This window comes from Acomys minous (genome assembly GCF_964271855.1).
Source record: "Acomys minous genome assembly, chromosome: 16".
Classification (NCBI taxonomy): Eukaryota; Metazoa; Chordata; class Mammalia; order Rodentia; family Muridae; genus Acomys; species Acomys minous.
In genome coordinates this window covers 98,097,021-98,221,375 of record NC_140498.1, presented here as the reverse complement: position 1 = coordinate 98,221,375, position 124,355 = coordinate 98,097,021, and the positions used below count along the sequence as shown (strand labels likewise).

The following is a 124,355-nucleotide window of genomic DNA, read 5'->3' as shown; positions in this document are numbered from 1 at the left end:
CACTGGAAGTGGTACCTGTCAGACTTTTTCAGACACAATAAAGTATCAACCCAGGGTTGTATATCCCAAGCCTCAGAAGAAGTTCTGAGATCAGGAAATACAGAAAACCCAACCTGGTTGATACCACCTAGTCTTATACCTAAGGGCGCTGAACCTGGCCCAGATCAGACCATTGGTCTGTGGGGCACTAAGGAGTTCAGCAAGAATATACCAAATGCATGGTTTATGGATGGGTCATCAACAACTACTAATAATATAGTGAAGTGGAAAGCTGCAGCCTATAGGCCAGAAGATGGTAAGGTCATAACTGACCAAGGAACTGGAAAGTCAGCGCAACACGCAGAAGTAATTGCAGCATTATTGGTGGCTAGACAAACAAAGCAGGAAAATAGGATATGTTCCCCACTATATGGATGGTGGGAATGGTTTAAAGAAATGGTAATGGTAGAAGGCATTGCTATTGTTGTCATTATTCTTGCAAAATTTGCTTTATCATGCAGAAATAGAAGAAAATATGCCAAACTTCAGAAAAGGACCCAGTGGAAGACGGTGTGACCCATTACAGCGTAACGGACCCCGCATTTTCATCTCACACTTCTACCACAGGCATTTTGACCAAATCAATGATACCCCAAATAGCTTACAATCATGGGCAATTAGAACCCTGATAGCACCAATGATTGATGAAATGTTATTAGGATTTGCAGCTTTTAAAACATGGTATGAAATGAATAGAAGATATAGAATTTTAAAACGTTTGCATATGGAAGCTAAGTTAAGGAAACCATTTACTTTAATTACTAGAAGTTTGCGCCATTATGACTTTGTAAACCCCAGCCCTGCGAGGCAACTGTTTAACCATCAATAGCCAACAATTGATGGCTTAACCAGGATGACACCTTTCATGTTGACATCATTTCAGGTGTCAGGGGGTGGAATGTAATAAACATGTCAGGGCTTGTTTCAAAGCCCAGTGTAGGACATGTCAGGGCTTGTTTCAAAGCCCAGCGTAGAAAATAGCTGACAGCCCAAAAAGCTGACGTCTGACCAGATGTGTGAGTGATAGATAAAACCTTAGTAGTAAGTTCTGACCTAGGAGCAGCCAGGACTGCAAGTTGGTGATAAGAGTGCCGCAGAAAGCTAGATGTGTGAATTAGAGAGGGTAAGGTTAAAGTAAGTATAAAAACCCTGAGAAGAAGCAGCCAGCTCTCTTAGCTCTTCTCCTCGCTCTTCGCTCTCTTCTCTTCTCTTCGCTCTCTTCGCGCTCTCGCTCTCTCTCTCGCTGTCACCATGATTACCTAAAATGCTACCAGCCGATGGGCGCTCTCCCAGGACGGAGTGGACAGACATGCTGTCAGATAACAACCCGAGAACCGATTCAAGTCGCAGCAGCGAACCTGTTCGGCAGAACTTCACGATATCAGGTCGTATACTCTAATGGCATAAGCTCCCAGAACATTGATATTATAAGATGCTAAATGCTACTCCTATTAGAATTAAGATAGTTTTAAGAGTGTAATGAAATGGTATTGGTGGCTTGGCCTTGGAGCCTTAGCCGCTGCCTTTTGTTGTAGTTGCCTTTGTATTGCTAATAAACCTCTCTTGCTAAATCGTACCACTTGCTCTTGGCCTGACTCTTTTGTTCCGGATTCTGAGTGTAAACTCTCTGCTCGCGACACCACTTCTGTATAACTTCATGTAAAATTAAAAATAGGGTTGTTGTTTTTTTAATACCTACTCTAGCTACCAAATGACACACAGACCTTTATATTTATTAATAATAGTTTTAGGCCATATAGCTGGACAGGTGCTTGGCTATTCTAAGCTAATTATGCTATCCTGGCCTCGTTCCCAGCCATGTGTCTGTGCCATCTTAGTCTCTCCCTGGCTGCCTCGTGTTCATCCGTGTCTTCGTGGTGACTCTTCTCCCTTTCCACCTGGGACCCCCTTCCTGGTATTGCAAGTGCCCCCTCAACTCTCCTGCCCAGCTATTGGCTCTTCAGCTCATTATTAACTAATCAGATGATAGAAAACAATTTTAACACAACATTGAGACAGGAAATGCTTCAATAATAATGACAATGCCAACATTGTCTACAAACAGATCTCTGGGTAGAGAAATAAGCATTTGAATACACAGTGCACAAAACCATCCCCCAACAACTTCACTATCTCCATCAGGAAGATCAAAGTGTTCTTTCTCAACACTTCCCTACCTCATCATTCTGAAAGTAAGTCCAGAGCTCCCTGCCAGCCTGCCATTGGCCCCGCTACAACCCATAGCTCAGGGTGCCTGGCCTGCTGCTTTCCCAGCTTGCTTGTCTCCACCCAAGGATCTCAGGCTCCTGATTGTTGAAATTTCCCGACTCTCTCTACTGAATTCTCTGTCACTGGCTGAGACCAACTGTATATACCACATATGGTGGGATCTCCGAAAGGATAGTACATTCCTGGTCTTTGGTTTTTGAAACGGGCTAGCCTTGAACTCAAGATTATCCTCCAACACAATAATGAAGTGAAAGACAAGACATCGAAAGTTGTTCTCCACTGCTCTAGGACATATTGCTGGGCCAGTGTTTTTGAAGAAATTAATACTACTTTACCCATCTGCCTCTGTCTACAATTAAATTGATTTTTTTGTTTATGGTTTTTTGGTTTTTGATGTGTTGGGGGGTTGGTTGGTGTGTGTGTGTGTTTGGAGACAAGGTTTCTCTGTGTAGTCCTGGCTGCCCTTGAACTTGCTCTGTAGACCAGGCTGGCCTTAAATTCAAGAGATCTGCCTGCCTCTGCCTCCTGAGTGCTGGGATTAAAGATGTGCACCACCATGCCTGGCTAAATTGAAATTGATAGGCATTCTCCACTGAGGAAATGAGCCAATTCAAGCCAAATTAGAGTATATAAATGCAAGTTTATTGGGGACAGCTATTGGGTGAGTTCAGAGCGTGTGCCAGAGAGAGAGAGAGAGAGAGAGAGAGAGAGAGAGAGAGAGAGAGAGAGAGAGAGAGAGAGAAACTCAAAAGGGTAGGAGAAATGCAGAAAGAGAAAAGGGACCAAAATGTCTGGATCATATAGGGAAGAGCCTCTGGGGGAGAGGAAGCCCCACCCCTGGGCTAGAAAGTTCAGGGTAGAGGACAGGATATGCTAGTTACGCCATGTAACAGGTAGGGACTCAGGGATGCTGAGACTGGAGGCCATGTCTGATTTGGTTAAATGGGCACCTCAGCTGCTTGTCTGACTCTCAACAGAACTTGTTGGAGGTTGGTCTGGTATACTTTGATGCTAAGTACTGCTTGCTGTCTCTGTGCCCCAAGATTGCTATGTAACATTGCCTAAGAACCTGTTCCTGTTTGACCAATAAAGGTCAGTATACCTGGGCAGGGCAAATGGCAAAGGTGTAGTTGTTTAGGGCTTTGAGAGACAAAGAATCTTAGGAAGGAGGAGGCTACACCATGGTTTAGGTGGAGAAGCACATGGCCATCATGGATGGAGATTTGGCCCAGATGATGATAATTAGCAAGTATTTGGGATTATGGATGGAAGGTAGCTCAATAGTATTTGATAGAAGCAGATAGCGTGAGGTTGGGGCAAGGTATGGTATACCTGCCCCAATATGGGAGGTAGTTTCGGGGTTACTATCTGCCCTGCCCCAGGTTAACTAAGGCTATTTTAAAGCAGGTGAAGCGGGTGTGGTGGGGCACACCTTTAATCCCAGCACTCAGGAGGCAGAGGGAGGCGGATCGCTGTGAGTTCGAGGCCAGTCTGGTCTACAAAATGAGTCCAGGACAGCCAAGGCTACACAGAGAAACCCTGTCTCAAAAAAGCAAGAAAATAAAAATAACAGGCGTCTGTGTTTCATTGATTGCTGATGGGTTAAAAAATACCGTTGTAATAGTAATTATAGGCCTGATAATAAACACTATTAGGCCATACTGATAAATTAACCGCAACAAGAAATATATTTACATCTGATATAAATCCTGCACTGTAAAGATCATTGGAAATTCATCTTAGCATTTCTCAGTCTGGTTGGTTTTTTGCTTTCTATCTAGTTCGGCAGGCTTCTCTAAGTCTATCCTGAGGAGTAACATCTTTAACTGAAGACACCACCTAAAGGGTGTATATCCAACTCTTGGCCAGTCTGTAAACTGATTCTGCACATACCCTGCCAGCCTCCACTCAGGCCTTTCCAGGTCATTCCTCAGGCCACCCTCTTCGGATACTGAGAATTCTTCTTATCCAGTTCTCATTGGCAGGAAGGCTGGGTATACATTTGAACAGATCAGGCAACCAGCATCAACCCTCCACTCTGCCCTCTCCAAACAAGCAGCCTGCACCCTTCTTGCTGAAGACCCAAAGTACATGTATGAAGGCTCTACACCCATGAGCTTCCAGTCTTGAGTAGTCAGCATCGCATCTCTCCAGCCCCTTTTTAAACTTTTAATCTGGCTTGTGTTGGCTTATTTTATTGGTGGAGATAACCTATCAGCTAGAAAAGGACTTCCAAAAAAAAAAAAAAAATTACAATTAGGGCTATAGAGATGGCTCAGAGGTTAAGAGCGCTGGCTGTTCTTCCAAAGGTCCTGAGCTCAATTGCCAGCAACCACGTGGTGGCTCACAACCATCTTAATGAGATCTGGTGTCCTCTTCTGGCCTGCTGGTGTACATGCGGGCAGAGCACTATATATAATAAATAATTTTATTTTTTAAAGTTACAATTAGCTGCAGGCATGGTGGCACACATGTTTACTCCCAGTGCTGGGGAGACTTTGGCGTTATCAGTCAGAAGGTCGCGGACATTTCGCCGGGAGGGCCCGTTGTATTGTAGAGAAACAGTTCCAGTTACAACAGGAGGCAGCGCTTCCGAGTAGGGTTTCTAGACGTGGCCCCGTATTCCTTCCGAGCCCCTTCCCAGGCAAGGACTCAGCCCCGGCTCCTCTGGTCTCGCGACGGCCTAGGAGCCGCTCTCGCTCTCCGGAGCCGAGATCAGCGGCGAAGAAACGACTCGGGGCGGAGCGCCCATCGCACAGAACCGCCGCCCTCGCCCAGCCCGCGCGCCGAGTCCGACTCAGGACCCCGAGGTGCTGCCCGCGCTACTGCCAGGCTGCGTCCCGCTTGAGTTAGGACCCGGGTTGACTCCGCAGCTGCCTGAGCTGAGGTCCTGCCCGCGAAGTTCCGGCGGGAGCGTTGGGGAACAGAGCGGGAGGCTCCGGTAGCGCCGCGGCCGGGCGGAGGCCTGAGGCGGCAGGCGCGGCTCCGGAAGTGAAGCGAGCGGCCCCGTCAGGGCCTGGGGCGCGAGCGGCGCGGTCTCTCGCCTCGGCGTCGTGGTGGCGGCGATGCTGTGGCAGCGGTTGGCAGTGGTCGAGTGGGCGGCGCTGGCCTGGGAGCTCCTGGGCGCCTCGGTGCTGCTCTTCGCCGTGCGCTGGCTGGTCCGGCGGCTGGAGAAGCGGCCGCGGAGCCTGAGCCGTAGCGGGGCACCCGGCCCTCCGCCCGGCGCCTCTGAAGCTGTGGCCGCTCGGCCAGGTAAGGCAGCGTCAGTGAGTGTGGGAGGGAAGCCTCGTCCTGCCCACCCTGCGGCTGCCGGAGCCCGCTGGCCGGCGTCCGACTGACTGGGCAGCCGAACTTGTGCCCCACGGTAGGAGCATTCCTGCCGCTGTGGGTGAGATCCAGGGACCCGGCTGCCGGGGCGGCGCGGCCTTGCGAGGGCCGTGGGAGGGAGAGCGGAGATTAGAGAACACTCTCCGAAGTCAAGAGAGAGGGAAGTTGGTTCTGGCGGTGGTTTGGGTGTGACACGATGAGACAGTGAAGTTAGATGTGACTCTTGTTTTAGGGACGTGGAAAGTGTAGGGATGCCGTTCTGGTTTATTGCTTTCGGCTGGACTGTCAGGTCTCGGTGAGGAGAGATGTGGGGATGGTTGCTGGTCACTTTAAGACTGAGGTGACTGTTAGGCAGCAGCCCTAGTGTCTGGAGTGAAAAATCGTGTCACATCTGCTCCTGGCGCTACCATTACTGCTGTGGTACTTCTCGGTATTGGACAGGCCATTCAGCCACAATTTTTAAGCCTCGCCATTAGCAGGATACAGATAATAATAGCTTTTTTTTTTTGAGAGTAATGAGTTCAATGTTGAATACTGAGCCCTAGTACCTGCTGTCGTCATCCATGTAAGAGCAGCTGAGGTGATGTGTGTCTCAGTTCTGGGGAAAGGTCCGGGAGATAAAGCCTGGGAATGTTCAGCAGATTTCATGGATACAGAGTAAGGTTGGCAGGATCCTGTGGTCCTTTTGGTTGTTTTGGGAACTCCTGATGTGAGGCCACACCCTTGGCCTTAGTTAGCTCTTTTTGTCTCAGCCCTTCACCCCCCTGCACTATAAACCATGCTTACCAGGTGTGCGCTCAGTCTGTGTTCTTCGGCAGCCGTGTTTCGCCCTTACTCCAACTATTCTAGGAGGAAGATGAAATTGAGTGCACCATAGAACCTTAGGGCTAACCCAACCCTAACATCTTAGCGCTAACTGAGGCTTCGTTTGCTACTTAGAACTTGAACGTCTTTTTTTTTTCTTTTTTCTTTCTTTCTTTTCTTTCTTTTTTTTTTTTTTAGTGCTGGGGATAAAACACAAGTCCTGAAGCAGGGTATGGCGGCGCACCGCCTATAATTCCAGCACTCAGGGAGGCAGAGGCAGGCGGATCTCTGTGAGTTCGAGGTCAGCCTGGTCTACAAATCAAGTCCAGGACAGCTAAGGCTACACAGAAAACTCTGTCTGGAAAAACAAACAAACAAACAAGAAAACACAAAGCCTGGCACACACTGGCAAGTGTTCTGCCTCTGACGTGCATCTCAGCCCTTCCTAGTCATTGATTTTATCCAGTTTTTTGCTGGAGAAACAGGGTTAGGAAGGTCCAGGTTGTGTTTGTTGTTGCACATGGCTGTGGAGATGACCTGTCATGGCAGCAGGTCTAACACCCTGTCCTTTGGGTTTTACACTCTCTTGTCCCCTTAGGTGGCACCTAACCTAGCCTAACTGCAGTTTGGCTGGTTGGTGTGGATGAGAAGGGGCCCTGGGGGGAGGGAGGAGGGGAAGCTGTGTTCTCAATAATGCGAAACAAAGGAGCATTTGAATAAAAAAGTAGCACCTAGAGAATAACCCCGAGGCTGTTCTCTGACTTCACATGCACACACGTGCACCTGGCCATGCATGTATAGAGACACGCATAGCGTAAGGGTGTCTTTAATGAGTACAATGCCCACTAGTTCATCTGCTCTGTGAACATTGTACCAAAAACTCATGAGACAGTCACAGTGGGAATCACCCAGACACAGAAATACAGCAGCACATGTAACTAGTGGAATAAAGAACCAAAACACCAATGTTTGCAGCAGTTTTGTTTCATTTTGTTTTGTTTTGTTGAGGCATAGTTTCTCTGTGTAGCTCTGGCTGTCTGGGAACTCGCTCTGTAGACCAGGCTGGCCTCAAACTCACAGAGATTGCCATCTCTGCCTCACAAGTGCTAGGACTGGGATTTTTGTTGTTGTTGTGTTGTTTTTGTTTTTGTTTTTCGAGACAGGGTTTCTCTGTGTAGCCTTGGCTGTCCTGGACTCACTTTGTAGACCAGGCTGGCCTCAACCTCACAGCGATCTGCCTGCCTCTGCCTCCTGAGTGCTGGGATTAAAGGCATGCGCCACCACGTCTGGCTTGCAGCATCTCATTTCCCTAAAACTTTCTTTTCAGTTTTTAGTTTTTCATTTTGAAATTGTTTGAGGTGTATAAAGGATTACTAAAAACAATTCAGAACAGTTTAACTCATGTACAAAGACCTTACAAGCTAGTAGGGGGAAAAAAGAGACAACTTAAAGTTAAGGTATCAATTATCAATACATAACCTATTAGGTTAACTAAGATTTAAAAAAAAAAAAAAGATGTTCCCAGAAGTTGGGAAATGCTGAGAAGATGATTCTCCTGCATTGTTTGTGAGTCTATTAATGGTATAGATGATTAGTCTAGAAGTGTCTCAAGGGAGTTGAGTCTGTCTTGTACCCCTAAGCTTTGTCCTAGGGAAATGAAACCACTACATTTTTAAAATGTCCTTGCTATGTAGCCTAGGCTGGCAAACTCATGGTCCTCCTGCCTTTGCCTTAAGGGTCAGGGTTACAGGAACATGCCGATATGCCTGGCTTTGAAAATGCATAGTCTCTCACACATGATAGGTGATTGATAGATAGATGGATAGATTAAGGGATGATAGATGTAGTGTGCTGCTACAGTCCTGTACACTGACTAAAAAAAGAACAACCTACATAGCTTTCCAAAGTCCCAGTCTGCGCATTGAGTTGTTGTAGCAAGCCAGTTTCCTTTTTTTTTTTTTTTTTTTTTTTTGGTTTTTCGAGACAGGGTCTCTCTGTGTAGCCTTGGCCATCCTGGACTCACTTTGTAGACCAGGCTGGCCTCGAACTCACAGCGATCTGCCTGCCTCTGCCTCCCGAGTGCTGGGATTAAAGGCGTGCGCCACCACGCCCGGCATCAGTTTCCTATTTTTGATGATGTGCTATCATTATAAAAAGTGTCGGGGCTGGAGAGATGGCTCAGAGGTTAAGAGCACTGACTGCTCTTCCAGAGGTCTTGAGTTCAATTCCCAGCAACCACATGGTGGCTCACAACCATCTATAATGAGATCTGGTGCCCTCTTCTGGCCTGCAGGTGTACATGTGGGCAGAACACTGCATACATAATATATAAATAAATCTTTAAAATAAATAAAAAGTGTCAACCTTTAGGGAAAGCTGGGTGACGGGCCCATTGGAACTCTACAGAATTTACAATATTTTGAGTCTACAAATCATTTCAAGATAAAGAGGTAAAGGAATGCTATATATTATTGACTTAAATACTCTAGATTTACTGTGCTACATAATCACACCACAAGTATGACAGGGAAATTAATAGCGACAGAACACTGTTGTCTAATCTGCAGACCTAACTCAATTTATCATATCTCTATCAATCTATCCATCTTTCTAAGACTGTAAAGGTTGTGCTAATACCTCTACTTCCAATGCAGTTCGTGAGCTAAGGCCTTTACTTGTCCTGTTAGTAAAGGCTCTTTGGAGAACAGCTGTGGCCTCTTTATGTGTCAGAGTTGCCTGCCCTTGAGTGTGAGAGGGTGAGAGAGAGTTGCAGGTGTTTGTCTTTAATTTCAGTTGACTTTTCAGTGTGCTGTTGGTCATTCTGAAGATTAATAAGCCCGTGTTCCACAATTCTGAATAGCTGCCCCAGTGTTTTATCAGTATCACACAGTGGTACAGTTTATGTTCATTACTTTACCTACTTCTCATTAGAACCCAAGTGGTTCTATTACGTCTATTTTGTAGGTAAGGAAACCGAGGCGTCTATTTTGTAGGTAAGGAAACCGAGGCTTAGGGTTTCAGTAATTATCCTAAGGATTGAAGTTAGTGATATATGAAGTTCTGTTTATGTTTGTTAACTTGCAGGGACAAAACCTTACTTGGGGGCTGGAGAGATGGCTCAGGTTAAGAGCACTGTCTGTTCTTCCAGAAGTCCTGAGTTCAATTCCCAGCAACCACATGGTGGCTCATAACCATCTGTAATTAAATCTGGTGCCCTCTTCTGGCCTGCAGGCACACATGCAGGCAGAGCACTGTATACATAATAAATAAATAAACTTAAAAAACAAACAAACAAAAAAAACCTTCCTTGAATAAAGTTAAAAGGGCTTTAGACTTTAGACTTTAGACTAAGAATACAGATTGTGATGGGGTGGTGGCACATGCCTGTAATCCCAGCACTCGGGAGGCAGAGGCAGGTGGATCTCTGTGAGTTCAAGGCCAGCCTGGTCTATTAAGCCAGTATAGGACAGCCAGGGCTACACAGAGAAACCCCGTGGGTGGTGTGAATACACACACACACACACACACACACACACACACACACACACACACTTGTATCTAAGGTGGGATCCTGTAAGGGAATCGAGCACTCACTTAAGCATGTGCTTTCTTGAACTTAGGTGAAGTGACAATGGATGCCATGTTGGCTCGATTGAAACTCCTGAATCCAGATGACCTAAGAGAAGAAGTTATGAAAGCTGGATTGAAATGTGGACCCATTACATCAACAACAAGATTTATTTTTGAGAAGAGGTTAGCTCAGGCTTTATTAGAACAGGGTGGATTGCTGGCTTCCTCTCTTCCCAAGCACAGTGAGGTGACTGCTGTGGCACTGAACCAGGGCACCCCAAGGACTCCTGCATCTGTGGAAGGGAAACCAAGTCAGCAGTCCAGCTCTCCTGAAGACAAAGATTTTGGCTATGGTGTGGGCTTGAACCCTCCAGAAGAGGAAACTGTAACATCTGATGTCCCTCTGACAACCGTCAGTGCCTCTGCCAGGAATGACAACCGCAGGTCTGGAGTGACAGCTGCTAAAGAGCCACTTCTGTTCTATGGTGTATGTCCAGTCTCTGAGGATGGCCTTGTGAGAAATGGTAATGTGCCGTGCAGCGTCTCCTCACACAGCAGGGAACTTGTATTTGTTACCTTCTGATTGTTTGTTTGTTTTTAATCTAAGGAATACTTTTTGAAATTACTAGGAGAACTTTACCTGTCAGCTAAATAAGACTTTCAAATGATTGGCTCTCTTTTATTTGTTAGTAATTAGCTTCCTTCTCCCTCTTAAATTCATTACAACCAAACAGCTTTTAGGTTAATAAATATAAAAGTACCAATGACTGAATAAATGATTTTTCAGTCTCAAGGAACTATAATTTGGGGCTAGAGATTTGTTTTAGTTGGTAGAACATTTGCCTAGCATGCAGGAGCCCTGTGCCATGTAAGCCTGATGCGGTGGCACATAACTATTACTCTAGCACTTGGATGCTAGCCTGGGAAATAAAAAACCCTGTTTCTAAAAAAGAGAATGAAAGGAAAAAATATTTTGTTTTAGTCAGGATTATACTGTGTGCTTAGGCCTGGATCTTGCTGTATGGCCTAGGGTGGGCTTCAAACCTCAGCCCTTTTGACTTTTCCTTACGACTGTTGGAATAGTAGCTATACACCATTATATCTCATCTGACTTAAGTTGGATCCAATTTAAGTTTGAATTCTTTTTATTAAGATCTTTAATCACAGCTGGGTGTGGTGGTGCACGCCTATAATCCCAGCACTCGGGAGGCAGAGGCAGGTGGATCGCTGTGAGTTCGAGGCCAGCCTGGTCTACAGAGCAGGTCCAGGACAGCCAAGGCTACACAGAGAAACCCTGTCTCAAAAAAACCAAAAAAAAAAAAAAAAAAAAAAAAAGATCTTTAATCACTTTAAAATTCATTTGTATTAGTACCTTGGGATATGAATTAACATACAGGTATATATGATATCGTTGCTTATATGCACACACATTCATTACTTGATATTTTTTCATAGCCGAGGACTTCTTTATGATAAACAGTGGCAGGTGAGCAGAATGATGGCTCAGTGATTAAGAGCACTTGATAATCTGCCTGCATGTCCCAACTCACACGGTAGACGGTTTATAGCCTACCTGTAACTCCAGCTCCACAGGATCTGATCCTCTCCAGGCCTCCGAGGGCGCTTACACATACATTATATGCATACAGTCACAAAAACACACTTACACACGTACACTTCTTTAATCCTAAAAAAATATTTTTTACACAAGTTTGAAAATCTGAGCCAGGTGTGGTGGCGCACGCCTTTAATCCCGGCGCTCGGGAGGCAGAGGCAGGTGGATCGATGTGAGTTCGAGGCCAGCGTGGTCTACAGAGTGAGTCCAGGACGGCCAAGGTTACACAGAGAAACCCTGTCTCAAAAAACCAAAAACAAACAAACAAACAAAAAGGAAACAAGAAAAAGAATATGTGAACTGTGAACGTAAGGGCTGAGACCAGGAGACTTGTTGACAGTTAAACAGCGCTCAAGCTACTCACCCCTAACCTTCCCTTGTTACTCTCCTACCCAGAGAGGATCCATGTTTACGAAGACAAAAAGGAAGCATTGCAAGCAGTCAAATTGATCAAAGGGTCCCGGTTTAAAGCTTTTCCAACAAGAGAAGATGCTGAGAAATTTGCTAGAGGAATATGTGATTATTTCCCTTCTCCCAACAAAATTACATCCTCACTGTCTCCTGTGAAGGCAGGGCCACTGTTGGGCAGTGATGGGCTGAAAGGTAAGCCATGCTGTACTTGTCAGTTACCTTGTTCCTGATGTACGGCACCTCGGTCTCTTCATCTGTGAGATAAATCTGGTGTAAGAAGAGGTAGAGATTTGAGGTGCCCTACAATGGAACAACCAAAGAGGAGGGGGCTGGGGCCACCCTGGGAAGGTTTGAGGGCATAAGAGACAATGGGCCTGATGCTAGTAGGCCCTGAAGCTAATGAGCCAAGTCCTAGCTGTGGACCACAGAAGCAGCAAAGGGAATACTCTCTGTCTTCCTGGGAAACTAGCTTTGTTTGTTTGATTTTGTTTGTTTTTGTTTTTCGAGACAGGGTTTCTCGGTGTAGCCTTGGCTGTCCTAGAACTGTTTGTACACCAGGCTGGCCTCGAACTCCCAGAGATCCATCCACCTGCCTCTGCCTCCCAAGTGCTGGGATTAAAGGCGTGCGCCACCACGCCCAGCTGTTTGATTTTTTGTTTTTGTTTTTTTGCCTGTGACTTGTGTGAGTGTGGATATTTTGATGTTGATAACATTCTACAGCCCAACCTGAAGGTACACCTACTTCTGGGACCTGCAAGAATCAGTCTCTGTTTGGAGAGGCTTGGCTTTGCCTCACATCCCGTTTCCCCGCAGGTGTTTGAGGTAGACCTTCAGTTGAGGGCCTGTCTGTGCCTCCTACCTCTCCTTAACTCATGTTTCTCTTTCATTTTGGGAAAGTGTACCTGCAGGAAATCATTTTAAGGAGCTCTCAGGTTTTGACTAAACCTTAAAGGCTGTATGTGCTGCTCGTTTTCTCGAAGGGAGTATTGTAGTTGGTTGTTTTTTTTGTTTTGGAAGTTTGGGGCCAGCCTGGACTACCCTGAGTCAGACCTCTTTTTTTTTTTTTTTTTAAGTGCACAAAGTGCTGTCTTAGTCTCACTCAGTCTTCGGCCATCTGATTGGACTCTGCACTGCGTTGGCACTGTGGTGTGCTTTTACCATTGTCGTTTCTACTTGTCACTCCCAGACCTGCTGATCCTCTGTAGAGAGGCTTCGACCTTCACCACAGCAGGCTAAGTGAGACAGAAATGGTCCATCTTAACATCCTATTGCTGTGATTAAGTGTTCTTAATTCTTTCTCTTGATAGCAGATGCTTTGTGCCTGGCTGAATCAGAAACAGTAAACAGAGAACGAGCAAACAGTTATAAAAGTCCCAGGACCCAGGACCTCACTGCCAAGCTGCGGAAAGCCGTTGAGAGAGGGGAAGACGGCGCCTTCTCTGACCTCATCTGGAGTAATCCTCGCTATCTAATTGGTTCTGGAGACAACCCAACCATTGTACAAGTAAGTGGGCTTCCAGCACCACTCCTGGTCGCTGAGCTCCTTTCACACACACGGAGCTCAGCATGCGTTCTTCTTGCAGGAAGGCTGTAGGTACAATGTCATGCATGTTGCTGCCAAAGAGAACCAGGCTTCTGTGTGCCAGCTGACGTTAGAGACTCTGGAGAACCCCGAGTTTATGCGTCTGATGTACCCAGATGACAGCGTGGACATGCTGCAGAAGCGCATGCTGTACATTGTCGACCTCTACCTGAACACTCCTGACAAAGCGGTGAGCATGCGTGCCTCCTGAGTTGGTGTGATGCAGGCTTGGGTTCCTCATATATGGGAGTACTTCTTGTGTTCCTTTGCTACATCAGTGTGCAAGGCTTGAGGAAAAGCACGAAGATCAGACTGACTTAGAAAGATGGTTATAGGATGTTACATAACTAAACTTTTCTTGGGGAGATGTAACATGTTTGCAACTCCAGGTAGGGAATCATGACAGACCAAAGTACAGATACCACCACTGTCGAACTTGGTGAAAAAACAATGGGTTTTATTGGGGTTACTTTTAGAAATATGGGTGAGGGGGTTGTTACTTACAGGAGCAGAAATGAATGACTCAAAGACAGTTGCATCACCAAGGCCCACCCTGGCGTGGGTAACAGCTTACAAGGAGCTGGGAACCTGTATGCAGCTCAGCATACTGGAGAGTGTCCTTTCAAGGTGCCTAAGTTGCCCTGTACTTCTTCCAGACAGCTGGTCCATCTTAACATCCTATTGCTGTGAACAGATGCCGGGAGCACGGCAACTCTGATAGTGAGAAGCGTTTAACTGGGGCTTACTGTCAGCATGGTGGCAGGCACGCAGACCTGCTGCTGGAGAGCCACTGAGCGCTCTCCCTCTGGATCCACACTGGCTGGCTTGAGTTATCTTAAAACTCCAAAGCCCACCACCAGTAACATATTTTTTCCAACAAGGCTACCCCGCCTACTGTGCAGCTCCCTCCAACCACACATTCAAATCTGTGAGCCTATGGGGGTCTCTCTTATTCCAACCACCACAGTCCACTCCCTGGCCACAATGCAAAAGTTCATTTAGCCCCACTTTAGAAGTCCCCATGGTCTGTAACAGTCTCAATACCGTTTAAAAGTCCAAAATTCAAAGTTAAGCTCTCCAGTGGGTTCACTGAGCTCACAGATAGAGGTCAGTGAAGTCACCGTGCAGAGGCAGACAGAAAACTGGGGGAGAGGGGTGCAGGGCCGGGGAGTGCTTACACAGAGAGAAGAGCAGGATCATACAGTGAAGAGCCTCTGTGGGAGAGGAAGCCCCGCCCCTGGGCTCGAGAGTTCAGGGTAGAGCCACTGCAAAACAAAGGCAGATCATACACATCCACCATACAGTGGCACAAATAACCTTCACCATTCCAAAGGGAGGAGAAGGGACATAGTGAGAGAATACTGGGCTAAAGCAAGAAAAAAAGAAAAGAAAAAAAAAAAGTAGGGCAGGGTCTGAAGAGATGGCTCAGTGGTTAAGAGCACTGACTGCTCTTCCAGAGGTCCTAAGTTCAATTCCCAGCACCTACATGGTGGCTCACAACCATCTATAATGTAATCTGATGCCCTCTTCTGGCCCACTGGTATACATGTAGGCAGAACTCTGTATATGTGTATACATAATAATAAATAAATAAATCATAAAAAAACTAAAACAGTAGGGCAAACTCCAAGCTCTGCAACTCCATGTCTGATATCGAAGCGTTCTTCCAATCTCCAGTTCCATTCAGCTTTGTTGACTCCAGCACACTGGTCTCTTTCCCAGGCTGGTTCCACACCTGCTCTGCAGCTCTCCTTGGCAGGTATCCCAGGACTCTGGGAGCTCTAAAATCTTGGGGTCTCCAAGGTAATCCAGGCTTCATCTTCACAGTGTGACGAAATGGCTTCTTTGTGCCTCCATGCAGGGACACTCCTGCCCTATGCCTGGCCTCAGCAGCGGAGCACTAAAGGAAGATTCCACAACCACTTCCTTACTCTAAAGCCAGAGCCACGTAGCCAAACCTGCCAGGTTCTTGTGCTTGCTGGGCCTGGAACATGGCCCTCATTCAAAGACATTTCCACCAGCTTTGTAGTTTTGTTTGGTTGTTGGTTGGTTTTTCTTTTCCTTATTTATTTTATGTCTATGAGTGCTCTATTGGCATGTGCACCTGCAGGCCAAAAGAGGGCATCAGATTACATAGATGGTTGTGAGCCACCATGCGGCTGATGGGAATTGAACTCAGGACCTCTGGAAGAGCAGCCAGTGCTCTTAACCTCTGAGCCGTCTCTCTAGACCCTAGTTTTTGGTTTCTCAAGACAGGGTTTCTGGTTTTGATGGTCTCCTTACTGCCCAAGCTTAGCTGTCCTAGAACTTGCTCTTTAGACCAGGCTGGCCTCAAACTCAAGAGATTTGCCTGCCTCTGCCTCCTGAGTGGTACTGGAATTAAAGCTTTTCCTTAATTTCTTTTCACAAATTGGGAACTTAACTGGGGGGGGGGGGGCAAGGGAGGCCAGGGGGGCTCTTGCTCTTTATTCTATTTAGGATCAGGTGTTGTTGTTTAAGATTTTTTTATCTCCTTGAGCACTAGAGTTGGCACTTCCTAGTGCTCTTTTTCTGTTTAAACAGTGCATTTTGTATTTTTCCTTGCTCAGCTTGCTCTAAGGGTTATGACTAATAACTAGATGGAGTGCTCTAGGCAGTGGGCTGGGTTCTGTCAAGAAAGGGGCCAGTTAGGGCGTGGCTGGGAAGAATACCATAAAGCATAGACAGAGCAGAGACTTTTGTTAAGTGTTTACCTAAGCCAGGCGTGGTGGCGCACACCTTTAATCCCAGCACTTGGAAGGCAGAAGCTGGCGGATCACTGTGAGTTCGTTCGAGGCCAGCCTGATCTACAAAGTGAATCCAGGACAGCCAAGGCTATGCAGAGAAACCCTGTCTTGAAAAAGAAAAAAAAAAAAGTGTTTACCTAGCATGTATAAGGCTCTGTTTGATCCTTAGCACCACTAAGAAAAAAAAAATCTTGGTAAGATGGCTCAACAGGGAAAGGAGCTTGTGCCTGCAGCCCTGTTAGATCCCCTGGAACAGGGTGGGTGCTGAGAATTAGCCTGGGTCCTCTGGAAGAGCAGCCAGTGCTCTTAACTGCTGAGCCGTCTCTCCAGCCTTTGCCTTATGTAACTGAAGCTGGTCTCAACTAACTCCCTAGCTAAGAATGACTTTCATTTCTGATCCTTCTGCTTTCACTGGTCAAATGTTGTCACACAGGTCTGAGACTTTATTACTTTCTGTTAAAACAACACAAAACAAAACTTACTGCCAGATATGGTTTGAGGTAGTCTCAAACTTTAATTCCAGCACTCAGATGGCAGAGGCTGGCAGGATCTCAGTTTAAGGCTAGCAAGGTCTGCATATGGAGTTCCAAGCCAGCTAGGGCTACATAGTGAGACCCTAGTTCAAAACGCGTTTCTTGCTACGTATTAATTTATTTAGTGTGTGTGCTGGGGTGGGGGTATATGTCACAGGATACAGTTCTCTTTTTCCTACCAGGGATTGAACTCGGGTTGTCAGGCTTGGTGGCCAGCCTGGTGAGTTTCTTTTAAATCCATGGTTCTCAACCTGTGGGTCACAACTCTTTAGGGGGTTGAATGACCCTTTTTCAGGGGTCACGGAAGACCATTGGAAAACAGATGTTTACATTATGGTTCATAAGAGTAGCAATTAAAAGCCGGGCGTGGTAGCGCACGCCTTTAATCCCAGCACTCGGGAGGCAGAGGCAGGTGGATCGCTGTGAGTTCGAGGCCAGCCTGGTCTACAAAGTGAGTCCAGGACGGCCAAGGCTACACAGAGAGACCCTGTCTCGAAAAACAAAAAACAAAAAAAAAAGTAGCAATTAAAGTAATTCCATGGTTGGGGTCACCACATGAAGAACTGTATCAGAGGGTCACAGGGTTAGGAAGCGTGAAAACCACTGTTTTAAGTGAATAGCTGCTTTTACTGTAGAACAACCATGTTAGTAATGTGAGTGAGCAATTGTGCTTCTTGCCTTTTTTAGGGCTTTGAGACACCATTACATTTTGCTTGTAAGTTTGGAAATGTGGATGTAGTCAATGTGCTTTCTTCACACCCTTTGATTGTGAAAAACCCAAAGAATAAATATGGTAAAACACCTGAAGATGTAAGTAATTTTTAAATTGCAATCATTGTCTTGTGTTAGAAACTGAAATATGTAAATTTGCATTCTGTGGCTGTAGCAGTGCCCTGTGGGGCACATGTCGAGTGCTGACTGCTGAGCGTGATGTGCTTTGTGAAAGCTGTGTGTTTGTAGAGCGCAGTGGGAATGAGCTAAGCTAGCCTTGGTGAGTTGATTTCTCTGAAAGTGGCCATCAGCAGTAGCCAACCACAGTCAAAGAAGAAGTGAGTGGGTGGTCACGATGGTTACGGGTAGTGATGGTGGCAGAGACCCTGACGGCAGTTAGTGGTGACTTAGTGGTGGTAATGACATGAGTGTGAGGCTGAAATAGCTTTATATGTTCAGCTAACCCTATAGCGGATCAGGAGCCACACCCATGCTGTTCCAGTCAGGCCTCGTGCAGCTACAGAGCATGCTGTACCTGTGACATAAAGACAGACTTGGATCTAATAAGAACCAGAATGCTAATGAAGGGTCAGGCATTGTATACTGCTAGCTGACCTACATCTATTATTTTCCTCTTTTTTTTGTTTTTTTGGTTTTTTTGTTTTTCGAGACAGGGTCTCTGTGTAGCCTTGGCCGTCCTGGACTCACTTTGTAGACCAGGCTGGTCTCAAACTCACAGCGATCCACCCACCTCTGCCTCCCGAGTGCTGGGATTAAAGGCGTGCGCCACCACGCCCGGCTTTTAGATCTATTATTTTCGAGAAATAAAACCTAAAGGACATTTCTTTTTTCTTTTTATCTTTTCTTTTTTTGGTGAGAATGTGTGTCAGGCCCCTTCCTTGGCGACCATTACATTTAGTAGCACTCACGTAGCCCAGTTGGTAGACAACTTGCCTAATATGCATAACCCCTTGGTATTGGGGAGTGGAAGAAAGAAGAAAGAAAAAAAAAACAATAAAAATTTACTACAGAGAAATACAGTTTTCTCTGTATTTTTTAAAAAGATTTCTTTCTTTATTACATATACAGTGCTCTGCCTCCATGTACACCTGCAGGCCAGAAGAGGGCATTAAATCACACTATAGATGGTTGTGAGGCACCATGTGGTTGCTAGGAATTGAACTCAGGACTTCTGGAAGAGCAGCCTGTGCTCTTAACCTCTGAGCCATCTCTCCGACCTGATCTGTATTTTTATAAAATGATTTTTGATGGCCATTCTAAACTTATGGCTACTGTGTATGCATATATGCCACAACAGCGCCTCTTGTCTCAGATACACTAAGTAAGCCTTCTGAAACTGAGTCCACAGTTGTAGTTTATTTCACAAGGTGATAATTTATGGGAATTTCTGTTGTCGTTTTGTTCTGGTTTTGTTGGAAAGTAATTGATTTTCTCTTCTTTCTAACATATTAGTACTGTTGTTATTACCCAGGATCTTATTTATTTTTATGTGCTTTGCCTGTGTATATATGTCTGCACTACATGCATGCCTGTACCTATGGAGGCTAAAAGAGATTGTAAGACCCCCTGAAACTGGAAATGCAGAGAGCTGTGAGCTGCTATGTCAGGGCTAAAATTTAAAGCCAGGTCCTCTGAAAGATCATCCACTGCTCTTGGCTACTAAACCGTCTTTCTAGCCCTCTAGCATGGGTTTTCTGAGTGTGAGTTTTGCGACATCTTGAGCATTAAGACAATTCTGGGGCTAGAGAGAGAAGCTCAGTGGGTAAGAAGTTTGCTGGGTGGGGTGGTAGCAAGGTGGGGCTCATGCCTTTAATCCTAGCACTCAAGAGGCTGAAGCAGATGGATCTCTGAGTTTGAGGACAGCCAGGGAGGGCTACACAGAGAAACCCTGTCTTTAAAAACAACAACATTTACTGTTCTTGCAGAAGACTGGATTTCTATTTCCAACATCCGGGTTGGAGGACCTACAGCTGCCTGCAACCCCAGCTCCAACACCCTCCTCTGACTGACCTCTGGGGCATCTGCACCTAACTCCACACGCACACAACATATAAACGTGCATATAATAAGCAACACCATTTTTTAAAGATACTATTCTATTTGGTAGGAAATGTAATATAGTAATATTTAGAATGCTCACTTTGTCTGTTTTGTTTAAATAGGTAATATGTGAAAGAAGCAAAAACAAGTCCGTAGAGCTGAAAGAAAGGATTAGAGAACACTTAATGGGTGAGTTGTGGATTTAGTGCCTGGCATGGAAGGCCCTTTGCAAGAGGCCCTGATTAGTGCCCCTGGGGAGCACAGCCGAGGGTTATCTGCTTTCCCAGGTTCTGAAAAAATCGTGCTGTGAACTTCCCTCGGAACCTTTTGAAATCATCCATTGTTTTTCCTGATTACTGCACCTCCTTGCCTGATTTCATACCACTTGTTGTTGTTCTAATTTTAGGGTCTCTTTTACTTGATTGCTGCTCAGCGACTCACTCCATCTCTGAGGCCTGTTTCTCTGATCACTTCTCACTAGAGAGGGCTGAAACCCAGTGTAGCCCCAAGCCTTTCTCGGGGTGAGCTTTGAAGCACAAGAACCCATATCCTTGGTTGACATATTTCAGTTAACCAGTACAGTTAGCTAAAGGCAGAACTACAGAAGCTAAAAAAAATAATAATAAATTAGTATATTTAGAAACTTTCTCAGAACTGCAGACTTAGATGGACTGGTCTGAACTGGTCTTTCATCTTGGCAGGTGGTGCTGGCTGTGTGCTGAGTGTTATGGCCTGAGTGGTGCTCCATCGGTGTGCTAAGGTCTGGGAGGCTGGCACACTTCTTTCCTTTCAGCTGTGGGGGAAGGTTAGTTTCGGGAGAGACTGTCCTACTGTATTGTTCTCAGTGCATCCCTGAAGATGCATGAGTGCTTTTCCCACTGTCTCTACCCAGTTTGTTTCTTGTGCTGACTGAGTAAAACTGGAGTTCTCTGACCTGTTTTGTCTTCTTTTCCTTCTTAGCTGTGTATAGTCATGGTCATGGCCCAGCAGTTCTCTGGGCATTTTCTCAGGTCAGAGTCCCTGTAGCCTAGATATCTGACATTTTGTAGAAATGGGCACTAACTCCCAATCTAAGATTATCTGGCTTCTTATTGTACTCTGATCCCAGAGTGTGGTAGAGGTGGCAGAGGCATCTCTTGGGCTATCTGGCACTTGTCGGAGGCTCCAGTTGTGTTACTAAACACAGTTAAATTGCCAGGAATACTGCAATATGTAATTAGTTACACTTCATGCTGGTACTTCTTTTACTTGTGATCATATAATTTGATCACCGCTAAGATCTGGTCACCTAGCTTTTTCCTGGAGTAAACATGGCACTTCTGCATCCGTGTTCCTTTTTGTTACTCAGCCTTGTGGAGTTTTGCACACCTTCCCTGTTTCCTGCAGAGGGTCATTAAAACCCAGACCAGAGCTTCAGTGTTCGCCTTGGAGAGGCTCTCACATGTAGACTCACTGCTTCAGGGAGCATACTGCAGAACTGGCGGCACTGCTGCACCTGCCCCGTCATACAGAAGAAACTTGCATAAATGGAGGGAGAGAACACACAACATTTTAAGAAAATGAATACGATAAAAAAGATAGACACAAGACCATTGAGGGTTGGATCCAGTTTTGTTGATGCAGTGTTATACTGAGGATTGAACTCAGGGCCTCAAACATGCTGGAGTCCTCCACCTCTGATCTACCTCACAGCCCTTTATGTACAAGCTTAACATCGTTCAGTGGTAAAGTATTTTCCTGGGACATTTTAGTATACAAAGACACACACACACACACACTCCAAAAAATTTTTTAACTTTATGTATAAGCATTGGTCTTTTGACTGAATGTATGTGTGTGTGAGCGTGGCATATCCCCTGACACTGGAGTTATAGACATTGTGAGCTGCCATGTGAGTGTTGGGAACTGAACCCGTGTCCTCTGGAAGAGCAGCCAGTGAATGTTCTGAACCACTGAGCCATCTCTCCAGCTCCCACACACTCTAAAAATTTAAAGGACTTGACTATTCAAAAGAAAGTAAACCTTACTTTATGAATAGGTAGGTTATATGTGAGTCTTGTTGTATACTTTCCAGAAGAGAGCCATTATTTCAAAGTCCAGGAAGTGGAGAGGGGATAGAAATCTGCCATTTAGGAAAACCTCCACATACATGGAATCAGTCACAATCTCAGATACTGAAATACATTTCCCTGGTTGATTTGTTTAGAGACAAGGTCACACCATGTAGGCCTGGTTGTCACAGGACTCACTCTGTAGACCTGCTGGCCTCAAACTCACAGAGATTGGCCTGCTTTTGCTTCCAGAGTCCTGGGGTTAAAGGCGTGTGCCACCATGCCCAACTAGTTTCCTGGTTAAAAAAAAACTTACTGTATGTGCATGAATGTTTGTGTGTGTGTGTGTGTGTGTGTGTGTGTGTGTGTGTGTGTGTGTGTGTGTGTGATGTACATACCTGGAACCCACAAAGAGAAGAGGGTGTTGGATTCAGTGTACAACTGGACTACCACAGAGTAGGTAATTAGGGTTAGACAGTTGTGAGTCTTCATGTGGATGTGGGGAACCAAACCCTGGTACTTTGCCAACACAGCATATTCTCTTAACTGCTAAGCTCTAACTCCATCACCCGCTTTGTTTTGTTTTGTTTTGTTTTGTTTTTAATATAGAATCTCTGTAGCCCAAGCTGGTCTCAAACTGACTAAGCTCAAGATGACCTTGATTTATTTTCTTTTTTTTTTTAAAGATTTATTTATTTTATGTGTATGAGTGCTCTGCCCACATGTACACCTGCAGGCCAGAAGAGGGCATCAGATCACATTATAAATGGTTGTGAGCCACCATGTTGTTGCCTGGAATTAAACTCAGGGCCTCTGGAAGAGCAGAAAAAAACAAACAAAAACCCTGCTTAAGTAGAGAATGGAGATGAGGCTCACTTAGTTGCTGGCACAAATTGGTCTTGGTCCCCAAGGGACCAATTGCCTGGTCCCTTCTGTCACTGTTTTCCTTGATGTTCTCCTAGACCCTGACTCAGACCAGGTAAGTAGAAGCTTTTGCTAACATTTATCTCTTCAGGTCATTACTATGTGCCACTTCTGAGAGCAGAAGACACTTCTTCTCCTGTCATCGGGGAGCTGTGGTCCTCAGACCAGAGAGCTGAGGCCTCAAATGCTGACCACTGTCGAAGTAGCCCCCGAGATCCTGTGATGACACTGAGAGCTTTTGTGGGGCCTCTGAGCCCATCCAAGGTGAGAGGTCAGGGAGTGAGTTTCAGAAACTGCCCTAGCTATGTCTACATTTTAGGGTTTGGTGCTCTGACCTGTTCTCATAGAAGCCTAAGGTCATCTTGCTCTGAGAGCACCGCTGATGAAGTGGTATTGAGGCCTTGGAGTGTTTGTTTTGTTGTTGATGTGGCCAGGGAAGGTGTATCGGAAGCCCAGGTCTCTCGATGTAGTAATGTTTTCCTGGGCAAGCCTTTTCTGTCCCTTACCACCCTTTGTGCTTAGGAAGGAGCTCCACATTTGCAAATTCCAATTCCACACTAAACTTTTTATACCTGGAGCTCCTACATCTTCCCTCATGTTCCTGAGTTCCTGTCACCACTTTTTGAGGCAAAAGCCAGTTGAGCTCTGCTCACATATGAGACGGTCAGTAAATTTATAATGATGGAGTTGCTGGATCACAGATTCTACACGCCTTTATCCCAGATTTACAATTGACAGCTTCCCACAGCAAAATACCTCACCGATGTGCATAAGCTATTATTTAAAACTTCTACATAAGCTGGTCATGGTGGCACATGCTGTAATTCCAGCTTCTTAGGAGGCTGAGGCAGGAGTATCACAATTTGATACTGGGCTGTATACATAGTGAGATCTTACCACAAAACAACTTTCTAAATAATTCGTAAGAATGGAAATGCTGCCCAGCGCCAAGTACACACCTGTAATCCCAGCACCCAGGGAAGCAGAGGCAGGTGGATCGCTGTGAGTTCGAGGCCAGCCTGGTCTACACAGCGAGTCCAGGACAGCCAAGGCTACACATAGAAACCCTGTCTCTAAAAACCAAAAAACCAAACCCCTTCCTCCCCCCCACCCCAAGAAAAGAATGGAAATGTTTCCAAAATGACGTGAGATAGTTGGGATCCAATGAGCTGCTTTATGTGCCTTGTTAGCATGGTAGGTGATTCGTCACTCTGATAAATGAGTTACATTAAACATAAAATTCAAGTGTGAATTACTCAGGAGGGACTGACATAAGCTTTCTTTTATCTCTTTTTTTTCTTTTTTCTTTCTTTTTTTTTTTTTTTTTGAGACAGGGCTTCTCTGTGTAGCCTTGCCTGTCCTGGACTCGCTTTGTAGATCAGGCTGGCCTCAAACTCACAGAGATCCACCTGCCTCTGTCTCCCGAGTGCTGGGATGAAAGGCGTGCACCACAACCAACCATCCAGCTCTCAGCTTTCTTTTTATATGTAAAGGAAAATGGGATATATATACCAGTGAGTTGGCAGGTGGGCAGTACCTGTTGTCCTTAGGGGGAGGCCTCATACTTGGGCCATCCTGGGCCAGATCTGACCATCAACATGAGCCAGTACAGAAAGATAGCTCTTCCTTGTATCACTTTTCCTGAAGAGTTATAAACAAACAGCTACCTAGGAAAAGTCACACAACCAATTCACCTTCCCCAGATCCCATGAGGTCATGCTATCTCTCTCTTGGCTGTATGTAGAAGTGGCTGCAGAATCTGTAAGATGGTAGAAAGCCATTGGATTTGTGCTGTTGGTGGTTCTAAGTCTTAAGTGAGCTGCATGAAGCACAGCCTATCTTGAAACTTTTTCTTCCAGGCAGAAGATTTTAGAAAGCTCTGGAAAACTCCACCTCGGAAGAAAGCAGGCCTCTTCCACAGCATCAGAAAGTCTGACGCAGAACGAGGCATCGAGAGAGTGGGAAGGTATTTGTAGGGCCATGACTGACAGGCTGAGCAAAGGGTGCTGGGTGATGTGGATAGATGATCTTTTAAAACTAAGTATGGGGCCAGGCGGTGGTGGCGCACGCCTATAATCCCAGCACTTGGGAGGCAGAGGCAGGCGGATCGCTGTGAGTTCGAGGCCAGCCTGGTCTACAAAGTGAGTCCAGGACAGCCAAGGCTACACAGAGAAACCCTGTCTCGAAAAAAAAACAAAACAAAACTAAGTATGAATACTGAAGCATAATAGTTCCCCGAAGGAATTACTAGGAGCTCTTAGAGTCTTTTCAAAGTATGTGCCCAATTTGAACCTGCCACAGACCTCTAAAGCTTTATGTACTTGGCCAAAACAAAGGCATGTATTAGGGAGATTTGTGTGTGACTTTTTTGCTGTGAATTTGGTATGACTGTCCCCCTGGGCTTCTTTGATGAGTGAGTCACTTGTTACGTTACAGTGTAACTTCTCAAAAGACACTGCAGGATCTAACCATTAGGGGAGCATTAGAAAATGTCCAAGTTTGGGGTAAAGTAAAATAGCCAAAATTAGTTTGGGCACTTAAGTGCTATTTTCTATGTATTCAGGTTTTGGGGAGATTTGGCTTTGTTTCTATTCTCTCAATTGGTTACTTGTGTTTTATTTCTTACAGGGAGCTAGCTCATGAGCTGGGGTATCCCTGGGTTGAATACTGGGAGTTTCTGGGATGTTTTGTTGATCTGTCTTCCCAGGAAGGCTTGCAAAGACTAGAGGAGTACCTTGTCCAGCAGGAGAAAAGCAAAAAGGCTCAGCAGGAAACAGCAGAAAAGGAAGGCTGCCTTCAGGACACAGCCTCGGTTTTTGGTAAGCAAGTGTAGATCTGAGGTGTCTGTGAGTTTCTCTTTTCTTCTTTTATGTGTTTTAACTATAAAAACATCTTTTTCTTAAACTGATGTCCAAAAATGTGCATATAGTTGTGTTAAACAAAAACAGGGCATCACAGCAGGCTCTGTGTCTGAACACCCATATGTATATGCAGGTGTATGAGCTGTATTGTATGCATGGGGTAGTATATAAAAATTCAGAATCACAGCTGGGCATGGTGGCGCATGCCTGTAATCACAGCACTCTGAGAGGCAGAGGTCAGCAGATTACTGTGAATTCAAGGCCAGCCTGGTCTATAAAGTGAGTCCAGAACAGCCAAGGCTACACAGAGAAACCCTGTCCTGAAAAACAAAAACCCCACATGTATCTCACTAGAATGAAAGAAATACCTGTAATGGCTCTGAGGCTAAAAATACCGCTCTTGGAGAGGACCCAAAACCAGTTCCTAGCACCCACATACATGGTGATTGACTACTGTCTATAACTCCAGCTCCAGAGGATCCCACACCCTCTCTCTACCTCTGCTGGCATCGGGCACACACGAACTGCACATAACACACAAGCAGGCAAAACATACACATAAATAAAATAGAGTTTAAAGTTTTGTTTTGTTGTTTTTCAAGACAGGGTTTCTTTGTGTAGCCCTGGCTGTCTTGGACTGGCTTTGTAGACCAGGCTGGTCTCAAACTCAGAGATCCATCTGCCTCTGCCTCCCAAGTGCTGGGATTAAAGACGTGCGCCACCACTGCCCGGCAAAAAAAAAAAATTTTTCAGAGAAACACCTTAAAACTCCCTAAGCCATGATTGTAAGATCTCAGTGTGGAGAGGTCCACAGGCGGTAAGTGTGCTATCCAGGCACTGGCTGGCAGTTTGCATAACCCAGTGTCTGTGCAGGTGTTTAAGCAAGGCTGAGGAAATGGTCCATCCTTACACAGAAAAATCATGCTTTAAACAGTAGTGAGTGATGTAAACAGTTACGATGAGTGATGTGAAACAATGTGAACAGTTACGGGGAAGAAAACTGTATCATTGATTTTAAGTATATTTGTACAATATTAATTTTCAAAATACTAAGATGGTTATGGTGACATTAGAGTTGCATCTCATTTGAAAGTTTTCCAGATGTTTTACAACTAGCATATGTCATTTTTGTAATTAAAAAAAAAAAAACTAAAGTGAGCCGGGCGTGGTGCTGCACTCCCTTAATCCCAGCACTCAGGGGAGCAGAGGCAGGTGGAGCTCTGAGAGTTCTGAGGCCAGCCTGGTCTCCAAAGAGAGTCCAGGACGGCCAAGATAACATAGAGAAACCCTGTCTGGGGGGGAGGAGGAGGGCACCCAACCCTAAAGTGAAACAAAAAACTAGTAAATTTGAACACACACTGGAAAGGGGCGGTAAGAGCCGGGGGCTTCGCCATAGCCTCTCCTTGAGCTTCTGGTCTTCCACACAGACCACCCCCCTCCCTGGAGAAGTGGCTCAGGGCTGCTGTTGCTCTAGCACCACTTTACTCTTACCTCAGAAAAGCTTTCATTAAATCAGAAATAAAACTAAGTGTTTAGATGGATCAAACTAAAGATAATTTTAGCTAAGTATAGTAGTGCCTAAAATGTTAACATTTGAGAGGTGGAGAAGGGAGATCAGAAAATTTAAAGCCAAGTATAAACTTTATAATGACTAGAGCTTTGGGTCTCCCAAAATAGAAATTAGAAGTAAGTATAATTTAAAGCTTTCTAAATTAAAATTGAACCATTGGCCTATAAAGTATTTACTATGCAAATTAAATTCCCTGGAACAATGTGGGGAAGGAGGGAAAATATAAACACCATGTAAAAAGAAACAGATTGGTTCTTTGAGATGGCTTAGAGATAGAGGCACTTGGCGCAGAAGCCTGTTGACCCACACTGTGTACATATTCATACATAATACTAAATAAAAAGCAACTCTGAGAAGCAGCCTTGAATATGGAGACTGATGCTGGAATGAAGGCTATGCACCAGGCTGCGTTAGTGCCAGGATGTGTCTTTATATGCTCTGAACCTGTTGTTTAATGACACTGTACGCACTTAATATTCAAGAGTACCATGGATGCAGTTACATAGTGGCCTCTCAGGTTGTTGGTGTCATTTGCAGGATAGAGACATGAAGCAGTTTTTCATGGGCTCCTTTTACACAGTATTTCTAGAACCTTATCAAGTCAGTTTGTGGGAAACTGGCCACAAGGCCCTTGTCTTAAAACCTGATCTGGAGCCGGGCGTGGTAGTACGCGCCTTTAATCCCAGCACTCGGGAGGCAGAGGCAGGCGGATCGCTGTACGTTCAAGGCCAGCCTGGTCCACAAAGCAAGTCCAGGACAGCCAAGGCTACACAGAGAAACCCTGTCTTGAAAAACCAAACAAACAAACAAACAAACAAAACCCAAACCTGATCTGTTTTTGAATTGGTCCTTTCTTGCTTGAGTTGCAGGGTTTCCATTGAGTAAAGGCTCCCTCCAGCTCCACCCTGCACACTAACATGCTGCTTTGCTGTCCTCACAGGCAGTGAGAAGAAGTACAGCAATTCCATCTCTGTAGGAGCATTTCTAGATGGGGACGATGACATCAGCTTGGAAGAAATAAAAAATCAGCAAAATACAGTTCCAAGTCAGAGTCCGCCCACAATCGATAAATCCCAAAACTCTGACTACAGTTCGCTTTCCTTGGGCCAGAAGGTGGACCCTGAAGAAGCCTCCGCTGGATCTTGTCCCCACAACAGCAGAAATGGGTTTTATCATCCTCTGAACAACAAGACCACAGGTGGAAGAGGACTAGAGGCAACCAGTGGGGAGGAGGCCCATCCACCGCCTGTTTCTAGTTTGACTCTCGAGTTTGATAAACTGAATTTGCAGAGTCCAGGAGAGAGCCCTTTTGAGACACCAAATAAAAATAGGAAACCAGAGAATAAGATACTGGCTTCAAGAAAGGATGCAGCAGGAAGTGACTTGCTGTCACCTCCTCCTGCAGTAACAAGACTTGAAAACCAAATCAGGTCCAACAATGAGGTGTCAGAGGCAATGGCTGAAATGTCTTTGGGCTCCAGCAGCCCCCAACTTGGGATTCAGGCTGGTCAGGAACCTGTGTCCTCATCTACCACAGGAAATTCCAACAGGAGGCTCTTCCTTTCTGGGTAAGTTACAGCACTGTAACAAGTGTTAGGTGGGGGTAGGGGCGGTTGTGTGTTTGTTTATTTGTTTGTTTTGAGACAGGGTTTCTCTGTATAGCTCTGGCTGTCCTGGACTCACTTTGTAGACCAGGCTGGCCTCAAACTCACAGAGATCCACCTGCCTCTGCCTCCTAGAGTTCTGGGATTACAGGTGTGCGCCTAAGGCACCTAGCTGAGTGTGTAGTTGTTTGTTTTTTGTTTTTTTAAAGATTTATTTATTTATTATTATGTATACAGAGCTCTGCCTGCATGTACACCTTCCGGTCAGAAGAGGGTGTCAGATTACATGATAGATGGTTGTGAGCCATGTGGTTGCTGGGTATTGAACTTAGGACCTCTGGAAGAGCAGTCGGTGCTCTTAACCTCTGAGCCATCTCTCCAGCCCACAAGTGTGTAGTTTTTTAAATGTCCTTGAGGTCTTCTATCTGAACTGTGCTAATCCAGTGTCAATAATGATGTGCCAACACAATGATTTAATCTGTCCTGTTTAAGACTCAAAACCATAAGGGCACATGATACTGCCATGGAAGACTGAACTGGCATCTTTTAAAGTTCTTTAAACTCCCCTACTGCACTTACCCTGACTGGCCCTACATACCAGCTTTGGCCCCTCCAGTTTAGGCTTTCTGAAACTTGGATGGTTTAGTGGCTGATATGCTCAGACCAGACTAGTTTGTTTGTTTGCTTCATTTATTTTATTTTGTGCATGTAAGTTCCCAACATGGATGCTACAAACCAAACTCCAGTCTTAAGACCAGGATGCACCCCTTAGCTGCTGAGCCATCTCTCTAATCCCTCCAGATTGGTTCTTGAGTTAAACATACAATACCTTAAAAGTCTTTATTTTTATTCAGTGTTTCTGCCTTTTCTTAATCTCTTCTGTTCTACATTTTAGAGAGGAGCCATCAAAACTAGATCGAGATGTCTTAGCAGCTCTTGAGTGTGTGGATGTTGACCCTGGTCTGTACCCAGCTGTCCACAGGTGGAAAAGTACTGTCCTGTGCTACTCATCCTCAGACAGACAGAGGTACGTACTAGGAGAGCATCAGAGTGCAGAGACTGGCAGGGTTATCATGCATTCTCATGGTGACAAAGCCTGGCTGTGTGTCCAGGTAGTTGTGATCACAAAGGCAGGTGTTCATTGAGTGCAAAAGTAGGGCAGGCTTGCTCCTGGCAAACCATACCGGGGGTGGCAGTGTAGCTGGAGCAACATATGTTGTGTGTGAAGTCTTCAGATTTGAGATATGTAAGTATCTCCCTTCTGTAAGATAGGTGTCATGCCTACATCCTTTGTTCTGTTGTTAAATCTCTGCTCATTAGATGTGCCTTTCTGTGGTAACAGATTTCTTTTCGGTTTCTGTAGTTGGCCAAGTCCTGCACTGAAAGAGAAGTTCACAAGTGAGCTGTTGGATCATGGCTGCTGCTCAGGACGATGCAGTCCAGCTGGTAGCAGCCCCAGTAAGCCTGGCCACACCTCCTCCTCCTCTGGCCTGCACAGCCCCAGACGCTACAGTCCAGCTCATGGGAGCCACTTCCAAAGGGTGGCACACATGGCCCGACTTGCAGCTCTGTAGAGCCAGCCAGTGTGCTCGGTCCTGGAGTTCGTTAACTTCTTTGTTTTTAAAAGAAGGGTAATATGTTAATTGGTAAAAGTTCCATGAAAGAATGTATTCTAAATAACTTCTTAATCCTCGTTTTGAGGGTACCAGAATTTTAGAAAATACAGTGTTCTGAGTATAATTTAAATGTCTGCTATCTCGGAGGAAGTTACTGAAAGCAAACTCAGATACAAGTTGTTTGAAACCTGTGGCTGCAGTAATGATTCAGACTTTTCTGGTGGAAACACCTAGTTTTGGAGTGGAGCAAAGGCAGTTGACAGACAAGTGAGGTGTGAACAGCAGCTCTCCAGGACCTGCATGCACACCACTGTTCCTGAAGCAGGTGTACTGTGTGTTGTCGCTTCTCTTCCTTTTTGGGGGAGGGGCAGCTTTCTAATATGCAACGGCAAAAATGTGTGTTACTTCCTAGTTGTTCCAACAGTGAGAAAGCAGGTGGCAGAGTAAATGGCTTGACTATCTCAGACTTCAGTAACAATGCTCAAAACACTGCCAGATTAAACCAAAAAAAATATATGGGGAATCATGCCAGTAGTAGAAAATTCACCAGCAACAACAAAACCCCACTACTTCTCAGTGCTTCCATGCGCTTTTACTTTGTTGTTACGATAATCTAAAAGTTGTGCCATAGTATTAATTTATCCAGAGACTTCATTGAGCATGATTACATGACAGATGACTTTAGATTTCATTTAAAGGGCATTACACTACAATTTAGAACAGTTTAGATTTGAGTTCATCACTTTCACCTATCCCTTGGCACTAACCCCAAAAGATTGTATACAGAGTGGCACTGCACACCCTCAGGTACCAAAACAAAACCGGGCCTCTGGCATAGCTGCTTGCACAAAGCCAGTAGTATTCTGTAGACACTTGTAGTGCTTCATCCCAATGGAAAAATATATCACTGATTTTTGCCAACTTCGGTGCCTGTTTTGAGTCATTTTTAATTATCCTGCATTCAGATTTTTGAGATAGTACAGTGCTAAGTGGGTGCTACATTCTCTTTTGTTCATAAAAATATTGACTGGGCATGGTTGCATGCCTTTTATCCCAGCACCCAGGTGGCAGAAGCAGGGGGATCTTTGTGAGTTTGAGGCCAGCCTGGTCTACATAGTCTAGGCTAGCCAGAACTACACAGAGCAACCTTGTTTCCAAAATAATAGGATAAAAATTCTAAGTTCAAATGTTTCGGTCTTTTTATTTTATTTTTTGTTGTTGTTGTTTTGTTTTGTTTTTAAAGCTTATTTTAATACAGTAAGAAATGGGTCAGAAATATTAGAACTGAGATTTAGAACTTTGGATTCAAAGTTTATTATGTGAAGTGTTTTCACTTCCCATGTAAGCAGGTGAGAGATCTTTGTACAAGAAAGCCAATATAGTGACCTGCAAACAGTTCCAAAGGGACTATCTTTGCTCTCAGAAAAACCAAAGTCTATACATTCTATTCAGTTGTGATCTTGTTTTCTCTAAAGTCTTAGCATTTTGACCTCTGGGTTTTTAACGTTGTTCTGTGTTTGTTTGTTTTTGGTACTTTGTTTTTTTGTTTTGTTTTGGGGGGGTTGTTTTGGGTTTTTTGGGGGGTGATTTGGGTATTGTTTTGTCCATACTCAAAAGTCAAAGTACCAGTGTAGCACTCCCTAGCTTCACACTTTTGGGGTTTGTTCTTGTTCTCGTTTGTTTTTAAGAAAACTTGTAGGAGTCAGTTCTTTATAGGTCTCAGGGATCCAACTCAGGTCGTTGGACTTGACAGTTTTACCTACTGAGCCATTTTGCTAGCCCATTTTAAACTTTAAGCCATCTTTGGACTGTTTTCCACTAGTGTGAAGGGTATGATGCCTGTTATTCACACCTGGTGATTCTATGTCACACTGTCTAGTGAATCATTTCTACACAATGCTTTCAGAAAGATCACTTAACAGTTATCTGGGCAGGATCCCTGTTTTAGTAAGACTTTAAGCAGAATTCATGGTAAAGTACATTAAGTATTGCATTGATGTTCGTGAGATAGTCTTACTTTGTTGCCCTGCTGGCCTTGAACTGGACCAGGTTTTGGCTTATTTGACATAGTTGATGTCATTTGATTATGTGCAATGCAAGGCCTCTTTTTAGTAACCATCCTCAGTTTTTAAAGTGTGATAGGGTATGCAAGGCATCCTTACTTCAGTGGCATGGTATGGATGAAATTGTAAGAGACAACTAACGTCCCAGGTGTTCATTTCTAGAGAAGAACAGGGTATAATGTTGAAAATAAGTGCTTGCTACACTGTGGTAGGAACCAACGCCAGATACTATTGACTAGTTACTGCTTTCAGAGGAAATCAGTGCTTAGGATTTTGTCTTCCTGAATTGGGCCTTACTTGCTGGGTTATTGACCCATACTTTTTATGTCAAGATCCTGTCATTTTCTGACTTTAAATTTTTACTAGTATTTCTCATTTGCCTCATAGAAAAACATTGGAATAAAGGACAACAAAACAGTCAAAAAGAGTCAGCACCACTCAGTGGCATACCATTCTTACCATTTTCATTCAGATTCCCTCAAGTTAGACAAGTGTATAACCTTTGTTTTGGCAAGACTTTCCAATAATGTTACAGTGTTTCTGAAGTCTTTAAACATTTGTCCTAAACCAAGGACTGTGGTTTCATTATCCAGCACCGAAAAACAAAAACATTTTCCATCACAATGTCATCGGGCCTCTTAAGACACCCTGGCCAGCTGGTGTGGTAGCACAGGCCTGTAGTCCCAGCACTCAGGGGCAGAGGCAGGCGGATCAATGAGTTCAAGGCCAGCCTGGTCTGAAAAGCGAGTGAGGGACAGCTAGAGCTCAAAAAGCCAAACAAGCCGGGTATGGTGGCACACACCTCTTTTTGTTTGTTTGTTTTTGAGACAGGGTTTCTCTGTGTAGCCTTGGCTGTCCTGAACTTGCTTTGTAGACCAGGCTGGCCTCGAACTCACAGCGATCCACCTGCCTCTGCCTCCCAAGTGCTGGGATTAAAGGCGTGCGCCACCACGCCCGGCTGGTGGCACACACCTTTAATCCCAGCACTCGAGGCAGAGGCAGGTGGATCACTGCAAGTTTGAGGCCAGCCTGGTCTACAAAGTGAGTCCAGGACAGCCAAAACTACACAGAGAAATCCTGTCTCAAAAAAACAAAAGACACCCTGGCCAGATAGACGCCTCCCAAGTATTCATAGCAAGTGTAGGCATAGACCACAAGGCAACTTAAAAATTAGGAAGCATTTGATATTTAAGAAAACACGTTATGGGGCTGGACAGATGGCTCAGTGGTTAAGAGCATTGGTTGCTCTTCTAGAGGTCCCTGGTTCAATTCCCAGCACCCACATGGCAGCTCACAATTGTCTGGTCTGTAACACAAATTCCAGTGGATCCAACTCTTTCACTTAGAAATGTATGTATGCCAAACACCAAATGTACATACAAATAATTAAAATTTTTTAAAAAGAGGGCTGGAGAGATGCTTCAGTGCTTAGGGACACTGGCTGCTCTTAAAATTGTCTAAAACTCCAGTTCAGAGGATCCCACACCATCACACATACATACAGGCAAAACATAGATGCACAGAAAATAAATGAAGAAGAAAGAAGGAAAGAAAGAAAACACAGTACACCCAGAACTTACTTAGCTTGGGGCTGGAGAGATGGCTCAGAGGTAAAGAATGGATGGCCAGGCATGGTGGACACCTTTAATCCCAGCACTCGGGAGGCAGAGGCAGGTGGATTACTGTGAATTCAAGGCCAGCCTGGTCTACAAAGTGAGTCCACGACTGCCAAGGCTACACAGAGAAACCCTGTTTCGAAAACCGAAAAGAAACAACACACACACACACACGCAAAACCACTAGCTGTTCTTCTAAAGGTCCTGAGTTCAATTCAGAGCAACCACATGGTGGCTCATAACCATCTATAATGAGATCTGGTGCCCTCTTCTGGCATGCTAGCATATATGCAGGCCAGATACTATATGAATAATAAATAAATGTGTATCTTAAAAAAACAAAAAACAAAAACCTTAGCTCTTAAATTGGGCCAAAGGCTCCATTCTGATTGTAACTTTACACAATTTAGAGATCTAGTTTCACATGGTTGGCTTCAAATCTAGCAATTGGTATGGTTATTTTGGGAGTTGTTATATTTCATCCCAGTATTTTCCTATGAGGCAAATAAGAAACAACAGCATAATTTTTGTTTGTTTGTTTTTTGAGACAAGGTTTCCCTGTGTAGTCTTGGCTGTCCTGGACTCGCTCTGTAAACCAGGCTGGCCTCGAACTCAGAGATTCGCCTGCCTCTGCCTCTCAAGGGCTGGGATCACAGGTGTGTGCCACCATGCCAAGCTTAACAGTGTAATTTTTTTTATTTCTTTTTTTAACAGTGCAATTTTAAAGTCAGAAAATGATTAGATCTTGACATAGCATTATGTGTTTTTAACAGCCTGGCAAGAAAGGTCTGGCCCAGGAGTGTTTGAAACCTACTAGATCACAAATTTTGACATACCAAGTATGTATATCAAAAGCCCAGCAAGCAAGGCCTAACTCAGGTGCATTTTTTGAAATCTATCACTGGTATCATAACCAACAAACTTTGGCTGGCCTTGCTCTCTTGTCCCTACTTACGTGTCTTCTGTCATTCTCAGCTACCACTTTGCAGTAACACTGGGTTTTTTGTTTGTTTGTTTTTGTTTTTAAACTGGTGATAGAGTCTGAAGGGACAGGAGAACTGACTAGGCATCAGGCCGTCAGCCTGCAGGATCATTGCTGTTACAAGTGATCACTATCTCTTGCAAATGACCATCAGCCTCCAAGAAAGATAACCCATTTCACAAACAAGGCACTGGCCTCACCCCAAAGCTAAGGCTTGTTCCTGAAATACTGCTAGTCCTTAAAGGTCTGCTGGGGAGGCTGTACTATATGGGGATACCCTGAGCAAGTCACTGTCTCCTGCGAAATGCGTTTGCCTTCCCATCAGGTCTGGGGAGGCGCCTTGAGCCTTGTGTTCAGAGCTGACAGCCTGCCATGACTGCTTCAGCAACCTCTAGAAAGTGGCCTGTGGGTAGTTAAAGTTACCTCCAAGTGACACCTCTCAGGCCCACTGTTGGACAGGAAGCAATGTGCCTTCTGGTAGTGGGAGGTAGTCCTCCAAGCAGGGTACCTGGGTCCAGCCCTGAGACAGAAGACACTGAGAAAGGGTTTCTAATTATACCACTTTTTTCCCCCTTTAAAACAAACAACAAAAAAGTAAAATTTTATTACATACTTATTTCCAAAAAGGGCAAAGAGATGGGTTAAATGTTCAGATTCATTGTATTGATTACAAAAAATGCTCACAACTACTTCATAGAAACTGTGCTGGTTTTTTTGTTTTTGTTTTTTTGGCCAGGGGTGGTAGTGTATACCTGCAATCCCAACATCTCAATTTTGAGGCCAGCCTGGGCCACAGTTAAGATTTTGTCTCAAAAAACAAAAGACCACATATACACAAACCAGTTTTTTTTTTATAAGTTATCAGAACATCTGGCAAAAACATATTTCTAAATAGCCTACAAGCCCAAAGGTTAACAGTAGCCAGAGGCAAACTAAAATGGAACTGTCTGTCAGTCCGGGATATCTTTCTGAGTTCTTCTCCGTAGCTCAGGCTGGCTAGACACTCATGATCCTGCCTTTGCCTCCCAAGTGCTAGAGTTACAGGCGTATGCCACCTCCTCTGGTCAGTCCTCCAAAGAACCTCTCACAGGGCTGTCATGTGCCTGTCATATTGAGGCTACAGCCTTTTTGCAGTTCCACCTCTTTCGTGACTTATATCTGCCTTACAGGAAGCCAGTCGCTTTGCCCTTCAATTCATTTAGATGCAGCAGACAAAGGTTCTGACAAGTTGGTTTCCAAAGCAAGAACCCACATGAGGAAAATCTTTGATTAATATTTAAGCAACAAAAGTTCCTAGATTGGAGTATATGAAATTATCAAATGTAAACAACCACCATACTACCCGACAGATTTCTGCCAGAGGTTTATGAGTTGTTCAGTCGATTGCTGTAATCGGCTGATACAGCACAGCAAGACCAGTTCAGTACCCGTGACAAACCTGCCTTCTGTCTGCAAAGGTTCCTGTCACACCTCACAGGGCTGTGCTAGTGGTAAAGAAGCTTTCAGAAAGGCCGTCTAACCCACTCACTGCCTTCCTTAGCCTGGGCCAGAGAGAAGCACCCAGACGCACCATTTGAGACACCTTCTTCCAGGAGACGACGTGAAGCCACAGGGAAGATGAGGAAGGGAAGGCTGCAGCCAGGCCACCCACAGAGGAGAGGGTGCAGCCCTGCAGTCAGCCTCAGGAGCGGGTAATCTTGTCTGGGGGCATGAACCCTGTGTCCCCAAGGGTCCTGAGTGCAACACGGCCGTTGGGCCGGATCACCAGGTGGGTGATACTGCCGTTGTTGAGGGACAGGCGGAGCCAACCTTCCGGGGGAAACTGCAGTGCTCTGCGGAGAGAAAGACAATGCTAGCAGAGCGCTCTCGCTGGCACAGAGCTGCTCTGTTCGAGGCTGAGGCCAGGCAGAGTTGACAGCCTTTTGGAGTAGGTACATTTAGCCGGGCCCGTAACTGAGGGGCTGCTGTCTGCAGAGAAAGGGTTCTCAGGGGAAACATCTCAATAGTTCTCTAAATAAGGGATCCAATCTATGGGGACAAAGCCTCAACCCAACTAAGTCAGAAACGTGCTTAGGCCTACATTTAATGTCTTCCACTGTAACAAGAAGCACCTAAATTTGTGCTAGAAGTATTTCTGACAAGATGTGGCTGGTCTCCAGGGTAGAGGTATAATCCATGACCCCTGCAAGGTTTCTATGCTACGCAACATCTCTCTCTCCCTGGTTTGTTTGTTTGTTTTTGAGACAGGGTTTCTCTGTGTAGCCCTGGCTGTCCTGTAGACCAGGCTGGGCTCAAACTTAGGGATCTGTCTTCCTCTGCCTCCTGAGTGCTGGGTTTCCATGCTCTTTATTTTATTTGTATCTTTTTTAAAAGATTTATTTATTTATTACGTACACAGTGTTTTCCCTGCATATACACCAGAAGAGGGCAGCAGATCTCATTATAAATGGTTGTGAGCCACCATGTGGTTGCTGGGAATTGAACTCAGGACCTTTGGAAAAGGAGACAGTGCTCTTATCCTCTGAGCTATCTCTCCAGCCCCATGCCCCCCCCCCCTTTTTTCCCCATGCCCTTTTTAAAAAGCACAAGTAGCCGGGCAGTGGTGGTGCATGCCTTTAATCCCAGCACTCGGGAGGCAGAGGCAGGTGGATCCCTGTGAGTTTGAGGCCAGCCTGGTCTACAATGCACGTCCAGGACAGCCAAGGCTACACAAAGAAACCCTGTCTCGAAAAAAAATAAAAATAAAAATCCCAAGTATTGGGGTTGAAGAAATTGATCAGCTTGTTGCTCTTCTACAAGCTCACAACCTCTCATACCCCCAGCTCCAGGGAATCCTCTTTTTCTGGCCTCTAAGAGCACCTACATGCAGGTGTAACATACACAATTATTTCCTGGACAGTCTGGTGTCATTTCTCCCGTTGTCTAATAACTGTATGCCACTTAGCTTACCAACAAATGTGACATTGCCTGCTGCGGGGTTTGAAAGTTGTAAAGTGTAAATACTGTCAAAGCCCTGTGAAGTATCCTAGCTAATACTGAAAAAGGGACATGATATTTGCTACACACAGAACTCACAGAAATCCACCTGCCTCTGCCTTCTAAGTGCTGGGATTAAAGGTGTGTGCTACCACATCTGGCATAAAATATATTTTTAAACAATAAAGTGAGCCTGTGAGATGGCTCAACTTGGGTAAAAGCCATTGCTATATAAGCCTGGCAACCTGAGTTCAGTCCCTGAAACCCACATAAAGTTAGAAGGAAGGAGAGAAGTGACTCCACAAAATTGTCCTTGACCTCCACACAAGCTCTATGGCACACATAAAATAACAATTTTTTAAAATTAAAGTCTTTGTTTCTTGGTGTTGAGGATAAAACCCAGGCTCCTGTACATGCCAACCCCAGCCCACGACAACTGTGCAGTCTTAGTGTTACCCTTCACAACTCAGGATGCTCACTCCTGACCAGGACTGAGAATTACCCCTTTCCTCACAGTGTAAGCACTCTTCCCAGGTCCTAATTACTTCTTTCTGCGTTTTCAACAGTTACCAGGGACTACTATAGAGTATAAGACAATGAGGTGCAAAATTAACAGGGCATTGCTGGGTTTTCACATAAGAGGAATATATGGGGTGGATCCTGACGAGCAGCCGGGACATCCTCATCATCCTCATCCTCGAAGCATTTGCTCTTACTGCAGAGTATAAACTACACACTTGTCCACCACTCCACCCTTTTCCTACCAGTTCTCAGTCTGATATGGAGCTCCAGGAGCCCAGCAGGGATTCCCAGCTCCCCAACAACCTTGTGTTTCTTAAGCCTGATGCTCACCTATTGGCCATGAGGTCCTCTAGCCATCTCTGGGCATCGGGTCAGGTGTGATGGGAACATACACCATGGCCTGGGTGACAGCCTAAGAGTAGGAGCATGAGCCTGGGGCATTCTACTGTATAGGAAGTAAAGGAAAACCCCAACACAAGGCTGGCTGAGCAGAAAGCCAATAATCCCAGGTCAGGTGTGCAGGGCCAGTAGGTACTATCATGCATCCCAAGGTGCCCACACTGTTCACAAACATGGAGAAATCCAATTACCAACAGGATGAAGGCAACAAAATCTCAGAGCAAGTCCAGTGTTGACTGCTTGCTACCAGCAGCATCCACCAAAGGGCAATTGGGACAAGTATGTAAAGCACAGGACTTTGGCCAGGAGCTTGTGGCGCACACCTTTAATCCCTGCACATGGGAGGCAGAGGCAGGCAGATCTCTTAAGTTCAAAGCCAGCCTGCTCTACAGAGTGAGTTCCAGGACAGCCAAGGCTACACAGAGAAACCCTGTCTAGAAAAACCAAACAAAAACAGGACTTTGAGTGGTCCTTAGACATTCACCGTTCTCCTAAGGTAATGGAGAAAGGGAGACCAGAGCACAGCTCGTTGACTGTGCACATATATCTATACTGTGGTGGCCAGTTTCACCAGGGGGGCCTATCGCTGACTGATACAGCAGAGGAAGGCAAAACAGAAAAGCATTCTATAGACAACTGACGAGGCTTCACTGAGGCTTGTTTTACTCTGAGCCAAGACTGAGGAAACTCCTAGGCTGAAGAAACGCAAGGCCAGGAAGGGTAGTGGCAGGGACGGTGAACTAGACAGGAGCTTTTGATGGCACTTACCTGCAAACGATATAGCGGATGACATTGGCGTGGCATATGAAGATCTCATAACTGTCCTCCTCCTGCTTGGCATCAGCTCGGTGAATGTAATTCCTGAAGGCAGCCTCAATCCGAGCTCCGTCTTCATAATACTGCTAGGAGCAGAGCAAGGAGTTGTCAGTGTGGAAGCAGTCAAGGCTAAGAGCAGGCCTTGCCCTAATCCAGTGGCAAAAGGGATGGCATTTTTACCACAGCCTCTGGCTTCCAGTGAGAGACAGGTGGGTCCGGTTCAATAGGGGCACCTTCCCGCAGCAGGTCTGTGCTGACTCTGGAGACACCTGGAAAAGAGCAGCCCCCTGTTTAGCGATGTATCCCAAGAGCGAATCCACACTCCCAGCGTGTTAAGACAACCAGCACTCACCTGGCAAGTGCTTACTAATGATGTCTGTGGTCTCTACTGCACGGGTCATGGAGGAATGGACAATTTTATTAAACTTTAATCCCAGGCTTGCAAGTCGGAGCCCCGTAAGCTCAGCCTGTTCCCGACCTTGAAAGGAAAACACCTGTGAATATCATACACCAGGACCCTCTCCCACTTACTGTGTTAACAGTGAGGTGCCATTAAGCACTAAGGAAGATGTTATCCTCATTTACCTAGAGTTGGGGCCTCAGCACAGAAACAATCAGCTGTCCTCAACCTAAGGAAAGTACACCTGCTGCAGTTAGCAACAAGTAAACTTGCCAGCAGTAGAATGCGGACCCTTTGCTATTCCTCCTTTTTTTTACTCAAATATTCAAAATTAAGTTTAAAGTGGGAAGGTAATAGTTAGCTCACTGGGGCCCTAGATTCAGTCCCAGGACTGATAAAGAACAAAATTAAATCTCAGCATCACAGTGTCCCACTGCCTCCTGACAATAGACACAACATGACAACACACAGAAAAACTGAACTGGGCCTGATAATCCAAGCACTCAGGAGGCTGAGGCAGGAGGACTGCCCTGAGTTCAAGGCCTGCCTCATAAAACACACAAACTATAAACTGATTCTCAGGGGACACAAGGAGAAACTTGTGTTAAATATAGATGTTTTCCCTCAAATGTACTTAAGCTGAAAACATTCCAAGAAATCATTTCCTTTCGTTTTGAAAATCATTTTCTGCTGGATATGGTAACGGGCATCACCGCAGTGGTGACCTGATTTTCCTGTGTATGCCCAGGTGTCAAAAGCAACAAAGCAACTCTTCAGGTTGGTGGAACAAGCTGCTAGACAACAATCCTGGAGACATATTATTATCCAACTGTGACTACGTATACATGGAAAGTATGTCATCCAAACAAGCTGTTTAAAACGTAAAGGCACATTACCATGTATTCATGTTCCTACGTACTTGGGAAGCAAGGCAAGGGGATCAGGAATTCAGATCTGCTTAGACGATACAGTGAGACTGTCTCCATCACACCAGGATGGCAGGGGTGGGGGTTGGGGTGGGGGGGAGGGGCCCGGGAAGGGGCAGGGAGGAGAAGGAAAAAGAACAGGAAGAAGGCCTCAATACCAAGTCCCGGTGATAACTTCAAGCCCAATCGAGGAGTCCTACCTAACGGGGTCAGAGTGCGGTCCTTTTCCAGGGAGCCATCCACATTGTACTGGGAATGCCGGATGAGGAATATGTGCCTTGTAGCTTTTGCCTTGTAGTGGTCCAGCCTGGATGCCAGTTCTTCTTCTCCCGATTCCACGTTCCTTTTCTTGAGGTTAATGAGGGACAGTGGCTCTCGCCTAATTGTGAAAGTATGTCTTATGACACCTTTTAGCACTTGGGGAAAACCCAACTCCGGAGAGGCCAGCCTCACAGGACATACCTTCACTCTTCACACGAGGGCCAGGCCTACTCTGAGTGATATGAAAGTGGGCACCACAGACATGTGAAGCCTGCATTCATGCTCTCGGTGAAGACAGGACGGAGAGATGGTTCAGAGGTCAAGGTGCTTGTTATACAAGCAGGAAGACTGCGCTTCAGAAGCCACATAAATACTGGGTAGGCATAGTGGCCCACCTGTAATTCTAGCCTCATGGTGGACACAGGGTCCCCGGAGGAAGCTGTCTAGTCAGACTACTCAGATTAGCAAGTTCTGGGCTTGACTGAGAGACCGCGCCTTAAAGGATAATCTAAAAGCACAATCAAGGAAGAGTCTCCATATCTATCTCAAGCTTTCACAGAGACCCACACGTGATCTCACACATGTGCACATGCAAAGGAAGAAAACCCGAGAAACTCACTGATGCGCACCCAGCTGACAAGGACAGGTTGTAAGAATGGGTAGCTGCACTGCAGCAGAGCCTGTAACTGTCTCATTCACTCGCTGTTTTGTTGGGTAGGACACAGGGTCTCTCGGTGTAGCTCAGGCTGAGGTCACAGCAAGCCTACGTCAGCAACCAGGGTTGTACCAGGGTTACAAACAGGCACCAACACTGCTAACTTAAAAATACTAGACATGGGCCCTTAGCTGTATTTTCTCATAGTTCAACTCTGTACTCCTCACACATGGGAAGCTGAGACAGAAGGATCACAAAAGGCCAGTTTGAATAAGTAAACCAAAATATCCTGAAATTCTTTGTAGCTGAGGAGCCAACACTTATAAATTCAATCCACCGTGAGGCCAGGTGTGGTGGCGCACGCCTTTAATCCCAGCACTCAGGAGGCAGAGGTAGGTGGATCCCTCTGAGTTCGAGGCCAACCTGGTCTACAAAGTGAGTCCTGGGCAGCCAAGGCTACACAGAATAACCCTGTCTGGAAAAACCAAATAAATAAATAAATAGATAAATAAGGGGCAGGAGAGATGGCTCAGTGGTTAAGAGCGCCACCTGCTCTTTAAGAGGTCCTGAGTTCAATTCCCAGCAACCACATGGTGGCTCACAACCATCAATAGTGAGATCTGGTGCCCTCTTCTGACATATAGGCACACATGGGGGAAGAACACTGTATAAATAATAAATAAAATCTTAGCCGGGCGTGGTGGTGCACGCCTTTAATCCCAGCACTCGGGAGGCAGAGGCAGGCGGATCGCTGTGAGTTCGAGGCCAGCCTGGTCTACAAAGTGAGTCCAGGATGGCCAAGGCTACACAGAGACTCTGTCTCAAAAAACCAAAAATAAATAAATAAATAAATAAAATCTTTAAAAAAAAATAGAGATCTCTTCTGAGTCACACTAAGCACATTTGAAATCTTAAGCAGTCACTGGGGTAGTGACCATCACAATGGTTGAGGGCTGCAGAAATGGAGAGGAACAGAAGGGCAAGCCAAACCTGCCAAAATTACGACAATGGAGTAAGGTCTGGACAGTGGTGGTGACTCAAGCAGTATCTGCACAGGATAACCTGGGATGTTAGTCCCAGACACGACCAAGTCAAAGCCTCCTTGCAGATGCAGGGATGTGTGGGGCTTGACCAGACAAAATTTGGAGACTACTGTCAAAGAGGAAGGCACACCAGAAAGAAGCCAAGCTGAGAAGCCCTCTTCTAGTCTCTATCTGCAGTTGTTTACCCATCTGCCATGCATCCTCCACCTAACAAAGATCTCCTCACTGTACCGGCCCATCCACACACGCAGACATGGCAGAGACCTGCCTGCCTTCGACTCTGTGACACTATACCCGGCTTCCACGGGTAACCTTAGTTCCCACTTCAGGCGCAGGTTCTCTGACCTCTGCAGGAACGGCATGCCTTTATTGTAATCCCAATTTTCCGCAGACTGCAGCAGGAGAATCTGTGAGGCCAACCTGGGCTATATATCAAATACCTGCCTATAAATAAATGAAATTCCCTTTTGATTTCAGGCCCTCTGGAGGACAGCGGTCCTGGGACACAGACCTTCGGGTAGGCTGCCTCTAAACAAGGACTCTCCTAGGAACCGGTCCGGCCGGGTACAGGTACCGAGACCCTTGGAAGACGCGCCATCCTGGTACGGGGAACCCTCAAGGGCAGGCCGCCCGGATCCACACAAACAACCCAGGACCCTCTAGCACACGCCGATGTCCGCCGTAGCGCGATGGATGTGAGGAACCCGGCCTGAGCCCCACCCTCCCGTGCCCGCACCTGTCCCAGTTGGAGTCCCAGACGCCGGGTCCCGGACGCGCGGCTGTCCAGGCCGGCGGCTCGGCGGCGCGCGTGTCGGCATCCCCACCGCCTCGCGGCTTCCCCACCGCTACCGCCGAGAAGAGAACAGCGGCCGAGCCACCGGCCAGACCGCAAGCCGCCAGCTGAAGCGCCTGCCGGAAAGCCATGCCGCAAATCTCGCAGCCCGACGGCAGGACGCCAGGGACACGCTTCCGTGCGCGCCCGCTTCCGGCTGGTGGAAGTCCCGCCTCTTTCCTGAGACAGAACAGGAAACGCGGCCCGGGGTACCACCTGCCGGTGGGCTCAGGGTGGCGGCTGCAGACGCCCTTCCTTTGGTGGGTGTGAGTCCCCTGAAGATTGAACCGAAAACCCTCAGGTTTGACTCTTGCTCTAGACCTAGTTTTTATATTTTCTTTTGTAATCCTTACGTGTATGCAAACTGTTCAACTATCAACTTTCACTTCCAGAATTCTTTCCATGCCACCCCCACCCCGACCCCCGCCTTCTGCATTTAACCCTCAGCTAGCCCCTGGCACCCACATTCCTACCTCCCAGTTTCACTGCCCTAGGTGCTACCGACCCACTAATTAGGTCCTTTCAGGGCTGGCGCTTTTACGCCCTGTCGGACCTCGGCTTAGGGACTAGACTGGCAGGCCCGGAAACTCACAGCTCCAGGCTTGGGTTCACTGCCTTGGGCGCTAGCTAGTTGTCACGTGGTGGCTATCACACTTTTCGGCTTTGAGCAGTAGTGAGCAGCAGCAGGCGTTTGCTAATTACTGATCCTGAATGAACCTCGAACCTCAGACATGCTTAGGACCTTTGCCTTTGACGATGGCTAATACTACAGCTCTCTGGCCTAAGGGCCCTTTTCAGGGAGTTGTTCGAGACAGGGTTTCTCTATGAGCCTTGGCTCTCCTGGATTCACTTTGTAGACCAGGCTGGCCTCTGTCTCTACAGCCCCAGCCCACTCCTTATCAAAAAAAAACCACAAACAAACAAAAAAACTTTAAGACCTGATAACGTAATATCAAAAAAACTGGACACAGGAGGATGCATTTCTACCAACTGGAAAAATGAGCCTCAGTCCACTTATATAGAGAGAAAATGGGTGTGGCGTGGGTCTTAGCACCAATCCTGGCAGTACTTAATGCACGTTTGCACCAGTCACAGGCTTTCTGCCGATCCATCCCAGGAAGTGCTCCCTGTCTGGCCTGGATGAAATTTTTGCAAGGTCATCAGTTCACCACCATGCGTGTCTTGCTTCCAGTACTACTTTCCAGTGCCTGTGGTGTCTGTCTGGAATGACCCTAACTAAAGCAAGTCTTCAGCTGAGGTTGTGGTGGTCCACGGCATCTAAACAGCTAGCTAGCCAGGAGGGCCGTGTGGCTAGTTACCCATAAGAGGCTGATTTCCTAACAGGATCTCAGCAAGGCACCAGAGCAGGATGCAGGACTGGTAAAATGCTTTAATCTTTCACAGAAGTATCAATAGGGTGTGAACAGTATAAGCCTAACAAAATCTCAAAATTGAATGTACTAGCATTTACAGTACAGTTCATATTTAACAGTGCTTACTTACTGCCTCATTTGCCCCATGGGGAGGTAGGTCCCTCTGATCTGTTCTGGGTCCCTCCAATTATTCGAACTCTAACAATCTGTCATTTTGTGACTCGGTGTCCCTTGCTTTCTTTCTTTCCCTTCTGAGATCGGGTCCCATCATACTATGTAGCCTTGGCTGGCTTGGAGCATGCTATATACCCCAGGCTGGCCTCAAGCTCAGAGAATTACATACTTGCCTCTGCCTCCTGAGTGATGGGAATAAAGACTCATGCCAACAAGCCTGGATTATGTGACTGTTCTGAGCATTAAATTTTTAAAGAAATAAATATGTTTCTTCATCTCAAGAAACTGCTTCTGTTTTGTCATTGTCCTTCAATTTACATGTCACTGCAGAGTGGGGGCAATGGCATACTGGACAGAGTAAGCAGAGAGGGGCATGGTGAATTGTAAGACCATGGGACAGTGCAGGTTTTTAAAAAAAGATTTATTTATTATGTAAAGAGTATGCATCAGATCATAGTATAGATGGTTGTGAGCTACCATGTGGTTGCTGGGAATTGAACTCAGGACCTCTGGAAGAGTAGTCAGTGCCCTTAACTGCTGAACCATCTCTCCAGCCTGACAGTGCAGTTTTAAAGGCCATCTTACATATTTATATGTAAATATTGGTAGAAGCTGGCCTCCGTGGTGCACACCTGTAATCCTGGCACTGGGGAGGCGGAGGCAGGCGGATCACTGTGAGTTCAAGGCCAGCCTGGTCTACAGAGAGAGTCCAGGACAGCCAAGGCTACACAGAAAAACAAAACAAAAAATTAGAATTAAAATAAATATTGATGGATTGGGTACACAGCTCAGTTGGTAGACGCTTGTTTAGCTTAGGCAAAGCCCTGGACTCCATCCTCAGAAGTGTATAAATCAGGTAGAGTGGGGTACACTTGTAATCCCAACACTTGAGACATGGAAGTAGGGGAGTCACAAGTTCCCCCTTTTCATTCAGCCTGGTTCCCCAGTCCATGGCATGGTACTGTTCACATGGAAGAGAATGCCCCTCCTTGGTTAAACTTCTTTTTTCTTAACTTGCTTTTATATGAAGGAGTGTTTGCCTCTATGGATATCTGTGCACCACATGAGTGCCTGGTGCCTGCAGAGGCCATAGGAAGGCACCAGATCCCTGGTTGTGAGCTGCCATGTGGGTGCTGAGACTCAAACCTGGGTCCTCTGCAGGAGCAGCCAGGGCTCTCCACCACCGGCTCTCTAGCCCCAGGTAAACCTTTTGGAAGCATACTCATAGACACACCCAGGGGTGTGTTTCCATGGAGACTCTACATCCCATCCAGCTGGTGATCAAGATTAACCAAATGCGGCTGTTGTGCTGGGTGACTAACTCAGTCCTAAAAGGACAGCATCAACAAAACCCATGCGCTATGTAGGCTCACACTCAGGACATTATGCAGATGGTGGTCATTGGGCTGGAAAGAATGAGAAGAACGGGGAGCTGGTGTTTAATAGGAACACTTCTACTTTAAAATGAAAAACACCTAGAAACGGATGCTGGTAAAGTTTGCATAGCGCCGTGATTATACTTAATGCGTCAGAGCTGTACGCTTAAATGGTAAGTGTTGTACAAACTTTGGCACAACATAAAAGAATTTAAAGAGATCTGACTACCTATGCCAGATTTCTTTCCAAGCAACAGTAACTGCTTTGAGAAATCACGACTGGGAAATCACAACGATCACAGAAACAGCTGCACCACCGTTTATTGGCCTCCGCCTGGTTTACAGTAACAACTAAGGTGATCTTCACTGAGTCTGAGGCTGTCCCTCTGAAGCACAAGATTCTGACGCTAACCATTTCCTCCCTCTGAAATGTTAAGGCATTTTGAATCACATAAGATGTCCTGAAGGATGAATTCTCTGTCTCCTGCTGGTGGGTGGATTCCCCCAGACCTCATCCACGGTGTCTCTGACATCACTTCCTCAGAGAGGCCAGGTAGGCATACCAGAACAGAGCTGCCATGTTGGCAAAGAGCACCCGGAACTGCCAAAAGAACAACCATCAGGCCATGGTGAGTGGGGGCCCTGACCGCACCCCTCACACGTCAGTCACCCAAGATGGAACTCATCCCTCCAGCTGTACGATCTATCTTACCTTCCCACTATCGAACGCCTGGAGCCTTTGGTGTGTAACAAGGTCAGCTAGGGCCCAGCAGAGGTAGGAGTACAAACCATCCTCTCCCAACCATGTTCTTCTGTCTCTCGGCCTCTGCCCAGCCCACCACAGGCCCATTCCTGATCTAATCACCTGGATGTGCCCGCCTGAAAGCACCTTCAGTCAGTTGCTGTGTCTTCCAAGCAGACAACTCTGTGACAGTAACAATCTGCCCCGGCCTTGCTAATTCAGTCTTTGGCACTGGAGCACGAAGGAGTGTTGAACAACACTTGTTGCCTAACTTCCTTGTCCCTCGAGCATCCCCTTTGCAACCATCTAAAATTAAAGCCCTAACCCTTACCTCACATCCCTGCTTGGAAGCAGTTTCTGGCCTTTTCATTTCTCAACCCACCAATCCCTCTATATCTTCCAGGGTGCCTTAGGGTCCAAAGTCTGTCACCCCTGTCTCCTTGGGACTCTGAGTGTAGGTTCCACTGCTGTGAGCAAACTATCCCAGGACCATAACTAAGAGGGTTTGGTTTCTACTCAGAAGCTTTCTTGACTTTTTTTTTTTCCAAATATCTAACCCCCCTTTTTCTGCTCAGACTCAATGGGGAGAAGCCAAGGGGTCTTGACCATTCATGATAGCTCTCTGCACTCATCCATGGAACCCCACTCTCTTCCCCTCCTAAGATGGCTCTAGGGGACCCTCTTTTTGGACTTGAATGTCCATCAATCCCAGAGGCAGCTATATCTGTACATAACAGCTTTGGTTTTTGGGTTTTTTTTTTTTTTTGAGACAGTTTCTCTGTGTAGCTTTGGCTGTCTTAGAACTTTCCCTGTTCACCAGGCTAGCTTTGAACTCACAGAGATCCATCTGCTTCTGCCTCCCAAATGCTGGGATTAAAGAGTGTGCCATCACACCCAGATTCATAATAGAGTTTTGTAAATGTGATGTTATTTCTCTGACCTCAAGACCTCTCTACCATCCTAACTTTCTGACCACTTCTTCCCTTCTACTGCTACTACTTCTCTTCCTCCTCCTCCTCCTCCTCTTCTTCTTCCTCCTCCTCTTTTGGTCTTTTGAGACAGGGTTTCTCTCTGTGTAGCCTTGTAGCCTAGACTCGCCTTGTAGACCAGGTTGGCCTGGAATTCACAGCGATCCTTCACAATGCCCGGCTTTCTTCCCATGTTCTAACTTCTCAGGAACATTTTCTAACTTGTGATTTGTCCCGTCTCCTTTCCCAGGCTGGCCTGGAATTCCTGGTCCTCCTACTTCTGCCTCCAGAGTGATGGGTTAAAGGCGCTGGCAGCCTGGCTTGAGTGCGACTTGTCTGCTTCCTATTCACTCTTCAAGTCAAAGCAATCTGGTTTTAGCTCCTAATGCTCCCAATATAGCTCTTAGGAAAGTCCCTGGTAAGGTTATTTCACCTGTTGGGGTTTTGGGGGGCAGGGTGGGGCTTTAATTTCCTACTGTTTCTGCTGTGGTTGATCAGTCCTTTGTTATATCGTAAATGTTTGTTGGTTTTCTCCTACTTTGTGGTCTATATGATGTATGTATACATATATGAATGTGTGTGGTCTCTGTGCGTTCATGTTAAATAATACAGATATAAACAAACACTTATGAAATGAGGCATGGGTAGGTCCTACACTTGTATGTGTGGTGTAAGTGAGGCCTGTGTATGGAATGGCATGAACTTGTTCGTGTGTACAGCGTGCTCTCATTCACTCCCTCTCTCCCTGTGTGTGCATGTGCGCGTGTGTGTGTCTGTGTGTCCGCGTGTGTCTGTGTGCAAAGCGTAGTCTACACGGTATGTATGTTTATAGTACATATGCTGTATGTGTGTGCACACTGGGCAAGCTCTCTCATCTACCCAATGGGAGTCCTATGCTGACCCTACTCTGTGAGCTCCCTATAGCAAAGATGCTCTTTTATTTTTTATTTTTTGGTTTTTCGAGACAGGGTTTCTCTGTATAGCCTTGACTGTCCTGGACTCACTTTGTAGACCAGGCTGGCCTTGAACTCACATCGATCCGCCTGCCTCTGCCTCCCGAGTGCTGGGATTAAAGGCGTGTGCCACCACGCCCGGCTGCAGAGATGTTTTTAACAGAGCACAGAAGAGGGCTGAGTTCCTGGTACAGACTAAGGTTGCTGCCCAAGCAAGGCCTGTTTGGAAGAATGGCCCAGGTTGGCAACTTGTGTGTCAAGGCTCTCACCTTTTCCTTCTTCGGTGTGTACAGACTTAGCTCCTGGGTTTGGAACTTGGCAGAGTTACCTAGTACCAGTTCTTGGAAAAACCCTGCTGGTTCCCTGGGCAGAACCAGACCTAGAACCAGAGGAAGATCTTGGAGAAGGAAAAATCTGCATCTCTAAAGGCCCTTCCCCCTGAAGGTTCAGCAGGATTCTGCCACCCACTATGTAGAAGTACTGGACCTGTGAGCCCTTCCAGGTGCAGGGGGCTCTGAGGGAAGCATGGGGGATGGGCCTGGCACAAGGACAGTGGTACAGAGCAGCCGGAAGCAGTACACACGTGATAACATCTCCAAACACTGAACCAACGGATACTGACCACCCTCCTGTGCTCTCCACTGCTCAAAGCCAACAGGGTCACTCATCCATCAGCAGGCCTTTGTGCCTACTAGCAGCTTTCTCTTTGACCAGCCAGCCCCTTGAAGACCGTGTTCCAGGCCAGGGTCTTCCCTACTTCCCTGATCCACTGCACTTGCCTGTTGCCCTGCATCTGCCTGCTCAGCTGCAGCTCCTGAGCCCCAGCAACCCAGACTGTTCCAGTTCCTAGACAACACTAGGCTGAGCAGCTGCTTGGGAGTCGCTGGGCAGCTTTGCAGCTATGAATCCAGAGCTCACAATGACCAGGGATGGATGGACCAGACCTCTAAGGACAGGTGAAGACCTAGAGTACGACCATTTGCTAGGAAAAGTGACAAAGACCTTCAGTGGAGACAAGGCCAGCCTCACCTGCAGGGGCACATAGTTGATGTTAATGAACTGCAAGGGCGTCCACATCCTCCAGTTCATTTGCAGTGCAGGCCAGAAGCCACTCCTCATCTTGGCAACAAAGGCACTGACATCTTTCCCCTGCAGGGAAGGGAAGGGAAGCTGTGAGCAGTCCCTCCATCCATAGCAACTTGTAATGTGGTACCTTGATCTTGACAATGGATTGTAAAACTTGTATTATATTTTAAAACACACCTGCACTTACTACCCTGCAGCTAAATGAGCCAACTACCCATGAAAAATCTTCAGTTACAACACTTCAGTGGCAACACTTCAGTGGCAGCACATCAGTGGCAGCACATCAGTGGCAACACTTCAGTGGCACGTTGCCTCTCACACTGGGTGGTGTCTGTCTCCATCAGCTCCTTGCAGCAATTTGATGATGACTTGTGCTGTGGCCAGACTGAGGGCTTGGTTATCAATGCTTCCCACATTAAGTGTGGAAGACGATTACTTTCCAGTCAAAACTTATCAACTTTTAAGGGACAAGCCCAATAAATATTATCTGGAAAAATACATTTCTAAGAGAGAGCACACTAAAAGACAATAGAAGCACCTGCCTTGCCACAGTTATTTTTTAAAATACTGTAAAATTATGGTAAGTAAGATAATCTATAAGCAATAGTCAAAAACAAAACAAAAGGAGAGTAATACAAAAAGTAAAACAACATGCAATGAAAGTGAAAATCCAAAAAAAGAACTGAGTCTAAATAATGGCCTGTATGTATGGAAATAAAAACATGACAGTTATTTTGAAACAGAGGATTTCAGTCAGTAGGAGACAATATATGAAATTAATGGGAATACGGAAATAAGTCTACCTTCCCATGTAAACAAAAATAAAACTCAGAAGACAGAAGAGAAAAGCATAAATTGTTTTCTTGGAGTCTTATCAAGATGAATCAAACAGGAGCTGGAGTGCTGAGACCCAGAACAACTGGCTTTCCCTGAGGCCCTCAAGTACGGAGAAGGGACACAGCTCCTTCTCTAAAGTCAGGAATAAGCTCAACAGAACCAGTAATGGCCAGGGCCTTGGGGGAGCTGTGGCTCTAGATCCCGAGAAGCCAACTCTTTCCACCTACAGGGGCTATGGTTATCAGTACCAGAGCTGCCGTGAGCTTTGTTTGTGACACTCTGTCCCATCCCACCCCTCAAAACCTGTATATAAGATGCTGTACTTCTTTTTGGTTTTTCAAGACAGGGTTTCTCTGTGTAGCCTCGGCTGTCCTGAACTTGCTTTGTAGACCAGGCTGGTCTCAAACTCACAGGGATCCTTCTGCCTCTGCCTCCCAAGTGCTGGGATTAAAGGCGTGCGCCACCACGCCCGGCATTGCTGTACTTGTACTACTACTACTACTACTACTACTACTACTACTACTACTACTACTACTACTACTACTACTACTACTACTTCTTCTTCTTCTTCTTCTTCTTCTTCTTCTTCTTCTTCTTCTTCTTCTCCTTCTTCAAGATTTATTTATTATGTATACAGTGCTCTGCCCGCATGTACACCTGCACACCAGAAGAGGGCACTAGATCACATTATAGATGGTTGTGAGCCACCATGTAGTTGTTGGGAATTGAACTCAGGACCTTTGGAAGAGCAGACAATGCTCTTAACCTCTGAGCCATCTCTCCAGCCCAATGCTGTACTTCTTAATAAGCTTACCTGCATGAGCCATCAGTTTGTGAAGGACCTCTGGGTCTCAGTTTTCCTATCTTCTTTATTTCGCACCCCCATTTCTCCCCTTAGGACCCTGTTTCTGAAGAACAACCTGCTGGTCCAGGTCACTGACGAGGTGCCCCAGTGGTTAAGAGCACGAGTTCTCTCGCACAGAACCGCATTTTGATTCCCAGCACCCATATGGAGGCTCACACCTCTCTATAACTCAGTTCCAAATGATCCAATGCCCTTTTCTGGCTTTTATGGGCACCAAGCAAGCACATGCTGCACAGACATACATGGAGGCAAAACACCAATACACATAAAATACAAATAAAAACTTAAAGACTGAAAAAAATAAGATGTACCACACAATCACTAGAAAGCATTAGGAATATTTATATTGTCTTTCTATCCAAAAATCCAAAGGGAAAAGAGTACCAGAGTTGAATATGAAGTTTTAAAACTTCTGTGTGGAAACACATACACACACATATATATATATACACATACAAGCTTTATTTATACAAGTTTACATGTTACTTTTATATAGACATTTAACTTATGTGAAAGTTTGAAATGCCTAAAAATGGTAAAATTATTTGCTATTTATATTTGTGAAAAAGAACTATTATTTTTAATATATCAAAATATACAAGTCAGTATAAGAAAAAAATAGCACAATGGTACACATCTGTAATCTCAGTACTTGGGAGGTAGAGACAGGATGATTGGGAGTTTAAGGTCATCCTTGGCTGCATACAAAGTTCAAGGCCAGTCTGGGCTACATGAAACCCTGTCTCAAAACATATCCTTCCACAAAAAGAAAAAAAAAAGGAAGAAAAACATTTTTTAAAAAAGCAGCAAAGTTCATGGGATATACAGTATTGGCATATAAAGTATCTGACCTTGTGAAGGCATAGGAATTAAAAGCTTTTCACTTGGTAGTTACAAACTTTTTGTAAAGGGTTTTCCAACATCAAGCAACCTTAAGATTTTTGTAGCACAGATCTCCTTAGTAAAGTCTCTATGCATCCCTTCTCAGAATCACCTGTTAGTTTATGGCTTTTACTTTTATTTTTTAGATTTTGGAGACAGAATCTCGCCTTGCAGTCTAAGATGACCTTGAACTTGTGGCAATCTTCCTTTCTCAGCCTCCGGAGTATGGCAATTACAGGCATGAGCTACCAAGCTTGGCTTAGAATCGTATTAGTATATAAAACATACAAGTAAAAAAAAACTATACTAAAAGTTATCAAGATATTTGGAAACCAGTTCTGTAACAGAGTAGTACACATGCCTCTTTGACAACAGAGGTGGTGACAGGACTGAAGGGCAGCCCACACACATGTGACAACTGCCACACGGGTGGGTTGTGAGGCTTACGGCCTCTAGTAGGCCTGTGGTCTGTTTCCTACTTTCTTAAGGAAAAATGGAAAACATGAAAATGGACAGTTGAGAGCTAGCAAGGTGGCTCAGTAGGTGATGGACAGGTGAGGGCTAGCAAGATGGCTCAGCAGGAGCCGGGCGTGGTGGCGCACCCCTTTAATCCCAGCACTCGGGAGGCAGAGGCAGGTGGATTGCTGTGAGTTCGAGGACAGCCTGGTCTACAAAGCGAGTCCAGGACAGCCAAGGCTACACAGAGAACCCTGTCTCCAAAAACCAAAAACCAAAAACCAAAAAAAAAAAAAAGATGGCTCAGCAGGTAATGGTACTTGCTGTTAAACCTGATGACCTGGGTTCAATCCCCAAGACCCACACAGTGGAAGGAAAGAACCAAGTCCTACAGGTTGCCCTCTGATCTCTACACAGCTTTGACTATATGCCTAAGACCCAAACTAAATCAAACCAGTATGCATAGCTGAGGAGCTACTGGACACTAATGGCTTCTGGGAAGGAAAGTCAGTGATTTCCCGGGATGCAGCCCCTGAGAGGCTTACCCCCATGCACACACAGGCAGCACTAAGTGACCTCAGTAGGTTTAAAAGAAGAACATGACGCTGGGAAAGAAAAGTGTGAGGATAGGAGTGGACAGATCAGATGCACGTATGAGATTCTCAAATAGTTTAGAAAAAGAAAGACAAAGGAGGGAGCGGGGGCTGGGGGGATGGAAGTTGAGAGTAGTAGAAGTTCAGACCTGACGCCCACTCTAGGAAGCCAGGCTACTAATCTGCCTTCACTGGACACACAGCAAGCGCCAGGACGAACACCCACCTCCAGCAGGTTCATGATGAAGAAGAACAGCAGCAGAAAGGCTGGAGCAAAGAGCAGGCGGTCCAGCAGGAGCCTCTTGACACTGGCCCAGGGAACCTCAGGAGGGACCCAGTACTCCATGAAGATGTAGAGGTAGTGACTCAGTGGTCCTGTGACAAAGAACCTAGAGTGCCACAGGGCTGTGAGAAGTTCTCGCTGCAGTGCTGTCTCTGGGCCTGCCTCACACCAGGATCCACCCCAGGCCTAAGCCCTCTGTTCTCTCCCCAAAGTAGTGACTGACCACACAAATTTGTCTTTGTTTTGTTTTGTTTTGTTTTATATTTGGAGACAGGGTTTCTCTGTGTAGCCTTGGCCATCTTGGAACTTGCTCAATAGACCGGGCTGGCCTCAGACCCACAGAGATTGCCTTCCTCTGCCTCCCAAGTGCTAGGACTGGGAGTTTTGTTTTGTTTTTGTTTTTGTTTTTTGAGACAGGGTTTCTCTATGGAGCTCTGGCTGTCCTGGGCTCACTTTGTAGACCATGCTTGCCTCAGACTCAAGATCTGCCTGCCTCTGCCTCCCAAGTGCTGGGATTAAAGGTGTGTGCCACCACTGCCTGGCTTACCACATAAATTTGTATAGATTGTCTATAAAACAATTTTCTTTCAGTCAGTTTCAGGCAGTCTTTTTGCCTGAAAAGACTGAAGTTACTTGTGGCAGTTCTTCTCCTCCGTGGTCACTGGGGGAGTCACAATGATGGCCCTGGCTAAGGCGCACGCCTACCTGACCCCTCTGTTCCAGGCCATTACGCTGTCTGGCTACATCTGTGCCCTCATGTTTCCCAGGCTCTGAGAAACAGAAAGACAGACCTCACCTCCTAGAGATTTTTATTAAGCTCTTGGGAGAAACAGGCAAAAGAAAACCTGGTATTATCCTCTGACGTCTCTAAACTGCTGATCTCTAGTCCAGATCTGGCTCACTCCGAAGTGAGCCAAGACCAGCAGGACTGAGTTTCACAAAGCACATTAATACAGGAAGGAGCAAGAACCAGGGTCTTTCAATTCCAACAACCAAAGTCTGTTAACAAGGTTTTCAATTGGACTTCCCTGCACTGCTGTAGGCTATATCAGGGCAAACAATTGAAGTCTTTGGGAGGCAAAGCCTATGTGAGAGGGGTTAAGGTAACTAAGCTGATCTTGTTACCTGCCAAAGTATGGAGGATATGGCTTTATAAACATTGTATTAAATGATCCAAATTACTTGTTTGGTTGGTTGGTTTTGGTTTTTCAAGAGAGGGTTTCTCTGTGTAGCCTTGGCTGTCCTAGACTCACTTTGTAGACCAGGCTGGCCTCGAAGAGCAATCTACCTGCCTCTGCCTCCTGAGTGCTGGGATTAAAGGTGTGCGCCACCACACACAGCCCCTTGACCCAAATTATTATTCTTGGAAGTTTTTTGTGAAGTTAGGATTGAATTTCAGTTGGTAGAATACTTTCCAAGCATGTAAAACAAAATAAATACTAAACAAAATTTAAAAAACCAACAACAAAATGGGTTTGCTTCCTAGCATTGCAAAAATCATACAAAAAACAGATGTGGTGGTACACACCTATAATCCCAGCTCTCAGGAGGCAGAGCAAGTGGATCAGAGTTCAAAGGATGTATGAAACAGCCTCAGTTTCTCTCTTTCATTTACACACACACACACACACACACACACACACACACACACACTCACACAGGAATAGTATTATTTACTTTTATTTATATTTTGGCTCGAGACAGGGCTTCACTATGTAGTTCTGGCTGACCTGAAACTCAATTCACTATGTAGACCAGGTTGGCTCCCAAATACTGGGATTAACTAAATGATGAAGATGAGTGAGATCAGCAGCAACATACATGAAGCCATGGATGTCTTCCTAATGCCACACACCCACACAAAGTGCGTTTGTTTGTTTCTCTGGCTGTCCTAGGATCTGTAGCTCAGGCTGTCCTCAAACTCAGAGACTCATCTGCTTCGTCTCCCAAGCGCTGGGATTAAAGGTGAGCACTATTACCACCCAGCTTCCTTCCTTTCTTTTTTAAATCACTCCAATTGGAAAGACTTCCAAATCATGTAGCCATCTCATCAGTGTTTTGTTTTGGGATTTGTGTGTGTGTGTGTGTGTGTGTGTGTGTGTGTGTGTGCATTGGTGTTTTTTGCTTGCATTATGTCCAAGTGATGGCGTTGGATCCTGGAGTTACAGAGAATTGTGAGCTGCCATGTGGGTGCTGGTTGAACCTGGGTCCTCTGGAAAAACAGTCAGTGCTCTTTAACCATTGAGCCATCTCTCCAGCCCCCAGTCCAGATTTTCTTTTAAAGGCAGATCTCCATATATAGCTAGCATAGGCCTGGAACCTATGGCAATCCTACTGCCTCTGCCTCCAAAGGGCTAAACTAAACTACAAGTCTGTGTCATTATATCCAGCCTCTGATCCTTCTTTGTTGTTTTGTTTTGTTTTGCTTTGCTTTGTTTTGTTTGAGACAGGGTCTCACTATGTGGCTCTGGCTGTCCTAGAACTCACTATGTAGACCAGGCTAGCCTCAAACTCAGAGAGATCCATCTGCCTCTGCCTCCGCCTCCCAAGTGCTGGGATTAAAGACAAGCACCACTACACCAGGCTCTCTGATGCTTCTTAAAGAATTAGTTTTTCCTGTGTTCACAAAGTCTCCTTACCAGGAATTTACTGATCATCTTGTGAAAACCCACACCAGAGTCTCTGTTCAGAGGACCCAGGCTCCAGCTGTGGCTACCACATAGGGGTTTTTATACAAAAAGAATAAAGTGAATTAATTAACTCTGTTAAAAAAAAAAAAAGAATTAGTTTTTCTTTTGTTTAATCTTATTTTTTATTTTCTATTTTTGGTGCATGGATGTTTTGCTTTCAGGTATGTTTGTACACCACGTATGTATCTAGTGCTTTATGAGATCAGAAGATTTTATCAGATCTCCTGTAACTGGAGTTCCTGACGATTGTGAGCTGCTATGGGGGAGCTGGGAATGAAACCTGGGTCCTCTATAAGAACAGTCAGCGGTCTTAACAGCTGAGCCAGCCATCTCTCCAGCCTCAGAATTAGGTTTTCAAATCAAAGTATTCCAAAGCCTTTGTGCTGGCTGCCAGCTCTGCTGTGGTCAGTCTGCGGAGGTGGGGCAGTTCTCTGTGGCACTTACCCATAGACTAAGTATCTGAGAAGCCCACTGACATCCAGGCTTTGAGAATCTTTTTTCCGCTTCTTCTCAATCACCTGGGCCAGAAGGTTCCCAACGGCTGACAAAATGCCACTGTGGAGGAAAAGGCAATTAGAACATGAGCACAGACACAAAGGAGTGCCTCTCCTGCGTGGCAACAGCGGGGCTGCTGTGTGGACTGTGGGGGGAGGAGTCCTCATTAAGGCAGACCCACCGTGAGCACAGTGCGTCTCACCTGCTGGCTGCTCCCCTGAAGGCAGGAGTACAGAAAGCAACAGGAGGGACACTCATGAGGACACTCTGTAGTGGACTGTGGGCTGCATTCAAGCTGATACCCATATGTGATATTACACTGGGGTTTAAAAAAAAAAATTTGAGCTGGGCATGGTGGCGCACGCCTTTAATGCCAGCACTCGGGAGGCAGAGGCAGGTAGATCACTGTGAGTTTGAGGCCAGCCTGGACCACAATGCAAGTCCAGGACAGCCAGGGCTACACAGAGAAACCCTGTCTCAAAATAAATAAATAAATAAATAAGAAAAAGAAAAAAATGAAATGGGGCAGAAGTCAGCAGGGATTTTCCTTTCTTTTTTGGGGGGGGGCTAGGAGGAGAGGGATGTTTAAGAAGGAGTCAGAAAGCATGCTAGACAGATTGTAAAAGAGCTGTAACACACTTCTATAGTATTTGTGTGTGAATTTACACTCCTGGAGTAAAATTCCCAGTGAGAAGACAGGGCCCGTTGCTTCTTAGGAAGAGCAGGTCTTGCCTCAGTCTCCTCTTCTGCTACTGTTTCTCACCTAACAAAGGAACTGATGACAGCAATGGTTTGTTTGGTTCAGCTCACAGGTGAAGGGACAGTCCACCACGCTGGGAAGTCAGGGCAACAGGAGGTTGAAGCATCTGGTCACAGCACAGCCACAGTCAAGAAACAGAAAAAATGTATCCTGCTGGGCTAGCTCTCTTTCTCCATTACAGTCAAGGATCCCAACCAGGACCTTTATGGGCAGGTCTCCCCAGCTCAGTTACGGTACTCGAGACAAGCCCTACAGGCATGCTTCTACACTGCATCAAGCTGACCATCAGCTTTAACCATGACAGGTATAAAAACTATCTTTTTTTTCGGGGGGAGGGGCGGTTTCAAGACAGAGTTTCTCTGTGTAGCCTTGGCTGTCCTGGACTTGCTTTGTAGACCAGGCTGGCCTCGAACTCACAGATCCCCGCCAGCCTCTGCCTCCTGAGTGCTGGGATTAAAAGTGCGCGCCACCACCACCCAGCTTAAAACTATCTTCTAAAAGCTATAAAATCCAAACTGTTCAGTAGGGATCACAAGGCCCTCTTCGCCTGGCCCTTGGTTACATCTACTCTCCCTCTCTCCATCTTCCCCACCCAGTCCTCCTCACCCCTGCACACGCCCTGCACTCCTCCCTCAGAACTTCTGCACTTAATGTGCCCTGTGAACTATTGCTTCTCTTCTGTGTTTTTGATCAGTGTCAACAACACAGGAGAAATTTCCCTGACTGCTCTAGGTTATATATTTACCTGCCTTTTTTGTTTGTTCAGTTCTTCTCTGCTCCATGAAAAGACATGCGCACCTATTTTGTCCCCAAGTGTATGCCCAGCACAGAGGAAGCACTCTGTATATACTTATGAAAGGCTAAGTTAATAGAGAACACACCTATAAAATTTGCTAATAAAAATTACAGAAACATGGGCTAGAGAGATGGCTCAGAGGTTAAGAGCACAGACTGAGTTCCTGACTGACTGACTGACTGACTGACTGAGGTCCTGAGTTCAATTCCCAGCAACCACATGGTGGCTCACAGCCTTCTATAATGTGATCTGATGCCCTCTTCTGGCGTACAGGTGTACACGCAGGCAGAGCACTGCATACATAATAATAAATAAACCTTAAAAAAAAATTACAGAAACAAAGCTGGGCATAGTAGTGCACTCCAGTAATCCCAGCATTGAGAGGCAGAGACAGGTGGACCGCTGTGAGTTCGAGGCCAGCCTGTTCTACAAAGTGAGTCCAGGACAGCCAAGGGTACACAGAGAAACCCTATCTCGAAAAACCAAATAAGTAAGTAATAATTACACAAACAGACTACCTCATTAAGAAATCGAACGATGTAGCTCAAAGGGCAGAGCTCGCCAGCAATAGAGTTAACCACTCTGGTTTGGAACGTGTCCCTGACTCCCTGGTCTTCACAACATTCAGACTGCGAGGGCTAATGCTCGGGACCCAACACACAATCGGCACTTACCCGCTAACCAGAACTGGGCGCACCTTAATGCAGGACTCTGTCTTTGGTACCCATATTCCTCCACAACAGTGGTTCATAACCTTCTTAATGCTGCGATCCTTTAATATAGTTTCTCATGCTGTGGTGACTACACTATTTGGTGTTTATGGTGACCATAAACTATTTTCATTGCTACTTCTAAACTGTCATTTTGCTACTGTTATGAATTGTAACGTAAATATCTGATATACAGAACATCTGATATGCGACCCCTGTGAAGCGGTCGTTCGGCCCCTCCAAGTGTTCTCGACCCCCACAGATTGAAGAGCCGCTGCTCCATAAGGCTGCGACTGTGCGGCGTGGTCTTGCCGGCGCCCCCCCCGCCCCCGTTACTGTCCCCTGTCAGCACCCCTCATTTCCACGCCTCTTCCCAGTATGCGCCCACCTGCTGACTGCCTTGGTGAGCACCGGATAAAGTTTTAGAAACAGCAAGTATTGGGCGAGCGCTCGCCTCGGAAGCGACCCAAGCTCGGATTCCGCCCGCAGCCTTGACGCGGCAGGTGCCATCGCGGTGCAGGTTCTGAGTCGCCCCGGGCGCCCACCCAACAGCTGGCCAGTGGGGCACCGTGCCCAGGGCTCCGGGCCCAGGGCGGGGACAGCCTGACATTTCCTGCCCCGCCAAGTCCCCTCAGCGCGCCGGGCCGTCCCTCCGTGCGCGTGGCCGCCCGCCACGTTATTTCCCCTCGGTCCCTGAGACCCACCCTCCGCGCTCTGCGGAGGATTGGACAGCGGCGGGGGCGGGCCCTGCCTACGTCAGCCATGGACGCCACGCCTCCTCATTGGCTGGAGCTCAGGTCTCGCGGGAGTAGGTGAGAGCGCGCCAAATTCTCCCCGGAGCCCGAGGAGACTTGCGACCGGCGCGATGGTGCTCAGGAACAGCGGCCGGAGACACGCCGAGCCGGGCGCGGACGGCGAAGGCAGCCGGTGAGAGATGGTGTCCTGCGGCGAAGGCGCTGGCCGGGACAAGCTTGGGCGGGAGCCGTGGCGGGCCCTGCGCGCGGTGCGGTGGCTATGGCGAGCGGGCTCCCGTCTTCCCCTTGTGTGTTTCTGTACTTGCATTGAGACGCTAACTCACTCCGTAGCCCAGTCTGCGTCTCTAGACATATTTGTGCCTGTTGTTGTGTGACTTTACCAGGGGAGAATGTCTGTTCTCAATAAAGAAGGAGGGAACGGGCGAACCAGACAAAGATTCTGTCTAGTCCAACTTGGCAAAGTAAATCAATTTATTGGGATTAAAGGAGCGTCACTTAATGCCCCACTAAAAGCCCCCAACCCTCATGCATCAGCAAGTGATTATAGTGACAAAGGAGACTGATATGTGTATCATATATTGCAATGGATAACGCTGCGTAGTGACAGACACAGTTGGATGTGCTGTAAGACAGAGGTATCAGAGTGTGGGCACTAACTGAGCAGAGCCCCTTTCAGAGCTGAGCAGTGACAGTGTTTTCCTTTCACGTGTGAAGCCCAGGGTTTGCTGTACAGCACCTGCATAGCTGCTGTGGTAATTGACCTGGGGCAGCAGGTAGTTCTGCAGTGACAGGTTCCTGAGAGAGTGGTGACCAGGGGATAAGATTAAGAAAGTGCAAGATCAGGAAGTCTCACACAAGCTGCTGGCTCATGCACGCAGGTTTATTAAGAAGTACAGCATTAAAAAATTTTTTTATTTTATGTGCATAACTCTTTGCTCGTCTGTAAGACTCTGTACCACCTGTGTGCCTAGAGGCCATGAATGCCAGGAAAGGGCATCAGCTCTCCTGGGCCTTTGATTGCAGATGATCGTGAGCTACTTGTAAGTGCTGGGGATCACACCTAGGTTCACTGCAAGAGCAGCCAATGGTCTTAAGCACTGAGCCATTTCTTCAAGCCCTGAAGTACAGCGGCTTACATAGAGGTTTGCAGGGAGGGGAATGGAACAGAGTGTCACAGACAGAGCACATAGCAGCCTTGGCTCTGGTAACCATTATGCCATAGAATGCAAAGAGTTGATTTCTCAGGATCCGGAGCCACAGCTCCCCCAGGGCAGGCCTATTACTTGTTCTGTCAATCTCGTTCCTGGTTTAGAAAAGCAGCCATCCCTTTCCCATACATTAGGGCCTCGTGGAAAGCCTCATTGTAACTCTCAACAGTAATAATTTACCGTGCTGACTTCTGCGTGTCCGTAATGCCATGAAAAGGCACATGAAGTGGTCAGTACTCTTACACTGTTATATTCATGCTATACTTCAATTTAGGGATGATGTGTGTGTGTGTGTGTAACACAGACCCTCACATATGACAAGCACATACTCTACCAACCAAGGATGTGCCTTTAATCACTCAGCTTTGCCATGTACTTGATGATGCTCTAGGGAGAGCAGATGGGCAGCTGTTCTTGTAATAAATAAATAACTTTTTTGTTAATTTTTAAGACTTTAGTAACATTCACCCCCTGTTCCTCTCCTTAATTCTTCCTAGTTATATCCCACTCCAACTTGAAGACCTCTTTTTTGTTGTTTTTGTTTTTTGTTTTTTTGAGACAGGGTTTCTCTGTGTAGCCTTGGCTGTCCTAGACTCACTTTGTAGACCAGGCTGGCCTCAAACAGTGATCCGCCTGCCTCTGCCTCCCGAGTGCTGGGATTAAAGGCGTGCGCTACCACGCCCAGCGAAGACCTCATTTTTTAAAATAACGCAATCTCTGCTGCCTATGCACACCTAGATGTGAGGATAAGTAATAGCTCTTAGCTTATGCTATATGTTCTGTATGTTCACTTAACCGGTGCATCAGTCCTGTGAGGTACTCACATCTCCTTGAGGCTGTCGTGGTGGTAAAGTGTGTGAACTTTAGATAAAACTGTCTCCATTTTCATTGAGTGGGGAAGCAGGTGGCCCTCTGCACAGGTGCTGTCATAGAAATGAACTGAGAAGCATGCTCAGTGCTTTTGACATTGTCTGAGGTAATATGTAAACAGTTTTCTTTGTTACTTTCACCTTTGTTTTTAGATTTTTGTACTATGGCTGAATAAAAAGCAAGGTAGACAGCTTAGAGGGTCCCATGTGAGGAGATGGGGTCTGAGTGAACGGTTTTCTAGTCGTCTTTACCAACTCACTCACTAGAATGGTGGGAGTCTGTGCTCCAAAAATAGGAATACCTCAAAAGTAGCTCTTCAGCCTCCTTTTGAAAAAGGTCTGTGTGCAGACTAAAGCTATTTTTCCCTAGCAAAGTCAGAAACAGTTTGTGTTTTTAATGGGCGGTTAAGCCAAGCAGCATGTGGTACTGCACGCCTACACCTGTAGGAGGCAAGGGCAAGAAGATCGTGAGTTCAAGGCCAGCCTAAGACTGTCTCAAAGAGCAGTGAAGAGCTGGGTATAGTGAGTGGTTCACACTCTGGGAAATGAGCTCTCTTTTCTCTGGCATAAAGCTCAGCAGTGCACTTTTGGGCTTCTTGCCCTTTTATTTATTTATTTATTTATTTTGTTTTGTTTTTGGTGTTTTTTTGTTTGTTTGTTTGTTTGTTTTGTTTTTTTTTTGAGACAGGGTTTCTCTGTGTAGCCTTAGCAGTTCTAGACTCGCTTTGTAGACCAGGCTGGCCTCGAACTCACAGCAATCTACCTGCCTCTGCCTCCCGAGTGCTGGGATTAAAGGCGTGTGCCACCACGCCCGGCTGTTCTTGCCCTTTTAGTATCCCAAGAAGCAGCAGTACCCTGGTGTAACTGGTGTTTGCTACTGTTCAGGTGATAAAGACAACAGGTTGTGTGGTTATTCCCTGTCCTGTGGCCCAGGACAGGGTCTCTGCAGGTTGGTCTAGCCACTACTTGCTTCTGCATGGGAAAGGGTGGGCCTTGAGATCAGAGGTCCCACCAGTCTCTCAGGGCTGGAGCCTTTTAGGCACAAAGCCCGGTTCCCAGCCTCTCGGGGTGGGGGTGGGGAGGCTAACATCTCAGCATGGGGTGGGGTACTTTGGAATTTCGTGCACTTCTAATCAGGAAAAGTGAGGCCTGTATTTTATTTTAGCACTATGTGATGCCTCTTATAAAAATCTGGAATTGCCAGAGTAGGTGGGGTAAGGCCCCCCACTGAAAAGGGGAGTCTGTTCTTGATAGGCTGAGCGCAGACTGGCTGTCGGGACAAGGCAAGACTTCTACCTTAACAGCAGGGTGGGGTTGGGATTGCCTCTGTTGCCTCCTAGAAATGGCTTTTTGTTGTTTGTTTTTCTATGGAGCTTTCTGCCAGCCTTGGTGCTTTTTCAGGAATGTATATGCCATGCCGTATCAGGAACACATAGACATCAAGTGTGGTAGCTCACACCTTTAATCCCAGTACTTGGGAAACAAGCAGATGGATTGTTGTGAGTTGGAGGCCAGCCTGGTCTACATAGTGAGACCCTGTCTCAAAAACAAAACAAAACAACAAAACGCGTAGATGAAAGTTAAGGGTCTGAATGGTGAAGCATGGTTCTCCTTTTCACTCAGGGATGATGGTCCCCCTTCCTCACTCTCAGCACTCAAGCGTCTGGAGCGGAGCCAGTGGACAGATAAGATGGACTTACGGTTTGGTTTTGAGAGGCTGAAAGAGCCTGGAGAAAGGACTGGCTGGCTTATCAACATGCACTCTGTATGTACCTGAACACTGCTCAGCCTTTGCTTCTAAGGGACGGCTGCACCTGTCCCTGTAAACATCAACCTTGTTTAGCGCATGGGCGATAGGGGAGAAGGGAGCCACTGAAAGAAAATTCAGAAATCCCCCTGGGGAGCCATTACAGTGCAGTTCTTATGAAGGAGGCCGGTGGTGTTTATATAGGGGCAAAGTAAAGGGCTAGGTATAAGGATTTCCTCTTTAGAGTATTCAGGGTTGGGGTGGTTTTTTTGGGGGGTTCCCCTGAGACGGGGTTTCTCTGTGTAGCCTTGGCTGTCCTGGACTCACTTTGTAGACCAGGGAATCGAAGTGATCCTCCTGCCTCCCGAGTGCTGAGATCACAGGTGTGCACCACCACACCTGGCTGAGTGTTCAATTTCTAAAAAAGTAGCCTGGAAAGAGCTCTTGGGCCATGTAGAGGATGACATGCGCGTGTTTGATGGCTCCCACAGACGGAGGTGTTGGACGAAGACAAGCGCTTGGTCAGTGCAGTGGATTACTACTTCATTCAAGATGACGGAGGCAGATTTAAGGTAAGCCCTCGACACAGAAGCTAAAACCTATTTGTGACAGACAAGTAGGTTGTCTAAGTGAGGGTGTTCATTCATTGTGTCAGGGAGGACATAGGGGCTGTAGCATGTAGGTGCAATTCATCAAGATCATGCTTGCGAAGTTCATCAGCCACAGTTAAGATACCCTGAGGGGGGCCGGGCGTGGTGGCGCACGCCTTTAATCCCAGCACTCGGGAGGCAGAGGCAGGCGGATTGCTGTGAGTTCGAGGCCAACCTGGTCTACAAAGTGAGTCCAGGACAGTCAAGGCTACACAGAGAAACCCTGTCTCGAAAAACCAAAAAAAAAAAAAAAAAAAAAAAAAGATACCCTGAGGGAAGGTAGCTCAGGAGGTTCAAAGGTGTTGTTTCTTGGGTTCTTGCCCCTGAGAGATGTGCAGTTCCAAATTTCACGTATGCAGTGTCTTGGGCTGGGGGCGGGGGCAGGGTTTCTCTGTAGCCTTGACTGTCCTGGAACTCATTCTGTAGAGCAGGCTGGCCTCAACCCATAGAGATCCATCTGCCTGTCTCTGCCTCCAGAGTTCTGGGATTAAAGGCATGTGTATTCCACCTCCGCCACCCGCCTCATGTATCTTTAGAGAGCTGTCGAAGGGACTGGAGAGATGGCCCAGTGTTTAAGAGCACTGGCTGCTCTTCCAGAGGGTCCAGGTTCGATTTCCAGCACTTACGAGGCTGTGTATGAAAGTTGTCTGTAACTTCAGTTCCAGGAAATCCAATGCCTTCTTAGGTTGTCTGTGGGCATCGGGCAGTACTTGGTATACAGACATACATACATGCAAAACACCCATATACATAAAATAAAAATAAATAAATCTTAAAAGAAAAAAGCCATCAAGGTCCAAGATACCTTGTATCCAGGTTGCTCATAGGTTGACAATCTGAAATCCTTTTTTCACTTTCTCTCCCTTTTTTTCTTTGTTGTCACACCCTTTTGGTGATATTTATAGGTGGCCTTGCCCTATAAGCCATATTTCTACATTGCAACCAGAAAGGTACGTCTGTGCTTGGTAGAAACTGGTCAGATGACCTGTTCCTTGTTCTAAACTGAAGTTTCAGAACTGAAATGGGTAAATAAGAAGACAGACCTTACTAATAGAAAATATATTAATTCTGATCCTGATTTAGGGTTGTGATCGAGAAGTTTCATCTTTTCTATCCAAGAAGTTTCAGGGCAAAATTGCAAAGTTAGAGAATGTTCCCAAAGAAGATCTGGACTTGGTAAGTATCCCCAGGCGAGACTGGCGCACACTGTCAGCAGCGACAGTGCGGGAACGGGGAAGGTTGGGTCATTTCCCGGAGAACGATGATAACTGCTCCAGAAGCTTCTTTAAGGAGCCTTGTGGTATTGCAGCTACCACATGCAAAGGTGAGCTGGGGGCTTTGGCTTGAATGTGTCACCTAACAGTCTTTACTGTCCTGGTTCTCACTAACTCATCAGTGTATCCTTTCACTTAATAGCCCAATCACCTGGTGGGCTTAAAGCGGAGCTATATCAAGCTGTCCTTCCACACTGTGGAGGACCTTGTCAAGGTGAGGAAGGAGATCTCCCCTGCTGTGAAGAAGAACCGTGAGCAGGACCATGCCAGCGATGAGTACACAGCAATGCTCTCCAGGTGACAGCAGGAGCTCGTCAGGGACATTCTCTAATGTTTGGCTGTGTGTAAACAGTTTATATATTCTTTCTGTTAAATAGAGACTGGCTTCCCAAGGTTGTATTCTGGTTTGTGCTTTAGCTCTTCTTACATAGGTAGGCTGGTGCCTCTAAAATTGAGTCACTTTGACAATGAGACTATTTTAGAGAATGCCCTCCACCACCTTAACACAATCTATAAATGTTGCCAAGTCTTTTGTCTTAAAGATGCCTTCTCCAGAGAATCAGGAGTATATAGAGAAATTTAAGTACAGAACACCAAGTGCTATTATTAAATGTTTAGGCACATTAATAAAAGGAAAGCAAAGCAAGAACAAAACAGGTCTTAGGTAAATAAGTTTGCATGATTTCAGAAACACTGATCACAACCATTTGATAAAGGATCAATTTTAGAGCCAGGTGTAGTAGCACATGCCTCTAGTACCAGCACTCAGGAGGTAGAGGCAGACAGATCTCTGAATCTGAAGCCAGCAGGTCTATGTAGAGAGACCCTGTTTGGGGGGTGGGAGGATGGGCTGGTTTTGAATCTCCAGAACCCACATAGAGCTAATGTGTATGTAACCCCAGTGTTTCTATCAGAGGCAGAGACAGGAGAATTCCTCCAAGCTTACAAGCCAGCTACCTTGGTATGTGCAGCAACAATGCAACAAAGAGACCTTGTTTCAATAAGAGGCAAGACAAGAACCAACATAGTGTTGGCCTCATGTCTTCCACATGTGCACTGTGGTTTACACACACACTAAAAAGAAAAAAAAAATCAAAATAAGACCTACTCCTGGGCTGGAGAGATGGCTCAGCTGTAAGAGCGCTGGCTGCTCTTCCAGAGGTCCTGAGTTCAATTCCCAGCAACCACATGGCAGCTCACAACCATCTATAATGTGATCTAATGTGCACTGTATACATAATAAATAAATCTTTAAAAAACAAACAACAACAACAACAACAAAAACCTACTCCCCTCAGAAATCAGTCTGAGACTTTGGATGCATCTGCACTCTATGCCCCAACTCCAACCATCTCTGCTTTTGGGGATATTTTAAGATGTAGTTAGTGACTGAAACTGTAGGGGCCTGTGAGCAGTCTTTGACTACTATTTTATCTTTCTCTCTTTTTTTTTCTAAATTTAGGTTAATTTATTTTATAGGTATGGATGTTTTGACTGTGGGTATGTACATATATATGCATGTCTGGCTCCACAAAAGGGCCCCAGAAATGTGGTTAGAGATGGTTGTGAGCTGCCATATGTATGTTAAGAATTGAACCCAGGCTCCTGCAAGCCCAACAAATGCTCTAAACCGCTGAGCCAGCTCCCAGCCTGTGTGTGTGTGTGTTACTGAGGATTGACTTAGAGCCTTGTACATACCACTGAGTTTTCCTCTGTCACTTTCTTTTAATTGGTGAGTCTACTGGCTGGTTGGCTGGTTGACATCAGAGTGTCACACTATAGCTTAGTTTGGCTTGGAACTCACTATGTAGACTGGGCTAGCCTTATATTTAAGGTTGTAGTGCCTTAGCTTCCCAGCTGTTAGAGTGTTGAGTGGCTATCCCAGTGAAAGATTTTCTACCTGAATAGAAGACTTTTCTAGAAATTGTTGGCATTGTCTAGTTACTTCACTGGACATTAAGCTGGATGCTTTATGATGTCTCATTAAAACTTCACTCCTATAGCATAATTAGTTATTATCATCCTTGTTTTCTTAGTAAATTAGAAAGGGGTGTTCTGCACAGGTGTGCTACATTTGTTAACACTGCAGCTGTCTACAGTCTCTGTGGGGCCAACTCTGCTCTCTTCAGCTTTACACGAAGCAACCTGCCAGTAGAGAGGATGTGTTGGGAACGGCCACACTGGGGTGTCCTGACGACTGTGCAGAGTGCAAAGTCTAGCTTCTGTCATGTAAAATGTGCACACCTCCAGGGTACTTTAACTCTTTTCTCTGTGACCTGTTGCTCAGACTGAGTGGTATCCAAGGCCATGTTTTGAGAGACTAGCTTGGCCTTACAGCCCCCTCAGCTGCCTTTGTGTTCACTCAGTCTGGACTCTCCTCTTCACTCCCCCATACCTAGCTGATCAAAGCTAAGCTAGTGGCTTTCTGTGCTCACTTACCAGTATTCTGCAAGGAGGCAACATAATTACTGATGACGAGGAGATCTCTAAGAAGACAGCTGACCAACTGGACAACATAGTGGACATGCGGGAGTATGACGTCCCCTACCACATCCGCCTCTCCATTGACCTCAAAATCCATGTGGTAAGGGGAAGATGGCTGTTGCTTACGTTCCTAAGAGCCAGGGGCGCTATAGATAAATATGCACAAAAACTGATTCTTCTGGAGCAAGCCAGATGGCTTGATGGGTAAAGGCTGCCAAGTCTAATGATCTGAGTTTGATCCCCAGGCCCTCCATGGTGGAAGGAGAGAACCAACTTCTACAGGTTGTTCACTGACTTATACAGCGTGCGCGCGCGCACACACACACACACACACACACACACACACACACACGTAAATGTAATGAAAAACTTGTGTTAAAGAAATAGACATTTCTGGATAGAGAACTCTTTAGTTAATGTATGCGTCATTATTCTGCAGGCTCATTGGTACAATGTTAGATTTCGAGGAAATGCTTTTCCTGTGGAAATTGTCCGACGAGATGATCTTGTTGAACGACCTGTAAGTTGTTACATTTCCTCAGTCTTAAAATCTATTTCTTCTTTAAATGCTTTCTGAGAATGATAAGGGAGTAGATTTCTTTTTTCATCAGTCTCTAACCTAAAAGCATATTATTGCATTTGTGTGTTAATCACAAACGTCGGTATTTGAACTAGGTTGGATTTGAACCCGTTTAGGTACTTGGTAGCCAAGTGACTGATGAAAGGTAGATATATAAGTAAAAGATATTAGTTCAAAAAAAAAAAAAAGATATTAGTTCAGGTAACACTTTTAGTCCTTAGGAAAATCTTTGTCTTCGGTTTTCTTGAAAATGTCAGTCCCAGCAGTCACTTGCCAGTGCTGTCCTAAAGTTGACGGGAGACAGGACATGTTACAGAAATCTGAGACTGGAGTGGCCTGCCAGTAGCTTTATTCCTTGTGTGTTTCTTTTTCTTACCCCAAAAAAACTTCACCATGTGGTTTGTTATTGTTTGGGGATGTGTGCGGTTACTTTGTTTGTGGTACTGATAATTGAATGCAGACTGAATATGGATGTTAAGGATGTGCCCAGACCTGACTTCATGATGTATTTGGTCTTTCTAGGACCCTGTGGTTTTGGCATTTGACATTGAGACAACCAAGCTGCCTCTCAAATTTCCTGATGCTGAGACAGACCAGATCATGATGATTTCCTATATGATTGATGGCCTGGTGAACAGAATCTCTTTTTGCGAAACTTAAGATGCTTTCGTGGGGTTTGGTTTTTTTGGTGGTGGTGATTCGGGATTTGGTTTGGTTTGGTTTTTGGTTTTTCAAGACAGAGTTCCTGTGTGCAGCCCTGGCTGTCCTGGACACACTTTTGAAGACTGGACTGGCCTCAAACTCACAGAGATCCACCTGCCTCTGCCTGAGATTAAAGGCGTGCGCCACCATGTCAGGCTTGTTACTGTTTTTTGAGGCAGAGTCTCACTATGTGGTTCAGTTTGGCCTCATATCTTAGATGGTCCCCCTGCCTCAGCGTTCTGAGTTCTGGGATTATCGGCAAATAGTACACTGCCCAGATCACCTGTATGTTTTTGTGGAGTTCTCTGAAATAGTTTTTTGAGAAAGTTGTGGATGGGCTGGGAGTCTGTCTCAGCTTTTCGGTGGCTAACTTGCATTGTCCGCTCATGAACGTTACCAGGGCTACCTCATCACTAACAGGGAGATTGTTTCAGAAGATATTGAAGACTTTGAGTTCACCCCCAAGCCAGAGTATGAAGGTCCCTTTTGTGTCTTCAATGAACCCGATGAGGTAAAGAAACTATAGAAGCTGCCTGGGTTTGGTGTGAGGTGAGTCTGGGCCTGTTGCTCAGTGAGCTCCTCTTCCATGGCAGGCCGGTCCTGGCGTGTGGGCTGACATGAGCCTGCTGCTTCTAAGTGTTTAGCGAAGTACTTGCAAGTTGCTGAAAGCAGAGAAAAGGGTCCCACTCACTTCTGTGATTTGTTGAACTCAGGTCCATCTGATTCAGAGATGGTTTGAGCACGTCCAGGAGACCAAACCTACCATTATGGTCACCTACAACGGGGATTTTTTTGACTGGTGAGTCCAGTGTCCTGTTGTGGGTAGTTGTGTTAGGGCGGTGGGAGAGGAGCAGCTCTGCCTGGTGGTGTCAGTGTTTTCTCCTTTTCACAGAGAAGTGCATGTGACCAGGATCCACTTCACTGCAGTGCCTCCTGGGAGCAGCCTGCCTGTGTTCAGGAGGCTCACAGGAAGAACTGGGGGCTCATGTTTCCCTTTTGTTTGTCTCTTTTGTTCTTAGGCCATTTGTCGAAGCTAGGGCAGCAATCCATGGCCTGAGCATGTACCAGGAGATAGGCTTCCAGAAGGATAGCCAGGGGGAATATAAGGCAGCACAGTGCATCCACATGGACTGCCTCAGGTATGTATATACCCTGTAGTAGGTCCCCATCAGTGATATATAAAGAGTTCTTGTACAGGCCCTTGACACATCTACTGTGAGATGATGGGCCGCCAGGAAGTAGCTTTGGGTCATAGGATTTGCTGTCTGCTTGTTCCTCGTGTTCCATTTAGTCATCAAGAATGTTAAATAATACCCTGCAGAGTGGGAAAAAAAATGACCTAAAAAGAATCAGGTTCTGAGCTAAGTTACGTAGATGAGCTCAGAGTGAAGCACCAGGCTGGTCCCACAGGCTGTATGGTTTCCAGGTGAGCTCAGTATGCTTCTTGCTGACTGAAAACAGGAAGGTATCAGAGGTGTTGAAGTCATGGTGTCTAGAGCACAGGTCCATGTGAGTACACAAATGCAAAGAGAGAGAGGAGTTCCATTGGCCTCCACAGTTGTTTGGTGTCTGCCGTTGTTTGTTAGATGGACGCCAAAAGGCTGAGACTGGGTCATAGAGTAGCAGGTGGCAGCTCCACCGAAGCCAGTAGGTGAGGAAAGACCTGCATACAGGCTTGCTGGGATGGGCTGGGCCTTTAGGATGGGTGGGTGCCTAGACGCTCTGCTCAACTGACCTGGGATGGAAAAGAGTAATTTTAAGGTAAGAGAGGGAGGGTTCTGTTGCAGTCATGCTGGCGTGGAAGCCTTTGTGCGCTTGAAGGACCCAGGACTAGATGGTTGAGACTTGAATCCTAAATTAGGGGCTCGTTCTAAGTTCTCCCCCCCACCCCCCAAGTCAAGGTTTCTCTGTGTAGCCTTGGATGTCCTGGACGTGACCGGGCTGGCCTGAACTCATAGTGATCTGCCTGCTCTGCGTGTGCCATGTGCCCGGCTCTTACTCTAAGTCATAGTGGATGGTGAGCTATCAAGGTTACAAGCACAATGAGAGGAGCAGGCCTGAGAGTCTACAGAGGAGGGGCCGTGGAGAGTCTGCGTAGAGCTGGACAGCTGCCAGTACAGAGCTCATGAGAGAGAGACTGGGTGTGGCCATTGGACACTAGTCCTGGGGAAGGTGTTGGTCAAGTGCTAGGTGGACTTTGGAGGCAGAGGTGGGAAGTGGAGCTAGGTTCCATGTTGGGGTTCTTCTGAGGGAAGGTGCATGTGTGTGCCCATGGAGAGGCCAGAGCTTGGTGTCAGCTGTCTTTCTCCATTGCTCTCTACTTTATGTTTTGAGCGAGGGGGACTGTCATTGAACCTAGAACTTGCTCCTTGGGCTAGACCAGCTCACCTCTGACTCTGGGAGCCATTTGGCTCTCCACTCCTTTGGCATTGGCATTGCAGACTCAAACCACTACGTCTCACTTTTACATGGGTGTCAGGGCTCTGAACTCAGGGCCTTAACGCTTGTATGGCAGGCGGCTTACCTGTTGAGACATCTTCCCAGCCCTAGAGGACGTCTTCTCAAGAGGGTGCTCTTGAGAGAGCTCATACTGAAAGGACAATGTAAGAAGAGGAAAGATGGCCAGGTAGTTTATAAAATAAGGTTTGAGAGGCCATGGGATTCTTGCTGTGTTGCCTTTTAATTTCTGTATATGAGACTGACTTCTTTCTGAAAGTGAGGGTAAGGTGAGGGGCACAAAGAGCTCCCTGATGTTTACATGTGCGTTGTGAGTGCATCTGAGATTCAGGTTCTATGAGGAATCTTGGCATCAGCTCCTTGAATGTCTCGAAACCTGCATTTTCATGTGCTGGGTCTGTTTCTGCCATCCTTTCAGTTACCATCATCTCTAGAATTTGTCCTCTTGCCAGGTGGGTGAAGAGGGACAGCTACCTTCCTGTGGGCAGCCATAATCTCAAGGCAGCTGCCAAGGCCAAACTTGGCTATGACCCTGTAGAGCTGGACCCTGAGGACATGTGTCGCATGGCCACTGAGCAGCCCCAGGCACGTAAGCCCATTTGCTCTTCTGTGCATCCCCGAAATCATAGACAGTGTGACCTGGAGAGGCTGGGTTACCTGAGATGTGGATGCCTGGCACACTCTGGCCCAGCCTTGCCTCTCCCTGAATACTACTTGATATATTTCATGACTTTTTTTTTGACCCGTGGTTTTTAATGGTCTTGCTCTTTGATGCTTTCCCCAGACTCTGGCCACTTACTCAGTGTCAGATGCTGTTGCCACGTACTACCTGTACATGAAGTACGTCCATCCTTTCATTTTTGCCCTGTGCACTATTATTCCCATGGAACCTGATGAGGTGAGTGGCACTGATGTATGGGGGGCGGGGGTCCGGGAGACAGACAGTGAACTCGTGTGTATGGCTTCACTGGAGTCTGGAGACCCAGGAGGCAGGGGCTTCTGTTACTGACTACAAAGTTTTCCTTTCCATGGCAGGCAGGGTCAGACCCCTTTCTGATGGTCTGGGACTCTGCTTCAGAGTCAGGGCTTCTGACAGACTCAGGGTAGGCGTGCACAACTGCTGCATTCTTCCTTGCAGGTGCTGCGGAAAGGCTCTGGAACATTGTGTGAAGCCTTGCTGATGGTGCAGGCCTTCCACGCCAACATCATCTTCCCCAATAAACAAGAGCAGGAGTTCAACAAGCTGACAGATGATGGCCATGTGCTGGATTCAGAGACCTACGTAGGGGGCCATGTGGAGGCACTCGAGTCTGGTGTCTTCCGGAGTGATATCCCCTGCCGGTTTAGGATGGTATGCCTCCTCCCTAGGTTTTTGGGGTTCTGCCGGTTTACGATGGTGTGCCTCCTCCCTAGGTTTTCTGGGGTTCTGTGGTGCCTCCTCCCTAGGTTTTTGGGGTTCTGCCGGTTTACGATGGTGTGCCTCCTCCCTAGGTTTTCTGGGGTTCTGTGGTGCCTCCTCCCTAGGTTTTCTGGGGTTCTGTGGTTTAGGATGCTCTGCCTCCTCCCTAGGTTTTCTGGGGTTCTGCTTCTTCCCATTCTTGTGCTGTTGTGAAACCCAAGAAACCACGGCCTGAAACAAACAGTCATATCTTCATCTCTCCTACTTCTGTCGGGGTGATTTCTCTGGCTCAGTGCCATTCCCATCCCCCCTCACATAAGATGAGCCTCCACTAGGTGCTTTCTAAGGCACAGTACACTTGCAGGGCATTCTCTGGAACACCCTGCCATGTGTTAATGACAGCCAATTGAAAGATATGACCTGTGCCCTTTTGTGTCTTGTACTAGAACCCTGCAGCCTTTGATTTCCTGCTGCAACGAGTTGAGAAGACGCTGCGCCATGCCATTGAAGAAGAGGAGAAGGTGCCTGTGGAACAAGCCACCAACTTTCAAGAGGTAGGCATCTCTGAAGCAGGCGTTGGCGTATATTTGGTTCTGCTCTTTCTTGTATGCCTAAAGCATCTCAGGCTCTTGATGTGGGTCTGTGAGACTTCCTCTGCACCTGCTGTTCTGTCTCCATCATCTTTACTGTACCTGGTTCTTTTGGAGAGGCGGGTTGTTTTTGCTTTCCTTTTTGTTTTCCAAGACATGGTTTCTCTTTATAGCCCTGGCTCTCCTAGAAATCACTCTAGACCTAGACCAGGCTGGCCTCTAACTCAGAGAGAGATCCATCTGCCTCTGCCTCCCGAGTGCTAGGATTTAAGGCGTGCACCACTACCACCCAGCGTACCTAGTTCTTGGGCACCAACATTCCTTTGCTTTTCCCTTCTCTATAGGTGTGTGAGCAGATTAAGACCAAGCTCACCTCCCTAAAAGATGTTCCTAACAGAATTGAGTGCCCTCTGATCTACCATTTAGATGTGGGGGCCATGTATCCCAACATAATCCTCACAAACCGCCTGCAGGTGAGACCTCACTTCCCACATCGTAACTATCTCTCTTTGCAGACCCAAGTTTTTTTCTGACCGTCCCCTCCTTTTATAGCCTTCAGCCATAGTGGATGAGGCCACCTGTGCTGCCTGTGACTTCAATAAGCCTGGAGCAAATTGTCAAAGGAAGATGGCCTGGCAATGGAGGGGAGAATTCAGTGAGTGTCAGGGCCTAAACGGTGCTCAGCAGGGCAGGGCAGACCTAGATTCTGATCTTGCAAATCTGTCCCCTCACTTCCTTCCCAGTGCCAGCCAGTCGCAGTGAGTACCATCGAATCCAGCATCAGCTAGAGTCAGAGAAGTTCCCCGCTTTGTTCCCAGAGGGACCAGCACGGGCCTTTCACGAGCTGTCCCGTGAGGAACAGGCTAAATACGAGAAGCGGAGGCTGGCAGGTGAGCACCTGGCAAGGCCACAGCATGATAAGCTGTGTTCTTTCTTTGGGGGTTCATTTCTTATTTTTTCCTTACAAAGCCCAGGAAGTAACCTTTTGTCCCTGTCTCGGGGTCAGGTCATCAGTCCTTAGGTGCTGCTCTCCTTTTCAGTGATAATTAGCAGTGTGTCTGGGTTTTCCCTTCCTTTATGTTACCTTAGGAAAGTGAGCTCTGTAACACCCCTGTGTCCCAGCTTGCTCTTCTGTTACCAGCTACCATCCAAACACTCTGAATTGTTTTAGATTATTGCCGGAAAGCCTATAAGAAGATCCATGTGACCAAGGTAGAAGAACGGCTGACCACCATCTGCCAGCGGGAGAACTCATTTTATGTGGACACAGTGCGAGCCTTCAGAGACAGGCGCTATGAATTCAAAGGACTGCACAAGGTGGGTCAAAATAGACTGGCGTCTGAAGTGAGAGGTTCTTGGTTTGGCTCTATGAAAACACCTTGGTCTGTAGCTGTAGTAGGCAGGCTGTGACTCTGAGCTGCCATATACATTTGGCTAGTAAATGTGCAGTGGTCTTATAAGCTTAAAGAATCAGTGGCCAGAAAGGATGCAGATTGTTTGTCATGGCCTGAGCCCTTGGAATCAATGCTGAGTAATTGTTTCAGAAGTAATTATGTAGAGCTGCACCTACAAAAGCCACTAGCTGAACTGAAAAAGTCTGACTGAACTAGATCCACCCATGAGTTGACTACTTCCCCAGCATAGCAGGTAAGTAGTCCTACGGACTCTCAGGCCACTGTAAACACTGGATTTAACCCTGTGATTTAGAAAGAATAGGGAAATGAGTTTTTCTTTTCTCCCTTTCTCTTTTTAACAATTTTATTATTGTATGTGTATGGGTGTTTTGCCTGAATGTATGTTTATGCACCACTGTGTGCTTGGTACCTGTGGAGATCAGAAGAGGGTGTCTGATCCCCCGGTAGAGAAGTTTGTGAGCCACCATACAGCTGCTGGGAATCAAACCTGGGTACTATGGAAGAGCAGCCAGTGCTGATAACCACTAAACCGTCTCTAGCCCCATGGGGAATGTCTTCATACACATATTTCATCTCTTGGTATAAAAGCATCCCTTCGTACAGAGCTTTAAATGGCTTCTTATAAGAAATATTGCTGGGCCAGGTATGGTGGCGCACACCTTTAATCCTAGCACTTGGGAGGCAGAGGCAGATGAATCGCAGTGAGTTTGAGGCCAGCCTGGTCTACAAAGTGAATCGAGGACAGCCAAGGCTACACAGAGAGACCCTGTCTCAAAAAAAAAAAAAAAAAAAAAAAAAAAAGAAAGAAAGAAAGAAAGAAAGGAAGATTTCTATTACCAGAATAGATACCTGAAAATTCTCCTGCTAACAAGTAAAAGTTTTATGTTTATCACGCTCACTAGTTAAACCCTGAGAGCCCTTCGCTTGATGCTAGGTTGCTGAGATCCCTGCTGTGTGGTTCCTTGTACTCTGCACTGTCAGATACAGTCTTCATTACTTTCTTTTTTTTTTTTTTTTTTAAGATTTATTTATTATATATACAGATTTCATTATAGATGGTTGTGAGCCAACATGTGGTTGCTGGGAATTGAACTCATGACCATTGGAAGAGCAGTCAGTGCTCTTACCCTCTGAGCCATCTCTCTAGCCCCAGTCTTCATTACTTTCATCACTATTATTCTCATTTTATAATGCTGAGGTATACATATCATGAAGTTTAACATTTGTGTGTGTACATTTGGGTGGCATTTGCTATATGCAGCTGTCGCTACTCTTCAAAGTTCTTTGTCTTCCATATTATTCAGACTTTCATTGCTGTGACCAAATACTTAACATCACTTAAGATTTATTTTGTCTCATAGTTCATAGATCTCAGCCCATAGTTGGCTGGCTTTGTTCCTTTTTTGTTGTTGTTGTTTTGTTTTGTTTTGTTTTTGAGACAGGGTTTTCTCATGTAGCCTTGGATGTCCCAGAACTGGCTCTGTAGACCAGACTGGCCTCAAATTCACTGAGATCCGCCTGCTTCTGCCTCCTGAGTGCTGGGATTAAAGGCATGCGCCATTGCCTCCTGGCTGGCTTTGTTTCTAAATCAGGATGGCAGTCTTGATGAGGGGCACGGTAGATAGCGGCATGTGGAATGAAGATGTGCTAAGGTGTTACAGCTGACCAGTCAAAAACAGAGTGGTATTCATTAACCTTTCTCAAGTTCTCTGGATTTGAAAGTTATTCTTTTGTTTTTTGTTTGATAAATTTCTATTTTATGTGTTTGAATATTTTGCTTGCATGTATGTCTGCCTAGGTACCTGATGCCCATGAAGTCAGCAGAGGGCAACAGATCCCTCATTGCTGTGAGCCATCATGTAGGTGCTGGGAAGTAAACTCAGGTCTTCTGCAAGACCCACTGAGTCATCTCTAGCCCCAGATTTGAAAGTTCTTAATATTGAAATTTTAGGCTGTTGACGTTTGTGGACTAAAATTAAGGAAGCTGCAGGGTTCTCAGGGTTTGCGTGTGCTTTCAGGTGTGGAAGAAGAAGCTCTCAGCAGCTATAGAGGTGGGCGATGCATCGGAGGTGAAGCGCTGCAAGAACATGGAGATCCTATACGATTCGCTGCAGCTGGCTCACAAGTGCATCCTGAACTCCTTCTACGGCTACGTCATGCGCAAAGGGTATAGGCCACACGGCTGTGTCATGGGCAAAGGGTGTGGGCCACACGGCTGTGTCATGGGCAAAGGGTATGGGCCACACGGCTGTGTCATGCGCAAAGGGTATGGGCCACACGGCTGTGTCATGCGCAAAGGGTGTGGGCCACACGGCTGTGTCATGGGCAAAGGGTGTGGGCCACTGCCTTATGAACAGGGAATGACTAAGCAAGATGTAATGGGTATGAGTGGGAATGCTCTTCCTGCTCACAAAATGGTGACAGGCTTGATTGTAGTAGAGTTCACACTGGCTCAGGGTCTAGGAGTTGAGAAAGATGCTTTAAACTATACACTTTGATCTAAAAGCACAGTGGCTGGAGATAAAACTTTATTATTTTGACTTTTTTTTTTCCCCCTGAGACAGGGTTTCTCTGTGGAATCACTATGTAGACCAGGCTGGCCTCAAACTCACGGAGATCCTCCTGCCTCTGCCTCCCAAGTACTGGGATTAAAGGCGTGCGCTACCACGCCTGGCCCTATTTATTGAGAGTCGATGTGCTAAGTGCTGCTGGGTCAGAATGAAAAAAGAACAGGGAAGAGGTCTGAGCCCAGAGAATGAGGCAGACAACAGGCTGGAGGCCGAGGACAGCTGTCCAGATGTGGACGTAGAGTCTCCTTTGGAGGCCGAGGACAGCTGTCCAGATGTGGGCGTAGAGTCTCTGGAGGCAGATAGATGAGGGTAGGATTTGTAAAGAGCTGTGACAAGAATGAAAAGAGCATGGGGCGGAGTAGAGTGGGATTGAGAGTCCTCCTGACCCTGAAATTGTGAACTGATGTGTCTCACCTTGGTGGTTTGGCTGCTTCTACTATCTCTCCTGGGGCTCTCTCCCCTCCTTTGACACCCTGTGGAGGGGGTCTTCTGTCAGCCCTGCTCACCATGACTGCTTGCCCTTCTCAGAGCTCGCTGGTACTCCATGGAGATGGCTGGTATTGTCTGCTTCACAGGAGCCAACATCATCACCCAAGCTAGAGAGCTGATTGAGCAGATCGGGTAGGTGTGGCCTGGTGTCGGGTGCAAGGCTTGCAGCACAAGGGCACAGGAGATCGATCGTAGAACTGGGTTTGATATTATCATGTTTTAAGTATTCAACACCTGACTTCTAAGGACTCGGGACCATGGCTCTGTATCCATGAACTTTACTCCTTTCCTTGAAGGAGGCCCTTAGAATTGGACACAGATGGAATATGGTGCGTCCTACCCAATAGCTTTCCTGAAAACTTCGTCATCAAGACAACCAATGCGAAGAAACCCAAACTGACCATCTCCTATCCTGGTGCCATGTTGAACATCATGGTCAAGGTGAGTAGGTGTGCAGCAAGAAAGCACAAATAAATGAGTCTGGCCTTTCTCCAGTGTGGATATTTAGAAATACCTCAGCTGGTGATATCTTTGGCCCCTACAAAACCTGTGCATCTGTGATGCTCTTTTTCCTAATTTCCTCAGCTGTTATTGTCAGACTGTTAGAGTCAGGTTGCAAAGAAAGTTTCTTTCACAGAACCATACTACTTTTGCTCTCACTTAAATTTTAAAACAATTTTAAACTTATATAGTGTCTCAAAGATAGTACTAAAGAGGGTGGGGATATGGCTTAGTAAAGTGTTGGGAGCCCTAGCACCTTTGTAGAAGCTGGGCATGGCAGTGCACACTCCGTCCCAGTGCTGGCTGGGGGACACAGGAAGGTGAATGCCTGGGGCTTACTGGCCAGCAAGCCTAACCAAATTGATGAGCTTCAGGTTCAGTGGGAGACCCTGTTCTGCTGGTAGAGTACTTTATGCAAAATGAATAAATAAATAAGTAAATCTTTTTTAAAAGGGGGGAAGCCGGGCGTGGTGGCGAATGCCTTTAATCCCAGCAGAGGCAGGTGGATCGCTGTGAGTTCGAGGCCAGCCTGGTCTACAAAGTAAGTCCAGGACAGCCAAGGCTACACAGAGAGACCCTGTCTCCAAAAAAAGAGGGGGGGACAATCGAGGCAAACATCCAGTGTCAACCTGGCCTCTATATGCACACATACAGATATATACCACACACAAATGGTGCAGAAAACTTGCTTATACCTTTCAGACTCCTTCCCCTAATGTTAATATCTGCCTAAAGTATAGTCATCACAATGAAGAAATGCATGTTGACATAGCCTATAACTAAACTACATATATTTGGAGTCCCAGTCTCCAGGTTCCCACACGGAGCCCTCTTTGGCCTGGACAGTGCTGTGGTCTTTGCTAATCTGGAATTGTGTTTTCTGCTGTCAATTTGGAGGTCTCGTTATGCGGCTGTTATTTGGGTACCCTTGGAGAGATATCATGGGAGTGATCCCTGATCATCACTTCCTCATCTTTAGGGATATTGGCTCCATCACCAGGTTGTCCACATCAGCCAGGCATCTCCACAGGGATGTTCCCTAACTCCCTGTTCACATGCTGTTCATTGTTAACACCCAAGGATGACTAGCCACCACAGTTACTAACTATACGAAGGCATGTTTTAAAATGTTCCTTAAACTTTATAACTCCTGACTTCTGCACGTATCGGTAGTGTCACTTGTGCCATTGTCGGTTTCCTGTGCTGGTGTTTCTTCATGGCAGTTTACTGTTTGTCCCATTCCTTCTGCTTGCTCACTGGGGTTCCCTCTGATTCACATCCCCTACTTGTTCACTGACTGAATTACAGCAGCATGCATCATGGCATCCTTTATGCCTAGGGTGAGCCTTATGTCCTTTATACTTAGGGTGAGCCTTATGTCCTTTATACCTAGGGTGAGCCTTATGTCCTTTATACTTAGGGTGAGCCTTATGTCCTTTATGCCTAGGGTGAGCCTTATGTCTTTTCTTGCTCAGTTTGTTCCTAGCTGGCCACAAGAACACAGTTTCCTTTTTGGATCTGGTGTTTAGAACACTGTCTTACTTCGTGCTGTAGATACTCCAGCCTTACCCTGTATTTTCCCTGTCTTACCTCTGGAGTGAAACATTGCTTTAAGGAGCCTCTCTCCTCCACAGAAACTCTTGATGTGTTTTATGCTATCTTTTTGCCTTCACCAGAAGACCATATATATGAAAACATAGAGCATGCAACCCAGACCTTGTAAATTACAATTGAGACTCAGTGTGTTGTGGTATATGTCAGACACTTCTGCTTTTCTGCTGCCAGGTGTGTCCATTACGTGGTAGAGCTTGTTTGCTGGCCCTCCCTCTCTGAGGAGAGACCTCCTGAGTGAGCTCTTAGGAGTTATTGTTTTTAAAAATTACATGTATTATCAGTAGGCCCGACTAGCAGTGAATCAAGACACAGACAATTGTTATATTTTAAAATGGTCTTAGTCAACCTGGGGCAGGGCAGATACCAACCCTCTAAATTACCTCCCATAGTGAGGCAGGCATGGGATCCCTGCCTCAGTCCCGCGCCATCTGTTTCCAATAACTTCTATCAAGCTGCCTCTCATCTATAATCCCAAATACTTGCTCATGTTCTTCATCTGGGCTGGATTCTCCATCCACGCCGGCCATGTGTTTCTCCTCCATCTAACCCGTGGCGGCCTTCCTCTCTTCTCTTCAGGTCTCCTTTCTCCTGGCTGTCCTTCTTCTTCCCAGAATTCCTCTGTCTCCTAGCCCCACCTATCTCCTTTGCCCTGCCCTGGTAGAATGGCTTTTTATTAAACAACAAGTTGGTCACAGAGCCGGTAAGCACTAATTAGCATCAAAATACATCAGACCATCCCCAACAGTCGGGTTGCCTTTCTTGTTACTTGTTTTTAGGAAGGCTTTACCAACCACCAGTACCAGGAACTAGCAGAGCCTTCCTCTCTCACCTATGTCACACGCTCTGAGAATAGCATCTTTTTTGAAGTTGATGGACCATACCTTGCTATGATCCTTCCAGCCTCCAAGGAAGAAGGAAAGAAGCTAAAGAAAAGGTAGGATCTCGGAGTCTTGTGTTTTGGAGAGGAAACACAGTAGATGAACAAAACTTAAAGACTTTGAGAAAATGGACCTGGAGCCAAAATGAAAACAAGCTGGGTGGAGTTTGTTGTATTTACTTACGGGGGAAGGCGTCTGGATGCTGGTGTGCCAGCCTTCTCTGTTCTGTTCTGTGAGCACTGGCCCTTTAATGTATTTCAGTTTGCTAAAGCATTAACCTAAGGGGTGAGGGGTGCTGCTGCCTCAAAGATGTTAGGCGGTGAAGAAGAAAGGCAGAGAGGAGACGAAGCACACAGCATCGTGGAGTTTGTTTCTCTCTGGTGCCTCCCTTGTTTTTCAGATATGCTGTATTCAATGAAGATGGTTCCTTGGCTGAGCTGAAAGGTTTTGAGGTGAAACGCCGAGGGGAGTTACAGCTGATTAAAATCTTCCAGTCCTCAGTGTTTGAGGCCTTCCTCAAGGGCAGCACACTAGAGGAGGTGTATGGCTCCGTGGCCAAGGTGGCTGACTACTGGCTAGATGTACTCTATAGCAAGGTAAGCGTCCACCTGCCTCCTCAGCTGGCTCTCAGGGTGAGCATCTTCCAAGGAATTGCATTTGCATACTAGCCTCTTGGAGAACCAGGTTACAAGTGAACCTGGGAGCCAGGCATGGTGACTCTCGCCTTTAATCCCAGCACTCAGGTCAGGTTGTCAGCCTTGGTGGTAAGTACTTTTACTCACTGAGCCATCTTTTTTTTAAATTCATTTATTTATTATGTACACAATGTTGTGTCTGCATGGACACCTGAATGCCAGAAGAGAGCACCAGATCACTATAGATGGTTGTGAGCCCCCATGTGGTTGCTGGGAATTGAACTCAGGGCCTCTAGAAGAGCAACCATCACTCTTAACCTCTGAGCCATCTCTCCAGCCCTTCACTGAGCCATCTGCCACTGCTCTATCCCACACACTTTAATGCAGTGCTAGGCTCTAGCCAAGGGTACTAGGGTAGCATTTCTTCTTTTTTTTAATGACATTACTCTACCCTTTAGAAATCCAAAGCCTTCCTTCAGCTTTTCAGGGCAGAAATAGGTACAATCCTAAAGAATCAAAGTAAATAAGGCCTTCATCTTCCTGGCATCTTCTTTCTTTCTCTAGGCTGCTAACATGCCTGACTCTGAGTTGTTTGAGCTGATTTCTGAGAACCGCTCCATGTCTCGGAAGCTAGAGGACTATGGGGAGCAGAAGTCTACATCCATCAGCACAGCAAAGCGCCTGGCTGAGTTCCTGGGAGACCAGATGGTCAAGGATGCTGGGCTGAGCTGTCGCTATATCATCTCCCGAAAGCCAGAGGGGTCTCCTGTCACTGAGAGGTAAAAGCCTCTGTTTGTTTGTTTGTTTGTTTGTTTGTTTGTTTGTTTGTTTGAGACAGGGCTTCTCTATGTTATCTTGGCTGTCCTGGACTTGCTATGTAGACCAGGCTGGCCCTTAGATCGGTTCCTGTTCCCTACCATGAGACTATGAATTAAACAGGAAATGTGCTTCCTTTGGTTAGTGCACACTGAAGAAAGGGTTTGTCACACTTGGGTTACAGAACCTCAGATCCAAAGTGACCCCACGGGAGTCCTGAGAACCAGTGACCCCAGTCTGTGGTTCCTTCAGGGGAGCGGAAGCCAGTGTGGTCTCTGCAGTGACCTCAGGGTATTTCTGACACACTTTAACTCTCCTGTGGAGAGCTGTACCTGACCTGCTTCATAGACCCCAGGCAGCCTGTGCTTCTGTGGCCAGTGGAATAGGTACGTAAGGCACGAGGCAAGAAGTGTTGTGAGGTTGGACATTTACCCTCTTCCTCCTAGGAGCTGAGAGGGCATGTACATGAGGAGGCCTTGCCAAGAGTGCTTACTGCCCCTTGTGAGGAGGCCATTCATCTCTCCACAAGTGGTCAACCCCAGGGGAGAGCACATAGGATACTTCAGCATCAGTCACCTCCGCCCACTGAGTATTGGGTGGTTCGTTACAGCAATGGATGCATAATAAATGTTGACACCCACCTTCCTATAGAAAACAGCAAATATTTTTGTAAAGAAGAATAGCCAGTGTCAAGAAAAGAAATTTGGTCTAAAACCAATTTGACAGAAGCATATGCAGGCCAGAGAGTAAAATAATAGATTTCAATGCATCAGTGAGATAAAGGACCCAAAGGAAAGTGCCTCAGACATGATGAGACAGTCCACAAGTCAAGAGTTGACCAGTGTGGAAAGATAAGCATCCAGCTCCAGCCCTTTTCTTACTCGGTGATTTGTATTATTAGGAGATTTCATTATGACGCTTTCATGTATTTAGCGTGCTTTGATCATGTTAACTAGCCCTTGCCCCCTTTGTCCCTGTCTTAGTTACTTTTATGTTGGCATAGTAAGAGCATGACCAAACAGAGCGAAGGAGAAGGAGAAAGAGCAGGGCAAAGAGAAACACTTAAATGGATAAAGAAAACATGGGATGGGCATACGTATAAACAGCCTCACCTATATTCTCATTCCATTGTTTTACTCAGCAAAAAAAATTAAATTATATCCTTTATAGAAAAGTAGATGGCACTGAAGGTCATGTCTGTCCAGAGTCTTTACCGCATATACATTTGATAAAGCTGTGGTGGGATTTGCATTGCTTACGGTTCTGCTTGTTCTCCTACCCTAGGGCCATTCCACTTGCCATTTTCCAAGCAGAGCCTACAGTGAGGAAACATTTTCTTCGGAAATGGCTAAAGAGTTCATCACTTCAAGACTTTGATATTCGGACAGTGAGTGCCAATGTGTGCGTGTGTGCGTGCGTCTTCTGTCTGTCTCATGGCATACATGTGGAGACGAGAGAATAACTTAACAGGAATTGGTTCTCTTCTGTCGTGTGGGTGCCAGAAATCTAACTCAGGTAATGAGACAAGTGTGTTTGTCTACTGAGCAGTATTTCCACCTGCTAGGGTTTTTTATACTATTAAAGGTATATAAAAAAAGCTATTCAGAATCTACCTGACTTGGGCTTCATCTGACTCAATTAGAGGTTTACTTAATGACTTTCTCTTTTCTGACATGTGATAGGGAGAGAAACAGACCCTCTAGGACAGGGCTTCTCCACCTGGGTGTTGCAACCCACGAGGGGTTGAATGACCCTTTCACAGGGTTCCCCTGAGACAGAAAATACAGATATTTATATTACAATTCATAACAGCAAAATCACAGTTATTAAGTAGAAATAAAAATGCAATGGTTGTGGCATCAACACAACATAAAGACGTGTGTTAAAGGGTCACAGCATTAGGGCTGAGAACCATTGTTCTACGGCACCAGGAGCTGATGTTAGGGAAGCCCTAAAGCTGCTCTTCTCGGATGGAATAAGGCTGCGATACTGTCTTGACCATCTACTATTTCTTTTTTTTTTCTTTTTTCTTTTTTCTTTCTTTTTTTAAGATTTATTTATTATGTATACACTGTTTTTGCCTGCATGTACTCCTGCACATCAGAAGAGGGCACCAGATCTCATTCTAAATGGTTTGGGACACCATGTGGTTGCTGGAATTAAACTGAAGACAGAAGAGCAGGCGGTGCTCTTAACCTCTGAGCCTTCTCTCCAGCCCCTTGTTTTGTTTTTCAATACAGGGTTTCTCTGTGTAGCCTTGGCTGTCCTGAACTCATTTTGTAAACCAGGCTGGCTTTGAACTCACAGTGATCCTCCTGCCTCTGCCTCCCTTAGTGCCTCTGCACCTGGCCATCTCCTGTTTCTTGTTCCAATAGTTTCATTAAGCTCTGTGCCAAGTTTCTACCTCTAAAATGACCACGGAGTTTCTTGAAGATGAAGTGGACACAAGTGTTTAGGAGTTGTTGGCTTGTAACAACGTAGACAATTGCTGCTTCTCATATTCTGTGCCTACAGATTCTGGACTGGGACTACTACATAGAGCGGCTGGGGAGTGCCATCCAGAAAATCATCACCATCCCTGCAGCTCTGCAGCAGGTGAGACAAAAGCCAGGGGTACCCCCCACCCCACATACACCCACAGACCCGCGCACCCACATAAGACTTCTTCCTGGTGCGTGCCATCCCGCTCAGGTGAAGAACCCAGTCCCACGTGTCAAGCATCCAGACTGGCTGCACAAGAGGCTGCTAGAGAAGAGTGATGTCTACAAGCAGAAGAAGATCAGTGAGCTCTTTGTCCTCGAGGGAAAGAGACAGGTAATGCACAGGACAGGCCACCGACGTGTGCAAGCTGCCAGCCGTGCATTTTATTTGTTTTGTTTTTGAGACAGTTTTTCTATGTAGCCTTGACTATCCTAAAACTCTGTATAAACTAGGCTTGCTTCAAACTCTCTGTATACACTATACCTGGCCCATAATTTCCTGATACTACCTCTAAAGAGACTTTATCTCAAAAAGTGTACGTTGTGGTACCATACTAATTAATGCCCTCCAGTGTCATTTTGTATAGTAAGAAGCAGATTGTGGGAGAAAAATCTATTTTAAAAGAAAGAAGCAGATTGTGAGATATCAAGTGAGTATGAAGATCTCATTTGCATATAAGCAATGAGGTATGTAAATTAGACATAGTCACCTGACCTGGATCACTACTGTAGAAAATTGACGTTTTCTCAACAAAATGACAATATTTCCTGGAGACACACTGAAGACTGCACAGTAGTATGGATAAAAAGATGGAGGTGCTTATCTGTTAAAAGGCCTTCCTGATGGGCACTGAGGCACGTGCCTTTAATCCCAACACTCGAGAGGCAGAGGCAAGTGCATCTGAGGTTGAGGCCAGCCTGGAAAACCTTGCCTCAAAAAAAATAAAAATAAAAATAAGAAAGCCCTTCCTGGACACAAGTTCTGTCCCCAACACCTGCCTGAAACTCCAGCTCCAGGGAATCCAAGACCCTTTTCTTGATTCTGCAGCCCCTGCATATACATGATGTACACTTACACAGGCATGCACACAAAAATAAAAAGTAACTAAAATTAGAGGAGGAAAAAGCATTTTTAAAAAGATTTTATGTACAGGCCGGGCGTGGTGGCGCATGATTTTAATCCCAGCACTTCGGAAGCAGAGGCTGGCGGATCACTGTGAGTTCGAGGCCAGCCTGGTCTACAAAGTGAGTCCAGGATAGCCAAGGCTACACAGAGAGACCCTGTCTCATAAAATAAAAACGAACAAACAAAAAGATTTTATGTGTATGGGTGTTTTGCCTGCATATATGTTTATGAGGTACTTACATACCTAGTATACACAGAGGCAAGAAAAGGGTATTGGATTCCTTGAAACTGGAGTTAACAGATGGTTGTGAGCTGACGTGTGTGTGCTGGTAATTGAACTCAGGTCCTCTGGAAAGGCAACTCCTAACTGCTGAGCCATCCACCCCTAGAAAAACATCAAGTGTTGAAAATTTGAAGTGTAGCCGGGTGTGGTGTCATATACCTTTAATCCCAGCACTCACTCAGGAGGCAGAGGCAGGCAGAGCTCTGTGAGTTCAAGGCCAGCATGATCTACAAAATGAGCCTCCACACCTTTTTTTATATGAGTGCTTTTTCTACATGTACACCTGCAGGCCAGAAGACGGCATTATATCCCAGTATAGATGGTTGTGAGCCACCATGTGGTTGCTGGTAATTGAACTCAGGACCTCTGGAAGAGCAGATAGTGCTCTTAACCTCTGAGCCATCTATCCAGCCCTTAAATATACACTTTAAAAACTGAGCCAAATGTGGTGCTATATATTTTTTATGCTGACATTTGGAGGCAGAAGCAGGTGGATCTCTTAGTTTGAGGCCAACCTGGTCTACAGAGCAAGTTCTAAGACAGCCAGAGCTATACAGAGAAACTCTGTCTCAAAACAAACAATATTATGGAATCTTGTTTGTTGGTTTTAAAACAGGGTGTCACTATATAGCGCCTGACTGGCCTTGAACTCAGTATCTGCCTGCTCCTGCCTCCTGAGTGCTAGGGTTAAAGGGGTGTGCCACCATGCCTGGCAGCAAATCTTAGTCATCCTGTCATTGGCAGGACTCTTTTAAATTATTACTGTTACGTTTCTGTATATATGTGTGGTGTGTTTGTGAAGGTCAGGGGAATCATTTTCCTTGCGCTGTGTGGGTCCTAAGGAAATCCAGCCCACTTGTCAGGCTTGGAGGCAAGTACCTAACTGCACTGATCTGTCCTGTTTCAAGTCTGGATCACTAGGAGTACATAATTCATAATTATAGCAATGTAGCCTTGAACGCAATAAAAATTGTATTGAAATTTTTTTTAAATGCTGAAATAAAAGAAAATTTCACAATCATTTTGGAAAATTTTAACATAAACCTAACTGATAAATGAACAGACCACAAATTAGTAAAACTATAAAATTAATGTATGTAAGTATTTTGCCTGAATGCCTGTGTGTGCATGATGAGCATGCCTGGTGCCACAGAAGTTCAAAGAGCCATCTCTAGCCTTCTAACTAGGTTTTTAAATAGCTACATTAATGCCTAAATAAAATCTTATGCTCAGTAATTAGGGGCTAGAGAGATGGAGATGGTTTACTACGTAAGAACATTGGCTCTTGCTCAGACTGTAGCATTAGTGATTAACTCCCAGTTAAAAGCATTTCCCCTTGGAGTCATTTAACCAAGATCTAATTCATATTTAAATTCTCTTTCATATTCCTTGTGTCTCCATCCTCTGTCTGCTGTGTGAGTCTGAATCAGTGCCCTAAATTCTATCTTTTGAGTTTGTTTTGTTCCTGTGTCTGCCTGCTTTTCTCTGTTGGTCTGTGTGAGTCTATGTGTGGATGGTATCTGTCTATATGTGTACATGTATGTATCTGTCCCTAAAGAACTTTTTGCTGTACTTAGTAAACAGCATAGAAAGCATCACATGGGGGATGGGTGGAGTACTTTGTAGAAATCTTTTGTTTGTTTGTTTGTGTTTTGGTTTGGTTTGGTTTGGTTTTTTTTCTAGACAAAGGTTTCTCTGTGTAGCCCTGGCTGTCCTGGAAATCACTTTGTAGACCAAGCTGGCCCCAAACTCAGAGATCTACCTGCTTCTGCCTCCCAAGTGTGTGCACCACCCCACCCAGCTCAAACATTGTTTATCAACCAGTATCCATAAATATGCATGGATGCTTTCAGTCTTTGTGATAGATTTTAGGAAGTTGCATTCAACTTCCATATTTGCAGCTTTCAGCAAATGATACGTGTATATTATCTGTGTCAGGGACATGGAAGAGTACCTAATTTAGGATTGCAGCCATGCATTAGTTTAAGTTATAAAATCGATTGCAGCATGGTGGCGCACACCTTTAATCTCAGCACTCGGGCAGGCAGATCTCTGAGTTCCAGGCCAGTCTGGTCTACAAAAAGAGTTCAGGACAGCCAGGTCTCTGCGAAACCTGAGCTCTGGGGCCTGAAGAGATGGCTCAGCCGTAAAAGCACTGACTGCTCTTCCAGAGGTCCTGAGTTCAATTCCCAGCAACCACATGGTGGCTCACAACCATCTGTAATGTGGTCTAATGTGCACTGTATACATAATAAATCTTTTAAAAAGAAAACCTGAGCTCTGACTCAAAACAAACAGCCTGGTAACAAAGGCTCACAAATACATCTTTTTTAAATAACTACCGTACTCTGATAAATAACTGGGAAGCTTAGAATGGTCAGCTTCCTTAGAAGAATTAAGACAAATTATCTAATTCTAGTGTTTCTAGAGAAAGACAGGCACATCTCTGGAAGTTCAAAACCTCCTTGGCTACATAGGCAGTTCCAGGCCAGTGAGAGCTACATAGTGAGACCCTGTCTCCAAAAGGGGCGGGAGAACAGGCTGGAGGACAGCTCAGCAGCTAAGAGCTTAAACTGCTCTTGCAGAGGACCTGAGTTGAATTCCTAATACCTACATCAGGTGTTAGGAACTGCCTGTAACTCCAGCTCCAGGGGGATCCAGTGCCCTCTTCTGGCCTCTGAGGGCACTGCACACAATAAATACACATAACTAAAGATAATTTTTTTTTTTAAATGTATGATAGTCTGTTAATAGCCCTTTTTGGGAGATGTGCTGTTTTAGAATTTTATGATAGAGTTTACCAGATTGGGATCCTTGGTGGTGGTAGTGCACATCTTTAATCCCAGGACTCGGGAGGCAGAGGCAGGCGGATCGCTATGAGTTCGAGGCCAGCCTGGTCTACAAAGTGAGTCCAGGACAGCCAAGGATACACAGAGGAAACCCTGTCTCAAAAAAAAAAAGTTCCTTGGTTGTATGTTTCCAGATTGTGATGGCCCAGGCTTCAGAAAACAATCTGAGTGTCTGCACACCAGACATCGAGGACTTTGGACTCACAAAGCCACAGCACTCTGCTGTCCCAGTTGCCACTAAGAGAAAGCGAGTCTGGGAGAGCCAAGAGGAGTCTCAGGATACTGTACTGAGTGTGCCCTGGCAAGAGGTCTTGGGGAAGCCTCCCTCCCTTGGAACCACCCAGGTAAGAATTCAGGGGAAGTTGCTATGGCTCTGTCTCTTAGAGGTCTGCTGTATAGTACAAGGACCCTAGGCAAGTCCTAGCCCTGGAACAACCTGAGCATTAGAGAGCTGCTGAAGTTTAAGAATAAAAAGCAGGCTGTTTGAGGAAGGTGTTGATGCGTTGCCATCTGTCCCAGGAAGAGTGGTTGGTCTGGCTCCAGTTCCACAAGAAAAAGTGGCAACTGCAGGCCCAACAGCGCCTGGCCCGCCGGAAGAAGCAACGTCTCGAGTCAACAGAAGCTGTACCAAGGCCTGGGGCTATACGAGAGGGGCCTGCCACAGGGCTGGGGAGCTTTTTGCGACGGACTGCCCGCAGCATTCTGGACCTTCCATGGCAGATTATACAGGTATTGGCCTTCATCCATGGGGTGACAAGATGTTGAGAGCAGCCCCGCACGGGCCTAGAGGAGGGTGTGTGCAGCCAGTCTGCAGTATAGGATAGAAGATAAGAAAAGCCTTCAGCTTCTGCCCATCACAGGGGCTCTGCACAGACTAGGATGTGGGCAATGCTGGAGGCTCCTTGGGAGGTGCCTGGTCGCAGGTGTCAGTGTGGTCTGTGGCTATGTACTATGTGCTCTGCATTTGCTCTCAGATCAGTGAGACCAGCCAGGCTGGTCTGTTCCGCCTGTGGGCCGTCATCGGCAGCGACTTGCACTGCATCAAGCTGAACATCCCTCGAGTGTTCTATGTGAACCAGCGGGTAGCCAAAGCAGAGGATGGGCCTTCATATCGCAAGGTAGGGAGGCCACTGGAATTGCGTGTCACCTCTGAGGTGTCTCTGTGTGATGGAGGCCACATAAAGAATTGGTCAGGAGCATGGACTTTGCAGGCCCAAGAAGCTGGTGAGCTGGCCTTGTCTCCATTTCCCAAATAACATTGGGGGGAGGGGGTTGTTGTTGTTGTTCTTTTGTTTTGTTTTGTTTCTGAGACAGGGTCTCTCTGTGTTAGCCCTGGCTGTCCTAGACTCACTTTGTAGACCAGGCTGGTCTCAAACTCACAAAGATCCGTCTGCCTCTGCCTCCTGAGTGCTGAGATTAAAGGTGTGCGCCACCACGCCCGGCTCCTGATACCTTATTGATATTGTGAACAGTTACTTGAAACCTGAGTTTGAATGTTCAGGGCCAGGGCCTGCTGCTTTCCATCAAGCTGATGAGCAGAGGAGGGTTGGGCAGAAGTTGCAAGCAGGCTGTGTAAGTGCTGCTGTGGCCACTAGCACTATTGGGATGCAAGTGCACCTACCGTACAGCCTACTCCTTGCAAGAGTACAGTTGACTGGCTTCTGGTGAATTTGTGGTAATAGGACTGTAGTCACAATTTCAGACTACAGCATCCCCAAAAGGAGCCTATACTTCTCGGCTGCCTCTGTCCTTCCCCTGCAGCCCCAGGCAGCCAACCACTATCCCATTTTCTGCCTGAGGACTTGCTATTCAGAACATCTCAGAAATGGAGTCATACTTTAGGTAGGTGGTTGTTTGTAGAGATTCTTAGAAGATTTTGAGGAAGGCTGTATGTGACATCTCATTTGTCTCAGTAACTCAGGCCAAAGCTGGTTATGGTATTATCTGTTCACAGTTGGACATTAGCTATATACAAGGAATACCTGGGGGAGGTACATAATTGGAGGTGGAAAATGTGAGGCCTGATTCCAGCCCATTGACTTGATGGAGTATGAACCTAGAAAGTGGGCAGGGGTCATCAGAGTAATGGGCACATGAGACTACTGGGTTTCCATACATGTGGAGCTGTGTATGGTGATTATCTGTGTAGGAGCATGTCTGCACTGCAGAACCTTTTTCCTTTGTGGGGCTATCTGTTCCCTTCTGGAGAGATGTACATCACTGCCCTCAGTGTTTTTGTCAAAGCTAGAGATCAAATCGGCCTACTCTGTCCCTAAGGGGCATCTTCCTGTGAGGCTGGGTGGAATGGGCCTTGCCTTTTAGCTCAGCACTCAGGATGCCAAGGCAAGAGGATCTTAAGTTCAAGGCCAGTCTGGGTTACATACAAGCAATTTCAAAAGCAAACAAAAAAGTATTACTGTGGAGCCAGGTGTGGTGGCGCACGCCTTTAATCCCAGCACTCAGGAGGCAGAGGCTGGTGGATCGCTGTGAGTTCGAGGCCAGCCTGGTCTACAAAGTGAGTCCAGGACAGCCAAGGCTACCTAGAGTAACACTGTCTCAAAAAACCAAAAAATAAAAAATAAAAACAGATAAGAGCTACACACGCAGTGTATACATAGAAAGTCCTTGTCAGCATCATCAAGGAATCTGTAGGATGCGCTGGGAATTGTATTTCCTACCTCTCCATTTTCCAGTTAGTTACTGAAGAAACAACTCTCACAATGGGTATTTATTTTTCCGGGCTTTGTTTTGTTCATTTAAGTACAGTCTTTTTAACATAATGCTGCATGGGTGATGGTAGCTGGGGTTGCATGACATTCAAGATACAAACCACTTCTGTCATCCTTAAGTCGCTGTGTTCTGGCTTCTCTTCACTCTGTCCTTTGACACTTCCTCTGTCCCCATAGCATCACCTTTTTATAATGTCCTTTTTTGGTCTGTCTCCCTAGTGCAGGGATGAAAGGTGTGCACCACCACGCCCGACTAGAATGCCCTTTTATGAAATCATACTGTACTCTAAAGTTTGAGTCTGGCTACTTTCATGTGAGGTAACCCATTATGATTTGCCAGAGCAGAAGCCAGGGAGCTAAAAGGTGGTGCTATGTGAACTCTCTTGGTCCCTGACCACCTTGTTTATTCTGAGGCCTCATGCATGTGTTTAGTAGGAAAGACAGTACGTGGTGGCTACTTGGTTGTAAAAAAAACTTTTTCTCTGGTTTTGAGGTTTTGTTTGTTTTTTGACTGAATAAATTCTATAGTTTTATCTTCACATTTACTGATAATTTTCTTTTGTCTTCATTCTTTTACTGAGCTCAGGTACTGTGGTAGGTTTTAGTTTGGGGAGTTTTGGGGGGGGGCGATGCACGTGTATGCGCGCGTGCCACTTGTGGGAACCAAAAGTCAGCATCAGGCATCTTTGTCAGTCACTTTGCACATGAACCAGAGCTCACTGTTTCTATAAGAGCACCTAACTGGCCATCCCTCAGGGTTTCCTGCATCTGCCTCTCCGCACTGGGGTCATAGACGTGCACTCCTGCTCCAAGCTTTTCACATGGTGTAAGGCACCCAGATCCAGGACCTCATGTGAGCACAGCGAGCACTTTTCCACAGGAGTTTGTTATTTTATTGAAACAGTTTTATTTCATAGGCCAACTTTATTCTTAGCTGTCTGTCTTTCCTCAGCCTCCCTGCTGGGATTACAGGTATATGAGCCATCTAGTCTGGCTGGCTCATGGTAGGGTACAACTGTAGCTGCCATGAAGCTTTTATGAATTGTGATATGTGTCATGTCAGGACCAGCATTTGATGGCTCTCTTCTCCCTTGAGAATTACTCTTTTTCCCCTGGTTATTGTATCAAGAAACTCATTCTATAGAGGACATGTTGCATTTGATTGTGGGCATTTATATGAAAAAAAGATTTATACTGGTGAAATGATTGAATGAGTAAAGTAGATAAGCCTAACTATCTGAGCCCACATGTTAGGAGAAAACTGATTCCTTCAAGTTCTTGTTTTCTGACCTCAATATGCCTGCCCGCATGTGCACACACACACACTCAAACACACCACAAAATAGATAAACGGATTTTTAAAAATTGTTTAATCCTTCAGAGAATGTTGAGGCAGCCAATCCAGTTAACCTAGACCTCAAGTTCAGTCTTGCCCTCTTTGTATAAAGAAATTATCAGATCCATCTTCAAATCTTTGTGGTCCTCCAAGCATGTCTGTGTGTTTGCAGCTTGGAGTGAGACTACAGTTTGTTTTTGTGAAGACTAACCTACAGCATGTCTCCTCTCCGTGCTCCCATACATGCAACCAGTAAACACGTAAGGGTTGCCCCATCATCTCCTTTCTTGTTCTCTGGCCAAAAAAGTATGGTTTCTCTGTGGGATTTAGTGCCTGCGACCTCCAATTAATAAAACTGAGCCGTCTAGCAAAAATGAACTAGGAAATTGTTCTTCAGACAAGTGTTCATGATGCCTCAGCTAGAAAGCATTTCTGGGACTGGAGCGATGGCTTAGCGGTTAGGAGCACTGCCTGCTCCTCCAGAGGACCTGGGTTCAATTCCCAGCACCCAGATGGTGGCTGACAGTTGTCTGTAACCCCAGTTCCAGGGATCCAGCACCCTCGTATAGACATACCTACAGGCAAAACACCAATGCACATAAAATAAATAAATACATCTTTAAAAAAGGAAAAAAAGAAAGCATTTATGGTTTTCTAGAAGCCTCAGGTTACTGTTTGGGATTATGCTTTGAGCCAGGCATGGTAGCGCATGCCTTTAATCCCAGCACTCAGGAGGCAGAGGCAGGCAGATTGTTGTGAGTTCAAGGCCAGCCTGGTCTACAGAGTGAGTCCAGAACAGCCAAGGCTACACAGAGAAACCATGTCTCTGGGGGGAAAAGAGAGAGAGAGAGATTATGCTTTGGTCTTTTTGTTATAATTTTTGGAGCAAGTGAACTGGCTGTCCTAGGTACTGAAAGCCCTAGGAGTTGGTCGGAGGTCCTTTATAGAGGCGTGGAAGGCTCATCACCACATTGTTACCAGGTAAATCGAGCTCTTCCTCGCTCCAACATCGTCTACCATCTCTATGAGTACTCGGTGCCAGAGGACATGTACCAAGAGCACATCAACGAGATCAACACGGAGCTGTCGGCACCAGACATTGAAGGCGTGTATGAGACTCAGGTGACTGTCTCCCTGGCACTGACCACTTGGTGAAGATGGAGTTGGGTGAGAAGATCCCCACAGGGAATCGGGCAGGGGCAGGGTTAACAGCGAGAGTAGATAGCGACAGGCATGGGTTGGGACAGCCCATAGGAAAGTAGCTCTCAGCAGCATGTCTGTCTGGGGTAAGGACAGGCCGTGCTGGGTATGTGGTCACAGACTGAGCTGTGGTTCTAGAGTCTTCATTTGACCCAACATACTACCCACTCTCCCAGGTCCCATTGTTATTCCGGGCCCTCGTGAAGCTGGGCTGTGTGTGTGTGGTCAACAAACATCTGGTGCGGCACCTTTCCGGCTGGGAGGCTGAAACCTTTTCCCTCGAGCACCTAGAAATGCGTTCTCTGGCCCAGTTCAGCTACTTGGAACCAGGTATAGCCTTATCAACAACCTTACCGCCTGTCCTGCCTCCCCTGCATCTCAGGCAAAGGGTTTTCTTTGTTCTACAGGGAGTATCCGTCACATCTACCTGTACCACCACTCACAGGGCCACAAGGCACTCTTTGGGGTCTTTATCCCCTCCCAGCGGAGAGCATCTGTGTTTGTGTTGGATACTGTAAGTTCTTAGGCCGGGGGCACATGAGAATATGTGGGTCAGGCAGGATATGGTGAAGAAAGACATGACCCCCCTACTTGACACATACATACAGTAGGCCTAACAGCTGGTGTTTGCCTAGGTACGCAGCAACCAAATGCCAAGCCTCAGTGCTCTGTACTCAGCAGAACATAGCCTGCTGCTGGAGAAGGTGGGCCCCAAGCTCCTGCCTCCCCCAAAACACACCTTTGAAGTCCGTGCTGAAACTAACCTGAAGACCATCTGCAGAGCCATCCAGCGTTTCCTGCTTGCCTACAAAGTAAGAGAGGTCGGGTTTAATGGTGGGAGTCTCCCATCCCAAGGCTTTCTCCACTGAGCCCTTTCTGCCTTCTGCTAAACCCAGGAAGAGCGCCGTGGGCCCACACTCATTGCTGTCCAGTCCAGCTGGGAGCTGTGTAGACTGGTCAGTGAGATTCCTGTCTTAGAAGAGTTCCCACTAGTGCCCGTCCGAGTGGCTGACAAGATCAGCTATGGAATCCTGGATTGGCAGCGCCATGGAGCTCGCCGAATGATCCGGCACTACCTCAACTTAGACACTTGCCTTTCACAGGCCTTTGAGATGAGCAGGTGAGGAATTGGGTATAGCTCAGTGGTAGAAGTTAGCTAGAAACTGTGGTCTAATACCACACACAAGAAGAGAGCAGATGAGGCCATAGGCTGGGTGCCTACAGTGTGTGGCCCTGTAATGCTCCCTAAGTGATGCTGGTATACTTGGGGCTGAGCCTGTACCCTTGGACAGGTACTTCCACATTCCTGTTGGGAACCTGCCAGAAGACATCTCCACCTTTGGCTCCGACCTCTTTTTTGCACGCCACCTCCAGCGCCATAACCACCTGCTTTGGCTGTCCCCTACCTCTCGGCCTGACCTGGGTGGGAAGGAAGCTGATGACAACCGCCTTATCATGGAGTTTGATGACCGAGCCACTGTGGAGATCAATAATTCTGGCTGTTATTCCACTGGTGAGTGAGAGAAGGGAAAGATGGTCACTTCTGCCCCACCATTTAATGACTCCTTCTTAGCACGTGGAGCTCAGTGCTCAACCACATGGACTAAGCCCAAAGGCAAGTCTTTTTTGTTTTTGTTGTTTTGCTTTGTTTTGGAGACCAGGTTTCTCTGTGTAGCCTTGGCTGTCTTGGACTTGCTTTGTAGACCATGCTGGCCTCAAACTCGCAGAGATCCACCTGCCTCTGCCTCCCCAAGTGCTAGGGTTAAAGGCGTGGCCACCACTGCCTGGCTCCGAAGGCAAGTAAGTCTTAAACAGGTACCAGCAAGTTAGATGTTGGTCAGAGGTCATGTACCATGCCTGACTTGCTAGGCAGCATTGACTGCCCTGTAAGTGGCAATGACTGGTTCAAACCTAGGAAATGAGCCTAGTGTTTTCCAGGGCACATGGTCAAACTGTCCAACTGTGTTTCTCGGCAGTGTGTGTGGAGCTGGACATTCAAAATCTGGCAGTCAACACCATCCTTCAGTCCCACCATGTCAATGACATGGAGGGGGCTGGCAGCATAGGCATCAGCTTCGATGTGATCCAGCAAGCCTCCTTGGAGGACATGGTTACAGGCAACCAAGCTGCCAGTGCCCCAGCCAGCTATGATGAGACAGCCCTCTGCTCTAGCACCTTCAGGTATCTACCCTCACGTAATGTGCTAGCTTCTTAGACAAGACAGCAGGGAGAAGGTAATCTCTTCTTTAGAATGCTAAAGTCAGGAGTCAGCAATATATATTTATATTTTGACAGGGTCTCTGTGTAGCTCTGGATGGCCTGAAACTCAGTGTATACTAGACTGGCCTCAAATTTATAGAGCCTGGCTGTGGTGGCGCACACCTTTAATCCCAGCACTCAGGAGGCAGAGGCAGGTAGATCTCTGTGAATTCTGAGGCCAGCTTGGTCTACAGAGTGAGTCCAGGACAGCCAAGGCTACACAGAGAAACAGAGGGAGAGAGGGGGCGAGGGGAGGGGAGGGGAGGGAGAGATCCACATACTACTGCCTTCCAGGTGCTGGGATTATAGGGGTGCACCATACATTCAACTTTTTAAAAGATTATTTTATTTTGTATTGGTTAGGTTGTTTACATCCCAATCACAGCTTCCTCTCCCTCCCCTCTTCCTAGTCCCTCCCTCTCACCTCACCTCCCTCCCATCCACTCCTCCTCCCCACCTCCAGAAAAGAGGAGGCCTCACATGGGTATTATTTATTTTATTTTATTGGTTTTTCGAGACAGGGTTTCTCTGTCACCCTGGCTGTCCTGGACTCACTTTGTCGAACAAGCCTCAAACTCACCTGCCTCTGCCTTCAAATGCTGGAATTAAAAGTGTACACCACCATGCCCGGCATAGATCCTATTTCATTATTTTGGCGGGGTGCCAGTGCCCATGCCCACAAAGGCCAGAGGATTCAGATACCCTAGAACTAGAGTTATAGAGTTGTAAACCAGGTGTGGGTGTTGGGGATCCAGTCAGTCCTGTGCAAGAGCAGCACATGCTCTTAGCCACTCTGCCGTCTCCAGCCTTAGAGTCAGCACTCCTGGGATGTGCCTTCCCTGAGTTTTCCAGAATGCTATGAAGGGTCCCCACATCGCCGCCTAGTTATTAGTAGGCAGTACAAGTGCTACCATCAGACCTTTCTGAGGCCAGGGGCTATTCTCACAAAGAACTTTTTGATACATAATTGCTTTCAGTGTAATCAACAGTGTATCTGCAGGAAATTCCCAGGGCACCCAGCCTAGTGAGTCATAGGAGCCAGTATCATCTGTCAGAGATATGGTCAGCCTTGGCTCCTGGTGATGGAACAGTGTATAATATAAAGTAGTTCCTTTGTGCCAGAAACACAGAGCACTTTCACTCCGCCCGCATTCCCATAGCCCTGCAGAGTGGTGCTAGACATGGCAAAGCCAAGGTCAGAGGAGCTAAAGCTAGGATGTGTTGCTGTGGCTGAGTATGAGGTAGACATTTCACGTTTGTGATTCTAGAACACATACTTCAGCCCTGGCTCCTCCAGATGAAGGGAGAAAGGAGTTTGCTGAAGTAAGAACTGGACTAGGAGGGCTGGGAGCTGAGAGCAGAGTTGTGGCAGCAGGTGAGGGTCAGACTCAGATGGCACAGACTGCCAGTTGATGAAAGTGACCTCAGCATCATGTCTCTGATACTCTGGCTCTTTCGTGACCAAAGTTCTTTGTATTCTACCTGAACATTGCGTTGGCCCCAGGAAGCCCCCGTGTGTCTGTCTGCCTGTGTCCAAGAAATCAGGCCAGTCCCTGGTTCCTTATGTGGAAGGAGGCACTTTCCATTCCAGCTCTTCTGACAGTGAGACCCTGTCTAAAAAAACCACTGCTACTGCAAGGCACGTGAGCTTAGCTCCCAGAACCCATGCTGAGTAGTTCACAACTGCCTGTAAGTCTAGCTCCAATATATCAGGCACCTTCTGCCTTCTGTGAGCACCTGTACTCACTGCATACCCTCACAGCTACACAGAAGTCTTAAAAAGTTAAAAATAAGTCTTAAGAAGGACAAAACTTAGACAGTGGCAATTAGGGATTATGAAAGGGGACTGTGATGATGTGGGCCCTCCTCTTTTGCCATCTTTCAGGATCCTAAAGAGCATGGTGGTTGGCTGGGTGAAGGAAATCACACAGTACCACAACATCTATGCTGACAACCAGGTAATGCACTTCTACCGCTGGCTCCAGGCTCCGCGCTCTCTGCTCCACGACCCAGCCTTGCATCGGACACTACACAATATGATGAAGAAGCTCTTCTTACAGTGAGTGTTCCACCCTGGGCTGTGGGCAGAGGGCCACAAGCCAGTGCCTTTGGGATGTGTAAAGCCCAGGACAGGTTAGCTGCTAGTGTGGCAGAGGCAGGCAGGCCTCTGAGGTCAAGCCCAGCCCTGGTCTACAGAGCAAAGTCCAGGACAGCTAAGGCCACACAAAGAAACCCTGACTCAAGAAAAAACAAACAAGAGCCTGAGTGAGGTTTCCCATAGGGCCTGGTGTGCAGTGGTTGCAAACAGTGGCCTCCTTAGCAGCACATACACCTGTTGCCTATAGGGACCTTGGAGACAATTCTCTGGCAGTTAAAGACATGGTTGCTGAGAAGTAGCACACCCCAGTCATGACCTGTCCCCTGGACAAGTGGCATATTCAGGAAACTGAGACCGATGTCCAGTCCAGAGCTAGCCTGGACTACATAGGGTGTTTTTTTTTGTTTTGTTTTGTTTTAATGTAGGAGTACTCTATCTGCATGTACACCTACATGCCAGAAGAGGGCATCAAATCCCCTTATAGAGATGGTCATGAGCTACCATGTGGTTGCCGGGAATTAAACTCAGGCCCTCTAGAAGAACAGCCAGTGCTCTTAGCCCCTAAGCCTCACCTTACAAAACAGAAACAAATCTCTTCTTTGTTGCTTTTGGGTCCTGAGTCTGCTCATTGTTGCTCGTCCCAAGTGTAGTGAGGGACTGCTTCTTTCATGGCACCGTGGTCTTCTTTATGGTTTCTCTTTGTATTTTACACCAGGGCACCTCCTCTATTAATTATGACCTTGCTCCACAGGCTCATTGCCGAGTTCAAGCGCCTGGGGTCATCAGTCATCTATGCCAACTTCAATCGCATCATCCTGTGTACTAAGAAGCGCCGGCTAGAGGATGCCCTTGCCTATGTGCAGTATGTTACCAGCAGGTTAGTGGAGGGGCACCCTGGGGATGCAGCCGCCATGGATACAGCACACACCAAGGGTCAAGTCAGTGGTCATGAAAGGGTGGCTACCACATGTGGTTGTTCACCTGTGGTGGACAACTCAGATATAAAGCTTGTTGTTCAAGTCTAAAGTATTCAAGGAGTACCACCTGCTGTTTATAAGTTCTGTGAAGTGCAGTTGCTTTTCACAGATGTGGACATGGGAGTGTTCCAATTCCAGGCTGTCAGCCATGCAGAGCTCTTAGCTGCAGTGATGCCTGAATGAATCGTATTCCTAAGTCTGTTTGGGCCCAGAGGCACCAATATAAATAAGATGAGGTCTTGAGGTTTGGATTTGGTTTGGCTTTTTGAGAGAGAGAAAGGGAGAAAGAGAATGTATGTCTACATGTGTGTACATATATACATCTGTATATGTGTACATGTGTGTACATATGTACACCTGTGTATGTGGGTGCCCAGAGCAGAAGAGGATATCAGTCAGATCCCCTTGGAGCTAGATAGAGTCACAGGACTCTGTCAGCTCTGATAGAGCAATAAACATTCTTGGTTTTTGGAATTTTGAGACTGGGTTTCTCTGTGTAGCCTTGGCTGTCCAGGACTCGCTTTGTAGACCAGGCTATAGCCTCAAACTCACAGAGATCCTCCTGCCTCTGCTTCTGCCCCTGCCTCCCCGAATGCTGGGGTTACAGATGTACACCACCATGCCTGGCTGCAATAAATATTAACAGTAAACATTTATATACATTAAGGTAAATAAACAAGTTTTTTTTTTTTTTGGCCAGGCATGGTGGCACACACCTTTAATCCCAGCACTCAAGAGGCAGAGGCAGGCAGATGGGTGTGAGTTTGAGGACGGCCTGGTCTATGAAGCGAGTCCAGGACAGCCAAGGCTACACAGAGAAACCCTGTCTCAAAACAACAAAAGTTATTTATTTATGAATATGAATACTTTATCTGCATGTACACCTGTCTGCCAGAAGAGGGCATCAGATCCCAGTATAGATGGTTGTGAGCCACCATGTGGTTGCTGGGAATTGAACTCAGGACCTCTGGAAGAGCAGACAGCTCTTAACCACTGAGCCATCTCTCCAGCCCAAATAAACAAATCTTCGGAAGGAAGGAAAGGAAAAAGAGTAGTCTGTTTAGAGTCTCCTTCCTTCCTCATAGGTACCAATGTAGGTTAGGGTTAGAGCAACTAAGCTGGCAGTGCTGATGGTGAAGAAATTTAGAGTGCTGGGAACAAGTGGTGCTGCTAGGGACCAGCCCCCGACCTAAGGGCGAGATGGTGGCCCTGGCTTCCCTGTTGGCCACCTTCACTCTCAGGGTGGCTGTTTACAGGCAGCTCTTTCAGTATCCTAGAGTTTGAGAGGAACTGTCTGAATCCAGCTGAAGTTTGCTTATAAGTAAAAAGAGTCCATAGCTACAAGGGAAAGAAGGGAAGCTGCCGTGTCACCTCAGGGGTGTCTGTCTGGCTTCTTGCAGCATTCACTCGAAAGAGATCTTCCACTCCCTGACAATCTCTTTCTCTCGATGCTGGGAACTCCTTCTCTGGATGGATCCGACCAACTATGGTGGAATCAAAGGAAAAGTTCCATCTAGTATTCACTGTGGACAGGTGAGGTTGGCATAGCTCCACATTCACCCCTGTGGCAGGGGCTGCTCTCCTGGGCTTCTCGTCAGTAGTAGCAAACAGCTGACTCCACCTTATAGGAAAGTTAGGAGCACAGTGTTGGCCCTAGAGGGCAAAGAGCGTTCCATGAGGCAGAAACTTGCAAACTCATGGAAAAGAGGGGGACAGGGAAAGCTGTGGAAACCCTGACAAAGATGCACATGGCAAGAGAGCACGACACCCTGGGGGGTGGAGTAACTGAGGCACACGGTGTTTAGACAATGGCTTCAGGTGCTTACAGAGAGCTGGCGTCGCCCACTATTTGCCCAGGGTGAGATTCAGCACGAGCAGAGATGGAAATTCTGACATCTGCTTTGCCTCTGAGACTAATAAACCACAGGGGGACAGAGCAGGCAATGTCCGTCCAGGGAAGGGTGCCAGTGCAGGGCTGTGAAGAGGAGGGTCCAGGCGCTGGCAAGGTGGATTTGGTGATGCACAGGTATGAGACACACTGGGGGGTGAATAGAGGTCTTAGCCTAGAGCCATGTGGGGGAGGGGCATGGGTGATCACCTTGTGCTCTTAGAATAGTACCCAGGGGGTAGGCAAGAGACCTTTGTTCTCCGTGGGGTCCTCACAGATGCCTGGAAGGAAAGCAGGAAGACTGGAAGCTGAGGGCAACGTAAAGGCTTCCTAAGGCACCATGGCTCAAAGGTCTAGACAGGGGCACTTCTAGTTAGAGTTGGGGTTAGAAGATAGACTTTACTCAGGGAGGAAAGGAAATGTGGCCCTCAGGATAATGGAGTGTTAGCCTCAACCTTTCCTATAAGCTGATGTGGAAGTAAATTCACCCTGGGAGGAACACAGGCACACAGTCAAGTTGGGCCTATGGAAAGCTGTCACCATCGCAAGAGGAGGGTCTACTCAGTGAGATGGATTCTAACTGTAGCTTGGGCTAGCCTTGAAACCCTCATCTCCAGTGACTCTCTGCCTTAGCATCGGAGCATGGACCACTTCCAGCCAAAGGAGAAACTGTCAAGTTCAGAGGAAGAAGCTGATCACTGGGAATTTCTGGTTGCTTAGCCCTATTGGGAGTGGGAGTTGGATACATTTAAAGTGCCCTCTAAAGAATGGATGAAAACCACAGTTCCCAGTCACTCTCGTAAACTAGACATGCCTCTTGCAGCACTGGTCTTGCAGTGCGAGAGTCCAGGAGACATGGGCAAGCGGAGTCTTGTTACTGTGTGTGTTGCCTCTGTTACAGCAGGACTCCCAGCCAAGGGAGGAAACAGAAGATGAGGAGGACAGGGAAAGGGACGAGGACGAAGAGGATGTGGAGGAACCTGAGGTTGAGGACTTACTAGAGAACAACTGGAACATCCTGCAGTTCTTGCCACAGGCAGCCTCTTGCCAGAGCTACTTCCTCATGATTGTGTCAGGTGAGCCAGGCCAAAGCTGGGCAGTTGGAAGGCCCAACCTAGTGGGGCTGCTGCAGAGGGACCTGAGGACAGATACTGGAAGAATTCTGTCTCCTCTCCAAGCCCCTCAGGGTATCCCAAAGGTATTTTCCCAGTTCTGTTTCTAGTAGAGTCATGGGTAACATCCCTGGGAGTGACATGTGCATGTACACACAGTAGCGAGGCTGGCCTCTGGGCTTCGTTAACTAGGAAACTCTTAAACCTTGAAACTATTTGTAGACCTGGTTATTGTCTTTGTTACTCAAGTAAACAAAAACCAGACTTATATTTCAGTGCCGTTCATTAAAACAGGACAGCAGGTGATGAGCATTGTCATTAAATTGTCAGCAGATAGACAGGACTTGTTATGTACCTCACAGTCTGTACCAACAAGTGGTTTTGTGGTTGCTTACGTCTTTGTCTACTATCTTTTGAGTCTTTACCTTTCCAAGTTGTCTCAAGAAATATTCCAGGTTAGCTGAGCAGTGGTGATAGATAGATGCCTTTAATTCCAGCACGCAGGTGACTCTCTAACTTGAGGCCAGCCTGGTCTACAAAGTGAGCCGACAGCCAGCGTGACTCAGAGAAACCCTGTCTCAAAAAGAAAAAAAGGAAGGAAGGAAAATATGCCAGGAAGCCGGGCACTGGTGGCGTACGCCTTTAATCCCAGCACTTGGGAGGTAGAGGCAAACAGATCTCTGTGAGCTCGAGGCCAGCCTAGTCTACAAAATTAGTCCAGGATAGCCAAGGCTATACACAGAGAAACCCTGTCTTGGAATGAATAAAAACGAAATATTCCAGGAAGGTAGGCTTAGGTTTTAGGGTACTGTCCCCTTTTGCTGTTAAGGATCTGTTTTCACACACTATCCTTGTCTGTCCTTATTGTCCTATTTAGTCACTACTCTAAGGATAAATTCGGGCATTAGCAAGTTTTTTTTTGTTGTTTTGTTTTTTGGTTTTTTGTTTGGTTGTTTGGTTGGTTGTTTTGTTGTTGTTATTCTTTTTGTAGTCCTTTGGTTGGTTGGTTGGTTTTGTTTCATTTGTTTTTTTCCAGGACAAGGTTTCTCTGTGTAGACCAGGCTGCCCTCAAATTCAGAGCCTGCCTCTGCCTCCTGAGTGCTGGGATTAAAGACTTGCACTACCACCACTCTGCTGCGAGGTCCCTTCTTATATTCAATTCTCTTGGCTTTGGGCTCATCCAGGGCCAGCAGATAAGTTATCGCTAACAAGGACATTTCAGATGAGTATGTCTGACCATCTAAGCAGCCACAGGGCTCCTTCGAATTCTGGAATATTTTCCAACACATCACTGCCTCAGGTGCTAGGACCTGTGTCTGCCTCTCTCTTGCAGCGTACATCGTGGCCGTATACCACAGCATGAAGGATGAATTGAGACACAGTGTCCCAGGCAGTACCCCTGTGAAGAGGAAAGGGGCCAGCCAGTTCTCCCAGGAGGCTGAAGGGGCAACTGGAGCCCTTCCTGGTGAGCAGTGCTTGGTCAAGAGGACGCTGCTATGTGCCATGCCTGACCTGTGCGCCTCAGACGGCACAGATGGGTGGGAGATGCCCAGTGCCAGCCGAACCTGCACCTCAGCACTCTCTTTTTCCCAGGGATGGTCAGTTTCTCTCAAGAGTACGTGGCAAATGAGCTCACTCAGAGCTTCTTCACCATAACTCAGAAAATTCAGAAGAAAGTCACAGGTTCTCGTAACTCCACTGAGCCCTCAGAGATGTTCCCTCTCCTCCCTGGTTCACACTTGCTGCTCAATAATCCTGCATTGGAGTTCATCAAGTATGTGTGCAAGGTGAGGGCCATGCGTAAGTCCTTCAGTCGTTCTGTCAGAATTGGCTGCGTCCCTATAAAATGCAACCGTTGATGAGGCATTTGAGCTTTGGTATTGCATGAGAAACCTGACTCTGATGGATCCCAAGCCTGGCAGACATGTGCCACCACTAGGCACTCCGGGGACCTGGGCCCAGGCACAGAGGCTCTGGAGCAGGAGAGCAGAGTGCTGGGAAAGTTCCAGCAGGTGGAAGAGGGAGGAGTTCATGGGTCTCCTCCCACTAGTGGGCTTGACAAGCCAGAACACACCTCTGAGACCAAATGAGGTGACGGAGCTTGTTTTCTGGGAAAGGCAGGCCAGCATGGTGAGATGATGTTACCAGTGACCATGTCAGGTCACCGCTCAAAGCACTTATTGTCCATTGTGCTATCTGAGCATCCCAGTGCTTCGCTCTGAGGCTGAACCCTAAATATCAAGTGACTGCACCCTGGGCTTTAACATAGTGAGCTGGGAATGTTTCTTCTCCACAAATACACTTTAGACAGTCACTGACCCACCTTTGCTGGAAAACAAGCTGGGATGGGCTGCACTTGGATCTGTGGTCCACTTTCATCTTTACAGTGTATGCACAAGGTTCCAGGGTGTCCGTTCCAGGGTGTGTTTACGCCCGTTCAAAGTTTAGTTGGACTGAGCATGACGACTCATACCTGCAGTCCCAGCACTAGGGAAGGCTGAGGCAGGCAGGGGGATCAGAGTTTGAGGACAGCCTGTATCTTCAAGGCTATCAAGTAAGACTGCATCTTTAAAACATAATAATAGGGCCGGGCGTGGTCGCACACGCCTTTGATCCCAGCACTTGGAGGCATATTGATGAGCTCGTCTGCTGGGACTTGTAGAGGGTTTGTGTGTCCATTCTCAGGGTAGTTAACAGCCTGCGTCTGGTTTCAGTATTGGGTTATGCTGACCTCCTAGGACAGGTTAGGGTGTCTCCCCGTCTTTGGTTTCTAGAAGATACTGTGTAGAATCAATGTTATTTTAAATGTTTGATATATTCATCAGTGAAGTTTCCACTCACTGAGTTGCCACTGTAGAAAGCCTGAGGCTTCCGTCTGGGAAGAAGGGCTAAGGTGATGCTGGGAAATGGGCTAAAAAGAGGTATTTGGCCCAGCCAGCGAGGCCGAGAGGCCTAGGGTTACTTCACGATGCGCTGCGGTCCCCACAGGTGCTGTCTCTGGATACAAACATTACAAATCAGGTGAATAAGCTGAACAGAGACCTACTTCGCCTGATAGATGTTGGCGAATTCTCTGAGGAGGCCCAATTCAGAGACCCCTGCCAGTCTTACGTGCTCCCTGAGGTGATCTGCCACAACTGTAATTTCTGCCGAGATCTGGACCTGTGCAAAGATTCCTCTCTCTCTCAGGTGAGCTCAGCTAATGATCAGAACCTCTAAATGTCCAGTGTTTGGGACATGTAGCCCAACCTGTAGTACACAGACTGTAGTATACTGCCCCAGTAAGCCATTTACAGATTAAAATAGGCCACCCATGCAGCATGCTAGCAAAATGTTTTGAAAAGGTCAGATCAGCCCAAATGAAAGGCTCAGGCTGTGTAGAATGTACTCCTTTCTGACATCTTCACTTTCCACCAGCCCTCTATGCTGTTGCCCAGGTGGGCCATGGCTACCACTTACGCTGACTTCTCAGTCTTCCTCCCAACTCTCCTAGGATGGGGCCATCCTGCCTCAGTGGCTCTGCTCCAATTGTCAGGCGCCCTACGACTCAGCTGCTATTGAGTCAGCCTTGGTGGAAGCCTTGCAGAGGAAGCTGATGGCCTTCACACTTCAGGACCTGGTGAGCTCCCCAGTCCACACAGGAGTTTCCAAACACTATCCGCATATTCAGGGGAGCCAAGACCATTCCTGGGTCCTTGTCTCACTGCCCTGGGAGTCAGTCCTCATCCATGCACATAGCCCACTCATTCTACCACCATCTGTTGGTACCTTCTGTGGGCACATCCATCATCCAGTGACAGGAAACAGACAGTAAACCGTGTCAGTGCTAGATACAAGAGCAGAGAGAAAGCTTGGGCAGTAGTTTACGAGTACCTGAGCAGAATCCTTGGGTATGTTCCTAGGCAACTATTGAGACAGCCAACTGGCACATGGAACCCTCCCAGGCGTTGGGAGTCCAGGTCAGGTATACCCACAGCAAGGTGGGCATCTTAGGGAAGGAGCTGGCAAGATCTGAGTACATCTTGAATTTCATCAAGGAACTGAGTCCTGATGTGACTGCAACAGGAAACAAACTTGCCAATAGTTGACAGCCCTCCTTAGCCAGGCTGGAAAGGGTAAGATAAGATCCGGTATGATGCCAGGCACAGTGGCGCATGCCTGTGATCCCAGCACTCGGGAGGCAGAGGCAGGGGGATCGCTGTGAGTTTGAGGACAGCCAAGGCTACACAGAGAAATCCTGTCTCAAAAAACCAAACAAAAAAGATCCAGTATGATGACAGAGCTAAGATCAGTGACACTGCTTTGTTTCAGGTCTGCCTAAAGTGTCGAGGTATGAAAGAGACTCACATGCCTGTGTACTGCAGCTGTGCAGGGGACTTTGTTCTCACCATCCACACTGAGGTGGGCCATTCTCAAACACTGTGCGTCATCTGTACCGCCTGTTTTTGAGTAGAACCCAGAGTCATTGTGTGTCTCTTTGTTCTTACAGGTCTTCATGGAACAGATTAGAATATTCCAGAACATTGCCAAGCACTACAGCATGTCATACCTCCAGGAGACCATAGAATGGCTGCTACAGACAAGCCCTTTATCAAACTGTTAACAAGTCTAGGCTGAAGACACCTTGGTAACCCACACCTTAATGCCTGCTCCAAATGGCTGAACCACTGAGCACCTGGCTTTTCCAAACTCAGGACCATAGTCTAGGAAGAACAGAGAGAGTACTTCAGCGAGCGTCAGGGTGGCATCAACAAGCAGGGACAGGGATTGCCCTGTCCTCAGCAGGCAGCTGCTGAATAAAACATGTTTTTGAAGCTCCTCTCTCTGCTTCCATACAAGCTCTTTCTCCTACTTCCTGTCTGAGCATGAAATAGGTTGGGGGGCAGGGGGCGATGCAGAAGCCAACTCAGACTCTGACCATGACAGTTTTCCTTATTTTCAGACAAGTGGGCCTTTTCCTGAGCTGCATGGCAGTAGGATTTGGGCAGCTTTCTGGGAAACCCTGGTCCTGAACATGTGGAGACCCTGGGTTTTTTCTTCAGAGCAAAGTCTGAAGAGGGCTATCTGTCACCCTGTGTCTTGAGGCCTGAAAGGTAGAACATCTCTGACATACCTAGTCTATGCAGAAAACCTACTCCATCCACCAGGACACCTGAGGCCCACAAGCAAAAGGGTTTTAAGTGTCATTTAAACTTAATAGGCTTTAACACCCTGTATAAAACCTAGATTTTAGAAGAATGCCTTCTCACATGTAAGATTTAGGCTCCACTGTTGAAGGAACAAGGGAACTGAGGGGAAGCAGTAAGTGCGAGGGTTCAGAGGGACCTGTTGAGGGCTTGTACTCAGTCACCACTTTTTCCTCAGGACATCAGACACAAAGCTGGCTTCCTTAGGCGCCAGCCTTTTTAATAATGATGCCCTTCGGCACTGCAAGTGATGAAGTGAGTAGCTGTTCTCACTTCCGGGTCTGTACTGACATTGGCCCATCTGCTAGATGAACAGAACCTTTCACTGGTCTCAGGAAATACGAGAACTCGTGCTGAGCTAACTGCAGCCCTTGTCTACGGCCTCTTTCTGGCCCAGGCCAGTTTACCAGAGCGGCAGCCAAGTGACCTACTGAACTTACGTGTATGTGCCCACATATATGCCTGGTGCCCACGGGTCAGCAGGAAGTACTGGGTCCCCTGGAACTGAAGTTATGGATGGTTGTGAGCCACCATCTGGGTCCTAGGAACCAAATTCTGATCCTCTGAAAGAACTGCAAGTGCTCTTAACTGCTTAGCCACCTCTCCAGCCCCCTATAGTTTCCACGTACTAGTTTTACTATTTTGTGTTTGTACAGGGAGCCTCGGTGTCTAAAGGAAAGCTCAGTATCTCACATCTGTCCATCAGACACTTGTCTGGGCCCTGATGAGGTCAGGCTGCCTGTAGGGAGAAACATGAACCTATTTCATCTCCCCGTTTGGAATGTGGATTGAGCTGGCAGTTCTGGGACCTTCTGAATAGAGATAAATCAAATTAGAGAGATGGGGGAGGAGGGAGCTGGTTAACTTAGCTTCCTGGATTTCTGGGCCCAAGAGGCATTGGCTCCTCTCCCAGCAGCGCCAGTCTGCAGCAGCACAGAGTAAGCCACAGATGCCACTCAGCCTGGGTTCGCTCAGAGGCCAGTTCAACGACTCAAAAAACTGCATCTTGAGCCGGGCGTGGTGGCGCACGCCTTTAATCCCAGCACTCGGGAGGCAGAGGCAGGCAGATGGCTGTGAGTTGTAGGCCAGCCTGGTCTACAAAGTGAGTCCAGGACAGTCAAGGCTACACAGAGAAACCCTGTCTCGAAAAGCCAAAAAAAAAAAAAAAACCTGCATCTTTAACCCTGAGTTCTAAGCTGTAGGCGGAGACCCAGCTGGAAAGGGCAGTTTGTCTAGAACTAGAATTGGACATCTTACAAGCCAAACATGGGGTTAAAACATTTTGTGGCCTGTGGAGGCCATGACAAGGAAGGAAAGGCTCTGGGGGTATCAAGGCTAGTGCTCCTCCAAGCACCCTATAAACACTTGGTGTGACAACTAGGGCCACACACCAGCATATCATCCTCAGGTAATGTGGGCAGAGGCTGAAGGGTCGCCTTCCTAGTTCTTTTTTGAGACAGGGTTTCTCTGTGTAGCCTTGGCTGTCCTGGGCTCACTTTGTAGACCAGGCTGGCCTCAAACTCACAGAGGTCCGCCTGCCTCTGCCTCCTGAGTGCTAGGAATAAAGGTGTGTGCCACCACGCCTGGCTTTCCTTCCTAGTTCTTTGGCCACTGCTACTTGGTGTGCTGGTCTGAGCTAGAACGCTTTCTGGTGGCACCCAGCACAGACATGCCTACCAGAGAACGGAGATCCAGACTCCCATTGCCTGGCCAGAGCCACTCCAGTAAGAGCAAAGATGCAGTAACCAGATTCCCCCAGGCCCTGACGTTAGCACTGGCTTTGCGCTTCACCTGCTCACCATCCCCACCCCATCACATTGATTCTGAACATAGCCTGGGCCCTTTGGCAGGTGGGACTGCACTCTTATACCCAAGGCTGGCTAACAGACCCAGAACTAGGCAAACTCAGAATGCAGGACCCATGTCCTGACTCCTGCCTTACCGTCCTGAGCCCGCAGTTACTCTCAGAGAATGGAGGCCAGAAAGCTCTTCACTGGTTTATTGGACTCAGCATGCTGTGACTTCTAAAGGAAGGAGGGCTTAGCTCTGATGTTGGCTCCCAGAAGACAGAGCACAAGAGGGGCAGGGAAGGATAAGGGGTCCTATGAGGAGGTCAGCTAGGAAAGGAGATGGCAGGGACCCACTTCTCCCCGTAAGCCTTAGGGAGAGGAAGAGTGTAAGCCTAGGCTAGAGCAAGGCTCTTGTCCCTTGCACAGGTGTCTCGTTTCCCAGTCACATGGACATGCTTGGTTACTGAAGAGCACACATCTTCCCTAGAGCTGCCAAAGCAGCCGAAGCTGTCTCTGCCCTCCCAGATCCAGGTCTGTAGCTTAGTGAGGATGAGATCAGAGTTGGGCCAAACCTTTGGGGTCCGTGGATGCAGAGTCCTGTTGGGAAGGCTCAGGGACAGGAGGCCTTTGTCCCATATGTTGGTCAAGAGTGTCCACCACCTGCTCAGTCAGAGCAGACATGGAGCAAGGCCGAGGAGGCTGGTCAGCAAGTGGTAGCTCTGCCCCTTCTCCCAAAGTTGGCCTTCCACCTGATGGAGGGCTAGGTGGCTGATCCTGGGAGTAGTGACTATGTGGGGGAGGGGCCTGGCCCAAGACCAGGGCAAGGGTCACAGGCCATCTACTGGAGGGACGCCTTGGAGTACGCACCTTGTCGAACTTCTTATGGCTGTAGAACTTGTTTTTGTTCATGAACGTTAACAGAATCCAGTCACACAGAAAGGAGCCCTGAAGTCAGCAGACAGCAGAGGGTGAGGGCATATCAGACACACCGACCCCTCCCAGACCCCCAAAGCGGATTCTTACCACCCCGATGGAGGTCAGAGCTGTTGCCAGGTTGATGATGGTGGGAATGAGACTGAACTTCCCTGCCTGCAGAGAACAGGCTTGCCTGTAGTTAGACCTTCAGCACGGGCAGCTCGTGGGTGCGCGCTATAAGGGACACGGGGCTAGGCTGGGTCAGGCTGAAGTGGAGCCCTTCACCCGTGCGTACCTGTCCATGCACGATAACATCAATTCGAATCCCGTAGGCTTTGATGAGAGTTCGAGTGGTGGTGGTGCCATTAATCTTGTAATACTTGGCAAACCTAGGGTTGAGTGAACCAGGCTGTCAGACTGAGGACTCTGGTGTCTGTGCACGCTCACCCTCCTCTCTTCAGGCCACTTCTGGGGGGACTATAGTCAAAGCGGACACCACTGTCTATGTTACGGACCCAGACATTCAGAGAACAAGGTACCTGAAGTTGTAGCCTGAGGAGGCAGGGTCATACTTGGGGTCAAGCCTCCGGAAAGAGTATTTGGGGTTGCATTCTGACTCAGACAAGTCCAGGTCACAGTTCCAGTTGATGATGACTCCAATGACACCGCCCTGCAGAGAAGTGAGCAGGGAGGGTTGAGACGCATAGAGCAGAAAAAACGCCAAGGACGCTAGGGGTTCAGCTCAGAGCCAAAGGGCCAGGGAAGAGGCGAGGGTCTGGCTTAGCACGGTGAAGCCCTGGCACCAGCCGTGGGACCAGGTGTCAATAATTGAGCAGCCGCGTGCACGGACGGGGATCACATTTCTGCCTAAAGCCGGCCATGACAGCCGGCCTTGCTGGTTGGCAAACGCTGGCAAGCAGCTCCACCTACCCACCCTGCTACCACACCGCCCTCTCACCTTGTGTGCCAGTTCTGTGAAGTTCTCCCCTGCCTGCTCCACAATGAAGCCCAGCCTGAAGATGGGGCAGTAGGGGTCAGAGTCCTGATCAAACGTGCAGTGCTTCAGGTAGTCACTCTTCTGGCTGGCAATGTTGCCCCTGAGGAGTGACAGGGGGCACGGACCTGTGTTCTAAGTACCTGCCTCCCAACCCAAGCCGAAACGCTGGCCAGGTACTGTACCTCGCACTCACTTGGAGAACTTGAACTTGGGGTAGTGGATGCTGTTCTTGATGAGGATGGTGAAGTTTGGGGCCATTTTACCCAGAAAATGGCTGCAAAGGTACAGACGGGGTTCAGTCTTTCTTCCCGCAAAGCCCAGGGGAGGTGGAGGACACAGTCTCTCTCCTCGTCCCCAGCTAATCTGATCATCAGTAAAGAGAGAAGAGACGGGCAATGGGGCCTGCATACTTGTCAGACGTTCCATCCTCCACCGGGCACCAGGCTGACACCTCGCAGGTCTTGGAGTCCCCGTGGTAATAGGGTACGCAGTGCCCTGTCCGAATCCCTGCGGGGCAGACACTGGTCAATCTGCTGAGGTCAGTGCTAACCCCACCTTCCCCGCTGTCCCTGGTGGACACTGACCGTTGCCTTGCATGTCCAGCTGCCCGGCCACACAGTCATCATCCGACTGGCAGGAGGAACTCTGAACTCTCATGCTCTAGAGCGGAAACTGTAAGTTAGATTCTGTAGCTGGCCCAGGCTTGCCCAGACCACCCTCGACCCACCTCACCTCTGGGCATTTTCCCAGGGTCTGGGAAGGGGTGACCTCGATCCTGGTGATGATGCTGACCACACTGCCCCCCTGGGTGCAGAAATAAAGGCGCGGTGGGCCGGTCAGCTCACTCGGACTAGTCACACCGCGGAGGAGCATCAGGCCTGGGGCAGGAAGCGCCGCACCTCCGGGGGCTTTACGTATTCCTCCACGTCCCACACTTTGTGTTCCGACATGGTGATCCCCTTCACTTTGGTGATGATGGAGCTCTCCGGACCGGTCTCGCTGTCCTGGTAGCTTTTCTGCACGATGAACACGTACCTGTGGGACAGGGCGGTGCCGGCTCTGGAGGCAACCCTGGACGTCCCTCCCCTGGGGCCCTATGGGTGCCCGCGCATGCCCCCAGCTGAGGATCCCCTTCCGCCCCGTTGCCCGCAGCGCCCTGGCCCGCGCACCACACGAAGTAAAGCAGAATGAGCAGCTGCACCGTCCGGTGCACGAATCCCAGGCGCCGGTTCCGCACCACGATCACTTTGGGTGTCTCATAGTCCCAGAACGCAGACCAGCAGCCCCGGGCCAGGCGCCGGACCATGGCCGCCCCCGCGGAAAGCCGGGGCTGTGCAGCGGCCATGGCCCAAGGAGCTCGGTCCACCAGAGCTGCGGGAGCGCCTCTCCCTCGCAGCTCTCCTGGGCGTGCTGGGGGTGTGGCCTCGCTCCCCGCCCATTGTGACAGTAGTAGTCTAGTCCCTTTTCAAAGCTGATGGAGTTGTATATACCAGCCGCCTGAAGGCTGCAGGTGCCGCCCGTTGCCGCTCAGAGTGCAGCCTGGTGGTGGGTGGCCCGCAGCTCCAGCTTGCTAACAAGGAGGGCGGAGAGGCCAGGCCAGCCCGGGGTGGGCGCCCAGAGAGGCCCAAGAGAAGCTCCACACTGGGAGGGGTGCAGCCCTTCTCTTGACTGCTCCACACTTGAGGCGACTCAGGACAGGACCCCCGCCGAGAGGCTGACGTCCACGCCCCCCACACACACAACAGACACACAAGGGCACGAGTTCTCCACAGAACTGCCCAGCATTGTGTTGTAATTACGTTTCCTACTCTCATACCCCTTGCAAACCAAATTGTTTCCTAGTAACTGATTAGGTCTCTCCTGCGCTCAGGTTATTTGAAGCAAATACCAAACATCTTAGTATGTCAGAGAGATGATTTTAAGCTTTTATGGAAATAAGACGCAATTAGCATATAAGCCATCCTGTGAGCCTCGTACCTGCTGAATGTTGTGCAGTTCCCTTTACTGGGCAACACAAAACACGTTCTACACCCCCAAAATAAAGCCCCTACCCGCTGGGCACACGCCTTTAATCCTAGCACTCAAAGAAATACTGTCTTGGAAAAACAAAGTACCCATGAAGCAGCTATTCCTGCTCCCGTCCTAAACTCTATCCCATAGTAGTCTTCGTGTCTCAATGGGTTTTCTGTGAAACACAACACTTACACCTATCCAGGGGCCAGGCATGGTAGTACACATCTTTAATCCCAGTGCTCGGGGAGGCAGAAGCAAGCGGATCTCTTCTGAGTTCGAAGCCAGACTGGTCTAGAAAAGCAAGTCCAGGACAACCAGGGCAACACAGAGAAACCCTGTCTCGAAAAGCCAAAAAGAAAGAAAGAAAGAAAAAAAAGAACAAACAACTGAATGCATAATTTTATAGAATATTTTGTAACAAAAGCTGTCCCATCCTGTTGCCCTCCCCCCCCCCTGCTGCCAGCGTAGTCATCCCACCCCCACCCCCACCCCCCCCGCCAAGACAGGGTTTCTCTGTGTAGATCTGGCTGTCCTGGAACTTTGTAGTTGAGGCTGTTCTCGAACTCCCAGAGATCAGCCTGCCTCTGCTGGGATCCTGAGTGCTGGGATTACAGGCGTGCGCCACCACTGCCCAGCCAAAAGGCCGAGTCTTAGCCCATTTCAAACTGCAAATTGCCCAGATCCCTTCCAGACAGGACCTGAAGTCACCCAGCTGACTATATCCCTCCTGTTTTCCACCAAGGACCTCCACCGATCTTGGTGATTTGTGAGTCCTCCTTTCTTAGCTAAACCCTGATTTAACTTGCGCAAGGCTGAGTGAGCATGGTGATGCAAAACAGTAATTAGTAATCCCACCACAGGAGGCTGGTAACAGGGAGTGCAGGAGTCATACTTCAGGATAGCTCAGTGGTGGCGCACTTGCCGAATGTCTGTGTGAGCCCCTGGGCTCGGTCCCTACCCCCCCCTCCTACATACACACAGAAGCAAACATCTCAGATGAAAGAACAGCCCACACATTCTACATCAGACAGAAGCATCAGCAAATGGGAACAAGCCGAGACCATTATTCAGAGGCGCAGTCAGCACCAGGCACGAGCACCTGACAGGAGAACCCTGGGAGTCGGGGGAGGGGGACTCTAGGTACCTAAGGAGTTGCTGTCCTGGGGAGGGGTGGCCCACAAGGAGCCAGTGTCCTACATGACCCACCAGGCGTGTGTTCGGCGGCTATTAGTGGTTAGTCCTGACTTGGAACAGAAGCAAAGAAACAGGGAAACCGTGGTGGTAGGCCGGTCCGTGCACAGAGGTCCTGTGCGAGGGCGGGGCAAGAGGAGGAGTGACAGCTCAGAGGCCACAGGGCTATTTTCTTGGCTAACCTGTAACCTTCTGCTTCGAGGCCGACGTCTCTTCTGGAAACGGCAGTGTGGCTGGTCTCACTCTGCACAGCCAAGCAAGTGGACCTGAGGCAAGGAGGTAGGGGCCACTGGGGACTCAGCAGTACTAAAAACTACCTTTCTACTCTCAGGAATAAGTCATAGTTGTCCTGGGTGGGTGGCACCTGACAAGGAAACGGTGGGGGTAGTATAGTGTCTGTGTCTACCCAGCGGCTGCAATCATCCCTTTTCCCTCAAAGCAGTGAAAAGTTCATTGTAAAATGGCTTCTTCTGGGGCAACACAAGCCTAAAAAACCCGTTTTGTATAATATGAAATAAGTTAGAGTAGGCATGGCCTGATCTCAAGAGTCACCACTAAGCCAGGCGTGGTGGTGCACGCCTTTAATCCCAACACTCAGGGGGCCAGAGGTAGGCAGATCTCTGAGTTCAAGGCCAGCCTGGACTACAAAGTGAGTACAGGACAGCCAGGGCTACACAAAGAAACTTTGTCTCAAAAAATAAAACAAGGGCTGGAGAGATGGCTCAGAGGTTAAGAGCACTGACTGCTAATCCAGAGGTCCTGAGTTCAATTCCCAGCAACCACACGGTGGCTCACAACCATCTATAATGTGATCTAATGCCCTTTTCTGTCATGCAGGCAAGCACTGTATACATAATAAATAAATAAATCTTGAAAAAATATTAAAAAAAAAAAGGCCTCACTAAGCCTTTCATCTCCTAAGTAAGCACTGTCTTTCTAGGCCCTGGCACCACTCTACCATCTGTCCCGGTGGAGCTGATGACCTTTTTCTACAAAGGAGTACAGGACAGCCAGGGCTACAGAGATGACATACCTTTCTACGGGTTCAATTGAAGCACTTAAAAACAAGATCATATCTGGAAATTCAAATGAGACCATAACTAGCAGTCAGTCCCATTCCTGTGGTTGGCAGACTCCACAACAGGCAGTGACTGGGAACGGGAGAAGGGAGGGCAGCGGTCAGCGTGAGGAATGTGGAGGTGTCTCCCATTACTAACAGGAAGTACAAATGGAGCCAGCTGTGGTGGCGCACCCCTGTAATCCCAGCTCTTGGGAGGCAGAGGCAGGCAAGATCTCTGAGTCTGAGCTACAGAGCAAGTTCCCAGGACAACTAGGGCTACACAGAAAGACTCTGTCTCAAAAGAACCAAAAAACACAAACACAAAAACGAGAGAGAGAGAGAGAGAGAGAGAGAGAGAGCGCCCAGTGTGGTAGCATTGTCCTGTTTTTCTCTTTCTTTTTTAAATTTTTTTATTTTGGTTTTTCAAGATAGAGTCTCTCTGTGTAGCCTTGGCTGTCCTGGACTCACTTTGTAGACCAGACTGACCTCAAACTCACAGAGATCCACCTGCCTCTGCAATGCTGGGATTAAAGGTGTTCACCATCATACCTGGCACGCTAGCATTGTTTTGTAATCTCAGTGCTGGGAAGACAGAGACAGCCCAGGTTTCAGTGAGAGATCCTGTCTCAAAAAACAAGGTTGATCATGTTATAAGAACCAAAGTTAAACAGGGCGTGGTGGCGCACTCCTTTAATCCCAGCACTCGGGAGGCAAAGGCAGGTGGATCGCTGTGAGTTCGAGGCCAGCCTGGTCTACAAAGCAAGTTCAGGACAGCCAGGGCTACACAGAGAGACCCTGTTTTGGGGGGGAGGAATAAATAAAGTCCAGCATTAAAAGGAAGTGAGTTGGCAGGGTGGTAGTGGTACACACCTTTAATCCCAGCACTGGAAAGGCAGAAGCAGGCAGATCTCTGAGCTCAAAGCCAGCCTGGTCTATAGAGTGAGTCCAGGACAGCTAGGGCTACGCAGAAAAACCCTGTCTCAAAAACAAACAACAAGCAAAAGGGGCGGGGAGCGATCAATCAGGAAAAGGCACAGAAGATCCTTAACCTAATTAAAAGAAACAATTCTGAAAAGACATAGGATGTATTCCCAGCTTACGCCCTCTGGGAAAAGCTGAACAACAGAAACAGGAAAAGAGATAAACCAGCCATTGCCTTGGTGGGCAGCAGGGAAGATGTGCAGAAACAGCAGGCAGTTCTGTGTGTCCAAATGTTTCAACATGTGACTGACAAGTGTGTGAGGCTCATTAGAAACCTTGAATTTGCATGTGTCCCTGTATGTTCATTGATGAAACCAACCCACCCCCACCAGTGTGACATATCACTAACGAGAAAACGGGACTGAGGAAGAAAATATTTATGTAAGAACTAATAATCTATTTTCATCACAGTTTTGGGGGGGAGTTATTCTATTTATTTTTATTTGATGTGTGCCAGAATCCATGTATCCGCTGTTAGCCAAGGAGGTCAGTAAAGAGTGTTGGATTCCCTGGAACTAGATTTGCAAATGATTGTGAGCTACCACATGAGTGCAGGGAATTGACCCCGGGTCCTCTGTAAAAACAAGTCCTCTTAACCACCAAGCCATCTCTCTGGCCTCTTATTTTTGGTTTTTCGAGACAGGGTTTCTCTGTGTAGCCTTGGCTGTCCTGGACTCACTTTGTAGACCAGGCTGGCCTTGAACTTACATCGATCCGCCTGCCTCTGCCTCCCGAGTGCTGGAATTAAAGGCGTGCGCCACCACGCCTGGCCCTCTTATTTTTGAGGCAGAGTCTTACTATGTAGCTCTGGTTGGTCTGGAACTTACAGAGATCCTATTTCCACCTCCCTGGTGATGGAATCAAAGGTGTGTGGCACACATTTCTTTTGTTTGTGTTTTGAGAGAGAGCCTTATATAGTCCACGCTGGCCTCAAAGTTGCTATTTAGCTAAAAATTAATCCTGATCATCATACTGGGAGTACAGCCATGCACCATCATGCCGTGTTTTGCAGCACTGGGGTTAGAACCCAGGGTGTGGTATATGCTAGACAGTCGGTCTACAGACAGACACAGTCCCAGGCCTTACAAACATTTTTTTTTTCTGTAAACCCAAACCTGCTCATAAAAATAAATTTAATTATTTATAAAAGCCATTTTATAAGAGAAAGTAATAGGGAAGGAAGGGGACATTTTGCTGTATGCTAAGGGGAGGGCCTACTCCATAAAACCTGGCAGGCCTAACGTGTGATACCTGTCATGGCGTGGACACTGCTGTTGCTGCTGCTCTGGGCTGAGCCCACGTTCCAGAAAGAGAAGTTAAAGGTGATTTCAGCCTACAAGGTGAGCTCAGGCCATGCCCTCCCGTTGCCTGTGAGACAGACTGCCGGAGTCTAGTCCGCACAGGACTTCGGCAAGGTGGGGAAGCAGAGGTGACAGGGGCCTGGGTAATCTGGGCATCCCCAGTGAGGAGGAATTTGAGAATACAGCCGTGTACAAGGATAATCTGTGCCCCACTGCTGCACCTAACCCTTACGCACCCCATTCCCAGGGACTCCACAAGGACACAGCAGGTGGGGGAAATACTTCAGAAAGCAGGGGACAAGGACTCTCCTAGGGTCTCCCAAGGCTCCTTACTGTGCAGTGTGACATCCCAGTCGCCTTTGCACGCACCACAAATCAACCTGTGCTATGTCCTGCTGATTTGTGATTCCTTCTGTCCTGTGTGCCCTCGTGTGGCTCCACACTGACCTCTGCTTGCAGTATGTTTAGTAGTTACCCTGCTTTTTAACTTATAGCCAATATGCTGTTTTGTTTTAAAAAGCAAGACAAAAGTCTCCTTGGGTGGAAATCCACTCCCCCAACCCCCCACCCCCACCCCCCGTTTTTCCTTTTCTAGCTCCCGATGAGCTTGTAGGATCCTGGCATCAAAGGTGTTGAGCCAGACCATGCAGGATCTGTCTGCAGTCTTTGTCCTCTGTGTCCCAGCTTACCGTCTTCGAACCTGGCCTACTACTTTTTCCCCCCTTTTTATTTATTTATTTATTTATTTGGCTTTTTTCCCAAGATTTCTCTGCAGCCCTTGACTGTCCTGAAACTCACTCTGTAGACCAGGTTAGTCCAAACTCAAGAGATCCACCCGCCTGCCCGCCCGCCCGCCCCTGGCTGGTTCTCTCTTCCACTCTCTCCCCACTCCTCATCCATCCCCTGCCACCTACTGTTTCTCCTCTTTGTCTTCCTCTTTCTCCAGGTCAGACATCATATTCTGAGTTGGAGGGAGGTTAAAACGGGAAGCCAGAGTGGAGGGAGGTAGTGTCTGTCTAAACAAGAAGCAGGGAACTCTGGGAACTCGGTTTGCTGAACTGCCCTGGGGCAGGTGAACACAACCCACATGTTTCAGGGAATCGGAGAGATGTGCGAACACAACTCTGAGTGCCAGAGCGACTGCTGTGTCGTCAACAGCTTGGACCCACAGAAATTCTGCACCTCCCAGACCATGTTCTTGCAATGTGTGCCCTGGAAGAAGGTGACGGGGGCCCTTAGTGACACCTAGGGAGGGGAAGAAACCAGCAGGTGGCACCTTCCGGCCCCACTCCTGCCTGCTTTTGGCCGAGCTAGAGAAGTGGGCCCCTGTGGAGGAAGAGAAAAGGGGGAAGGGGTCCCTGGTCGCAGAGTGTGCGGGTCTTCTGCTCCCTCTCAGCCAAACGGGTACCTCTGTGAAGAGCACTCCGAGTGCCGCAGCAAGTGCTGCATCCAGACTGGCTACAGCCTGAACAGGTTCTGCTCAGCAAAGTCCATCTTCTTGCAGTGTGTGCCTTGGCGCAAGGTGAGGATGGGGCAAAGGGAACAGGCAAAGGCCGCGCCAGGGGGTAGGGTCTCTGGTGGGGGGGGGGGGGAAGAGGGATCTCCCTAGGGGCTCAATGACGTCTAACCGTCTCTCCAGCCAGAAGGGGACAAATGCCAAAGCCACTCAGAGTGCTGGAGCATATGCTGCCTTCCCCTGAGTGAGACCAGCCCTCCCCACTGTACAAAGCGAACGGGGCTCCTATCCCTCTGCCTGCCCGTGGTGAGTGGCTCGCCTCAACCCCCACCTACTGAAGTTGGGGTTGGGGGGTTGTGTGTGAAACCAAATCCCACCAATAGAGGGCGCAGTGACTGCCTGTCGTTAGTGACCACACGCAGTTGATGAAGCATGGGAGGCAGCTGGAGCCTGGGCTTTCTGAGCCAGGCACTGAGTCCTCTGGGTATGAAGTCACAGGACACAATGATAAAGGCTTGTTGACGCCACCTGAAAGGACTAAAACTTGCAAACCAGGAAGCTGGTGTTGAAGCTACCAGGGGCTGGAGCAGAATCAATCTTCAGACCTACAAGAACCTGTGTCTATATCTTTTGGTTGGTTTTGGTTTTTTGAGACAGGGTTTCTCTGTGCAGCCTTGGCTGTCCTGGACTCACGCTGTGGGCCAGGCTGGCCTCGAACTCACAGCAATCCACCTGCCTCTGCCTTCCAAGTGCTGGGATTAAAGGTGTGTGTGCCACTACCACGCCCGGCTTAAGAATGTGTCTATATCTGTTTTCTGTTCAATCTTTCTCTCCCCACCCTATAGCTCTGTGTCTGTCGCTCTGTCTCTGTGTCTGTCTGTCTGTGGTGTCTACCAAGTAAAGGGACCATTGCGACTGCCAGGCAGAAAGGCTTCTCCCAACTTTCTCTCCTTCCCGACTCCTTCCCTTTCTTCCAGCCCTTAGTAGAGCCGGAGGACAAAAGCTCACACAGAACAAGGGCTGTGGAGAATGGGGCCTCGTGGGAGTCAGCAGCCTCACTGTGTGCAGGGGCTGTGTGTGCTATGGGTGCTATGTGGGGCTAAGCACATATTTTGTTGTTAGACACCACAGTGGCATCTGTTGCACAGGGCTCTATGGCTCCTAAGGTTAGGAATATGGCATCTGCCAGGAGAGTCCAGACTGTCGGGTGTGCTTTAAGCTTGGGACAACTGACCTCAAGGGACAGTTGGTGGCAGGGGAGGTGTCAAGCGCATGTGACTTTTCTCTCTCTGGTCTTTACTCTAGTAAGTGAACTAGATACCTGCTGCCAGTTGTTAATTTGAACTCGCCGAGTCCAACAGCGTGAAGCGTCTCAGGACCAATCACAGGATTGCTGCTCAACTACTACACATAATAAAAACTTGATTGATGACGAGTACCTTGTCCAGTTCATGTTTTCTTTCTTTTCTTTTTTTTTTTCAGTAACAAAAGCATGAAAATCTTTAGAAACCCTGAAAACACACATTGGGATCTGCTCAGCTCTGTACAGTGCTGGCTCACAGACAGTGAGCTCCACAGAGTCAGGCTAGTACAGAACTTTCAGGGGCGCCACTGTGCCAGCCCCGCCCCCCTCCCGGAGCAGTGGTCATGACAAAGCTGTGATCGTGTGTTTTGTCACTAGAGATAAGCATAAATTGGCCATCCCAAAGGCAAAGCTGGCCTTGAGCAAATTCCCTCTAGGCATACTAGAACACAAGCTAGTCCTGGATCACCAGAAGGGTTTGAGATGTTGGTGTCCTTCTTTCAGAAAAGGATTCAAGGACAGGATGTGGCCCAGCCTACACAAGTCTGTAAATTCAGACCCCAGTACCACAAAAGAAGACAACTTTTAGCTAGGCGTGGTGGCGCAGGCCTGTAATCCCAGCACTTGGGGAGGCCTGGTCTACAAAGTGAGTCCAGGACAGCCAAGACCACACAGAGAAACCCTGTCTCGAAAATAAAACAAAAAAACCCAAAAAACCAAACAAAACCTTGTGTTGTTCTTTTCCTCTGAAGAACTCTGACTAATACAGTCCCTAATTCAAATCCCAGCACCCATAGAGAGCCAGGTGAAGGCTGCTGTATTTCTGTAACCAGTGCTGTGGGGAGTAGGGGCAGAATCACTGCCAGCATAGCCAAATTACATGCATGGAGCATGACAGAAGACACTCAAGGCTGGCCTTGGGTACATAAGTTTGAAGCCAGCTTTGGATACATGACACCTTGTCTGAAAACAACAACAAAGCAGAGATAAATGTTAGGGGAAAAAAAGCAGGTTTTTCTGGGAATGACAGCAACCCAAATGGGAGGCCAACTGTAGGCTTAAGTGGGTTTTCAGGTCCTTATGGGTTTCGGTAGGCTCAATTTTCTTAACAAATATATTTTGTTACAAACTTATTAACTGCCGGGTGTGGTGGTGCACGCCTTTAATCTCAGCACTCAGGAGGCAGAGGCAGGTGGATCACTGTGAGTTTGAGGCCAGCCTGGTCTACAAAGCGAGTCCAGGACAGCCAAGGCTACACAGAGAAACCCTGTCTTGAAAAAAAGCAAATAAAAACAAAACCAAAACTGAACTTATTAACCGAGAGTACCTCACTTATAACCCGACTAACCTAAACAATAGGAAAAGAAGATTAAAGAATACAAAACGTAACCGTAAGGATATCAGTTCTGAGGAACGATTCTCCTGGCATAGTCGGCAGGGTTTCTTCTGCTGGAACCTGGAGCAACGGGAACCCTGAGCCTCAGCAGGAGCCCGGCGGCTCGAAGCCTTCCCCAGAGCGGTTCTCTTTACGATGAACAGCCAGAACCACCCGAAGTCTCCAGAGGCCCCGCCTCCTGTTTTGGGCTCACATTTATACCTCCTCTCAGAATTTGTTCAAGGATGTTTTTCAGCTGGTTAACAACCAATCTCCCCCACATGGTGGTTGGACTTCTAAGGGGATAAACATCACCTGCTCTCTCGCAAGTCTTTCTCTCATCCCCTACTTGTGATCTAAACAACAACAAAAAAACCATGTTTATCTCTCCTTCAGATTTCCATGAGGATCAGTCAAGGACAGTATACAGCAGAACCCATCAGCAGGCTGGGCCTCTGGTGCTGCCTGTGGGTAGTAATCATCTGGTGATGAGGTCTTCTTTTTTTGTTTTTTAAAGATTGATTTATTTATCATATACACAGTGCTCTGCCTGCAGGCACACCAGAAGAGGGCCCCAGATCTCATTACAGATGGTTGTGAGCCACCATGTGGTTGCTGGGAATTGAACCCAGGACCTCTGTAAGAGCAACCAGTGCCCTTAATCTCTGAGCCATCTTTGAGCCCCACGGTGTTCTTTAGAAATTACCTCTAGTGTATGCTAGCCAGTTCAAGACCCTGTGCTGTTCCAAACACAGCCACCAGATGGCAATATGGCCTTTGCAGAGCAGAAATACCTTGGCAGGAAAGAGCCTGGCACCTGATTCAGAGGAAAAAAAAAACCCAAACCAAAACAACAAAACACAGACAATGGTGGAGCAGATGCCCCTCCCCCTCGTGCCCAGTCTTTTCTGTGAATATGTGCTCTGTAACACTTGTTTTCCATGCTGAAAAGCTTCAGCTTAAGCCAAGCAAAAGAAATGCAAGTGCTGCAGAGTCCCTGGCTGGAAGCCCCTG

The 124,355-nt window shown here is 47.2% G+C and overlaps 6 protein-coding genes and 1 long non-coding RNA gene across 14 annotated transcripts; 4 read left to right on the top strand and 3 right to left on the bottom strand.

Annotated features, from left to right (window-relative positions):
- Window positions 1-5,171: 5,171 nt before the first annotated feature.
- ANKLE2 (ankyrin repeat and LEM domain containing 2) lies at window positions 5,172-31,194 on the top strand. 2 transcript variants are annotated; one of them, XM_084761455.1, is made up of 13 exons: window positions 5,172-5,520; window positions 10,020-10,493; window positions 11,981-12,187; window positions 13,306-13,499; window positions 13,579-13,767; window positions 17,563-17,685; window positions 19,770-19,836; window positions 22,714-22,886; window positions 24,482-24,588; window positions 25,251-25,441; window positions 27,994-28,621; window positions 29,553-29,684; window positions 30,021-31,194. In XM_084761455.1, exons 1-13 carry the CDS (start codon window positions 5,334-5,336, stop codon window positions 30,229-30,231), a joined length of 2,883 nt encoding a protein of 960 aa, XP_084617581.1. In that variant the 5' UTR covers window positions 5,172-5,333; the 3' UTR covers window positions 30,232-31,194. The 2 variants fall into 2 exon arrangements, with proteins under 2 accessions (XP_084617581.1, XP_084617580.1); XM_084761454.1 differs by having other exon boundaries at window positions 5,173-5,520; window positions 13,303-13,499.
- LOC311585847 lies at window positions 19,843-21,547 on the top strand. Its single transcript, XR_014775368.1, has 2 exons — window positions 19,843-20,168; window positions 20,349-21,547. It is a non-coding gene; the product is annotated as an uncharacterized lncRNA (long non-coding RNA).
- A 4,286-nt stretch (window positions 31,195-35,480) lies between the features above and the next one.
- On the bottom strand, window positions 35,481-43,953 carry PGAM5 (PGAM family member 5, mitochondrial serine/threonine protein phosphatase). Of its 2 annotated transcripts, none has more exons than XM_084761456.1 (6): window positions 43,669-43,953; window positions 41,174-41,352; window positions 40,000-40,125; window positions 39,828-39,916; window positions 39,600-39,733; window positions 35,481-36,766 (listed from the first exon to the last, which is right to left on the bottom strand). In XM_084761456.1, exons 1-6 carry the CDS (start codon window positions 43,854-43,856, stop codon window positions 36,616-36,618), a joined length of 867 nt encoding a protein of 288 aa, XP_084617582.1. In that variant the 5' UTR covers window positions 43,857-43,953; the 3' UTR covers window positions 35,481-36,615. The 2 variants fall into 2 exon arrangements, with proteins under 2 accessions (XP_084617582.1, XP_084617583.1); XM_084761457.1 differs by having other exon boundaries at window positions 39,600-39,730; window positions 43,669-43,951.
- A 3,037-nt stretch (window positions 43,954-46,990) lies between these two features.
- PXMP2 (peroxisomal membrane protein 2) lies at window positions 46,991-60,476 on the bottom strand. Of its 2 annotated transcripts, XM_084761459.1 has the most exons (5): window positions 60,192-60,476; window positions 57,487-57,597; window positions 54,296-54,458; window positions 50,380-50,499; window positions 46,991-47,288 (listed from the first exon to the last, which is right to left on the bottom strand). In XM_084761459.1, the coding sequence occupies exons 1-5, from the start codon at window positions 60,311-60,313 to the stop codon at window positions 47,220-47,222; spliced, it is 585 nt and encodes a 194-aa protein (XP_084617585.1). In that variant the 5' UTR covers window positions 60,314-60,476; the 3' UTR covers window positions 46,991-47,219. The 2 variants fall into 2 exon arrangements, with proteins under 2 accessions (XP_084617585.1, XP_084617584.1); XM_084761458.1 differs by lacking the exon at window positions 60,192-60,476 and having other exon boundaries at window positions 54,296-54,474.
- A 111-nt stretch (window positions 60,477-60,587) lies between these two features.
- POLE (DNA polymerase epsilon, catalytic subunit) lies at window positions 60,588-108,594 on the top strand. 2 transcript variants are annotated; one of them, XM_084761461.1, is made up of 49 exons: window positions 60,588-60,730; window positions 64,259-64,400; window positions 64,874-64,954; window positions 65,938-65,982; window positions 66,116-66,208; window positions 66,449-66,603; window positions 68,749-68,890; window positions 69,230-69,310; window positions 69,893-70,000; window positions 70,473-70,583; window positions 70,786-70,871; window positions 71,092-71,211; window positions 72,982-73,114; window positions 73,314-73,427; window positions 73,668-73,880; window positions 74,375-74,482; window positions 74,863-74,991; window positions 75,071-75,173; window positions 75,262-75,408; window positions 75,690-75,835; window positions 77,952-78,100; window positions 79,032-79,124; window positions 79,289-79,433; window positions 81,884-82,041; window positions 82,386-82,581; window positions 83,185-83,399; window positions 84,721-84,823; window positions 85,951-86,031; window positions 86,128-86,250; window positions 90,309-90,518; window positions 90,694-90,903; window positions 91,149-91,292; window positions 95,221-95,361; window positions 95,616-95,769; window positions 95,847-95,953; window positions 96,075-96,251; window positions 96,336-96,559; window positions 96,732-96,952; window positions 97,416-97,620; window positions 99,584-99,757; window positions 100,548-100,673; window positions 102,174-102,306; window positions 103,566-103,737; window positions 105,107-105,238; window positions 105,367-105,560; window positions 106,762-106,962; window positions 107,267-107,392; window positions 108,085-108,174; window positions 108,263-108,594. In XM_084761461.1, exons 1-49 carry the CDS (start codon window positions 60,669-60,671, stop codon window positions 108,374-108,376), a joined length of 6,837 nt encoding a protein of 2,278 aa, XP_084617587.1. In that variant the 5' UTR covers window positions 60,588-60,668; the 3' UTR covers window positions 108,377-108,594. The 2 variants fall into 2 exon arrangements, with proteins under 2 accessions (XP_084617587.1, XP_084617586.1); XM_084761460.1 differs by having other exon boundaries at window positions 103,563-103,737.
- Window positions 108,595-110,950: 2,356 nt separating this feature from the next.
- Window positions 110,951-120,307, bottom strand: P2RX2 (purinergic receptor P2X 2). 4 transcript variants are annotated; one of them, XM_084762813.1, is made up of 12 exons: window positions 113,831-114,111; window positions 113,561-113,696; window positions 113,394-113,465; window positions 113,246-113,321; window positions 113,072-113,168; window positions 112,855-112,935; window positions 112,623-112,761; window positions 112,204-112,334; window positions 111,960-112,053; window positions 111,773-111,838; window positions 111,617-111,694; window positions 110,951-111,409 (listed from the first exon to the last, which is right to left on the bottom strand). In XM_084762813.1, the coding sequence occupies exons 1-12, from the start codon at window positions 114,004-114,006 to the stop codon at window positions 111,305-111,307; spliced, it is 1,251 nt and encodes a 416-aa protein (XP_084618939.1). In that variant the 5' UTR covers window positions 114,007-114,111; the 3' UTR covers window positions 110,951-111,304. The 4 variants fall into 4 exon arrangements, with proteins under 4 accessions (XP_084618939.1, XP_084618940.1, XP_084618941.1 ...); XM_084762814.1 differs by lacking the exon at window positions 113,831-114,111 and adding an exon at window positions 120,122-120,307 and having other exon boundaries at window positions 110,951-111,694; XM_084762815.1 differs by lacking the exon at window positions 113,831-114,111 and adding an exon at window positions 114,152-114,171 and having other exon boundaries at window positions 110,951-111,694.
- Window positions 116,073-122,079, top strand: LRCOL1 (leucine rich colipase like 1). Its single transcript, XM_084762816.1, has 6 exons — window positions 116,073-116,144; window positions 119,142-119,246; window positions 120,304-120,429; window positions 120,604-120,729; window positions 120,847-120,969; window positions 121,969-122,079. Exons 2-6 carry the CDS (start codon window positions 119,163-119,165, stop codon window positions 121,969-121,971), a joined length of 462 nt encoding a protein of 153 aa, XP_084618942.1. The 5' UTR covers window positions 116,073-116,144; window positions 119,142-119,162; the 3' UTR covers window positions 121,972-122,079.
- Window positions 122,080-124,355: the final 2,276 nt, after the last annotated feature.

Coding starts and splice junctions, on each gene's coding strand:
- P2RX2 (XM_084762812.1), bottom strand. CDS start 114,006: ATGGCCGCTGCACAGCCCCGGCTTTCCGCGGGGGCGGCCATGGTCCGG. Junction 113,169..113,245: donor GCTGGACATGCAAGGCAACG/GTCAGTGTCCAC, acceptor TCTGCCCCGCAG/GGATTCGGACAGGGCACTGC. Junction 112,762..112,854: donor CCCAAGTTCAAGTTCTCCAA/GTGAGTGCGAGG, acceptor GTCACTCCTCAG/GGGCAACATTGCCAGCCAGA.
- LRCOL1 (XM_084762816.1), top strand. CDS start 119,163: ATGGCGTGGACACTGCTGTTGCTGCTGCTCTGGGCTGAGCCCACGTTC. Junction 119,247..120,303: donor AGGTGATTTCAGCCTACAAG/GTGAGCTCAGGC, acceptor CACATGTTTCAG/GGAATCGGAGAGATGTGCGA. Junction 120,430..120,603: donor AATGTGTGCCCTGGAAGAAG/GTGACGGGGGCC, acceptor GCTCCCTCTCAG/CCAAACGGGTACCTCTGTGA.
- POLE (XM_084761460.1), top strand. CDS start 60,669: ATGGTGCTCAGGAACAGCGGCCGGAGACACGCCGAGCCGGGCGCGGAC. Junction 65,983..66,115: donor TCTACATTGCAACCAGAAAG/GTACGTCTGTGC, acceptor ATCCTGATTTAG/GGTTGTGATCGAGAAGTTTC. Junction 79,434..81,883: donor TGTTGAACATCATGGTCAAG/GTGAGTAGGTGT, acceptor ACTTGTTTTTAG/GAAGGCTTTACCAACCACCA.
- PXMP2 (XM_084761459.1), bottom strand. CDS start 60,313: ATGGCACCTGCCGCGTCAAGGCTGCGGGCGGAATCCGAGCTTGGGTCG. Junction 54,459..57,486: donor CTCAGATACTTAGTCTATGG/GTAAGTGCCACA, acceptor GTGGCACTCTAG/GTTCTTTGTCACAGGACCAC. Junction 50,500..54,295: donor TCATCATGAACCTGCTGGAG/GTGGGTGTTCGT, acceptor CCTTCCCTGCAG/GGGAAAGATGTCAGTGCCTT.
- PGAM5 (XM_084761456.1), bottom strand. CDS start 43,856: ATGGCTTTCCGGCAGGCGCTTCAGCTGGCGGCTTGCGGTCTGGCCGGT. Junction 39,917..39,999: donor CATTAGTAAGCACTTGCCAG/GTGAGTGCTGGT, acceptor GCTCTTTTCCAG/GTGTCTCCAGAGTCAGCACA. Junction 39,734..39,827: donor ACTGGAAGCCAGAGGCTGTG/GTAAAAATGCCA, acceptor CTCTGCTCCTAG/CAGTATTATGAAGACGGAGC.
- ANKLE2 (XM_084761454.1), top strand. CDS start 5,334: ATGCTGTGGCAGCGGTTGGCAGTGGTCGAGTGGGCGGCGCTGGCCTGG. Junction 13,500..13,578: donor ACAACCCAACCATTGTACAA/GTAAGTGGGCTT, acceptor TTCTTCTTGCAG/GAAGGCTGTAGGTACAATGT. Junction 17,686..19,769: donor ATGGTAAAACACCTGAAGAT/GTAAGTAATTTT, acceptor TTGTTTAAATAG/GTAATATGTGAAAGAAGCAA.